The sequence below is a fragment of the Orcinus orca genome, chromosome 16 (assembly GCF_937001465.1).
Source record: "Orcinus orca chromosome 16, mOrcOrc1.1, whole genome shotgun sequence".
In the NCBI taxonomy this organism is placed as follows: Eukaryota; Metazoa; Chordata; class Mammalia; order Artiodactyla; family Delphinidae; genus Orcinus; species Orcinus orca.
This window is the reverse complement of record NC_064574.1, coordinates 12,356,435-12,485,260: the sequence shown is the minus strand read 5'-3', so window position 1 is coordinate 12,485,260 and position 128,826 is coordinate 12,356,435. Positions and strand designations below refer to the sequence as shown.

At 45.0% G+C, this 128,826-nt stretch overlaps 1 protein-coding gene and 4 long non-coding RNA genes across 10 annotated transcripts; 2 read left to right on the top strand and 3 right to left on the bottom strand.

The window, feature by feature from the left end:
• Positions 1-22,097: 22,097 nt before the first annotated feature.
• LOC125961350 (uncharacterized) lies at positions 22,098-28,787 on the bottom strand. Its single transcript, XR_007471945.1, has 2 exons — positions 28,714-28,787; positions 22,098-22,704 (listed from the first exon to the last, which is right to left on the bottom strand). It is a non-coding gene; the product is annotated as an uncharacterized LOC125961350 (long non-coding RNA).
• Positions 27,326-31,236, top strand: LOC125961348 (uncharacterized). The gene is made up of 2 exons (XR_007471941.1): positions 27,326-30,057; positions 31,120-31,236. It is a non-coding gene; the product is annotated as an uncharacterized LOC125961348 (long non-coding RNA).
• Positions 31,237-32,758: 1,522 nt separating this feature from the next.
• On the bottom strand, positions 32,759-47,342 carry LOC117197793 (uncharacterized). Its single transcript, XR_004478672.2, has 3 exons — positions 47,221-47,342; positions 44,168-44,261; positions 32,759-38,186 (listed from the first exon to the last, which is right to left on the bottom strand). It is a non-coding gene; the product is annotated as an uncharacterized LOC117197793 (long non-coding RNA).
• Positions 47,343-47,346: 4 nt separating this feature from the next.
• On the top strand, positions 47,347-115,220 carry SLC9A8 (solute carrier family 9 member A8). 6 transcript variants are annotated; one of them, XM_004282890.4, is made up of 16 exons: positions 47,347-47,484; positions 49,383-49,561; positions 55,979-56,059; positions 71,354-71,412; positions 76,965-77,048; positions 81,764-81,865; positions 82,981-83,015; positions 88,653-88,796; positions 94,091-94,229; positions 95,743-95,848; positions 101,880-101,996; positions 104,229-104,311; positions 107,118-107,229; positions 110,270-110,490; positions 112,572-112,718; positions 114,047-115,220. In XM_004282890.4, the coding sequence occupies exons 1-16, from the start codon at positions 47,471-47,473 to the stop codon at positions 114,152-114,154; spliced, it is 1,731 nt and encodes a 576-aa protein (XP_004282938.1). In that variant the 5' UTR covers positions 47,347-47,470; the 3' UTR covers positions 114,155-115,220. The 6 variants fall into 6 exon arrangements, with proteins under 6 accessions (XP_004282938.1, XP_033267085.1, XP_033267086.1 ...); XM_033411194.2 differs by lacking the exon at positions 76,965-77,048; XM_033411195.2 differs by lacking the exon at positions 112,572-112,718.
• A 214-nt stretch (positions 115,221-115,434) lies between these two features.
• LOC125961347 (uncharacterized) lies at positions 115,435-115,953 on the bottom strand. Its single transcript, XR_007471940.1, has 3 exons — positions 115,812-115,953; positions 115,496-115,570; positions 115,435-115,453 (listed from the first exon to the last, which is right to left on the bottom strand). It is a non-coding gene; the product is annotated as an uncharacterized LOC125961347 (long non-coding RNA).
• Between the last annotated feature and the right edge of the window lie 12,873 nt (positions 115,954-128,826).

Below are 128,826 nucleotides of genomic sequence, written 5' to 3'. Positions count from 1 at the left end.
CCTGTCACATGTGTGCAACTGTTACTTATTGATGTCTAATAGAAATTTCAAACATTATACGGTCAGAATTGAACTTTTGATTTCTGACCCTCTAAAACCTACTTCTCCCTTACTGAACATCTGGTTGCTCAAGCTAAGAAGCTCATTAGAATCACTCTCAACTTTTGCCTTTCATTCACTTTTTACATCCAATCCATCACTCAGTCCTGTCTGGCTTTCCTATAAATCTAGTGGTAGCTCTACCATGAAGAGAATGAAGGAAAAGTTCAGGGTCCCTCAGCCGCACAGCCCTTTCAATGTGTCCACAGGGTCCTGTCGTTCTGTAACATCTGCAAAGTAAGGAATTTTAACTGTAATCATCAAGACCGTTGTCTCTCCACCTCCTCCCATTTCCTGCCCTGGCATCAGGTGGCACTGGGGAAGCACAGGCACTGGGGGGGACCAGCTAAAGGGAAGCTGAACTGGGGATACGTTCAGTCTGGGTTCAGTGGATGTGATCACGGAACTCACAAGCTCTTCCATGCATAGTGAAAATACTGCCTGCTGTCCTGGCATAGGAGTGGCTTCCAGAATATTCTGGCTGCCCACACTCTGACTCACCCAGTATCAAGACTCAAAGGTGCAGGGCCAGAGGTCATACTGCCAAGGCCTAAGCAGTAAGAAGGAAAGAACCTGGACCCTTGATGATATCATTGGTCCCTTAAATGAACCAACTTTAAAACGTTTCTACATCCAGACGTCTTATAAGTAAATCATATGTTTGTAGGTTGGGTGTTTTGCAGCCCAAAGCATCTCAATAGATAAAACAATATATGCTTGTGTATGTCTCAAGTTTACCTGGAAGGAGATACGTAAAAGTGGTGGCAGTGAATGGCTCTGGGGAAGGGGGCAGGAGGCAGTAGGAAGAGGATGAGAGGAAGACTTACTTTTTCTGGATATTTTCATTCTGCTTAAATTTTGTTTATCTCAGGTCAGCTTTTTACCATTTCAAAAACTAGAAAATAAAACTTCAAAAGCCAGTGGAACAATTGAGTTTTACATTTCTTTTAAAGGCATGAAATAAATAAATTTAATCTGGCAAGCCTGGTCCTTACCGATATAATCTGAGAGAGGCTGGTAGGACAGCCAAAACAGAAATGTTGACAAATTCAGTTGTTAAGGGGTTGGAAGGTGATCTGGGACTCAGCACTGCAGAGCTCGAGGGACGCTCGGAATTTCTCCTGCCTGCTTTCCTGCCACTGAGCAGTTCAACCAGCCCCGCCTAGTGTTTCAGAGGATTTCCAGGAGGCTGGAATGAGCTGTACCTCCTTGAAGTTCTTTTTGAATGTATACTTCAGATGCATTAGTCTGCCTCCTCTCCTTCAAAGACTGGACAAAACCCTCATCTGTTTTACAAGTCAGGAAGTAGGATTTTTTTTCAAGGTCACACACAGTCAATTGGTGACAGGGTGGGAGTTGCCGAGGATTCCTTGCTTGCCCATGTTCACTTGCTTTGGCCCCTTGATGATCCTGGTCAGCCCAGGTTCCTTATCTGCTCCGAGGGGACTCCCTCAGTGTTCTCAGTGTTAGCACTGGGAAATCTCCTGTGAAAAAGTGACCTTGACGTCTATAAGTTTGGGGATTGCCACTTTCTGTAGGCCCCTCCTGGAGATTTATAGAGCATGTTAGCAGATTAAAGCCTCTGGAAAGTCTTGCAGTAAAGGAAACTATAAAAAAAAAAATTTCCCCCAAACAGAAGTTCTGGAGTCAGTCTGTCTGTGTTCAAATCTCACTGTTTCACCTACTAGCCAGGAGGGTTGGGCAATGCACATAATGACCCTGACCCTCAGCTTCCTCGTCTGTATAATGAGGATATTGGGACTTCCCTGGTGGTCCAGCGGTTAGGACTCCACGCTTCCACTGCAGGGGGCACGGGTTCGATCCCTGGTCAGGGAACTAAGATCCTGTAAGCCATGCTGCGCACACCACCCCCCAAAAAAATAAATAAATAAAAATAAAATAAAATAAAACGAGGATATTACTAGTACCCACCTCACAGAGTTGTCACGAGGATTGAAAGCACAAGTCTACAATCCATTATCAGAAATCAGTGTTTCAAAATTTAGAAATTTTTACATTTCAGAAAAGTAATCAAACTCATTGATATGAAACACATGAAAACTCACACTAAGTGGGTTCAACAAGCCTACACATAACCTCAGATCATCAGGGTTTGTTCCCAGATGAGCTTTGGCACCAGACTTTTGGGAAACTGTTGGTTTTCATAACTTAAAAAAATTCAGAATTGTGGATAAAAGAATGAGGACTTGTAATGAAAATAATAGCTAATATTTATTGAGCATTTTTTGAGCCAGGTCATGTTCCAAGCACTTCACATGGATTAACTTCGTTGAATACACAGAACAACCCCATGTGGTTGATATTATCATATATCCCCATTAGGCAGATGAGCACACTGAGGCACAGAGTGGCTAAGCAACTCACTCAAGCAGCAGAGTTGGGATTAAATGAAGTGATGAATATGAATTGTTTATCACGGCGCCTGGCACATAATCCTTACTCCATAAATGTTAGCTGTTATTATCTTGTTAATATCATCCTCATCAATGGTGCAAGAATTACAACTGACTTTTGTCTTCTTTGTGCATATGTGCAATTTCTAATTTTACTATAATGAAAATAGCCTATGTGTGGGAAAAAATGTTTCTCTGAAAATGAAACTCAATTTCTGAATTGAGCCTAATCTCTCAATTGTTCTCACTTCTTCTGTAAAGGCTGACGCTGATCTGGGCAGAAATAGATTTGTCACCTCAAAGTTGACTTCCTTGGACACAGCCAGGCCAGATGCTGGGCGCCCTACAACAGTCCTGGAGGGGCACCGCTTCAAGAAAGAACTTGCTATTCTCCTGTGAAGAGTGCAGTTAGCTGACAGCCTCCAGCTGCAGCATCTTTGGGATCTGTCTAAACTTCAAGCCAAGGTCAGCCTCTTCCTGAGTAGCCCCCAGGCAATGACTGAGTATAGTGGGGAACTTGGGCCAGCCATTTCCGCCCAACATGGGGCTCCTCTAACCAACGGCCTTTGCTCTGGAGCTCCCCACATTGTTGATGAAGACTTTGTCAGATCTGTATTGAAGTCTGAAGCTCCCTTGATCAATTCTGCTTTCTCCCATGTTTTATCTTTCATAAGTATAACACTCCTCCCACCCACTATAAACCTCTTGCATTCCTAACTCCACTTTAGCATCTGCTTCACAGAGCACCCGAACGGACACACCACGCTTTGCTACCCCACAGGCATTCCCATTCCACTTCTACATCTTCCCTCACCAAAGAACCTTGATTTGGGGCTCAGCTAAGAGGCAGAAATCCCTTGATCTCTGAAAGATAGGTTGTTCTCCAACCCCAGCTGATAAATCATGATTCATCTTAAGTAAGAGCAGTAATCCTATTCCCCTTCAGCAATGATTGGTCCAGGATGGGCACATGATCCAGCTCTTCACCCCAATGGAAGGTCAGGGGAAATCTGGGGATTAACTTCATTAATAACATAGAACTTCAGGAGGTGAGAGCCTTTTGCCCCTGCCCCTTCCTTCCTGCTTTGATCAGTGTCTTGTGATCACATGATGTGGGGCACTGGAAGCAGCTGTCATGGGTGATGTGTCTGAGAACTAAAGCCAACTGCTGGAGATGACAGAGAAGAAAGATGAGAAGAGCCTGGGTCCCTGAGAACACCATCAAGCCACTGCAACATCTTTGGAGCTGCCAACCTCCAGACATTTTGTTATAAAAGGTAACAACATTTTTTCTTTGCTTAAGCCACTATGAGTCAGGCATGCTGTCACTTACAGTTGAAAATATCATAACCAATGCAGTCACCTTCCCAATGCCCTATTGCAGCGGTCCTCAACATTTCTAGTGTCAGGGACCGGTTTGGTGGAAGACAATTGTTCCACGGACCAGGGAGGGGCGGGGTGGGGAGATGGTTTCGGGATGATTCAAGCTCATTACATTTAATGTGCACTTACATTTAAATGCACATTACATTTATCGTGCATTTCTATTATTATTACATTGTAATATACAGTAAATAATTATACAACTCACCATTATGCAGAATCAGTGGGAGCCCTGAGCTTGTTTTCCTTGCCACTCACTGACAGGTTTTTTTTTTTTTTTTTTAATTTTATTTATTTATTTTTGGCTGTGTTGGGTCTTCGTTGCTGCGCGTGGGCTTTCTCTAGTTGTGGCGAGCAGGGGCTACTGTTTGTTGCGGTGCGCGGGCTTCTCATTGCGGTGGCTTCTCTCGTTGTGGAGCACGGGCTCTAGGCACACGGGCTTTAGTAGTTGTGGCTCACAGGCTCAGTAGTTGGCTCACGGACTCTAGAGCACAGGCTCAGTAGTTGTGGCGCACGGGCTTAGTTGCTCCGCGGCATGTGGGATCTTCCCAGACCAGGGACTGAACCCGTGTCCCCTGCATTAGCAGGCAGATTCTCAACCGCTGCACCACCAGGGAAGTCCCGCTGATAGGGTTTAGATGAGTCTGCAAGCAGTTGATTTATTATGGTCTCGGTGCAGTCAAACCTCTCTGCTAATGATAATCTGTATTTGCATCCACTCCCCAGCACTAGCATCACCACCTCAGCTCCACCTCAGATCATCAGGCATTAGATTCTCATAAAGAGCACGTAACCTAGATCCCTTGCACGGCATGGGCAGTTCACAGTAGGGTTCGTGCTCCTATGAGAATCTAATGCCGCCACTGATCTGACTGGAGGCAGAGCTCAGGCGGTAATGCGAGCGATGGGGAGCAGCTGTAAATACAGATGAAGCTTCACTCGCCTGCCGCTCACCTCCTGCTGTGCGGCCCTGTTCCTAACAGGCCACCAACCGGTACTGGTCTACGGCCTGCTGGTTGGGGACCCCTGCCCTATTGCCCAAATTGCAAGGAAGGAAACCAAACCTAGCAAACCCTTGAAGGTACAGAGCTCAGAGTTCCAGCTGAGGTATTTGGACTTTTCCTGGAACGATGTTTAGAAAATCCACCCGTCTCCAAATTGCCAACGCCTAAATATGACACTTACTTCTCTCTTGCTTCAAATCCTCCCATGACTCACCATTGCTCTTAGGAGTTCAAAATTCTCATTGTAAGGACCTGCAATCTGGCCCCTGCTGTCCTCCTGGCATCACCCCTGACCCTCCTCACTTCATATTTAGGCCCCAGCCAGACTAAGTTACTTTTAGTTCTTTAATATCCTTTCTTGGCTCTAGCCTTTTGCATGTGCTAATTCTTCTACTTTCCCCCATTTCATCTGGCCCTCTCTTTATTCTTCATGTCGCAGCTCAAATGCTGTCTCTTCCAGGAAGACTTCCTTGATTTCTAGACAGGATTCAGTAAACCCTTAGGGTACCATTGCACCTTATGCTTTCCTCTGTTAAAACACTTATCAAACTAGATTGTAATTGTCTGTTTTCATGACTGGTGGACTTGTTCTTGCTCTCCACTATGCCACTTCCAGCTCTTTTTCCTAACTGCTGGCCCTGCTGACCAAAAGCTGCCTTAGCCTCTCAATTTGATTGATGACTGTTATTTGATCCGCTGAGTTCTCTTCCAAGCCTTCACTTCCCCACTCCTCCCACAATTGTAGGGGACCTACTTCCTATAATAAATCCCTTATCCTATGGGATAGTCACTGACAGTGACTCTGCTCTGCTCTGCTGATTGATACACAGTCCAGGGCAGACACCATCTTCTGGCTTTTGGGTGGAGACATGATCCAGGCCCCCGTCCAGATAATTCTACTTTCCCATCCACAGTGATTGGTTCAGGCATGGGCACCTGACCCAGTCCTCGCCAATGACAGCCCGCCCCAGGATTTATGCTAGAACAACGGGAAAGCAGAAGCAACGTTTCCACTACTGCTACTGAGCTGGTTGTTTGCAAGCCTGGAGCTGCTGGTGATCAGCTCCCCACAATGAGGAGAGGGCCTGCCAGAGAATGAAGTCAACAGAAAAGAAAGCAGGATGAAGAAAGGGAGAGGCACAGATGCCATGTGACATCACTTGATCACCTGTACCCACCTTTATCTGAAGCTAAACCTTCCTCTGGGCTTCTTCTGTTTGTAGTTCAAGCCAGTATGAGTTAAGTTTCTGTACCTTCCAGTTGAAAGAGTCCTGGTCAATATGGGTGAACAATAACTATCTATTGAGTGAATGAATCCCAAATTGTCAGTGGCTATATACTTCTCTTATCAATTCCTTTTATTCATTTTTTTCCTTTTAGAAGAAAAGAAGGAAAGAATTTACAGGGTTGGTGTCATATGAAAAATGATAGTAGAATCCTAGGAGGGGGTTCTAATCAACCCTTTTTTATTACATTTAGGGGAACTGAGGCTCAAAGAGGAGGTATAACTTGCTTAGGATCATATGGCCAGATTTTATTAGAATCAAAATTAAAGGCCAGGTTGAGAATGCATAATCTGAGTCTGACCATGAGGAAGTATTGGACAAATCCAAAATGAGAAACATTGTTTTAAAAAAAAAAAGACCAAAGTATTACTGAAAAATGTCAATGTCACAAAAGACAAAGGCTGTGAAGTGTTCCAGATTAAAGGAGACTAAATAGACATGACAACTAAATGCAATATGTCACCCTAAACTGGACCCTCCCTATACTGGAAGAGAAAAAAAACTTAAGGACATTATTGGATCAATTAATTAACAAAATTGGAACACAAATTAAAACGTTATCAATGTTAAAGGTACTGAGGTTGATAACTGCACTGGGTTTATGTAAGGTAATATTCCTATTCTTAGGAAATACTTAGTGGTGAGGGGCCATGATATATGTGACTTACAATCAAAAGGTTCAAAAAATTATGTAAACACAGAGACAGAAAGAGAGAGAACACAAATGATAAAGAAATTATAGAAATATTAACAATAAGTGCATTGGGGTAAAGGGTATCTAGATATACTTTGTTCTATTTTTATTCAACTAACTTTCCTGTAGGTTTGATATTATTAACAAATTCAAAAATTAGAAACAAAAATTAAAATGTTAGAGACCAGACTCCCAGGCCAGCCCACTCTTACTCTCTGTGTTGTGAATGCTTGTAAAGAGCTTCAGGCAACTTTGAGACTTACAAGGAAGGTACAATACTCAGTCCATGGTGGGAGAGTCCCGATGAATTAGTAATTTTTTTTTAAAAAAAAATTTATTTATTCATTTACTTCTGGCTGCATTGGGTCTTTGTTGCTGCGCGCGGGCTTTCTCTAGTTGCAGCGAGCGGGGGCTACTCTTCATTGTGGTATGCAGGCTTCTCATTGCGGTGGCTTCTCTTGTTGTGGAGCACGGGCTCTAGGCCCGTGGGCTTCAGTAGTTGTGGCACGTGGGCTCAGTAGTTGTGGCTCACAGGCTGTAGAGCGCAGGCTCAGTAGTTGTGGCGCGTGGGCTTTGTTGCTCTGCAGCATGTGGGATCTTCCTGGACCAGGGCTTTAACCCGTGTCCCCTGCATTGGCAGGTAGATTCTTAACCACTGAGCCACGAGGGAAGCCTGAATTATTAATGTTTATCACGTGCAAGAGCTTCATAATAGAACATTCAGAGAGCAAAGTAGGAGAGGCCTGACCAGCTTTAGAACCAAATAGTCTCTGAGGAGTGGCCACCTCCTTGCCTTAAAATTTATAGGCTGAAGGTAGATCCATTGGGGTGCTTTGGGCTGAAGATAACTGTATACTCAGTTAAGAGGGCCTTAAATGATGAGGACATTTTTAATCTCAGGTAACAATAAACCAGCAGGTGGAATGTTTCAGGGTTGGATAGTTCAGCATCTCAGTATTAGAGCAGTGAGTCAGCTTCTGGAGGATTCCCTTGGTCTGGAGGAATTCCTCATGGTCTCAGAATGACTGCTACAGCTCCAAATGTCACAACAACACCCAAAGGCTATAACAAGACACCTGTGAAAGAAAAGGGGTTGGGGGACAAAACTTCTCTTTCTTTTAACAAGAAGGAAAATCCTTCCCAGAAGCCCTCAGCAGACTTTCCCTGCTGCCTCATTGGCCAGGACTGGGTCCCAAGCTTACCCCGGGACTAAGACAAAGGGAGACAGGATTGCTATGGCTGGCTTAGACCAATCAGAATTCATTCTCTGGACCTGGCATGTTGCTCTTCAACAACAAAATTAGGTTCTGTTGGCAAGGAAGAAGGGGAATAAAGCAATCCACAAAGTCTGCTTCGTGGTTTTGATGGTCTCCTAAGTCAGTGCCTTAGTTCTCCTTTCGTGATCTGGACAAAAGGGCAGCTTGGACCCTTCTTGGCACAACAGTGCCAAGAAGTCCAGAGCCCCTGAGCACATAGGGGAGATATATGGCCTAGAACAGGAATTCTACACAGAAAACAATTCCCCTCGCCTGTCCAGCATTCATCCCCCTATCGTTTGCTCACAGCACCCAGTATTTCTTTGGGGAACTTCCCCTCCCCCATGTCTAGTCCCTGAGGTTCAGGTGAGACTGTCCCTACCCCAAGAGACAAGTGACCAGTCCTGGACAATCAAAGCATTGCCTCCCTTGAGTGACAGTGATTGGTTCTGAGATAGGCCATGACCTAAATTAGTCCAATCAGAGTGAATGTTGGAACTTCAGCAGAGTTTGTGCATGTCACTTTTGTTCACATCCCATTGGCCAGGACATAGTCACACAGACATTCCTATCTGCAAGGGGTTCTGGGAAATGCAGTCTTTGGCCACCCAGCTAAAATTCAGGGATTTTGCTACTAAAAGAAAGAGAAAGTCCAAACGTCCTGTCCTGGCAAGGCTTTGTCTTTGTTTTCCGGAAGGAAAGCCTTCCCAGTGGACTTCAGCTTACTTCTGGTTGGCCTGAACTGTGTCTCATGGTCTCCGCTGGCCAGAAGGTGGCTAGGAAAATGAAATATTTAGCTTCCTGGCTTCTCTAGTAGAGGAAGGCAAGAGGGAGGAGGACTGGGAATGGGCAGCTTGAACAGGGTGCCCAACTGTCCCAGTTTGCCTAGGACTGAGGGGGTTCTGGCGACACAGTGTTAAAACCCACTTCAGGAACTGCAGCCACCCCTATGTGACTTGAGACCTTAACCCAGTTCGAGAGGTGTATCCTCTGCACCGCCTCCTCCCCCTGACAACCTTCTCTTTCCCTTCATTGCTTCCTCTCTGGCTAAAAGGTGGCTAGGCCTCTGCCCTGCCCTGCATCTGCTTACACTAAGTCCTAACTATTGGACCTCCCTGGTCCTCAACTGTGTCCTGTGTCCTGGGAACCCCAGTGGTGCCCATCCTCCTCCCAAGTTCCCCGTGTCCCCGCCATCTTGTTTCCCTATCATCTCAGCCCCTGAGAGTCCAGGGCTTGCAGAGCTCGACAGGAGAGACGCTCTTGCTGGTCTCACTGAAACAAAGTCAGGACTTGAACTCCCAGCCCAGGGCTCTTCCTTCTGTACCCTCAAAATCCTTAGTGCCTGTCATTCAACTGACCAGACATTTCTCCAGAGCTGAGATGAACTCTCTCTAAGATGTCCTTGTGGTCAGCAGAGGGCAGAGGACATGGCATGAAAAAGAAACACTCAAGAAGCACTCTGTGAAATACCCCCTAGGGTCCCCCTCTGGCTCCCAAATGATCTCAGGAACTACCTGACCTGTCCAAACAGAATTTATCATTTCCACTCCATCACACCTGCCCTCCCCCATCCTCTAACAGCTGGGGTGGCTTTTAGATCCCAATACACAATACCAACAACAGCCTGATATAACCCAGGGTTTCTCAATATCCACACTATTGACATTTGGGGCCAAATAATTCTTTGCAGGGAGGAAGGGACTGTCCTCTGTGCTGCAGGACGTTTAGCAGCATCCCTGGCTTCCACCCACTACACGCCAGCAGCCTCCTCCACTGTTGTGACAATCAGAATTGTCTCCAGGCATTGCCAAAGGCCTCCAGGAGACAAAAATCACTCCTGGTTGAGAACCACTGATATGGACCATTGATATTTTCTTAATATTATATAAAATGTAACAACAAGCAACTTCAGAAAACAGAGTCACTTTCATTGAGCTGTAGATACCATCTATGTAAAAACCTCAAACTCGCCACACAATGCAGCTTGGAGTAAAGGCCCTGGCAACCCCTGGCAGCCAGTTGGCTTCTCCCAGTGGGTCACACACAGAGATTCTGGCACCGCTGCCACTCTCCCCACCACAGCTCACACAGAACAATGGAGCTCTCTCTGGCTCTCCAACCTTATCTACACCCTGTACTTAACTCTGCTTTACTGGGCAGCTTTGTTTGTTCTAAGGCAATTAAAAAAGTCTTCTTGGCCTACACCTTCTGTAGGCCCATTAACAGACTTAACCTGGAGCTTCTCAGCCTCAGCACTGTTGACATTCGGGACCAGATAATTATCTGTAGTGGATGCTATACTGTGCACGGTAGGACGTTTAGCAGCATCCCTGGCCTCTACTCAACTAAATGCCGGTGGCACCCTCCTTTCACCAATCCAGTTATGACAACCAAAAATGTCTCTAAACAGCCACATGTCCTCTGGGGGACAAAATCACCCCCAGCTGGGAACCACTGTTAACTCTTACTACAAACCACTGAGGTTGGTTATATCATTACCATTTTACAGATGAGGAATCCAGGGCTTATGGAAATAGGATGACTTGCCCAGATGGTAAAGGGTAAAATCAGGGATTAGAATGAATCTCTAAAACCACAGTTTCCCAAATTCTTCAACTGATAAAATTCTTGTTAACAGAGGCCCCGCTGCATCTGGACCTGTAGAGAAGGGGCCAGCATTCCATATTTCCCACAGGATGGCTTTCCAGACATCAGCAATTTCCAGACACAAGTAAATCTCCATATTTCACCGCCTACATCCTCTGTCCTTAGAGATTTCTCCTCATTCACACCCCCAATGTTATGAGATCACCTTGCTCATTGAACAAAATGCGCCTTTAACATAATAATTCATACATATTCCAAGTAGGACTAGCAAATGGAGTTAATAAAGTCATCGTCACTAGCTGTCACCTATGAAAAGAACAAAAAGTCCTCAAACGGGGAATTAAGCCAACAGTGTTTGTCTAAGAACTGTTAACTCTAACTCCTGCTGGACGTTGGGCCCTTTAGCTGGCTTCTTTTTAAGGCCCACAACAAACATCGGAAAGTAAGAACTCTTCCCATTTTAAAGAAGAAACTGAGGCACAAAGAGAATAAGTGACTTGTCCAAAACCACACCAAAGGTGTTATGACATGCTAAACCCATTACTAGCAAGTGGATGTTACGGCCTTAAAATGATTCACTTGGACTATTTAAGATTCATGTGTGTGCGTGTGTGTGTGTGCGTGTGTGTGTGTGTGTGTACACGAAGATAAATGTGTGTGTGCACACTCACTTGGACACAGAAACATTGGGGATTGGGGACGAGGAGAGGCCCAACCTTCCCCTTAAACACATGGCAATCCAGTCCCTTCCCCCACCGCCCGCACTGAGGGTCTGTGAGCAGGAAAGAAGGCGCAGGTCTGTTACTAGCTAGGCAACCACCAGTGTCCACCGCATACCTCCCTCACTTCATGGACGGGAAAGGTCCCACCACAAGTCAACTGGCAGGACTGGACCTCGGGCCCACTGTCTGGGCCGTCAGTCTCTCCACACAGCCTGTTACAACAGGGGATTGTCTACTGGGGGCTGTTTCCTAGGGAACATCACTCAGCCACTGGTCACACAGTTACTCAGGAACCCCCTGTCCTTCACCAACCCAGCCCTTGGGAAGTCTACTCAGAGCTCACCTGCTTGAAGAATAGGAGGTGACCCTCTGGTCACTAGGGGATTCTGTCCACAAAAAACCCTGTGAGTCATTCTACAAGGCTCCAGGGAAAAAGGACTCCCAGACGGGGGCCCAGTCCAGAAAGAATTAAAACCTTGGCCCAAGGCCCAGACTTTCAGGGAAACCAGCTGGCCTCTTAGGGGCTGGGCGGGGGGCGGCGACAGGGAGGTCACCTTGAATTGAGGTCTCTCTGGACGGAACTGTTTTCTTATTTAATCATTCATTCATCAACTATTTATAGTTGTGACATTTATTCCTGAATTCAACAGATATTAATTGGGACAGGCTAGGTAACTCTCACTTTTAACTATACACTTTTTTTTTTTTAACTATACACTTTTGAATTGATTGCATTCATTATTACAAAGAGCCTGTGCCGCTTTTGTTTGTTAAGCTTCATCTTTAGTTAATTTTTAATAATGCGTGATACATAAGCACATTCGCCCTGTGACCACCATGATGCGAGGTAACTTACACCATGATGCATGGGTGGTAGCTTTCCAAACTTTTTTTGTGCATTTCCATACAGACCCATAGAAAATTATAGAATCATTTTGTGTGTGTGTATATATGCTACTATGAATTAGTCTGTAATTTTTTAAAAAAGGAATGAAAATTGAATCTATTGAGGTGCTATCATGTGCTGGGTGTGGCTAGGTCCTAGAGATACCGCAGTAAACAAGGCACAACTGCTCCTTGAGTCTCGTGGGGGATACAACCGAACAAAGAGATCATTATACTACAATCTATTAAATGCAATGAAAATGGAGGAAACGGAGCTGTGGGAGAGCCCAGAAAGGGTATCCATCCCAGCTCAAGGGTGTGTATGGAATCAGGGAGTATTAGGTGTATTTATGTTGCAAGTGAGAGAATACCCACCAAACTAGTGAAATAAAAGTGGGAGAGGATGACTTACTGAGTTATAAGAAATCAAGATGTAAAACTGCCTTGAGGCATGACTCCAGGGACTGGAACAATATCAAAAAATACATGTCTCTGTCTCTCCTTTCATCTCTCTCTCCACCTTTCAGCTCTGCTTTCCTCTGTTTTGGATTTGCTTTCAGACAGGCTTTCTGCACCTGGTGCCAAAGATGGCCACAAGCAACTCCAAGCTTGCTTAATTCTTGTAACTGGCAACCCCACTGGGAAGGGAGATCCTCTCCCAAAAATTCCAACAAAACTCCAGTGAGTCTCATTGGCCTCACTGGAATGACGTGCCCATCGAGGAGCCAATCACTGTGGCCAGGGGAATGGGATATGCTCATTGGCCAGGCTCACCCGTGGAGCCAGGGGTCCATATCTGAACCCCATGGATAAAAGCTGGGGAGGCAGTGGCTCCCCAAAGGAAAATTGAGATGCTGTTTTCTGATCCAGAGGAAACAAACGTTGCATAGGCAAGATAAAAGATCCCCACTGCAGAAAGCTTCCTGGAGAAGTTGACCTCCAATCTGAAAACTCAAGGATGAACTGGACTATGATAGGTGACAGGGAGGTAAGGAGCAGAAAGGGTGCTCCTGGCAGAGGGAACAGCATGTACGAAGGTCTGGAGAGCACTGCTTGTTCCAGAAAATGTGAGGGGTTTACTCTGACTGATGGGTACTGTAGGAGGAGGGAGAGGAAGAGATGAGATCAGAGAGAAAGACCGGATGCCTTTAGGGAACTGCGATTTTATCCAGCCCCCTCCCACTCTTTCCCCCACCTCCCCACCCCCATCCCACTCCAGGGATCATGACTCAGTCATGGGGTTTTCACACTTTCCTGCTTCAAGCTTGGCAGTTTCTATATCTAAGGGGATGTGTCATTCATCAGCAGATCATGTCACCCCACTGAAACACTCTGTGGGTTCCTGAATGTCAGCCGATTATCAATGATTAGCCCACAAACCTTCCAGGGTTGCACAAGACAAAGGAATTCCAACTTGAAAATAAAGGGAGGGGCTTCCCTGGTGGCTCAGTGGTTAAGAATCCGCCTGCCAGTGCAGGGGACACGGGTTCGAGGCCTGGCCCAGGAAGATCCCACATGCCGCGGAGCAACTAAGCCCATGCACCACAACTACTGAGCCTGGGCGCCACAACTACTGAAGCCCGCATGCCTAGAGCCCGTGCTCCTCAACAAGAGAAGCCACCGCAATGAGAAGCCCACGCACCACAACGAAGAGTAGCCCCTGCTCACTGCAACTAGAGCAAGCCCACGCACAGCAACGAAGACCCAACGCAGCCAAAAATAAAAACAAACAAATTAATTAATTAATTTTTTAAAAAAGAAAGAAAATCAAGGGAGCATTGATACATATACAGTCCAGTGCATAGCACACAGATGTGCAGGAGAGATTTGCTCAACTGGAAAGAGGGAATCACATTCTAACTAGGGGTACAGCCACCTTTTATTGATTATGTCCTGTTCTCTAGCAGCTGTCTCCTTTCCTCCTCAGAAAAACCCTATGAAGGAAATGCTTTTGCTATACCCATTTCACAGATGAGAACTGAGGCTCAGAACTTAAGAGATTTGCCCTAAATCTCATATGCATGATCTCTTTTTAATCCTCACAATGGTGTGTCCCCATTTCAAATATGGAAAACTGAGGCCCAGAGAATTGAAACAACTTGCCAGAGTTACACAGCAAAAGTAAGGTGGGGTAGGGGGCCTCATACATTGCAGGTGGGAATGTTAAATGGTACAGCCATTTTCAAAAAACCAGTTTGGCAGTTCCTCAAAATGTTAAACATGTAAAAAGAAGGAAGTAATGCCATTTGCAGCAACACGGATGGACCTAGAGATTGTCATACAGAGTGAAGTAAGTCAGAAAGAGAAAGACAAATATTGTATAATATCACTTATATGTGGAATCTAGAAAAATGGCACAGATGAACTTACCTGCGAAGCAGAAATAGAGTCACAAATGTAGAAAACAAATTTATGGTTACCAAGGGGGGAAAGGGGGATGGGATAAATTGGGAAATTGGGATTGACATATATACACTACCTTATGTAAAATGGATAACTAATGAAAACCTACTGTATAGCACAGGGAACTCTACTCAGTGCTCTGTGGTGACCTAAATGGGAAGGGAATCTAAAAAAGAGTGGCTATATGTACATGTATAACTGATTCTTTTTGCTGTACAGCAGAAACTAACACAACATTGTAAAGCAACTGTACTCCAATAAAAACAAATAATAATAATAATAAAGGTTAAACATAGCATTACCATATCACCCAGTCATTCCACTCCCAGGAATATACCCAAGAAAAGAAAACATACATCCACACAAAACGTGTACACATAGGTTCATAGCAGCATTATTATTATAGCCAAGAGTAGAAGCAACCCAAATGCTCAACAACTGATGAATGGATAAATAAAACGTGATATACCTTTTTCACAGAACTAGAACAAAAAATTTCACAATTTGTATGGAAACACAAAAGACCCCAAACAGCCAATGCAATCTTGAGAAAGAAAAACGGAGCTGGAGGAATCAGGCTCCCTGGCTTCAGACTATACTACAAAGCTACAGTAATCAAGACAGTATGGTACTGGCACAAAAACAAATATAGATCAATGGAAAAAGATAGAAAGCCCAGAGATAAACCCACGCACGTATGGTCAACTTATTTTTGATAAAGGAGGCAAGAATATACAATGGAGGAAAGACAGCCTCTTCAATAAGTGGTGCTGGGAAAACTGAACAGCTACATGTAAAAGAATGAAATTAGAACACTCCCTAACACCATACACAAAAATAAACTCAAAATGGATTAAAGATCTAAATGTAAGGCCAGACACTATAAAACTCTTAGAGGAAAACATAGGCAGAACGCTCTATGACATAAATCACAGCAAGGTCCTTTTAGATCCACCTCCTAGAGAAATGCAAATAAAAACAAAAATAAACAAATGGGACCTAATGAAACTTAAAAGCTTTTACACAGCAAAGGAAACCATAAACAAGACCAAAAGACAACCCTCAGAATGGGAGAAAATATTTGCAAATGAAGCAACTGACAAAGGATTAATCTCCAAAATTTACAAGTAGCTCATGCAGCTCAATATCAAAACAACAAACAACCCAATCCAAAAATGGGCAGAAGACTTAAATAGACATTTCTCCAAAGAAGATATACAGATTGCCAACGAACACATGAAAGAATGCTCAACATCACTAATCATTAGAGAAATGCAAATCAAAACTACAATGAGATATCACCTCACACCAGTCAGAATGGCCATCATCAAAAAGTCTACAAACAGCGCTTCCCTGGTGGCGCAGTGGTTGAGAGTCCGCCTGCCGATGCAGGGGACACGGGTTCGTGCCCCGGTCCGGGAAGATCCCACATGCCGCGGAGTGGCTGGGCCCGTGAGCCATGGCCGCTGAGCCTGCGCGTCCGGAGCCTGTGCTCTGCAACGGGAGAGGCCACAACAGTGAGAGGCCCGTGTACCGCAAAAACAAAAACAAAACAAAACAAAACAAAAAAGCCTACAAACAATAAATGCTGGAGAGGGTGTGGAGAAAAGGGAATCTTCTTGCACTGTTGGTGGAAATGTAAATTGATACAGCCACTATGGAGAACAGTATGGAGGTTCCTTAAAAAACTAAAAATAGAACTACCATACAACCCAGAAATCCCACTACTGGGCATATACCCTAAGAAAACCATAATTCAAAAAGAGTCATGTACCACAATGTTCATTGCAGCTCTATTTACAATAGCCAGGACATGGAAGCAACCTAAGTGTCCATCGACAGATGAATGGATAAAGAAGATGTGGCACATATATACAATGGAATATTACTCAGCCATAAAAAGAAACGAAATTGAGTTATTTGTAGTGAGGTGGATGGACTTAGAATCTGTCATACAGAGTGAAGTAAGTCAGAAAGAGAAAAACAAATACCATATGCTAACACCTATATATGGAATCTAAAAAAAAAAAAAAGGTCATGAAGAACCTAGGGGCAGCAGAGGAATAAAGACGCAGACCTATTAGAGAATGGACTTGAGGACACGGGGAGGGGGAAAGGTAAGCTGGGACGAAGTGAGAGATTGGCATGGACATATATACACTACCAAATGTAAAATAGATAGCTAGTGGGAAGCAGCTGCATAGCACAGGGAGATCAGCTCAGTGCATTGTGACTACCTAGAGGGATGGGATTGGGAGGGAGGGAGACGCAAGAGGGAAGAGATATGGGGATATATGTATATGTATAGCTGATTCACTTTGTTATACAGCAGAAACTAACACACCATTGTAAAGCAATTATACTCCAATAAAGATGTTAAAAAAAATGTGGTATACCCTTACAAGGGAATCTTACTCAGCAATAAAAAGGAATGAAGTAATGGCACATGCTACAGCATGGATGTACCCTGAAAATGTGCTAAGGGAAAGACCCAAAGGAGCACATAGTATATGATTTCGTTTATATGAAATGTCTAGAATAGGCAAATGTATAGAAACAGAAGTTAGATTACTGGTTGCCTAGGTCTGGGGTGGTGTGGGGGGATTGGAGGGAAATGGGTAGTGACTAATAATGGATACGAGATTTCTTTTTACGGTGATAAAAATATTCTAAAATTATGGAGATGGCAGCATGGCTCTGAATATATTAAACACCATTGAACTGGACACCTTAAATGGGTGAATTAAGTGGTATGTGAATTATATCTCAATAAAGCTGTTAAAGAAAGTTTTAAAAAAGAAGTAAGGGGATGGACCTGTGACTATGACAGCAACCACAACTGCTGTTTGAACATCTGCTCCTACTATGTGCTTAACTGAGCCAACAAAAGCGGGGAGGGGGACAGAATATATTAGCTCACTTCATGGAAAAGCCCACAGGCATTTCAGGTATGGCTGGATCCAGGACTCAAGCAATGTCAGTGGGGCTTTGTCATGCTCAGATTCGCCTGTACTGCCTTCCTTCTCAAGCAGGTGACAAAGAAGGTCTCAGTAGCTCTAGGCTGCTTCTCTCTTACCATCCCCACCACCCTGGGGAGTACGTTTTTCACCTAGTTTTAGTAAAGGTTTGAGGGAGGGTTCCCATTGACCTGGCTGTGGTCGCCTTTGAATTAATCACCGTGGCTAGCTTTGATGGGCCAGGACTGATGACATGACCTACCCCAGAGCCAAGGGGCATGGTCAGTTTCACCCAAACCACATGGTCCAAAGTGGAAATGGGTGAATCCCCAAAGGAAAGTTGGGATTCTGGGCGGGTATGAGCCGCAGATGCCCACAGTATTGGGCAACACTACACTTCCCAAGTTTGATTCCTGTTTCCTCCACATGCCACTGTGACCTGGGCAAAGTACGTAACCTTTCCATGCCTCAATGTCTTCGTCTGTAAAATGGAGATAATAATAGTGTGTCCCTCATAGGACTGTTCTGAGGCTTAAATGAGATGAATTCAGTAAATTCAGACTGGGGGGTGCCTAGCAGACAAGTATTCATTATATTATCTGATACTATCACACACATGCTACAGAGCCATCGCCAGTTACCCGTGTCATTTTTGGGACAGCAAGAAAGTAGATGATAAAAATATCAATTGCTGGTCAAACAGGAGTTTGGGGGCAACTGTGAGAAATGGGAAGGACAGCCTGGGCACTTCTGAGTGACTGGATCAGGGCTACTTACGGTACCTCTACTTCCCCCAGCAGTGCACCTGCCACTGTGTTGTAACTGCTCAACTCCTCCAGACTGTGAGATCCCTCTTTGATTCTTAGTGGTTATGGGTTTTGAAGTTCATGTAATTTTAAAGTTCTTTTTATTTTATTTTATTATTTATTTATTTATTTATTTTTTGCGGTACGCGGGCCTCTCACTGTTGTGGCCTCTCCCGTGCGGAGCACAGGCTCCGGATGCGCAGGCTCAGCGGCCATGGCTCACGGGCCCAGCCGCTCCGCGGCATGTGGGATCTTCCCGGACTGGGGCACGAACCCGTGTCCCCTGCATCGGCAGGCGGACTCCCAACCACTGCGCCACCAGGGAAGCCCTGAAGTTCATGTAATTTTAGAAAAAGAACACAATCTATAAATATGAAATAGGTAAGAAAATATTTATTGACAAGGAAAAAAAATAACTCACCTCAAATTACTGGATACTTGGAGAGTCAAGACCCCTTCCTCTGGAATCTCTTTAGGCAGTTTACACAGAAATACCTCCCGATTGCACCCTGGCTGCCCCTCACTCACCCCAGAACACTCTAGAACTCCTAATACCTCCCAGTACTCGTAAATCATAGTCAATCTGCATTTGAGCCCAATAAAGATTTTTCAATAAATGTTTGTTGAATGACTAATTGGTCAAATAGCTACACCCCTTATTAATCTTCACAATGGACAATCCACACCCACACAGTAAGAGCCAGATGCTTTTTTTTTCTTCCTTTAAACAATGAAGATCCTGCCAAACTCACGCCTCTGAGATGAGACTGACCTGGGTTAACTCCTGGTTCTGAGTTCTGCCTTGGGTGAATCACCTCCTTTCTTGGAGACTGAATTTTCTCCTCTGTGCAATGGGCATAGTTGAGAGGAATAAATGAGAATGGTCTGGAGCATGTAAGTAGTAACACAGTGCCTAGAACATGTGTCTAATAAATGAACTTTGGTTACTTTTCACTTTTTAGTTATTTATTTAACCAGGTAATACTTCCAAAAACTACAGAAGGGTGAAAAAGTGGGGCTGCTTCCTCCATGTTCCTTTTTCCACCCAAGACGCAACCACAATTACGGGTTGCAAGACAGTTTCAAATTTATAGAAATGCTGTAAGAATAATTCAGAGAATTCCAGTACGCCCTTTACCCAGATTCACCAATTTTTTTTTTTTTTTTGCGGTACGCGGGCCTCTCACTGTTGTGGCCTCTCCTGTTGCAGAGCACAGGCTCCGGACGCGCAGGCTCAGCGGCCATGGCTCACGAGCCCAGCCGCTCCATGGCACGTGGGATCTTCCCGGACCGGGGCACGAACCCGTTGTCCCCTGCATCGGCAGGCGGACTCCCAACCACCGCACCTCCAGGGAAGCCCGGATTTGTTTATTTTTTTGTAAAAATTTATCTTGGAGTGCATTCCACCTTGATACAATCTTTTCCAAGGGTAGTTATTATTATTATTTTTTGGTAGTTATTATTTTAATAATGGTGAATCAATTTTATTTTAATAATGGTTGCTCCTGTTCAATTCCTTTGCTGGTTTTCTCCCTGTCTCTCTGACCTTGACCGTGTTGGATGTGCCCCACAGCTTAGTCCTTGGATACCTTCTCCAATCTAATCTCCTGCCTTGAAATACTATCTAAACACTGACTTCCCTGAATGGATGGCTTCAGCCCAGACCTCTGTCCTGAACCTCAGGCCCAGATCTCCATCTGCCCCTTCCACATATCCACTTAGAGATCTGACAGCCATCTCAAAATGGGTATGCCCCAAATCCAGCTCCTGACTTTCTCCCCACCCAAACTGCCCCAACATGTTTCTAACCATCTTAGTTAATGTCTCCTTCATCCCTCTATTTGCTCAGGCCAAAAATGTGAGCACCATCTTGGATTCCTTTCTGTCTCTCACTGCCTCCTACATCCAATCATCAGCAATTTTTTTGGCACTACTTTCAAAATACATCCAGAATCCATACTCCTCTGTTGATACCATCTCGGGCCAAGCTACTATCATCTCTCACCCAGATTATTGCAGCAGCCTCCTCACTGGTCTCCTTGCTTTCACCTTTTTTCTCAATAACTTACTCTGAAAACAGCAGCCAACATTACGGTAGAATCAGATCATCTCCCTTCTCTGCTCAAATCCCCCCATGGCTTCCTTCTCACTTGGAGTAAAAGTCAAAATCCTTACCCTGACCCCCAAGGCAGGGGATCTGGTTCCCTGCAACTTCTCTGACCTCAGCTCCCTACTCTCCTTTCTGGCTGGAACATTCTTTCCTTCCATCCTCACCTGGCCCACTCCCTCTTCTTCAAGTCTTTGCTTAAATGTCACCTTCTCAGGGAGGCATTCCCTGAACACTGTTAAAAATTGCAAACCCCGTCCCCAAACTTGTCTTACACTCTGTGTCTCCATCTCTGCTTAATTTTTCTCCATAGCATCCATCACCATCTAACATACTATATATTTATTTGTTTATTTATTGTCTATCTCCCTCCACTAATAAGTCAGCTCCAGGAAAACAGAGACCATGTCTGTTTTCTACACAGAGGCATCCCCAGTACCCAGCACAGTGCCTCGTAGGTGCTTAATTAATATTTATTGTATGAATGAATGAAACATCTTTGTACCAACCACAAACCTTGTCAAGAGCTACATACATAGTGTCTGGATTAATAAAATGAAGATTGAACAGCTCTAATCCCAGCTGTAAGATCAATGAAATGAGGCTGCTGTTCCGGTGACTTATGGAAGTTCCCCTGTCTAAACAAGTCTCTCCCAAGGTCCAGGAGCTGATAACATGGGCAGTCAGGCTGGCTGGCACCAGACTGGACCCAGATGTGGTAATCAGGCCACATCACAGGGAAAGGGGAACTTTGTGGCCAGAGGCTCCAGTGGTAGATGCCAAGCTGAGCATTTGGAGGGGAAGCTGACGCCTGTACCTCGAGCTGAAACAGAAACTGTGGTGGCTGGCAAGGAAGGATGCCCCAACCTGTGCCTTTTGGCCCCTCAGCCACTGCTGGCTTTCTAATACACTACAACTATTTTTTAGAGGGAAATTTTTATTGAAGTGTAACATACATACAGAAAAGTGCACATACACAAGTGACAGCTCAATACATTTTCACAGAGGCAACACACTGGGGTAACTAGCCTCCAGACCAAGGAACAGAAATTGTCCAGTCCCCTAGAAGCCTCCTTCCAGCCTCTATTGCCACCCTGAATGGTAACCATTACCCTGATTTCCAACACCAATGGTTATTTTTACCTGTTTTGAACTCTGTGTGTTGGCACAATACAGCATTAATTCTTTCATGTATGACTTCTTTGCACAACATTAGGTTTGCAGCAACAGCGTTTGACCCTGCCTCTTCCTCCACAAGCTCAAACTGGGAAAGGGGACCTAATAATAACTCACCTCGCTGCTGGTTTCAATGTGCCAGCAATTCCTTGGAGCCTGAAACCCATCTAGTAGGCTGGAGCTGTTACCGCTCCCATTTCACAGATGAGAGCACTGAGGCACAGCCAGGTTAAATAGTTTGCCCAGCTAGGAAGTAGAAGAGTCTACATTTGAACCCAGGTCTGTTTGATCTCTGAGCTCATGTTCTTACCTATCATACACATTTCTTATCAATAAAATGACCCTTTACTGAGCACCCCCTTTGGGCTGGACATTGTTCATGAGCTTTATGCTCATTGATTTTCCCAGCCCCTGCATGAATAATATGCCTTTATCCCTGCTTGACTGATGAAAACAGGATTCGGAGAGATCACAAAGCCATGAAAACAGAGATTTAAACCTTACTGTATTGATTCCAAAATCCAATGCAGAGTGATATCAGTATCCAGTATTTAGGTATATCTTTCAAATACACCTACTGAGTTTTTCAAAGAAGAGACAACAACAATAGCAGTTGTAGAGCCTCTCTGAGCCAGATGCTTTGGGCAAAGATTATGAATGATTCCCCCCAATATCTGTTCCTTCCCCTCTTCCCTAGTAAGAGAACACCTGACTCTTAGCTGGACACACAGCTTCCCACAGCTTTACCACATATCCCAGGCTTCTTTGCAGCAAGGTGGAGTCATGCGACTAAGTTGTAGCTAATGGAAAGCTCCTCTGCTACATATCCCCTGGACCCACTTCTGCGTCGTGACCTTCACAAGGAATGGGCAATGCTCTTCCCTTCACTGTTTCCTTCCAGCTGGCTGAAATGACAGGCATGGTGTTGGGGAGCCGTCTTGGACCATGTGGAAAGGATGCCTCTCTAGGGATGGAGGAGCAACAAGGTAGGAGCCTAGGCCCCACCCCATGGAGCCATCCTGGCCCTGGAGCACTCATACCCCCTCAGATCCAACATAGATTTAAAAAAGAAATTAAAAACTGCTCTCTTCACTGAAGTATACATTTTTGAGTGGTTAAAATGGTGAATTTTGCGTTATGTGTATTTTATCTGAATTACAAAAACAACTTCTCCCTTGTTAAGCCATGGTTATTTGGGGTCTCTAGTTTGTACTTTAATATAGTATCTTCTGTTCATAATCTTTATTTCTTAGATCAGCATCAAGAGAGAGGGAGTATGGTCTCTCCTTCATGGTTGAGGGGCTGAGGCTCAGAGCCAAAGTGATTTGCTCTAAATCAGCACCAGAGTCCACCCTCTGGGACACCAAGTCTTTTTTTTTTTTTTTTTTTTTTTTTTTTTGCGGTACGCGGGCCTCTCACCGCTGTGGCCTCTCCCGTTGCGGAGCACAGGCTCCGGATGCGCAGGCTCAGCAGCCATGGCTCGCGGGCCCAGCCGCTCCGCGGCATGCGGGATCTTCCCGGACCAGGGCACGAACCCGTGTCCCCTGCATCGGCAGGCGGACTCTCAACCACTGCGCCACCAGGGAAGCCCTGGAACAGCAAGTCTTTTGTTCTTTCATTATACTGGGAATTGGCAAACTGTGGCCTGTTGGCCCTTGCAGCTGAAAATGGCTTTAACATTTTTAAAGGGCTGAAGAAATGAGAAGGAATAGGCAGAGAAGAAAAAGGAGAAGGAGGAGGAGGAGAGGAATATGCAACAGAGGACTTACGTGGCCTACAAAGTCTAAAAGATTTACTATTTGACCCTTTACAGAAAAAGCTTGCTAACCCCTGAATTAACACCATTTTTAAAAACGCTCAGTTTCTCTGCCTGGGAAATGAGGGATTAAATATTTATTTAATAAAAGCAGGAAGATATGTGTTACAGTCACACACGGCTCTCATGGATCGAGAGAAGCTAGGATGGGAGGATATAAAGGGTTTGCACTGGATAAGCCAACCCGATTAACTGAGAGGCCACGGGCTCCTGGTGGAAAGATGCTGGGTTAAGACAGGAAGCTAGGTTGCTGTTGTCTAACTGAATGACCTTGGGCAAGTCCCTTCCCCTGTCTGGGGTGCTGGTTCTCATCTACACATGGAGAGCTTGGACTACATCTGTCCTCTTGGTTTTATCTACTCGGTATCCAATTCCCCATCCTCTGGTAACAGCACGCCGATTTCCCTGGGAGCCCCCTTCCTTACTCCCTGTCCATATGAAACAGATGGAGCTAATTCCATCCTTGGCTCCAAGGGAGTGCAAATGCCCTAAAGCAGGCAATCAATACCTCATCCCTCTGCCCACAGGGACTGGTTCAGGGATAGGCATGGGCCCCAGGTGGACCAATGAGTCAACCCTCAGGTTTTTTCTGGAGTCGTTGGGAAAGCATTGCTTACTTTCTGCTGGGCTAGACCAGTATGAAGAGAGCCTGAAGCTCAAAGGTGGCCACTATTGAGAGAGTAAGAGAGAGACTGAGTCCTGATAACTTACGAGCCCCTGAATTTAGCTGTACGTGAAGCCGGCATGTCCCGGGACATGTTATTCTCCATGAGCTAAATGGTCGTTTTTTTTTTTTTTTTTTTTTTGGCTTAAGTCACTGTAGCAGATGATGTTGATCCTCTGCCCATACCCCCTTGGCAATCATTGTTTTGATGCTCAATGACCTTATGGCTTCCAATTCCCAGCCTCTGTGCTCTCTGTCTGAGGGCTTTGCCCCCCATGAGCATTTAGTACAAACAAACTGAGAATGCTGGGGGTGGGGGTTCACCCTCCCCAATGACTGACAGGAGTCGGTGGGTAAATACCCCGACTCCCTTGCCCACTGAGTGGGCAGTTCTGAATTGTGTTCTACTCTGTGTCCCAGAGTCCCATGATGGGGTTGAGCCTCAGCCGCCTAAAGTGACTACCTGCTCAGTGACTCCCCTTATATTGGCTTCTTTCCCTTCCCCGTCTCACTTACCACTTCCTTCATCAGCGCTTCCCAGAATCATCTCCCAAATGAACTACTTGCTCACAAATCCTTATCTCAGATCTGCTTCTGCAGGAACCCAACCAAAGCATTTCCTAAGATCGGTTTTTCTGTCACTCACAGCCAAAAGTGCTCTGGCTGACATGCAGTTTAAGCTTTCTTAGAAAATCTTTGGCTCATAACTATATTTTTCTAACGTGCTTCTCAGCTGAAAAGCAGTACATGCACTGACTTATGGTGGGCCCCAATAAGAGAACCCCTGCCCTGATGGCCCCGGGACAGCTCGGTGACCCACCCTGCCCACTCCCTCTCCCTCACACAACGTCCTTTCTCCAAGCCCAGTCATTCCGAGGCCCCAGCCAGCTCCCCTGGCAGCCCTAGGAGACAGCCCCAGTTCCTTCCTAGGACTCTCTTTCATCTACAAGGCCTGCCAGTGATAAGACTTTCCACGTCATCTTCCTGTCCCTGACCTTTGAAAGAAAGGTAACCGTCTAGGGCTTGTGATGTTACCACTTGGGGATAAAAGCAGTGGGAACGGGGAGGTTCCTAAGAGGTCATCATTCATTCACTCATTCAACCGATATTTATTGAGTGCGTGCACAAGGCATTTTAAATTGCAAACAACAGAATCAACTAGAGCTAGCTTAAGGAACAAGGGATTTATTAAAGGTATTAGGTGGTACCACAGTTGCTAAATAACCCCACTGTAGCCAGGAGCATCAAAGCCAGGAGAAATAAAAAACTTCACTGCTGAACTATTCCAACAGAAACATCTCTGCTGCCTCTGCTACGTGCTCAGGACTTAGGGAGCTAGGGGCTGGCAGCTAGAACTCCACTATTATTCCCTAGAAGGACCAGATATCTCCACCGTTGTGCTTGCCAGAAGATTCTACCACTTGGCATCCCCACAGCTTATTTTTGCCTCTAAGGCTTACCAGGGGAGACTGGACCACATGAATCACTCCTGCTTCAAAGAAGTCTGGGAAATCTAGTTTTTCATTTTCTAGCTGTTACAGTACAAGAAGCCACATTACAAGGGGATTGGGACAAGTGTTGAGTGAGCCAGACTGTAATGCCTGCCACAGGCCACCAACAGTGATAAAGTCAGAGGAGTTCCCTGCTTCCCAAGAGCTCACTGTTGAGAGAGGCAGACCAACACTAAAGAATTAATTCCAGGAGGGAGAAGCATTACTTAAGGGACATGTTTTCAAAGTTATGAGAACACAGACCAGGAGGACCTAACCCATTCCTACAGGGTCTCCTGAAAGAGGTGTCACTGTATATGACTGTGAAGGTGTTTAGAGGCTAACCAGGTAAAATAAGAGCAGGAGGAAGCAGCATTTCAGGCAAAGGGAAAGAATGTGCAAAGGCCCAGTGGGAGGGAAGGTGAGGGGTATGGGTGGAATTGAGAGAAGGAAAGTTGATTGGAGAATAGAGAACAGGGGGAAACAGGGGAATGAGATAGAGGGGTGGGAAGGGAAAAGGCCATGACCTTGTAGCCCATGTTGAGGAGTTCAAACTGTCTCCTAGGGGCAATGGTGAACCACTGAAGACTTTTGAGCAGGGCAGTGACATAAAAATAACTGTTAATGTTTACTGAGCACTTATTCAGTACTAAACCTTTTCCTAAGCTCTTAACATGTATTATTTACTATATATTTGCAATAATCCAATAGGTTAAGTTCTACGGATCATGACCATAAGTTTCTCTGCCTCTCTATGCCTCAGTTTCCATTTATACACAATGGGAGTAATAATAGAATTTACCACAAACGGTTACTATGAGGATTATAATGAGGGTTTGGCACACGGGGAACTGTGTATGTATTAGCTTTTGCAACTATTGTTCCCCTGTTGCAGATGAAAAAGCGGATGCCCAGAGAGATTAATCAACTTGTCTGACATCATACAGCTAATAAGCAATAGAATGGACGGAACAGGGGTGGGGAGGCTGGGAGGTGCTAGTGAGCATGGAGAAGCCATTTCTGGACCACCCACTGGGGCCCACATGGTCAGCCTCTGCTCTGATGAGTTGGTGCCCAGGTCATATTTCAATATCACCTCTGGTATTACTATACATATAATGTTGTTTTGTGACTTTAATATTTACATAAATGGTATCATACTAAGAGTTTACTTCTGAAAGTTTCTTTTCTCATTCAACATTATATTTTTAAGACCTCTTTAGATCTAGTTTATTCATTTTTGCTGCTCACTGATATTCCTTTCTGGGGATATGTCACAGTTTGTTATATCCACTCACCTGCTGACACCTATACTGTCGATATCACTTTTGGCCTATTATGGGTGAAGCTATCCATCCTTACAGGTGTGAGAGCTTCTCTACGGTGAATACCTGGAAGTGGGATTGCTGGTCACAGGGTGCATGCCTTTCAAATGCCAAACTGCTGTCTATGAAAGTTTCTGTTTCCCACTTCCTCACCAATAATAATACCACCATCACATATGGCGCTAAGTCTGTGCCAAGTACCTTTCTCAACATTTAACATGAAATAGCTCATGTAACCCTCCTAAGAAACTTTGAGTTAAAGACGATTCTCATCCCCATTCGACAGATAGAGAAACGGAGGCACAGAGAGGTGAAGTAACTAGTCCCAAATCACCCAGCTAGGAATGGCAGCGCATGGTACCAACCCGAGGAAGCTGGTTCCAGAGCCTGAGCTGTTAACCACTCCTCTACAGTTTGCTGGGTTTTGATTTTCAAATTGTTGCCAGTCCACAGCTGTGAAATGTCTCTAAATGTTTTAACCTGCATTGCCTGCTTTGGAGGGACCTTGAGGCTCTTGCCATCCATTTGTTGGCTAGTCAGGTGTCCTCTTTGGAAAAATGACTCTTTATAGACTTGGCTGCCCCTGAATTTCTGATCTTCAAAGCAAATGTTCCTGGAAGCCAGAACTCCAGGCAGGGCCTGGCACAGAGTAGCCACTTGGTAAAAATGTACCGACTACCTGGTAGTGTCTCTCACCTGCCCTTCCTCTTAGAAGCCGGATGCTAAGTAATAAAACTTCTGCTTGGATTACTGGCTGATCATCTGTGTTTTGGGCACATGAGCAGCTCCCTGTCCCCAAAACCATTTCCCCCTCTTGTGATCTGACTCTAGTCTACCTCCCTGACCTCATCTCCTTCGACTCCCCCTTCCCTTGTTTCTCATGAACCCCACTGGCCATCGTCCCATCCCTTCCGTCAGCCATCTTCACTCCCACCTCAGGGCCTTTGCATATGCTATTCCCTCTGCCAGGAACACTCTTCCAGTGGTGGCTCCATCTCATCCTTCTTGCCTTGGCTCAAATGCCACCACCTCAGAACGGCTTTCCTGACTCCCCAGAGGAAATAGAGGCATGAAGGGATTAAGCATAATTGTCAACAATTATACAGCTGGAGTATTGGTAAGATTTTAAAATTATGTTATCTTACTATCTGCCTATGTTTCCAATTTTTTTCTAAAGTGGTGATGTATTCCCTACATGAATTTTTTTAACCCAAATTTAAAATTAATTAAGAGCCAATCCTGAGAGGACAAATGAGTTTCTGGGGTTCTATTTCCCAATCCTCCTGGCTCAATACTTCAGCAGTGCTGAAATAAGATCCTAGCATTTTGCAACCTTCAGGATTTCCTTACTCCCCAATCCCACTCCACTTGACTATTATCTGCCCTTGGCTCTGAATCATAAACTTGAAAGGAAAGCCTCAGATCCAAAAGCCTCTCTGCTAAACAACCTCCCCTCCCTTGTGAATGTTTCTGATCTGCAAAATGGGGATAATAAAAGCACTTATTTCACAGGGTAGTTAGGAGGATCCAGCGTCATGGTGCTCAAAAAATATCTAGCAGGAGGACGGCTACTACTGTGGGGAAACCACACTGTGAGATGAGTCCGGAATCATACAAACCTTGGATTAAAGCCTGGCTTGCTGTGTGACCTTGAGCAACTCACTTGATCTCTCTGAGCTTCAGTTTCCCCATCCGTGAAATAAAGATTTAAAAATCCATTCTAAGTCCATTAGCATGCCTTTTGCTAGAAAAAAGGAACCAATAAAACACAAATTGGCTTAACTAGAACAGGCTATCCTGCTTCCCTCACAGGATGTCCAGGTCAGGCCAACTGTAGGACAGAGGTAGTTCTAGCAACCTAATGATATCATCAAGGACTCAGGTTCTTTCCGTCTCTCTGTTCTTCCATCTACAGTATTGCTTTCTGCCTAAGGCTGGTTCTCCTTGTCATCGTAGGATGACTGTCAAGAGCTATCAGGGCTACAGGCATTCTCTTTCATGTCCGGTAGGAAAAGAGGGTCACTTCCAGACCCTCTCCTGAAAGTGAGGAAGAACTTTCCAAGAAGCCTCCGGCAAACATCTCCTCACTTCTCATTGGCCAGACTTGGGTCACATGCCCATTCCCAAACCAATCTCTGGCAAGGGGATGCAATTCCCATGATTGCCTTACATTAATTGGGTCCCAGGCCTGTGGCTGAGCTGGAATGGATATCAAGGAGTCAACTACAACTGTCCATTACACCTGCCTCAAAGGGTTGCAGGGGGAATGAAATGAGATCGTGCTTGCAAAACCTAGCACTCCGTAGGTGCTCAACTAATAGTAGTTCTTATTACAATAATTATCAACATCATGATCATCATTTGGGGGCTTTGGCATTAGACAGACTTTGATTAAACACCAGTTCCTCCACTTCTTAGCTGTGTGGTCTTATGAAAGCTGCTAAGCTTCAAATCTACTCTGTAAAATGGAAGTGGTAAGTGTTCCTATCCCGTGTCATTACTGTGTGGCAAAAAGTTAATCATGCATTGTTTTTTTTTTGGCCTTCCCAGTAGCAGCTTGGGTGGTCCTTTCCCCTCCTCAGTAGATGTGGTCCAGGTGAGGGAGACTCCCTTTTGTCTCCGGGAGCAGATGCCTTATCCTCACCTGGATTCCTGCATCCCTCAAGTCATTGTGACTGGCTCAGGGAAAGCATGTGATCCAAAGTGAACCAATGACAGGCAGCTCTAATACTCTGCTGGTGTTGCCAGGGAAAGGGGTGCTCTTCTCTCCCTAGGATCGCTGAGCTGGGAGGACAGAAGCTGAAGATGTCTTGGTCACCTCATGGGAAGAGCCTGCCTGAGAGTGAAGCCAACAGAAGGGAAAGCAGAGATGGGAGATGAAGAGAGACACAGGCCTGTTGACACTGTTGAGCTCCTGAATACAGCCAAGCCTGAACCAATTATATCGCTGGACTTTTCCTTATGTGAGCCAATAAATTCTCCTTTAAACTAGTTTGAGGTTCTGTTACTTGCAGTGATGAGTTTGGAGTCCAGCCCAGTTTGGCTTATGTGGGGAATCAGAAAAGGAGATAGTCCTCTGAGGGCTGGACCATACCTGCCTGAATCAGCTTAGTGTCTTGAGAATTTTTCCCAGGCCAATGCATAGAATAGAACTCCAGAAATATCTGGAGTTAAAAGCGGAAATATTCTGATGAGTATCTCTCTGGACTTTTCCTCTATGCTTATAGTAAACAGACATATATACACACATAGAGGAATATGTTTTACAAAAGTGGAATCACACTATGTTTTCAATTCAAACACCACCTCCATAGAGAGGCCCTCCATGACCACCCCATCTAAGTAGCTCCGCCTCCCTCCTACTCTCTTGCATTAAAACAGTGGACGTCAGATTGGGACTTGAACCCACACGCTGGGACTCGAACCCAGCCAAAACCCACAGTCTTTTAATTGAGATCACACGTCTCTTTTCAGGACTTAATGAAGCTCAGGTTCTTGATGTCTCATCACAGAAAAAATTCAGTGAGAGACAAAGTGATAGATAAGAAGTGGATTTATTTAGAGAGAAACACACTCCACAGACAGAGCGTGGGCCATCTCAGAAGGCGAGAGTGGCACCAGAGTATGGGGTTGTCAGTTTTTATAGGGGTGGGTAATTTCACAGGCTAATGAGTGGGAGGATTATTCCAGCTATTTTGGGGAAGGGGGTGGAGATTCCCAGGAATTGGGTCACTGCCCACTTTCTGACCTTTATGGTTGGCCTTGGAACTGTCATGGCGCCCGTGGGTGTATCATTTCGCTTGCTGATGTGTTGCAATGAGCATATACTGAGGCTCAAGGTCTAGTGGAAGTTGATTCATCTGCCATCTTGGACCTGTTTGGTTCTAATCAGTTTATGTCCTGTCCTCAGGCTGTTATTCTTTTAAAGGTTGTGCCCTGCCCCTTTCCCTCCTGTTTCAGCATCATAGCAATTTTCATTACCTAAATTAACTTTGTTTTCTTGTTCTCTCTTTCTCTTCTTCCAGAATTTCTGCTCTACCAGGGCAGGGGTTTTTCTCCGCTCACCACTGCTGTGTCCCTAGTGCCTTGAACAGACTGGCTAAGAATTCAATACCTACTTGTTGAATAAATATCATTCTGTAGTTGGTTTGTTTATTTTCATTGAGTGGTGTGATCACAAACATCTTTCCAGGGTAATAGATATGAATCTGTCTCGATCTTTGAGACGAACGATGGAATTCTGTTGATTGGATGGGCCATGTTTGTTTCCCAACTCTGTTGAATGACTGTGAGTGAAGTAAATGGCCAGATGAACCAGGGGTTTTGTGAGTCAGTACCTCCTCCCCTGCAACAAAGTCAGACAGGGGGAAGGAGAACCCACCCAGCCTTTAACAGGCTGATTCACAGAGAGAAAAGTTAAGCAAACAAGGGTAACTTCGTGTTCTAGCAAGAATTTCCCAGGAAAAACAGTCCTCAAACACAAAAGGCAAGGACAGGCAAATAACTCATTGATTGCCTCTGCAGTGGAGGGTGGAGTTGTTTATTAATTCCCCCACCCCCAAATGGAATTAACTTAAAATTTTTTTTTCTGGTTACAAAAGTAGTATGTAATAATAGGCTTATTATTATGAAAAATTTTTTTCAGACAATACAGAAAAGCATGAAGAAGAGAGTGAAAAACAGTTATAATTTTAGAGCAGTTTATAAATTATCTCGGATTTTTTCAATGCATAGAAATATGTTTAAATCCTAAAGTCCATTTGTGCTTTTTTTTTTTTTTAAATTAAACAGTAACAGCTAAGGCTTAATGAATACTTACAATGCTTGTGCTAGTTGCTCTCGGTGTATTACTTCATTTTATCCTAACAATAGTTCTCTATATGATAAGCACTATTATTAACCCTACCTTACAGATAAGGAAACTGAGACCCAGAGAGGTTAAGTGTTTTAGCCAGCATCATACAGCCATAGGTAGTCAAGCTGGGATTCAGACATAGGTGGTCTGCCTTCAAGGTCCATGACCTTAACCACTATACTACATCACCAAGGCAGAGCACAGGCCCTTTCCTAAGTTAATATCCATACATGTGAGTCATTTTCAGTGTCTGCATTTACTCTTCCATTAACGAATAATTGGAATGTTTCTACTTTTCTCCTATTAGGAAACAGAGAGGAATTACCCTTTTGGTCTTTAAATGAAGTTAAAAACAAACAAACAAACAAAAAACAAAACTGTGGTTAGATGTCACAACAACCAGTATTTCCAACCCAGGAGAAGCAAAAAAAGGAGTGCAGCATCACTTGGAAGCAGTTGACCCATTAGGAATACATATATTATCTGGGGAGGGGTTATTTTAATTTGAGAAACATCTAAATATGTACCTGGCATCATTCTAAGACTTCATGAATATTAGTTCATTTAATCTAAAAATAATACTCTGAAATACATTCTGGGGAAACTGAGGCACAGGGAGGGTAACTTGCCCCAGGTGACAGAGGTATTAAGTGGCGGTGCTGGGGTTTGGACTCTGGAAATTTGACTCCAGCATCTGGTTTCTTAACTCCTATTCTAACCGGCCTCTACCAGCTGGCCCAAGTGATCCAACCAGCCCTGGGGTCCTGAGAGCAAGCCTGCATTTAGTGGCAGACTGCAGGCAGCAAGGTGAATATCTTTTTTTTTTTTTTTTTTTTGCGGTACACGGGCCTCTCACTGTTGTGGCCTCTCCCGTTGCAGAGCACAGGCTCCAGACGCACAGGCTCAGCGGCCATGGCTCATGGGCGCAGCCGCTCTGCGGCATGTGGGATCTTCCCGGACCAGGGCACGAACCCGTGTCCCCTGCATCGGCAGGTGGACTCTCAACCACTGTGCCACCAGGGAAGCCCTTTTTCGTCTTTTAAACTACATCCAGCTCAGAGTTCTTAGGTCCTAAGTCCATGCAGGCTCTGCTGTGTTCCATGCTCAGGGTCTCACAGGCTGAAGTCTAGACAGCAGCCTGTCTAAATCCTTATCTGGAGGCTCTGGGAAGAATCCACTTCCAGGCTCATTTAGGTTGTTGGCAGAATTCAGTTCCTTGTGGTTGTAGGACTGAGGTCCTGATTTCCTTGCTTTTTGGTCATGGAGGCTATTCTCTGTGCAGTTAGATGCTTCCCGTATTCCTTGTCCCATGGTCCCTTCCACTTTTTATTTAAGGTGACTATCTTAACTGTCACACAGATTTGTCTTGAATAAGAACCAAAGGGACAGGGAAACCCCTTAGTAACTGGTGCTCAGTTGGGACTTATCTTTTGTTTCAGTCTTGGTTGGGGCCTCTGTGCTGGTGTGAGGTGTCCCTTTCTGGAGAGAGCTGGATCGTGTCTGCTGGGCCAAGAATGGGGAGACTTCCCCAAACCAGCTTACTAAGTCTTGGCCCATCACCCTCCTTGGGGATGCATGAGGGAAGACTTGAAGACTACTTAGGAAAAAATAAAGATTAGAGAGAGTTTCCTTGGAGAGGATTTTTTGTGCTACTGTGTGCATAACACCTAATAGGTGCTTAATCCATATTTAATGACGTATACTGGCACTATTCTAGGTATTAGAGCTTCTGAGGGTCTAAAGGGGATGATAGATAATAAGGAAGCAAATTTTTATAAGAAACAGAATATTATGATAAGTGAAAGAAGGCAGACACAAAAAGGCCACGTATATGATTCTATTTATATGAAATGTTCAGAATAGTTAATCCATAGAGACAGAAAGTAGGTTGGTTTCTACTGCCAGGGATGGGGGCAGGGGAGAGTGACTGCTAACAGGTACAGGGTTTCTTGTTGGGGTGATGGAAACGTTTGGGAATCAGACAGTGGTGATGGTTGTACAACATAATAAATAGATTAAAAGCCATTGAATTGTATGCTTTTGAATGCTGAATTTTATGTTAAATGAATTATATCTCAACAATAATTTTAAAACATTTTAAAAAGAGAAAACCAGGATAATTTCACATGGTGATATGTGCATTGAAGACAAGAAAGTAAAATGTTGCAAGAGATAGTAGCTGGCTGGGGTAAGCAGGCAGAGTGGTTCCTGAAGGCCCCTCTGAGGAAGTGACATTTGTGATGGAACCTGAATTATGACTAGGAGGTACTATATAAATATCTAGAGGAAGGGAAATGAAGGATCAGCCTGTGCAAGGTGCTGAGCTGGGGATGAGCTTGCCACATTCAATGAGTTGAAGCCCACTGAGTTGGGGTGCAGAGGAAAAGGTACAAGAGAAGGTCAGAGACCGCTGCAGGGGCAAGAGGCAGACCAAACTGGGCACTATAGATAACTAAGAGGACTTTGGGTTTTGTTCACAGTAAAATGAGGGGCCATGGGATGGTTTTGAGCAAAAGAGTAATGTGATCTGATGAATGCTTAAACAGGATCACTTGGACTGCTATGTAAAGTAAATAGCAGGTGAGTAAAAGTAGAAGCATAAAATGTATTCGTAAGTAACACCCTTTGACACCGTGCTGTGACTAGGAACATTCAGTCATCTTTCACAAACTAGAAATATGCCAGCTTGTCATATTTATTTAAAAACAGGAAGTCAAGGCCATGGTTATTTTGATATTTCTCTCTGTGACACTGCCTCACCTCCCTATTCTGTGAGTCACCAAGCTCTGTCAATTCTTCCTTCCCTGCCCACCCCGCATCACCTTTGTATCCTTTTCACTCTCCTCACTTTGAGACCTGGTGACAGATGGAAACACTGGTTTCCAGGCTGCCTCTGGGCAGATCTTTTTTTCTTTCTCCCTTTAAAAAATATTTTTTTTCTCACTTCATGCCATATGTTATTTGCAGACAAAAATTATTAAAATAATGACAAGTAAGAAAAAGGGGGGAAATTATCCATGGTCCACAATGCAGAGACAGCCATTATCAAAACAACATTTTAATATCTGGTATGCCTGTCCTTTTTTATTTTTTGGTTTTAGATTTTATTTTATCAAGGTTATACATGAATTGAAAAGTCAAATATTCTAAAAGCAGAAGTCCCCACTTCACTTCTTCCTCCCATTTCCCCCTCCCCAAAGGCAATGACTTCAACTACTTTAAGCTAAATTTTTTATATTTAATTCCATGTCTCTAAATAACATGCTTCTATTGATTGCCACTTCTAAATTTTTCAGTTTTCAGAACTGCTTTCCCTCTCTAGGATCTGAGGGTTCTGCTCTCTTTCCTTCCCTACACTTGGCCCCAGCACATATGTATATGCCCTTCCCACTCCCCCATCCTCTCATGATAGGTATATGGTAATTTTGGTGAGATCAATATTTACTAATTACATAATTGTGACATTCACCACTGAGCACCATGGTAAACTATGATGTCCTTTTGCTTTTCCCCACAGCGTTTTTGTTTTTTATATTGTTTGTTTGGTTTTGTTTTTTTAGTTTATTTATTTATTTTGTTTTTTGCTGCATTGGGTCTTTGCTGCTGCACGCAGGCTTTCTCCAGTTGCGGTGAGTGTGGGCTACTCTTCGTTGCAGTGTGTGGGCTTCTCATTGCGGTGGCTTCACTTGTGGAGCACGGGCTCTAGAGCGCAGGCTCAGTAGTTGTGGCACCTGGGCTTAGTTGCTCCATGACATGTGGGATCTTCCCGGACCAGGGCTCGAACCCGTGTCCCCTGCATTGGCAGGCAGATTCTTAACCACTGTGCCACCAGGGGAGTCCCACTTTTGTTTTTTTTTTAAAGTTGATTATTGTCTTGTTCTCTGACCCCACCCAAGCTGACCTAATTTTCTCAGTATTTGTTATCAACTCCAAACTCTTTGCCAGTGGTGCAAGTATCCTCTCAACTCCTTCTAATGCCTCAGAAACTCTATGTGTTCACCTTCTTAAAGAAATCTCCCTGGAGTCTTCAGACCTGCTGGAATCTAACCTGTTACCGACTCTGGTGCACAGCTGTCATCCTAGGATGTCCGTTCACCATCATCTGGGGATTCCACCTGCTTCTCCCCTGTGCTGTGTTTCTGTTTCCTGTGTCTTGTTCTTCCTTGTCTCACCACAAACACACACCCTTTTTGGTGTAGCCAAAAAGTTCAGCCTCCAGTAAGTCCCTGAGAAAGGGTGTGTGGGAAGTAGAAAATTTTCAACTTCCCATATCTGAAAATGGTTTTATTCTATCTGCTCCCTTGATGATTGTTTGGCTGGGTATAGAATTCTATGTTGGAAATCATTTTCCCTCAGAATTTTGAAGGCATTAATCCACTACCTTCTTATGTCTGAATTTTGGTGGAGAAGTCCAAAGTTATTCTGCTCTTGATACTTTGAAGTGACCTATTTCTCCTTCTCTTCACAAATTAGTTCTTGGTATTTCAAAATTTCACAATGATGTGCCTTGCTATGGACCTATTTTTCTCCAGCATGCTGGGCACTCAGTAAACACTTTCAATCTGGAAACACATGTCCTTTAGTTTTGGAGAATTTTTGTGAATTATTTTATTGATGATTCCCCCACCCCACCCTGTTTCTCTTCTTTCTCGATAAAATGCCTATTTTTCAAATGTGGGATTTTTTAGACCGGTCCCTGAAACAATGTATCTTTTCTCTCCTATTTTCTATCTTTGTCTTTTTGTCCTACTTTCTGAGACAAACTCTCACATTTATCTTCCATCTCTTTTATTAAATTTTTAATATCTCTGCTTTTAATTTCCAAGAAGCCCTCTTTGTTCTCAAAATATTCCTATTTTTAATAGCATCTTGTTCTTGCTTCAGGGTAACTCTCTGAAAAGTTGTTTTTGATTTTTTTTTAGTTTTTTTTTCCTTCCTGCATTGTCTGTTTTCTTTAGTTACTTTTCTCTATTTGCTTTGTTCTCGATTTTTCATTTAAGAGGGTACGCTCAGATGTCTGATATTTCTTGATTTTCTGCTCATATTTAAGAGTAGGGGACCAAGAAGCTGATCATTGTATATATTGGGAAGTGGGCTGTTGACACTGAACTGTCAGTGTCAGTTGGGAACCCCCCTGATGTTAAAATATCTTTAGGTGATTCCTCTGAGTCTAGCCAGATTTTCTGGAGAAGATTCTTCCAGTCTCCTACCTGGAATGGAATGGCCTGGGAAAGACCACTACATACAATTTGCCTGGCCTCTGGATGTGAGCAATGGGGCCAGCCCTGCAGATGTGGCAAAGGACTGGAATAGGATATCTCAGCGTGCAGGCCCCAAAACAGCCCCCAAAAGTATATCCATGTTAAATTCCTGGAACCTGTGAATGGTATCTCATTTGTGAAAAAGGTTCTTTGTAGCTGTGATTAAGTTAAGGCTCTTGAGATGAGGAGATAGTTCTGGATTATTCAGGTGGGCCCTAAGTACCATCAAAAGTGTCCTTATAAGAGAGAGGCAGTGGGAGATGAGAAGCGTGGAGGAGAAGACAATGTGAAAACAGAGCAGAAAGAGATATGTCCACAAGCCAAGGAATGCCGACAGACACCAAAAGCTGGAAGAGACAAGGGATGGATTCTCTCCCAGAGCCTCCGGAAGGAGGATGGCCCTGCTGACATTTTGATTTCAGCCTTCTGGCCTCCAGAACTATGAAAGAATACGCTTCTATTGTTTGAAGCCACACAGTTTGTGGTAATTTGTTACAGCAGTCCCGGGGAACTAAACACAAGATTTCACTTAATCCTCCTGTTTTCAATATAGTACCTCTGCCTGAAAACATGCTGGGGTCCCCAAGCCCAGATACTCTGTGTTACTGTCTCCAAAGAATAAACCTGCAGACTTTTGCAGAGGTAGGTGGCCAGTTACCTAGAGTCGGGCGGGGGCTGGGAGGATCTGCAAATCTGACTGCTCCTCAAACAGACTTTTAGGGAATTTCCTTTATTTCACATCCTCCTCTCTGCTGCCCACTCCTATCCCCAATTTTACTTTCAGGAATTGGTACCACCAATTCCCGAGCCTTTGGGAGGGATTTTGGGGGATAAATCAGGTTGGCTTTGACTTTCCCCTCTGCTGCCGGAGGATTGGGTTTTCTCAGTTCTGCCGATTAACCCATCTGCTTTCTGCTCTCCAAAATGCTCTCACTCTTGTCTCCTCTCCCGTTCTCCAGTCCTTAACGGTTTATGCCTTTAAAAAAAATAATAAATCCCTTTACTGTCAACCTAGTGGAGCCAAGGGGTAAAGCAAAAGTAGAAGTGTGCGCTTAGCTGGCTGTTTTCCCAAAAGTCTCAATGGGCTAATCTTAAAATGACGCTCTGTACCTCTGCTGAAATCCCACTTCCTCCTTCCCCAGGGGTCCATGCCTATCTCATCTCTCCATTCCCTGTGCCAAGAATGGGGCCTGCCACATGGTAAGCACGGAGATGATTTTTTTTTAACAGTATCATCCTCAGCAGTTGTTACCAAGTGTGATTACCATAAGAAATTCTTTTTTTTTTTTTTGGCCGCACTACGTGGCATGCAGGACCTTAGTTCCCTGACCAGGGATTGAACCCATGCCCCCTGCAGTGGAAGTGTGGAATCTTAACCACTGGACCGCCAGGGAAGTCCCTACCATAAAAACAATTTTCTTTTAACATCTTTATTGGAGTAAATTGCTTTACAACGGTGTGTTAGTTTCTGCTTTATAACAAAGTGAATCCACATGTCTCCATATCTCCTCCCTCTTGCGTCTCCCTCCCACCCTCCCTATCCCACCCCTCTAGGTGGTCACAAAGCACTGAGTTGATCTCCCTGTGCCATGCGGCTGCTTCCCACTAGCTATCTATTTTACATTTGGTAGTGTATATATGTCCATGCTACTCTCTCACTTCGTCCCAGCTTACCCTTCCCCCTCCCCGTGTCCTCAAGTCCATTCTCTAATAGGTCTGCGTCTTTATTCCCATCCTGCCCCTACGTTCTTCATGACCATTTTTTTTTTTAGATTCCATATATAGGTGCTAGCATATGGTATTTGTTTTTCTTTCTGACTTACTTCACTCTGTATGACAGACTCTAGGTCCATCCACCTCACTACAAATAACTCAATTTCAGATTTTTTTATGGCTGAGTAATATTCCATTGTATATATGTGCCACATCTTCCTTATCCATTCATCTGTCGATGGACACTTAGGTTGCTTCCATGTCCTGGCTATTGTAAATAGAGCTGCAATGAACATTGTGGTACATGACTCTTTTTGAATTATGGTTTTCTCAGGGTATATGCCCAGTAGTGGGATTGCTGAGTCATATGGTAGTTCTATTTTTAGTTTTTTAAGGAACCTCCATACTGTTCTCCATAGTGGCTGTATCAATTTTCATTCCCACCAGCAGTGCAAGAGGGTTCCCTTTTCTCCACACCCTCTCCAGCACTTATTGTTTGTAGATTTTTTGATGATGGCCATTCTGAGTGGTGTGAGGTGATACCTCATTGTAGTTTTGATTTGCATTTCTCTAATAATTAGTGATGTTGAGCATTCTTTCATGTGTTTGTTGGCAATCTGTATATCTTCTTTGGAGAAATGTCTATTTAGGTCTTCTGCACATTTTTGGATTGGGTTGTTTGTTTTTTTGTTTTTTTCTGGTTTTTTTTTTTTGTTGTTGTTATTGACATAAAAACTCTTGAAGGGAGTGTCTTAGTTTGCCCAGATGCAGAAGTGGAGAATTAAGACAGGGAAGACAGAGAAGTCAGTGTAGGTTACGTTGTTTGTCAATTATATCTCAATATATATATATTTAAAGTCTATAGGGAGAACATAAACAATCTTAATTTCAGGACTCTGAAATTAATATGATTGTCAACTTCACAGACACAGAAAACAGACTTGTGGTTACCAAAGGGACAAGGTGGGGAGGGATATATTAGGAGTGTGGCATTAACAGATACACACCACTATATATAAAATAGATAAGCGACAAGGATTTATTGTATAGCACAGGGAACTATATTCAGTATCTTGTAATAACCTATGATGGAGAATAATCTGAAAAAAATATGTATAACTGAATCACTTTGCTGTACACCTGAAACTAACACAATATTGTATATCAACTACACGTCAATTAAAATATGATTGTAAACTTGTTCAGAGTTTCATTTATAAACTGTATTTTAAGAGTATGTATTTTTTATTAAAATACAATTAGGGGACTTCCCTGGTGGCGCAGTGGTTAAGAATCCGCCTGCCAATGCAGGGGACACAGGTTCGAGCCCTGGTTCGGGAAGATCCCACATGCCACGGAGCAACTAAGCCCCTGCGCCACAACTACTAAGCCTGAGCTCTAGAGCCCGTGAGCCACAACTACTGAGCCCACGAGCCACAACTACTGAAGTTCGTGAGCCTAGAGCCTGTGCTCTGCAACAAGAGAAGCCACTACAACGAGAAGCCCATGCACCACAACGAAGGGTAGCCCCCTGCTTGCCACTACTAGAGAAAGCCCGTGCTCAGCAATGAAGACCCAATGCAGCCAAAAATAAATAAATAAATAAAATACAATTAGGAAGAAAGTTATTTTGGGCATTGTTTACTATACAGAATGTTAATGTTTATCAAATATATCCTTTCATTTCCTATGTATTCAAAGCCTTCTATAATCTAAAAAACAAATTAAATGTTTATAGAATTTAAATAATGAGTTACTAAACATCACTATACTCTAAAAATAAAAAATAAACTTTTCCAATTCTCTGTGTACTTCACAAAAACTGTTTATGAATTAGACAGTGAAGTAAGTCTCTGTGAAGTCAAAAAGCAGAAAATGTTTAGTATATACTACTGAGTAAAAATATAATAAAATTGGAAATGAGTAACAAAAGTTACATTTAACACTCAATAAGTAGGAAATTCTAAAACACTCCCTAAGTAAATCTTGTCTCAAAGAAGAAACTACAATGAGAGTATCACGGGTGAAAACTCATGAGATATCCTCAAAGCAGATTTTCAAAACAAAGTTAAGCTCCTGAATGTTTATATCATCCAAGCATAACACACACACACACACACACACACACACACACACACAAACACTGTCCTCCCTTGGTATCCTTGGGGGGATTGGTTCCAGGACCCCTCATAGATACCAAAATCCATAGAGGCTCAAGTCCCTTGTATAAAATGGTGTAGCACCTGCATATAACCAGGCATATCCTCTGGTATACTTTAAATCATCTGTAGATTACTTTAATACATAACATAATGTAAATGCTATGTAAACAGTTGCCAGGGCACAGCAAATTCAAGTTTTGCTTTTTGAAACTTTCCGGAATTTTTTTTTAAATAGTTTTGATCTGCAATTGGTTGAATCCGAGGAGGCAGAACCCAAGGATATGAAGGAGGGCTGGCTGTGTGTGTGTGTGTGTGTGTGTGTGTGTGTGTGTGTGTGTGTGTGTGTGTGTGTGTGTTCAAGTGGGTCACCATTGAGGGCAGCTGAAGCTTACTCCCACTGAGGGGTTCCAGGAAACTAGAATATGAACGCAGAATTGCCCCACGCGAGGGGCAAAGGATTGGGGGTGTTTATCCTCCAACTCTTTCGAGTGACTGGTTGAGGGGTGCTCTGACAGCATCAACTCCCCAGCACAGCTGGCTTGTACTGTGCTGAGAAGAAGCCCTTAGGCAGCAGTAAGACCCTCCAAGACGTTATGAGCAGGCACTAGCAGAGTCTGGTAAGGGTAGGGGAGAGCCAAGAAGAAATTCAGATTCCCAGGCACCATGCCCAAGCTCCAGCAGGTCTGTAATAGGACTGGAATCTGTACTTTTTCACAAAATCTCTCAGCAGTACCTACTGCACCTGACTCCACTGAATTCTACAAGCCCAATTTTTTCATTTGTGCCTGGTAATTCTAGTGCTTATTACCTGCTAAGTGGCCAGGGCCAGATTAAAACACTAATGTCAACAGGCTTTAAAAAATTATTCCCAACTCTCCCCCATGTGTAAATGAATATGACACAATGCTAAATTGTAACAAAAAATACAGGGAAAGCCAACACAGAACTTATTTTTCCATGGCATGGGAGGCAGAGTAATACCTCCCGAAGATGTCCACATGCTAATCCCTGGACCCTGTAAATATATTATGTCACATGACAAGGGGCAATTAAGGTTGTTAATCAGTTAACCTGGAGACAGGGAGATCCTTCTGGGTGGATTCAAGGTAATCACAATGCTCCTTATAAAGGAAAGAAGGCAGGACAGTCGGAGTCAGAAATGAAGTGATGATCAAAGCAGAGGTTGGAGTGATGCCATTGCTGGCTTTGAAGATACAGGATGGGACCAAAAGCCATGGAATGTGGGTAGCCTCTAGAAGCTGGAAAAGGCAAGGAAACACATTCTCCCCTAGAGCCTCCAAAAGAATGTAGCCCTGCTGACACCCTGAGTTTAGCCCCATGACACTTCTAACCTATAGAATTATAATAAATCTGTGTTGTTTTGGGAAAATTCCTTGCAATAAATCCCTTAATAAATATCTCCTGTTGGTTCTGCTTCTCTGATTGAACCTTGACTAATAACCACTTGATGGTAACCACTTTGATTCCCTTTTTAAAAAAATATGAAATATCATAGTTGTTCAAAAGTTTTCATTGGTAACCCTGTTTTGTTGACACCTGCAGCATTTTCTAAACTCTGGGAACAACGGAATGATGTTCAAGTTTCCACATGTGTGAAATTGGGCTAATCAGTGTACCTCATAGGGTTATTAAAAGGATTAAATAAATTACTGAGCATAATGCACTTGGAATAATGTCTGGTACAAAGTGTTCAAAAAATGTTGGAAGAGATAAAGGACAGAAGAAAGGAGAGAGAGGGAGACAAGCTCCCTGCTTTCAAGGAGATTATATCCTGGAGGGGGAAACGGATGATAAACACAGGAAGGAAGGAAAGGAAGGAGGGAGGGAAGAAGGGAAAAAATATCTGATAGTTATAAGTGTCTCAGAAACACTTACGTTTAAGACTAGACCAGGGGTTGGCAGCCCACGGCAGGCCAGATCCAGACTGCCACCTGTTTTCATATGACCCGTGAGCTAAGAATGGCTTCTACATTTTTAAATGGTTGAAAAAATAAATAAAAAGAACACGGTGTGCCACGTGAAAATCATAAGAAATTCAAACTTCAATATCCATAGAGTTTTACTGGAACACAGCCATGCCTATTTAAATCTTCGATGGCTGCTTTCCCACTGCAATGGCAGAGTTGAGTTGTTGCCACAGATCAGAATGCCCACAGAGCCTAAAATATTTACTGTCTGGCTCTTTACCAAAAAAGTTTGCTGACACCTGCTTTAGACTGAGTGGTCAGGGAGGGCCTCCCTGAGGAGGTGACATTTAAACTGAGACCTGAATGGCAGGAAAGAGGAAGATTAGGGGTAAGAGGGCAGAGAACAGAGAACCAAGGCAAAAGCTTTCTCTCTAATCTTACAACAGCCTTCCAAAGAGGGGCTCTGTCAAAACTATGATGGGGCCCTGAGGCTCTGAGGGTTATGTGGTGTCCCAGGGTCAGAGCCCACAGGTCCCGAGTCGGGGTAGAGAGCCCAAACTGCCTGGCACAAGAGCCTGCCCCTTCTCAGCCTGGCATGGCACATGAACCCAGGAACTGCATGTTGAAAGACTTTGTTTGCCTTCCTGGGGACAGTGACTGGGGATTTTAGATTCGTTCCCAGGAATAGGTGAGGAGGGCTGGGATTGGCTCACGGTCCTGAGAGCAGGTGTTCTACAGCCCCCCTGTTGGCAGCAGGTCCAGGACTGGCACAAAGCCCAGATCTGGCCCTGATAGCAGGATCTGTGGCATGGCAGGGAGAACGGGGCAGCCCTCGATGAATTCAGTGCCCTGCTTTCATCCTGACTGGCCCACAGCTTGTAGCCCAATGCAAGGAAGCCTACCTCCAGCCCAGGGGGGCCCGACTCCAGCCAGGTGGGGTTTTCTGAGGCTGGAAGAAGAGTGACAGTCTCAAGCTCTCAGTTAATGAATGTGGCTCAGAGAGAACCCAGTTCTTAATCCTTTATGGGCCAGTTCATTCCTGCCAGGCTCTGTGCTAATGGAGGAAAGTAGGCTGTTAGTCCCATTTTAGAGCCAGAGAAATTAAGGCAGTGAGGAGCAACAGGGAGTACTGGTTAAAACCAAAGACTCTGTACCTGAATCCCAGACTCAGTATTTGCCAACTGTGTGACTTCAGGCAAGTGGCTTGACTTCTCTGTGCTTCAGTTTACCACTGATGATAATCTCTTCCTGAAAGAAATGTAAGGAATTAAGGAAACAATAGCCCAGCACCACACCCACAGAGCCCATTCTCTCAGCTTTGACAACAGCCTTAAGAGGTCTTGGCGTGGCAGAGGACTCTGGCTTTGAGCCAGACAGAGCTCTTCTCCTCAAGAAGACATCATCCTTGACTCCTCTCTTTCTTTTAAGGGCCACAATCCATCAGCAAACCCTGCCTTCAATAACCACCCACAATCCAACCATTCCTGCCATACCCGTGGTATCAACTTAATCCAAAGTGCCTTCAGCTCTTGCCCAGATTATTGCAAAGGCCTCTTAGCTGGCCTGAGATCTTCCACATCCTTGCCTCCGCCCCCAGGTCTCCACAGCACTCCTCTTTTCAAAACCCTTCTGTTTCCTAACACTTCTGGAGTTAACTAACAACTTTTTTTTTTTAATTTTTATTGGAGTATAGTTGATTTACAATGTTGTGTTAGTTTCAGGTGTACAGCAAAGTGAATCAGTTATACATATACGTATATCCACTTTTTTTTTTTAAGATTCTTTTCCCATATAGGCCATTACAGAGTATTGAGTAGAGTTCCCTGTGCTATACAGCAGGTTCTTATTAGTTATCTATTTTATATATAGTAGTGTGTATGTCAATCCCAGTCTCCCAGTTTATCCCTCCCCCTCTTATCCCCTGGTCACCATAAGTTTGTCTTCTTCATCTGTGACTCTACTTCCGTTTTGTAAATAAGTACATTTGTACCCTTTAAGATTCCACATATAAGCGATATCGTATGATATTTGTTTTTCTGTGTCTGACTTACTTCACTCAGTATGACAATCTCTAGGTCCATCATGTTTCTGCAAATGGCATTATTTTGTTCTTTTTTATGGCTGAGTAATATTCCATTGGGTATATGTACCACATCTTCTTTATACATTCCTCTGTCGATGGACATTTAGGTTGCTTCCATGTCCTGGCCACTGTAAACAGTGCTTCAGTGAACATTGGGGTGCATGTATCTTTTTGAATTATGGTTTTCTCTGGGTATACGCCCAGGAGTGGGATTGCTGGGTCATAGGATAGTTCTATTTTTAGTTTTTTAAGGAACCTCCATACTGTTCTCCACAGTGGCTGTGCTAATTTACATTCCTACCAACAGTGTAGGAGAGTTCCCTTTTTTCCACACCCTCTCCAGCATTTACTGTTTATAGATTTTTTTGATGATGGCCATTCTGACGGATGTGAGGCGATACCTCATTGCAGTTTTGATTTGCAATTCTCTAATAATTAGTGATATTGAGCATATTTTCATGTGCTTTTTGGCCATCTGCATGTCTTCTTTGGAGAAATGTCTATTTAGATCTTCTGCCCATTTTAAATTTTATTTTATTTTATTTGTTTACTTTTGGCTGCATTGGGTCTTCGTTGCTGCCCACAGGCTTTCTCCTGTTGCCGCGAGTGGGAGCTACTCTTGGTTATGGTGCGCGGGCCTCTTATTGCGGTGGCTTCTCTTGTTGCAGACCTTGGACTCTAGGCGCGTGGGCTTCAGTAGTTTGTGGCACGCGGGCTTAGTTGCTCCACGGCATGTGGGATCTTCCCAGACCAGGGCTCAAACCCGTGTCGCCTGCATTGGCAGGCAGATTCTCAACCACTGCGCCACCAGGGAAGCCCTTCTGTCCATTTTTTTATCTGGGTTATTTGTTTTTCTGGTATTGAGCTGCATGAGATAATCCCTTGTCGGTTGCTTCATTTGCAAATATTTTCTCCTATTCTGAGAATGAAATTAGAACACTCCCTAACACCATACACAAAAATAAACTCAAAATGGATTATTTATTCAAGGATCATTTTTTCTTGAGTACCTACTATATGCCAGATACTATTCCAGGCACTGGAGATATAACAGAGAACAAAACTTCTGCATTCAGAAGTTTACATTCTCACGGAGAGAAGGACAATAAACGAATATATAAGTAAAACGTACTATTAATATGTTCAGTGTTCTGTAGGGAAATAACAGAGGGAAGGGAAGAGGGCTTGGGCTTTAGACCCAAGGTGGTCAGAGAAGGTATAATGGACAAGAAAAGGGTAAACAAAAAGCCCAAAAGTGGGAAAGGTGGGAGCCAAGGGGCAACCTAGGAGCCGAGTATCCTTGCCTAAGGGCTCAGCAAATACATGGGTGGAAGTGTTCCTGGTGTGTTTTAGGTACCCCGAGGAAGCCACTGTGACCATTGTGGAAAGTGTGCATGAGGAGAAGAGGGGATTGACCTCACGGGGGTAAGGGGGCAGGGTTCAGTCTTGGAGATTCTCCAAGTTTTTTTCCCCTCAGATTGAGATTGGAAGCCAGTGTACATTTTGAGCAGCGGCATGACTGCAGCTCAAAAGGATCACTGAGGCCGATGTGTGGAAAAGCTTAAAGAACAATAGCGGAGTCAGAAAGAGGGTTTAAGCAGCTATCACAGCTGCTGAGATACGATGGTTTCGACCAGGAAGGGAGGTAGCAGCAGAGGTGGTGTCAAACCCAAAGGCCTCATAACAGTGTACCAGCTCTCCCGATGGGGTTCTTCCTACCCCTCCAAACTCACCTTGTTCCTTCCTGTATCTCCAACCCCACAGACCACTGCTAAGCTTATATAGGCGTCTAATGAGTATTTGTTGAGACAATAAACAAATTAATGAACGATCTATCCCTAGATCATCATCACCTATTTTAACGATAGGCATATGGTCAGAACTCAATAAATGTTTGCAGACAGAATACCGCACGATTCTGCTAAACCCAGGTGGCTAGGCCTCTTCACAGCTGCGGAAAACTGAGCCTGGGGAAGTATACATCTGGGGTCCCTCTGCACAGCTTACGCTAGAAGCTTCCTTCCCAATTTCAGCATGGCGAATTCCTGGACACTGAGAAGAAAGAGCTTGCTTTCAGGGTGAGTCACAGTGACCTCACAGGAGTTTCCCCCAAAATGTCCCTACCGTGTGGAAGGGAAAAACTGGAACCTCGTAAGGCCGGAGGGTCAAAAGACTCAGGCCAGACAAATGCTCGGAACGTTCCCGGAAGACCTCCCACCCTCGGGCCATAGAGACGAAAGGACAGAAGTGCCGCCCTTGCGCAGCCGAGACCCCGCCCCCCGTTCCGCGCCTCCAGCGGAAGCCGGAAGCAAAAGCGGGCCCTGCTAGCCCCGCGGCTCGGTGGTCTCGGAGGCTCCGCAGGATTGGGGAGAAGATGGCGGAAGAGGAGTGAGTGGGTTTTTCCGGGGCGGCGGAGGCGGCAGGGCTGGGCCCCATCGGGTGACTGCGAGCACCTCAGGCCGCCCTCCGGCCCCATAAGGCGGAGCGCTTTGTGCTGGTTGGCCAGGACTGACCATGCCGGCGCCTGCGAGGAGGGCTGGAGGGACGGGCCTGGGCCGTGCAGCCTCCTAGAGGTTGGACCCTCTGGCTAGGGATCGGCTGCCCAGCATAGGTCTCGAAAGCCGTCTTGCGGAAACCGCAAGCCAAATTTCACTTTCCTAGTTTTCGCATCCGCTGATTACGCAGCGCTTCGCTGCCTCCAGAAAGTCCCCCAGCTGCACCCCTTACGTAGCCAGTCACCTCCTCCATTGTAATGACTATTTTTCACATCTGTTTCCTTCAGTGAGTTTCATTTATTCGTTAACTGGTGGCCATCTACTCTATTTCAGGCCCTGGTCGCATGGTAGTGAAGGAGGGCGACCAGGAGCCGCTCTCAGGGAGCTTCCATTCTAGTGGAAAAAGAAGACCGTAAATAGACTAGATGATTTCAGTGCTCTGGAGGAAACGGAGTGGTGTTGGTGTGTGGGAGGCTTCTCGGGAAGAGGTGACGTGCCACATGAAACCTTAGTGACCAGAAGGAGGGATAGGAGAGGAAACAAAAGGTGCAAAAGGCCAGGAGCAAGAAAGAGCCTAGTGCCTTTTTGAGGGACAGAAAGAACGGCAGGATGGCTGGAGTGTGGAGAGCAAGGGAACTAACTGTACAAGATGAGATAAAGGGGGGTGAAGGTGCCTCTGTCCTCCTGGTGCTGCTGGGGAAGGACCACTCTTAGTCCATCTACATACGTGCCAGGCACAGTCTGTTGTGTGTTATAGGTGCCCCATCTATATTTGTGGAATGAGTATGTGAAAATGAACAAGGAACCAACCCCATGGTTGAACTTTGACTTCCTCACCTGACAACTTTTCATGCATGTCTTTTGGCCTGGTGGTCATTTCATTTAGTCACATTACTTATTGAGCATCTTCTCTGTCCCAGACACTAAATTGGGCCTCAGCAGCACAAAGCAAAAGAGGTGGTATGACTCAGTGATTTCAAGTTTGGACTTAAAGCTTGATTCTGCCACTGACTGATACTCGCCAAGTTACGCAACCTCTCTGAGCTTGTTATTCATGGGTAAAAAAGAGAAAGTAGTAGTGTCCACCTCAGGCTTATTATGCCCATTAAATGAGACTTGGTATGTTACCTGGTTCCTGGAATTAAGCGGTACTCAAAAAACATTAGCTGTTATAATCACAGTTACGGTGATCATTATGTCAATATCGTGCTAGTTTACAATCCCAACACAGTGTGAGGAGATAGTGTGAGGAACACAGCAGTAGTGTGGAGGAGGGGATTACAGAGGGGATTACATTTGGGCTTTTTGAACTCAGAGAAGGTTTTTGTAAAGTAGGGTAGAGCATTCTGACCACATCAACAACTGGGCAAATTCAGTGGCTTCTTCAGCTTGCAGATACCATCTAAGGAAAAGAATGTAAACTGGAGAAATAAGGCACTTAGTAAATAATGTTGGACCTTGGAATATGATGAGACTCCAGTTTGCCTCCCTTTAAATCCCCCATTAAGTGCCAAAGAGCAGGCAGCCTTTGATTCTACACCGGTCCTGATTCCCCCTTGTCCCTGTCCTCTAAGTGTTTGCGTTCAGAGTACCTGAGGCCACTGGTGCCCTTGTGCTGCAGCAGGAGGGAATCTTCCTAATCAGTTTCTCTCCAAGGCCTGCCTCTTGGTTGCAAGGGTTGTGAATCCCATCAAGCTCCGTGCCGAAGTTCTCCGTCTGGTTTGTGTGTGTTGGTAATTCGGGGCCCTTTTTCCTTTGTCTAATTCCGCTGCTTTTTATGTTCTCCAACAGGTTCCCCAATACAACTCATGAAGGTTTCAATGTCACCCTTCACACCACCTTGGCGGTCACTACGAAACTGGTGCGCCCGAGCCCCGCCAAGCCCATCCTCCCGGTGCAGACGGGGCAGCAGGCTCAGCAGGAGGAGCAGTCGAGCGGCATGACCATTTTCTTCAGCCTCCTGGTGCTCGGTGAGTGCGGCCCTCGGTGAGTGCGGCCTGCGCTGAGTGCGGCCCGCGGTGAGTGCGGCCCTCGGCGAGTGAGTGCGGCCCGCGGTGAGTGCGGCCCGCGGTGGGTGCGGCCTGCGCTGAGTGCGGCCCTCGGCGAGTGAGTGCGGCCCGGGGTGAGTGAGTGCGGCCCGCGGTGAGTGCGGCCTGCGCTGAGTGCGGCCCTCGGCGAGTGAGTGCGGCCCGGGGTGAGTGCGGCCCGGGGTGAGTGCGGCCCTCGGTGAGTGAGTGCGGCCCGGGGTGAGTGCGGCCCGCGATGGGTGCGGCCGGCCCGGGGTGAGTGCGGCCCGCGATGGGTGCGGCCCGCGGTGAGTGCGGCCCTCGGTGAGTGCGGCCCTCGGTGAGTGCGGCCCTCGGTGAGTGCGTGCGGAGACACCATCATCTGGCATTGCGAGTGTCTGTGTGTGCTGTCTGTGTGGTCAACCCCGTGTCAACCACTGTTGACTTGGTCAAGTCTTCCTCCTGTTTGGTTTTCACTTCAAACGCTGAGGGTCAGTGATCAGTCTGTTCATAACATCATAACAGGGTACTCCTTTTTCTTTATAAAATCATTGAGCTGAGCAATTCTGAAGAGCCCTTTATATATCTTAGACATCCTTTGAAAGGAAGAATTAAAGAATTTTTGCTCTAGAGAGAACTTTGAACATCTAGTTGAGTGTATTTCAGACTCCGCTCCTGAGAGTCTCTGTGTGTTTCTGTGTAGGTGGCGGTGGGAGCAGGGGGTGGGGTGGGGCCTGAAATGGCAGAGCATCCAGCTTTCTGACCAGAGCAGCATTTTGTCCCTCGTACCCATTAGGCCTCCACGTAAAATTTTACTTAGTTAAGAGGTTTGCTGTGAGTAAAAGATCACACACTCTTGCCCTAGCACACTGTTTTCCTTAACTTCCGTCATTCCCATTAACCATGGTCATGACTTTTGCCATATCGGTGTACCACCTGTGCTGTTATTTACCTATATAATGTTTTTCTTTAAACAGATTCACTCTCTCAAACTGAAAATCTCATTTTATTTGACTTCCTCCTTTAACAGGTGAAGAAATTTAGGCCCAGAGAGGTTAAATTATTGACAGACCTGGTTTGGGGGAGACTAGAGGCTAATATCCAGGTTGCCAGACATTGGTCAAGAAGTTTAGATAAAAGGCAGTAACTTAGCTGCCTCCCAGAGACTATGGACAGTAGACACCTGTTTTAGACCAGAAGACCAGTTGAAACTGCACAACCACTTTGGATCAGCTAAAGAAGAAATAGCTTCAAATATGACCCTCCAAACTCTTGTTTGAAGAGTGAAGTTGGAACGTTTACATTTTCTGCTTCTCTTTAATGATACTGAGTCATATTTCTGATTAGATCTTTTCATAAGGAAGGAAGGTACAAGAAAATGGAGAAGTGCAGAGTATTTCCGTAGCCATAATAGATGGCTGTCAGGGCTGGTTTTTGAGGAAAAGTGTAACTTCTTTCACACTTCTATTCAGACTCTGTTAATTAAATAATTTTAATAAGATACTAATTTTATTTAAAATCCCAGGACTCATCCTTGTCTTTCGTAGTTTTTAAAAAACTTCTAAGTTGTACACTGAAAAAGTACACAAAGCACAAGTGTACAATGTCCATTTAGATTTGATATGCCCAAATAATTTTTCACTCTTTCAGCGTAATTGAATTCTACTTCTAGGGGATTACTTTAACAATCAAGGAATCTTGTTTTGTTTTCTTCTGTTTTCCTTTTGTTACAGTAGTTGAATACAAAGAAGAAAAGCAGTTCTTCCCTTGATCAAGAAGTCTTTAGTACCTGAATCCTTAAACCTGAAAGAGTATTATTAGTCTATTTACATTGTTGTCAGCATGATACGTTAGGGAATATAAAAGGCAAGCCTTGGGGAAAAAAACTTCTGTTTTGTAATCACTTTTTTCACCGGAGGGTGAAAAACATAAGGCTTTCAAAGTAACCTTCAGGATGTGGAGCGTCTAGGATTAGCTTGTGCCGGAGATCACAAAACAGGTTTTTATGATGTGCTTTTTAATCCAGACAAAACCCTGCCCACTTTTGGCCTCTTTGAGGCCAAAAAGGGCTGAACTGTATTTAGTAGAGCTGAATATTTTTATTGGACTGTCTTCTCTTCAAACAGATCATAAACCTATACTTTAGAGTCATACTGATGTCAGATGGTTTCAGTTTTCACCTAATCAGTTGAGTTGGTATCTCCACTTTTTATGTGTAGGTCAGCATACATTAGAAAAGTGGAATGCTTTCTAAGTAAATTTGAAGGCATTTTTTTCCTCTGTTCTTGTATATCAACAAATTATTAAGTATCTTGTATATTTATTTGTGATTATGTGTCCAAACAGTGTAAATCTGATAAAGAAAAATAAAATGGCTGTTAATAAATAACCTGCCAGCTCACTAAATATATAGACTAGTGAATTGCGGGAAATAGTCCATAGATTATTCTAGACTTCAGGAACTCATAACCTGGAACAGATTTACCACTTTTCTTTACTATTTTAGTCAGGTCAAATGAAATTGTAACTTTTGTGTGGAAAGGATGCCAAAACTCTGGTTACTTTTGACTTTTAGAAGCTTGAAATCAGCTGACTTACACTTAACCCTTGCTGATCTTTGACTCCACAGAGACAATAGTGAGTCATTATTATTGACTTAGAGTTAACTATTAGCATCATTTGACACATTTTATGGGCCATTAAATTTAATGGAGTTGTTAAAATTGATATGCCTATGTTTCAATGTATTTTCTGTAATTAAAACTTCAGGCATGAAAAATTGGAAACATTAATTTGTACTCATACCCTCCATATGGCACAGAAGTTTTTGTCCCTTCTTGCTCTGTTTTTTCCCAAGTGTACTTGAAAACATGCACTTGTATGTGTATATATACATGTGTACATTCGTAAGCACATACACACCAACAGGCACATATAGTTTGGAGTTTGTTTTAATATAAGTGGGGTCCTATAACTTGCCTTTTCATCTTACAGAATGTCTTGGACATCTTTCCATGTTAGTCTTTTTGTATCTACCTCATTTTTTTTTTAAGAAAAAGGATGTGTATGTGGTAAAATAAACATAACATAAAATTTACCATTTCAAAGTGCACAATTTAGTGGCATTTAGTACATTCACAGTACTGGGCAACCATCACCATTATCTAGTTCTAGAACATTTTCATCACCCCAAAAGGAAACCCAGTTCCTATTAAAAGCAGTCCCTCCCCATTCCGTCCCCTCAGTCTCTGGTAGACACTGTTCTGCTGTCTCTAGGAATTTGCCTACTCAGAATATCTCATACAATTGGAACCATACAATATGTGACCTTTTATGTCTGGCTTCTTTCACTTGGCATATGTTTTCAAGCTTCATCCATGTTGTGGCATGTGTCAGAATTCCCTTCCTTTTTTATGGCTGAATAATATTCCACATTATGTTTATCCATTCATCACTTGATGGGCATTTGGGTTGTTTCCACCTTTTGGCTATTGTGAATAGTGCTGCTATGAACATTTTTGTACTTTTTTTTTTTCTTTTGCGGTATGCAGGCCTCTCACTGTTATGGCCTCTCCCATTGCGGAGCACAGGCTCCGGATGCGCAGGCCCAGCGGCCATGGCTCATGGGCCCAGCCACTCCGCGGCATGTGGGATCTTCCTGGACCGGGGCACGAACCCGTGTCCCCTGCATCAGCAGGCGGACTCTCAACCACTGTGCCACCAGGGAAGCCCCTTTGTACGGGTTTTTATGTGGGCATATGTTTTTATTTCTCTTGGGTACATACTTAGAAGTGGAATTGCTGGGTTAAGTGGTTACTCTATGTGTAACTTTCTCAGGAACTGCCAAACTTTTCCACAGAGGCTGCACCATTTTACATTCCCACCAGCAATGCACAAGGGTTCCAGTTTCTCTCCATCCTTGTCAACACTTGTTATGTTAATTATAGCCTAGGGTGTGAAGTTTTATCTCATTGTGTTGGTTTTTTTCTGTTTCTCATTGTGGTTTTTTGTTTTTTGTTTTTTGTTTTTTTGCGGTAGCGGTCCTCTCCGGACACGCAGTCTCAGCGGCCATGGCTCACGGGCCCAGCCGCTCCGTGGCATGTGGGATCCTCCCGGACCCGGGCACGAACCTGCATCACCTGCATCGGCAGGCGGACTCTCAACCACTGCGCCACCAGGGATGTCCTCATTGTGTTTTTGATTTGCATTTTTCTAATGATTAATGCTGATGAGCATCTTTTCATGTGTTTATTGGCCATTTGCATCTCTTTAGAGAAATGTCAGTTTAAGTCTTTTGCCCATTTTAAAATTGTGTTGTCTTTTTGTTGTTGAGTTGTCAGAGCTCTTTAGATACTCTGGACACTAGACCTTTATCAGACATATGACTTAAAAATATTTTCTCCGATTCTATGGGTTGTCTTTGCAGATCTCCTTCTTTTTATAGCTGAAGACCATTCCCTGGCATTGATCATTCTTATATGTAGCTCTCTCCATTGATAGAGCTTTCTCTTTTGCTCTTAAAGCTGCAAATAGTTGTGTGATTTATGAGAAGAAACTGTAAACTTTTTTCATCCAGCTTGGTGCAAAGAAAGAGCAGAAACTGATTCCACTCCTTAGATCAATTTTCTGTCTACTTATGTGCTTACCTGCCTGCCTTTTTAGGCAATAGGTGTTCTCATTGGTTACATGTACTAATGCATTGGAACTTTTTTCTTGCTGTTAGTATTTAATGTAGGATTTTTCTAACTAGGCTAAATATTTATAATAAAATAACACCACAGATTGATAGTTTAGAGCACAGAATAAAAGGAGGACAAAATTTCTGTATTTACAGCTGTTTCCTTTCTCTGGCCACCTGGTGCTTCTTGGTGGGACTAAAGATAATCTAATTTGTCAGTGTGGGCTCTGAGGGTGGCCAGTTCACAGCCATGCAGATTGTTTAAACATTTCCTTTTACAAAAAAAAAAAGGCAACACATTTATTTTTAGTACTATCAAGGTAATACTTTGATTGATGAGATGGCATACCACCTAGGTGCCTAGTAAGAGAAAAAGACATGCACACTAACATTTGGGTCTTGAAATTACATTTAGGAGTTATTTATGCAAAAGTGTGCTTTTTTTTTTTTGTTCAGAAATATGTATTCCTTTCAAACAGTTTTACATCTTTCTGTTTCTTTTCTTTCATGACAACACCCCTGTGAGGAAAGTCAGACATTATTCTTATTTTGCTGGTTGAGGAATGAAGGCCACAGGGAGGGAGGTGGTGGGTGCCCAGGATTAAGGGCACAGGGTTGGAATTAAGCTCAACCCTGTGGCGTCTACCAGCAGTGGGACCTCTCTAAGCCTCCGCTTTTATCTTGAATCAAAGGAGGTAGTGGTGATAACAGCTCATTCAGAGAGGGGTGTTGAGGGTCAAATGAGACAGCGTTTGGGAAGTGCTCGGTACAGTGCCTGGCTCATGGGAAGCCCTCAACCAGTGGGAGCCCCAGTACCCATCTGGGGAGCAAACACCCCATCTTCAGGTCTCTGATGCTCTTATCACCAAACCAATATTAACTTTGTTCTGTTTTTTAAAACACCCTTACTTCCTTCTGCGTTAAAAGAGAACAATCATGTGGTGGCAAGATACTTTGTGTCAACATATATTCTGTTGCAGCTCTAGTTGCATAAAAGTGATTGATTTCATTAACTTCCTCCTCACCATTGAGGATCATTTCTCAGAATCAGGGAAATTTGAATAATTTTAAGTGGTTGTATAAGGTTTACAGCTTAGAATAGCGGTAGATGTCTGTTGCTCTTTCAACAACTGGAAAACAAACTGGTTCAGGCATGTAAAGAAATACGGAGAAAATGTAGTGAACACCATGCAGCTGCCTCCTGGTTAAGAAATAAGAAATTGAAAATACAGCTGAAGTTTACTGTGTCATTGTCAGTTGTCCATTTCCCTGGCAGCCTCCTAGAAATAACCCCTGCCTTGGACTTGGTGTTTATCATTCAAAGTTGGGCTGTTTTCTAGGGGCAGGACAGGAATAAAGACGAAGACGTAGAGAATGGACTTGAGGACATGGGGAGGGGGAAGGGTAAGCTGGGGCAAAGTGAGAGTGGCATGGACATATATACACTACCAAATGTAAAATAGCTAGTGGGAAGCAGCTGCATAGCATAGGGAGATCAGCTCAGTGCTTTGTGACCACCTAGAGGGGTGGGTTAGGGAGGGTGGGAGGGAGACGCAAGAGGGAGGAGATATGGGGATATATGTATACTATAGCTGATTCACTTTGTTATAAAGCAGAAACTAACACACCATTGTTAAGCAATTATACTCCAATAAAGGTGTTAAAAAAATAATTTTAAAAAAAAGTCTTATTTTTTCCCACAGCTATCTGCATCATATTGGTGCATCTACTGATCCGATACAGATTACATTTCCTGCCAGAGAGCGTTGCTGTTGTCTCTTTAGGTAAGTGCTTATTGGTGATCTTATAATAAAAGCACTAACTATACCACTTTTTGAGTGCCTCCAAAGTGCTAGGAACCACAAGAGATGTGGTGTATACTGAGCTCATTTCATTGTCACTGCAAGCTGCCATGAGGGTGTTATGATCCCATTTTACAGATGAGGACACTGGGGGCTCAGGGGTGATGACCTCCTAAAGGTCACATAGAAGCCCCTCTATCCAACTTGAGAGCCCTTTCTACTTCTAGAACCACCCTCAGGGCACATCCAAGGCTTTTATCCGCCTATTATATTGTAGTTACTTTATTTCTAGTTTCAAGTTGCCTACCAATGATATTTATTTTTTTCTTATCACCACTGCTTTTTTTTTTTTTTTGCGGTACGCGGGCCTCTCACTGCTGTGGCCTCTCCCGTTGTGGTGCACAGGCTCCGGACGCGCAGGCTCAGCGGCCATGGCTCACGGGCCCAGCCGCTCCGCGGCATGTGGGATCTTCCCGGACCGGGGCACGAACCCGTGTCCCCTGCATTGGCAGGCGGACTCTCAACCACTGTGCCACCAGGGAAGCCCATCACCACTGCTTTTTAAGTTAATTTTATATATAAAATTATATATACTTTATAAGTTTTCTTTGCCTTGTAGATCTGGTTTAGTATATTTAGAAATTCTTTCCCAATATAGCGATGGTTTGGGTTAGCTTTGGAAATGAACATTCACACTGTTTATTCTAAGGTCTACTACTAGGCTGTGCTGTCACTCGACTAAGGCGAATAATTGATAGTTAATTCATAGAATCACTGAATTTTACAGCCGGAAGAGGCTCTCACTTTAAGGTTTAGGATGGAGGAATGGCTCACTTTAATGTCAGTCAGATCTAAGGTCTTCAGAGAGCATTCCATTGTACCTCACTTATATTTCCCTCTTTTGTTTCCTGTGGCAATTAACTGTTAAGATAATTAGCCTCTATTTAGAATGCATGAATCACTGTAATCACAGTTGACCTCACATGTAAGTCCATTGAAGTGGTTAATGAAGCAGGGACCTTACTTTTCAGTAAGTATTAAAATGAAGATGTGGGTGGGGAAGCTTAAGGGATAGTAAATAGGGTTTCACTAAGGCCAGCCAAAGCTTTCATCAGCCTATTATATTGTAGTTACTTTTACTAGTTTCCACTTGCCTACTGATGATATTTAATTTTCCTTATCACCACTGGTGCTTTATAAGTTAATTTTCTTTGCCTTAGATCTGGTTTAGTATAGTATTTAGTATTTTTCGCAATATAGCAGCAGCTTAGGTTAGCTTTAGAAATGAATGATCAAACTCTGTTCATTCTCCTTCCCCTACCAGTACCAGCATTCCTACTACTCTGTTTCAGCCCCTCCTATATTTTCCCTGGACTTCACAGTACTACTAAGTGCCAGGTTCTGGCCTATGAGCTTTCACATTGCCATCTCATTTAAGTCCCGTAACCCCCAGGTGATGCCATATTTTAAGGAAGATGTACCACTGGATAATTTTGATCTTCAGTAAAGAGTTAGAAATCAGTTTTACTCAGAGTTCCTGCTCTCTGTTGAACAGTCTCTTCAGCTACACATCCTGGCAGATTCTAACAAACTTAGTTAACAAGAGCCTTAGAGCTCTAAGAAGAGGAGGATCATTTGTTAGCATTCTTTTCCTGATATTAGGCACCTCGAAAATAACCTATATAGCTAATACCTATTATTCTGGGGCATTCAGTAAAGACTTAAAAAGCCACTGCAAGGAAGTTACAGTTTTGTGGTCAGTTTACATAGTTTCTTAAGAATAAGACCTTAGTTGGTGTGTATTTAGGTATTGTGCACATGGAAATTTAAGTGGTGGTTCTTGTAATTTGGTTTGGAATGTCAGGTTCTTCACCGTCTCTTGAATGTTTCAGTAACTGCGGATCACTGAACACCAGTGCTTGTACAAGGACTTACAGCGACATTGTTGTGTGTCTACCTAAGGGCCACTCCCCCTCCATGAAAACAGAACCCTCGCTTTGACCCCGTGTCTTTCCACAGTGTGGTCAAGGAAGGTGGGCGCCTCCTCCAGGTCAAGATTGGTTTTCTCCATCGTGGTAATTGTTTCAAAGGGGTGGAGGCAGCAGGCAGTGTGAAACCCAGGTCTGGCCAGTGAGACCGAGGGGAAGTGTGCTGGGGTGAGGAGTTTTGGAAACATTTTTCCTCTCTGATAAAAAGAGAAATTTCCCCTTCCTTTGATGCTGTTGTATGAGGATGTGATGCCAGGAGCACTGGTAGCCATCTTGAAATCACTGTGGCTCAAAGACGAAGCCGGAATGCTGAGGCTTGCCAAGGGGACAGATGGGAAGCCCAGATTCTTGACTGCACTGTTGTTTTGTAGAATTGATAGCCCCGAAACTACCTATCTCAGGGCTGCCTGTTACATGAGATAATAAACATCCATTGTTTAAGCCATTTTTAGTCAGGTGTTCTTTTACTTGCAGAGGAAAACATCTTAACTGATATAGGACTCTTTCCATTCAATGGACAAAATCAATTCAAAATGATTCAAAGAAAACAGATATTGGTGTGGGTGGAGTTGCACGCCCATTGGCTCATGGCACCAAAAAACCTACAGGCAGTGCCAGCTTCAGACTTCACTGGATCAAGTCTCCCGGACTCCGTTTTTCTCCATTCTCAACAGTGCTTCCCTTTGTTTTGGCTTCACTCTCAGGCGGGCTCTCTCCACATGGTAAGACTTGACAGCTTCAGGCTTGCTGTCCTTACAGTAGCAGTCACGCTGGGAAAGGTGGCCTCCTCTTCCCCCTGCTTCCACCAGAAGTTGTAGGATGAAGTCTGACCAAATGGCCACCCCAGAACTGGACATGGAGTGGAGCAGTGCTGGGGGTCAGCAAAGGCTGTCCGTCCACAAGGTTTCTTTCTTTGCTGATGTTGCGCAAATAACTGTAGCCTATACAGCTAGGGCTTGGGAGTGGGTGATGGAAAGTCAGTCTTGCTTTCAGTACTTATTTGCTAACTCAGGTGATTGGAATACTAAGAGCACTTCTAGGGAGAGTACTGGGGTCCAGAAAGGACTTTTTGTTATATTAGAGGACATTTGGTTAAAATTTAGAAATGCTGACAAAGCTGTCAAAGTAGTTCTGTATTTCATAAAGCTATGTAAATGGAAGGAAAACTTTTTTCTCCTACTGGAGCAAAGTGTAACAAAATATTGAGATATCCACCGTTTCAAGAATTTCCAACTTTTGTGCCAAAAAAGAATCTAGATGAAGCTGCCAGAGAAAATGGAGTTTTCATTCTTTCAGGGGTAAGTTTTCCTAGCCTACTTTTTCTAACCAGAAGTTACTTTTTAGTCCACAGTCATTTAGAGATACTGTTGGCCTTTTGTGTTAAGCATTCAGAGTTCCTAAGAAATCGTAGATATAGAAGAGGACTATCTGTACTCAAAAAGCACATTTCCGCTCTTCTATTTTATTGTATTTTCAAATGAATTGAGACTTTTTTCATTCTTTATAAAAGCATAGTATCAACATGAAGTTCTAAAGCTATTTCCTTGGCCCTTGTTCAAAGCTTTCAGATACTTTCTATACTTAGGGAATTCTGTGGTTCGGGCCTTTTAAAAATGTATATATATATTTTTTCACACTTAGCTATAAAGAAGAAAAGTCCTTTTCATTGACAACCAGCTCTTTTTATCATGCTTCCTTCTCTTCCACACCATGTGTAGACGCACACATGCCCATCAGATGACTTGACTTGGTTTGAGCTTCAGTCATTTTTTGTGTTCTTCACTTTTTACTGTTCTTTCCATGTATTAGTAAAGTTCACATGTTTATTTTTATTGGCCATATAGTGCTGATTCACTGTTCATATATTTTGGGCTGAAATTGGTAAGGAGTGAAAATGAAATAGTTGTACTGCCTACTGTCCTCTGTTGTATATAGCAAAAATAGGAATAAATTTTTTTTTCATAGTCATACTTTATCGTAGAGTGAGGAAAGGCCTGCATGCGGTTAAGAATGGAATTTGACTACAAAATGCTAGGGTTTAGCCTGAATACTGCTGATAGTTAGAAAAACCGTATTTTAACTTATAACTGGATTTGATTGAATCATTGAATAAATAGGAATACACAAATGTGCTTCCTTGTCATAACCTGCTTAACTATGTTTGTGCTTTTAGTTATATTAACTCCTTGTTTTGACTAAAGGATTGAAATTTTTTTTTTTTTAAGGAGTAGGGCTCTTTTTGTCAATGGGGGTTTTGAGTGGAAGACGAAAAAAAAATCACTCAGTTCCTGAGTTGTTGACTGAAGGTAATTCTGGGAAAAAGTATATATATAGTGATTATATTCTAATTGTACTTAAGTTCTAAAAACGGGTTTTTTAGAGAAAACTTAAAGCAAGAATCCTGACTATAACTCTAACAGCTTTCCTGACTTTTTAGACTGTGAGAGTCCAAGTGTGATGCAGCTTGAGCTGTCCCAGGGGGAACTCTCCCTGAGTCTCAGGTACTTTGATTTTTGTTAGAGAAGAAACAGGCATTCATTTGTTGGCATTAGAGTAGCTGTCTCAGAGGTAGAGGCCAAAATTGGTTGTCACATTGACAAAATGATCACATTAGACTCTAAGGATTTTCTGGGCTGTCGCATTCCAAGGAAGAGTGCTAGCGCAGACTTTTAGCCTCTGTGTTTCTGGAAACATGGCTGAGAGGTGACAATTTATTCTTGGAACATCTTGTTGCTCGTTAGCTGCCGTTAGCTAAACGTGTGCTCTGTGTGTAATAGTGCATATGCTTTTGCCTGGAGTCTTGCTCTGATTCTCCTTAGTTTTATGGTCATCCGCTCTTGGCTCAGCATTTTTTCATCTTAAAGTTGTATTTTATACTTAAATCTATTAGATATGTCAGAATAGTGAGGTAGTCTGAACTTTAAAGGAAGAAAGGTTGTTAAAGGATTACATTTGGAAACTTGCTACATCTGGGCTGATTTCTATAAATTTCCTCTTTCGCCACATAAATGTTCTCAACAGAACAGAAAGGAACAACATTCCACTGAAAAAGTAAGCTACCTTAAAAACAAAATATATAAACAGCATTTCCCCAGAAAACAGAGAGACAGCTCTGGGGTCCTGATTCTCATCTTCCTGGCAGGTCTTCTGTCTTTCAGGATACTATCTTTGGAGTATCTATTTTAGTATAGGTAGCAGCATCAAGGACTGGAATTTCAAAATCACCTTATTATAGCGTAAGTGATTCTATGATTATAGCTAACAAAATGTGCTAACAATATTTTAAAGTATTTTCAAAAAATCATTTGTGGTTAAAAACATATTACATAAGTAATTATATTCTTTTCTGCCCTATCCTGTAGTAGCAGGGCTGTCTCCTCATGGTAATCAGGGTTAGTCACCCCTGCCAACGTGGTAGCCTTTGTAGCCTGTTTCTAGGCCTGCTGGTCTGTTGGCACAAAAAGCCCAAAGTGACCAGGCAGTAGCCATTGTAACTCTTACTATGTGAACTCTGGTGGAAATGTCCCCTTCTGGGAGCCAGGTTCTTTCAACCCACCGAGCCTAAAGTTTCAGGCTAAGGAAGCAGAAATCCTCCAAGCAGGAATCCCCACTCTTAAGTGAGTCGCTGAGAGTGATGGTGAGTGGTGTACCCATTGTGTGCTGTACGCATGCTTGCCTGTTGGGGATGTACCACCCTATAATGGCCACTGGTTTCAGGAGTATACCGCACCCTGGAGGAGTGCGCCATTCCTTACAATATGTCACCTCCAAGCTGGTGCCTCAGCTCCATTTTTTTTTTTTTTAATTTTTATTATTTATTTATTTTTGGCTGCATTGGGTCTTCGTTGCTGTGCGCGGGCTTTCTTTAGTTGTGGCGAGCGGGGGCTGCTCTTCGTTGCGGTGCGCAGGCTTCTCATTGCGGTGGCTTCTCTTATCGCAGAGCACGGTCTCTAGGGTGCGCGGACTCAGTTGCTCTGAGGCATGTGGGATCTTCCCGGACCAGGGCTCAAACCTGTGTCCCCTGAATTGGCAGGCGGATTCTTAACCACTGCGCCACCGGGGAAGCCCCTCAGCTCTTTTTTAAGAGGCTATTTACCACTCTGGCTGGCTGGCAGTTTCTGGATAGGACCGTGTGGTGTCCATGTCTCATGCCCACTTCTGCACCTCCTTTGCCAAAATGTGAGTCTCTTGGCTTGACATGTTGTTGACATATTGTTATGCAGTATCCCACTTTGGTGGCTCAGACACTTATGGACCCTGGGACAGTGGTGCTAGCATATGTGTCAGCCTCAGTCAGAATGAATTGCTGCCCTTTCCAGGATGGAAGGGGTCTGATGTAATCGAGGTGCTATCATGCAGTTGGCTGGTCTTCTCAAGGGATGGTACCACACCAGGTGATGAGTGTTGATCTCTGTGGCTCTCCAGTCATACATTCAGCAGTGGCAATGGCTACAGAGCAGCCTTGGTGAGAGGGAGTTCATGCCGTAGGGGCCCTGCACAGCTTCCATGTCTGCCATCATGGCTACTGTGCTCATGAGCCCATTGCACAGACGCTGAAGTGGCCAACATCAGAGGCTGGCCGAGTGTTTCATGAACCACGCGTGGGTTTTTTTTTTTCTCCTCTGTCAGCTGGTCTTAAAGAGCTCCCCATGAGGCCGTACGTAGGAGCTGAGCTGAGAGAGATGTTGCTGTAACAGCTAACGATGACATAGAGGTCTGGGCCACAAGTAAAGCATACTTGTGCCTTTTAGATCGGCACAAGTCTGATCGCTAATGTAACACTTCCATCTTAAAATGGATTGCTCCTGGGCCCACCTAGCCTGACGGCAGGTATGGCAACCCAACTTATGAAAGATGATTCTGGCCACCTGGGCACTTGACGTCCCATGCTCAGTTGCTCTGTCTCTACCGCGGCCCAACAGCATGCCAGGAGCTTTATCGTGTTTTTCCCTTGGGAGTTTTTTGAGTGGTATATGTGTCTCTTCTGCAAATGGCATGACCTTGCTCCAGAGTCCTAGGGATCTATGCTGAGCGACCCTCCTATTGGGGCTTGCCGGCCTCCCTTCCTACCAGATACTTCCAGTTCCATGGGGTCTGCCAGATAGTATGGCAAAAGCAGCAGAGCTGCTTGAACTGCAGCTAACTGTTTTGGGCCTCACTCAAAACCATCAGTCTCTCAAAATCCAATAAATGGGTTGAAGTGTTGAATAGTTTTCTCAAGTGTGGAATATATTGCCTCCAAAACCTGGAGAAGACCTACCAAGCATTGTGCTTCCTTTTTTTTTTTTTTTTTTTTGTTGCGGTACACGGGCCTCTCACTGTTGTGGCCTCTCCCGTTGCGGAGCACAGGCTCCGGACGCGCAGGCTCAGCGGCCATGGCTCACAGGCCTACCCGCTCCGCGGCATGTGGGATCTTCCCGGACCGGGGCACGAACCCGTGTCCCCTGCATCGGCAGGCGGACTCTCAACCACTGCGCCACCAGGGAAGCCCTGTGCTTCTTTATTACAGTAGAAGGGGCAGACCTTTTCCTTTACTTGGAGGCAATGTCTTGGTGTGCTTCAGACCACTTGACCTCTGAATTCTTCCCAGATGGGCAGGCCCCTGAAACTCTATCCTCTGAAGCATACGTGTCTTACCAAGACATCTCCTCGCCACCTCATGCTTGTCGCAGTACATTAGCATGATGTCAGTAGTGGACCAGTGTATTGTCCTGTGGAACGTCCATATGGTCTGTGTCCTTGGGGACTATATTATGCAGGAAGCAGTAGTTAACCTAAGGCACTTGCCTCATTTGGGGCATCTGTGTAATCTTGAAATAACCTGGGAGCTCTGTATTCCAATGGGGTGGTAGGGGCCACTGCTGCAGGCCTAGAAGGTCCACGGGAACCTGAGGGTTAAAGGTGCTCATGTGCATCTCCCTAGGCACCCCTATCCCATGTCTGAGCCCCACTTCTTCCTTATCAGGGACCTGCTAGGAGAAGGCATAGGAGATTTATCATCTTGAGTTCAGCCTTCTCTGAAGATCTGCCACTCTTGCAGTAAAGACCTGTGCCCAGTCTTCAGCTCTAGAGGCACTCCAGCTGCAGGAGATGAGGGTCTGTTTCAATGCTGCCAAGGAGGCCCTCTGACTCTCACCGTTTGCTTAAAGTTGGTGATTGTTCGGGCCTTTTGTTTTCTTTTTTTCAGAGCATCGGTGGCACTCAGCAACAACCACAATTCCACTTTTCTTACAGTTATTATTTCCGTCATAACCTCTTTAACACCAGAGATACTGCATGAGCCCTTGCCTCCTCCACCAGTGTCCCGATCCAGTCTGCCACAAGTGAAGGTCTTAGCAATGGCACTGCTACCCCCAGTGAGGGACTAGTAGTATTTTACCTGCAGTGTTGGGATCCTCTTTGCCCGGAAGCTGCTGAGTGGTCCAACTCCAGAACCCCATCCTCGAGTTTGCTTCCTTTGACCACTCCACTCCTGGAACCAGTGGTCTTAGGTTGGCTCCCTAAAAGCAGAATCTGAGACAGGGGTTTGGGGATAGGTAATGTATTGAGGGGTGCTCTTCCGGAGCAAATCTGTAAGGGAGGGAGTCAACAAGACCAGGGAAGGAGAAAGCCAAACGGTGGGTATGATCTCAAGGTAGGCCTGGCCTAGCCTCAGCAGGAGGGCTCTGGGGCAAGAACGCCCAGCAGAGTCTGTCTCTCCTTAAACCAAGGGGGTGGGACTTGTGGACCCCCATCAGTTAGTCATTGACTATGAGCTGGTGTGGGGCGGGCACAGCTTCCATGATGAGGTGCCTCTCAGCGGCTAAGGGCAGTTTTCTGGAGAAGGGGACAGCCGTGAGCACTTAGCAGCCAACACGTACAGCAGCTCCCACAGATGGGCCCAGTGAAGGGGAGTGGGCGAGCCTCACAGCATCTACCACAGAAGGCAGCTGATGAGCTCTTTACAAAATTAAAAATGCCTGTACCCTTGACCCAGCAGCCCCTCTTTCAGGAGTTTTGTCTGTGGATACGCTCACACATGTGGAATGATGTTTTTACTCAGATGGCAATGGCAGTGATAGCAGAAGCCTGGAGAACACCTGAGCGCTCATTACAAGGGGACATGTTAGATGGCACAGTGGAATACACTGCAGCCACTAACAAAACAAAAAGTGTGAGGAAGCTCTTTATGTGTTGATATGGAATAGTTTCTAAGAGGTAGTGGTGAGTTAAAAAAAATTCAAAATAGTGTAAATACTGTATTACCATTTGTTTTAAAATTTATTTTATATGTACATGCATATGCATGTATATAATTTTAAACGTACAGACACTCTCAGCAGAAATGTACAGTATAACCAAGAAACTGGTAACGTTTGTGGTCTACGGGAAGGAGAAAAAAACAAGAATGGAACAGAGACTTAAGTTTTCACTGCATACTCTCTTATACCTTTCAAATTTTGTACCATAGGCATCTGTTACATAATCAAGTAAAAAATAAAGTAATTCATTTTTAAAACAATTCTGGATCTGCTATTTACTAGCTCAGTGATGCTTGTCCTTAGCCTCGGTTTCCTCACCTGTAAAATGCAGGTGACAAAGCCTTCACTTCATAGGACTGCAGATATTTAACTGGGCAATGCATAGAAATCACTTACTATAATGCCTCCCTGCTAAGTAATCAATAACTGTTAGCTGCTGCTATTAACATTATTATCATTTATATTATTATGGTTTATTACCTTGTAGGGTAATCGTGAGAATGAGCTTAAATAAAGTATATTGTATACAGTAGCACAGTGCCTAGCACCACAGTGTGTGTGTGTTTCTTTTTAACACAATGCAAATTAATAAATGTGTGTGCATATACATATATACATATATTTTTAAGGGAACTAGAATCATGTTCTACATATTGTTTTGTAACCTGATTATTATACTTAATACATTTTAGGCACTTTCCTGTACTGTTCATATTCAGGAATACTTGTATTTTACAGCGATAATGGTAGACCAGCAGTGCACCCTGGGAGTGGGAAGGGTGTTAGCAGTTCGTAGCAGTAGTGCAGTCTCCCTGTGTCTCATCGTCCAGAGGTTGTAGAAGGCACCCAGGAGCCAGCAGTCCACTGTCACTTGCTGGCCCTGAGCTGTCAGAAGAGGCTCTCTTGAGCCTTCCTGCCTGGAGCATTCTCTTGAGGAGTAAGAATAATTTAACCTGACAGATCCTGGGAGAAGGATCTCAACAAATAATTATGAATTACTCCTGATCCTTTAACTTAATCCAGTGGCATCCATAATGAGGTGTGTGTATGAAGGTCCATAGGAGGCAAAAGGAAATATTAGAACTTACGTTTCTATTTAATTTGAATCTCCCTTACAATCTCTGTTTTTTGTGTTATTTATTTTATTAATTTTTGGCTGTGTCGCACAGCTTGTGGGATCTTAGTTCCCTGACCAGGGATTGAACCTGGGCCCTCGGCAGTGAAAGTGTGGAATCCTAACCACTGGACAGCCAATTCCCTGTGTTATTTTAAAATACATTAATATAGCAGCACTTTTTTTATAATAATAAAATAAAAATTTGTAACTTGAAGGTGCATGCTCATATTCTTTTAACTGATAGGAATATACAAAATTGTATCTAGGGTATTATTTCCAGGGTGTCTGGTTGTATGGTATAAATTAATTTCTCCTGGACACTAGGTTGATTTGACCTAACTTTTAACCTCAATCTCAAAAGGTAAAGGAAGAGTTTGCCAATTTAATGTTGTACCATATTTCAGTCCTAGGACATTTCAAAAGAATTACTCATGTAATAGTAATAATAGTAATAGTAGTAATAATATCATATTGTATTTTACAAAGCTTTCCAATGCCTCATTGATAATAATATAGAAACAAGCTTAGGCAGTAGAATAATCACTGATTCTCAAATGTAATTGCTTCATGTGTATTAATTACAAAAGCATTGATCATAGTATTAACGTTTTTGGTGTACATTTACAAAGGAAAAAGAAAGTTGAGGTTTAGTAGCACAGAAAAACACTAGCTTTAAAAATTAAATCTGAAATCATGAAAAAAGTTCCAACTTCCCTAGTAATCAGGAATGATTACTGAGTGCAGGTTGACTGTAAATACAAATCAAAACCTTAAAGTACAATTTCTTGCCCCTCATACTGGCAGAAGTGTTAAAGTCTGATGATTTTCCAGGGTTGGTGAGGATGCTTTGGTGCAAGGGGTGTAAATCGGCACAGCCACTTTGGAGGACAGTTTGGCAACGTTTTCAGAGATAAAAATGCTCATGCCATTCACTGTCTCTGGATCTGTTCTAGGGAGATACTCAGACACAAAGAGGCACATACAAGCATGTTCACTGCAGCCGTTAATGGCAAACAGTTGGAGACAGCCATCATTGGGGGAACATTAAAAAGATAGTGACTTAAAAAAATTAAAATGGAGGGGAGGGATAAATTAGGAGGTTGGGATTAACACTTACACACTACTATATATAAAATAGATAACCAACAAGGACCTACTATATAGCATAGGGAACTATACTCAATATTTTATAATCTGTAAGGGAAAATAATCTGAAAAAAAAAAATATATATATATATATGTTTACCTGAAACTAACATGACAGCAAAAATCAACTATACTTCAATAAAATTTTTTAAACAGTAAAGTAGAATTTATATAACATAAACTTTATAATTTTAAAGTGTAGAATTCAGTGCTTTTTAGTATATTTACAGGGTTGTGCAACCATCACCACTATCTTAATTCCAGAACATTTTTATCACCTCAAAAAGATACTCTCTGCACATTAGCAGTCACTGCCCATTTTCCCCCTCCCCTTTCCACTGGCAACCACTAACCTACCTCCTGTCTCTAGATTTGTCTGTTCTGGACATTTCATATGAATGGAACCATACGATCTGGCCTTTCGGGGGTGAGGGTGGGGTGACCGTTTTATTGTGATATAATTCACATACCATGCAAGTTACTCGTTTTAAACGTACAGTTCAGGGTTTTAGTATATTCACAGAGTTGTGCAACCATGACAACAATTTTAGAACATTTCATCACCCCAAAAAGAAGCCCCATACCCTTTAGCTATCATCCCTGAAACTCTCCTCCCCAGCCCCAGGAAACCATTTCTGTCTCTATAGAGACAAAGGCAATCTATAGATTTGCCAATTCTGAATATTTCATATCAGTGGATCATAAAAGATGTCTTTTGTGTCTGGCTTCTTTTACTTAGCATGTTTTCAAGATTCATCCACACATTGCAATATTTGTCAGTACTTCATTCTTTTTTACTGCCAGATAACATTGCATTGTGTGGATATACCACATTTTGTTGATCCATTCATCAGTTGGTGGACATTTGCATTGTTTCCACCTTTGGGCTAATAATGCTGTTATGAACATCCATGTACAAGTTTCTGTACGAGCACAGGTTTTCTATTCTCCTTTGTAGAATTGCTGGGTCATATGGTAATTCTGTTTTACTTTTTGAGGAATTGCCAAACATTTCTACAGCAGTTGTGCCATTTTACTTTTCCACCATTGATGTATTAAGGGTTCCAGTTTCTCTATATCCTTGCCAACACTTATTTTCCATTTAAAAAAAGTTATAGCTGTCCTAGTGGGTATGAACTGGTGTCTCATTGTGGTTTTGATTTCCATTTCCCTAATGACTAATGATGTGGAGCGTCTTTTCTTGTGCTTATTGGCGATTTGTATATCTTCTTTGGAGAAATGTCTATTCTATCTGTGGCATCTTTATGCTGTGCTGTAGAGCTGTTAAAAAGGAATGAGGCAGATCTATATGTAGTCACCCCTGATCATTACACTGAGCAAAATAGCAGGTAGTAGAAACTACCTGCTATAGGACTTCTCTGGCGGTCCCGTGTGCTTCCATTGCAGGGGGCACAGGTTCGATCCCAGGTCTGGGAACTAAGATCCCACGTGCCGGGCAGCCAAAAACAAGGAAAAAAAAGATGCATTATAGTACCATAAGTTTTATATAAATACACATGTGTGCCATGTGTTACATACACACACCCCCTAGTACTGTATGGTAAATATAAATATGTAAGAGCATAGAGAAGGGTCTGGTAGAATAGTCCCCAGACTTATCAAGATGCTTGGTTACCTTGGGGCAGGGAGAGAGAGAACTAGTGGGGGTGGGATTTCATCAAAAGGGACTTTTGTCTTATTTATAACATTTTACAGAGTATTCATGAACTATCTGGTTAATAAAAAATTGTATGAAAACTCCTTAAAATATATACACAGTTTAAAAATATAAGAAAAAGAAAGCAACTGGGGAACTCTAGAGAGGGGTTAGAATCAGTGCTTTCATGCCACGTTGAAGTGAATGTACAATTACTGTTCGGAAAATGTCATTGATCATTGATTCCCTTTATGGCTCAGACCTATTTCGTCTTATATCCTTTTTATCAAAACAGTTTTGTTGGGCTTCCCTGGTGGTGCAGTGGTTGAGAGTCTGCCTGCTGATGCAGGGGACACGGGTTCGTGCCCCGGTCCGGGAAGATCCCACATGCCGCGGAGTGGGTAGGCCCGTGAGCCATGGCCGCTGAGCGTGCGCGTCCGGAGCCTGTGCTCCGCAACGGGAGAGGCCACAACAGTGAGAGGCCCGTGTACCGCAAAAAAAAAAAAAAAAAAACAGTTTTGTTGGTCTTTTACTAATATATAACAATACAAATAGTAGAGAGGTTTATAAAGTTAAAATTAACTGATCCTCTCTTCACCTCAAACCCCTCCTTCCCCATGACAATTAGTGTTAGTGCAGCTTCTTTTCCTAATAAACCTCTGTGTTTTTGTATGTTCTTCTCACCCCACCCAATAAGGTGTGTTTGTCAGCTTTCTGTTGTTGATGGGAAAAAGCTCCTTCCCCTCTAGGGGTAAGGGAAGTCCTTTTTTTTGGCTGCATTGGGTCTTCATTGCTGCATGCGGGCTTTTCTCTTGTTGGAGCAAGCGGGGGCTACTCTTGGTTGCGGTGAGCGGACTTGTCATTGCAGTGGCTTCTCTTGTTGCAGAGCACGGGCTCTAGGCACGTGGGCTTCAGTAGTTGTGGCTTGTGGGCTCTAGAGCACAGGCTCAGTAGTTATGCCACACGGGCTTAGTTGCTCTGTGACATATGGGATCTTCCCGGACCAGGGATCGAACCCGTGTCCCCTGCATTAGCAGGCAGATTCTTAACCACTGCGCCACCAGGGCAGTCTGAAAGGGAAGTCTATCTTTAAGCATCTGTGATAGTGGTCTTCAGCCTTGCTTTGTATCACCCCCTACCAGAGATTGTTATTTTGCAGATCCCAAGTTCTGCTCAGGTGTCTTTATTTCATAAAAAGCTCCCATGATGATTCTGATGAGGCCACAGGGTTAAGAAACATTAATCTAGTGAGTAACAGAGCAATCATAAATTGTACCCATGATGCTTCTTCGAGAATTATTTTTGGTAGGTTCTTTATGAGAGAGTAATGAGCCTGTCAGCTTTGTGGAAACATGCCTGAACTAAGATGGTCTGTTTTGTTCCAGGAATTTCACAGAATTTTCACTTTAGGTTATTTTCAGCATTGGGGCTTTAACTCTAACTAAATACTCTACATAGAGCTACCATCTGAGCCTGAGAAAGTGATCTTGGATTCCTTTTTGAAAACGGTAGGAATAAGTAGTACAGGGCAAACTTAGCTTTCTGCCATTTCAATCGAAAATGAGTGGATATAGCAAGAATGACAGATGCTTAAATCTTCCATGCCAGGCAAACTATCCCTAGGTCTTGTTTTGTAAAGTTTTTTCACCCCTCCCCCCACCCCCACCCCCAGCCCCAGCCCCAGATTTTTGTAGACTTTTTTTTTTTTTTTTTGGTGGTACGCGGGCCTCTCACTGTTGTGGCCTCTCCCGTTGCGGAGCACAGGCTCCGGACGCGCAGGCTTAGCGGCCATGGCTTACGGGCCCAGCCACTCCACAGCATGTGGGATCTTCCCGGACCGGGGCACGAACCCGTGTGCCCTGCATTGGCAGGCGGACTCTCAACCACTGCACCACCAGGGAAGCCCTGGACTTCTTTATAGTATGTTTGACTGAGATGCAAGTGAGAAACTCACGTGATTCATAAAACTCCCCACGAATTTCCATTCTTAATGTTTTCAGACGTAAAACGCAGAAATTCATAGATGCCATTTAGAGACGTAATAATAATCAGTTTCTTTAGAATAATAAACCTGAGTAATCTTTCTTATATCTTAAATTTTTTTAAACTGTATATTTTCTTTTCTAGGTATTCTCATGGGAGCAGTTATAAAAATTATAGAGTTTAAAAAACTGGCAAATTGGAAGGTAGGTTTACCCAATTGTTCTTTTTTTTAACATATTTACAATTTTTATTGGTTCTTAAGTTTAGTAACACTGATTATGGTGGCTTTCTTATCATTCCTTGACTGTCAGTGAAGTTTATATTGTCCCATTAATTTTTTAACATTCTGGTAGATTAGGGTTGATATCTTTACATCTGAGTTTTCTGAAAAAGCATAAATCTCACACTTTCAAATTAACATAGGCGCATTCAATGCCATGTTTTGTTATTTACTTGCATTTTTATAATCTTAGACTAACTTGCTGTATACAGGGCTCTAATTAGCATTTAACATTAAACAATGTTTATTGCTCCTAATTCCATTCTGACAGCTGAGCCCAATAAGACATATCTGCCCAGCACTGTAGACCTTACAGAACGCTTTATATACTGTAGCTTTTGTCATCCTCATGACAACCATGGAGGTAGATTGACCACGTATTATCCCCGTTTTTACAGATGAAGAAAGTGACCTCTGAGAGGTTGGGACATGTCTAACATCACAGAGCTAGAGAGCGGTTGGGTTGGCTCTTGTGTCCAGACCCTCTGGTCCTATGTGTTCTATATTTTCTCTGCCACACCATGCTGTCCTCACTTGTGGATGTTCCCACCCTTACGTTCACACAATGGTCATTAGAGCGTGAGGTCCAAGGACTAATTGAAACTCAAGTTTCAGCTTAAACTTTGAGCATCTATATCGAGTAGGGAGTTTAACAAGTGTGTAACAAAACTGATTTTGTGGAGGGAAATAAGGTCCATTTCAAAATATTAAAAGAATTGTATGGTTAAAATGTGTCACATTTGAGCCCTTCCTACTTTGACGCAGCTCCTAGGTGTGAGGATTAATTTACCTGTGGAACTGTAGAGTATAAATTTGCAAAACAGGGCTTCCCTGGTGGCGCAGTGGTTAAGAATCCGCCTGCCAGTGCAAGGGACACGGGTTTGAGCCCTGGTCCAGGAAGATCCCACATGCCGCGGAGCAACTAAGCCCGTGCACCACAACTACTGAGCCTATGCTCTAGGGCCTGCAAGCCACAATTACTAAAGCCTGTGCACCTAGAGCCTGTGCTCCACAACAAGAGAAGCCCACCACAATGAGAAGCCTGCACACCGCAACGAAGAGGAGCCCCCGCTCACCACAACTAGAGAAAGCCCAAAGCCCACACACGGCAACGAAGACCCAATGCAGCCAAACATAAAGAAATAAGTAAACTAAAAAAAAAAAATTTGCAAAACAAGCCTCATGGTCTGATGTAAAACACAATTTGAAGCTGTTATAAATAATATTCAGGATATATTTTATTAAATGAGTTCTCAAAATGTACATTGAGCTTGGAATATTTCTAGAGCTACCCTCAGCTGGGGAAGGGGCTAGGCAGGCCCCACTGGAGCGTGCTGTGTATGAAGCTCAACTGGTTCAGTTTAAGCCCCCTCACAGTAGCTTCTGCAACTGGTTCAGTTTAACCCCCCTCACAGTGGCTCATTCTAGGGCAGGAGCAACTGACTGTACACTCTTTCTCAACTCTTAGACTAGATAGAGCCTGATGTGTAAATACCACCTGCTAACACATTTTGTTTGATTTAAAATCAATTGATCAAAATTGGAATCAATTTTAAAACAATTAAAAAATCATTAAGTTTTTTGTTTTGTTTTATTTTGTTTTTCATGGAGGAGAAAGAAAGAGTGGCTTTATTTCTTTGCCAGGCAAAGGGGGAACACAGTAGGTTAGCGCCTCAAGAACTGTGCCCCCAGTTTTATTTTAAATGTTATTAATCTATACAAAATTCTAGAAATTTCACATGGATTTTTTAAAATATTTTAAACTGCTTAATTTGTAATCTTTTTAAAAAATTAATTAAAGTATTTATTTTTGGCTGCATTGGATCTTCGTTGCTGCACGCGGGCTTTGTCTAGTTGCAGTGAGTGGGGGCTACTCTTCGATGTCATGAGCAGGCTTCTCTTGTTGTGGAGCACGGGCTGTAGGCACGCAGGCTTCAGTAGTTATGGAATGCGGGCTCAGTAGTTGTGGCTCACGGGCTTAGTTGCCCCAAGGCGTGTGGGATCTTCCCGGACCAGGGCTCAAGCCTGTGTCCCCTGCATTGGTAGGCGGATTCTTAACCACTGCGCCACCAGGGAAGTCCTCACATAAAAATTTGAACTTCTAGCTTCTCTCAAAGAAGCAGAAGCTCTCTCAACACCAGGCCCACATTCCCCACAGCAGAGATCCGAGGCACTGAGTGCAGCTGCAGCCCTGGGGAACGCTGTATGATCCCTTCTCCGAGCAGGAGGAGGAAAGGTTATCTTTTATTTTTAGTTTTATATGCTTCGGTATTATTAAATTTATTTTTCAACAGATGTTAGTTTTCAAGTTAAATAATAATAATATATTGAATAGTATAGATGAGTGAACCACAGTTGGGTGGTGAATGTAATTAAGTGCCCTGAAGAGCCATCTAGACAACCAGTGCTTGACCTCAGAAACGGGTGAGGTTTTTAGGCTAAAACCATTGGGCAGGCTTTCTGGAGGAGCAGGTGTTTGTGGAAGCCAAAGCAGGAAGTAGGATCTGTTTGGAAACTGGGTGCTGCAGCGAACAGGGGAGGTAAGAAAAACAGTGAAGTTGCTGGGTGTTTTCTTTCCATGTAGGTCTGTTTCCAGACTGTTCTGCTGGGCCTGCCTTCTACCTATATTGTCATATGCTTAATATGTTTCTTTAAGTCAACTTGCTTTTTTATGTATGTAAGTCTTTATAACAGTTTTTTAAAAGCTTTTATTGTGGTAAAATATACGTAACATAAAATTTAGCATTTTAGCCATTTTTAAGTGTACAATTCAGTGGCATTAAATACATTTACAATGTTGTTTAATCATCACCACTATCTATTTCCAGAATTTTTTCATCATCCCAGATGGAAACTCTACCCATTAAACAATTCCCTATTCCTCTCTCCCTACTTTGTTTTCTACTTTCTATTTTTCTTAGTATTTTCTATTTTTTTAGTAGCCCCTATTCTACTTTCTGTGTTTATGAATTTACCTATTCTAGGTACCTCAGATGGGTGGAATCATATAATATTTGTCCTTTTTTATCTGGCTTATTTTATCAATACTTAGCATGATGTGTTTTTTCTGTTTTGTTTTGTTTTGTTTTTGCGGTACGTGGGCCTCTCACTGGTGTGGCCTCTCCCGCTGTGGAGCACAGGCTCCGGACGCACAGGCTCAGCGGCCATGGCTCACGGGCCTAGCTGCTCCGCAGCATGTGGGATCTTCCCAGACCGGGGCACAAACCCGTGTCCCCTGCATCGGCAGGTGGACTCAACCACTGTGCCACCAGGGAAGCCCTAGCATGATGTTTTTAAGGTTCATCCACTTTGTAGCCTGTGTCATAACTTGTTTCCTTTTTATGGCTGAATAATATTCCATGGTCAGTATATACGACACTTTGTTTATCCATTTATCTGTTGATGGGCCCTGGGGTTGTTTCCACCTTTTGACTGTCGTGAATAATGCTGCTATGAACGTTGGTGTACTATATACATTTATTTTAAAGGAAACATTATAATACTGTTTTAAGTGGGAAACCAATATTGTTTTTATAAATAAATACGATAAAAACAAAGTGGTACATTTGCTTGCTGAAGCTTCTGAGGACAAGCCTGTCCTCTTTGTCAAAAAGGGGGATCAGCATATTGGAGAGAGGCTTAACACGGTAGCACCAAACTGACGCGTCTGACTTAATTGGGATTGAGAAAGAACCAAAAAGGGCTGACTTTCTCAATCCGTGGGGTCAGTGGTATCCAACACACGTTGCTCAAGTACCACCTAAAACCACATCAGATCACTTTAGGGGAGATACCGCCCAAAGGAACCTGGGATCTTTCTGTGACACTATTCACTGTAAGGTGGTGTGTGCATTTCCTGTGGCTTCTGTAACGAATTACCACAAATTGGGTGGCTTAAAACAGCAGAGATTTGTTCTCTCATAGTTCTAGAGGCCAGAAGTCTGAAATCAAGGTGTTGGCAGGGCCACACTCCCTCAAGGGAGCGAATCCAGGCCCTAGGGGAGAATCCTTCGCTGCCTCTTCCGGCTTCAGGTGGTCCCAGGCATTCCTTGGTGATGGCAGCCTAACTCCTGTCTCTGCTTCAGTCTGTCCTCATGTGCCTTCATCTCTGTGTCTGTGTGTCCCCTTCTGTCTCTTTTAAGGACACTGTCATTGGGTTTAGGGCCCACCCTAATCCAGTATGATCTCAGCTGTGATTCTTCCATTAATTCCATCTGCAAAGACCCTATTTTCAAATCAGGTCGCATTTTGAGGTTCCAGGTCACATGAATTGGGAGGAGAGGACACTGTGAACCCACTGCAGGTGGGTTCTCCTTTTTCCCAGGGAGTGTTTTGTTTCTGAAACTCCCAGAGTCTCTGCAGTGGCCCAACTGCACAGATCCTGCGAATAGCTTGCCCCACAAAGCACAGAGATCGGCCCATTTCTTTTCACATGGCCCCAGTCTGAGTCATGAGCTTGTGATACAGGCGGTTATTTTAAGACTTAATAAGGCATTTTCAGAAGTCATCATTTGCTTCTATTTTGAGCCTTTTTTGAATGTTATTTTAGTCTTTATGGTAACAGCCGTACATTTGTAAGGATACATTTATCATTCTTTTGAATAGGGATTTTGACAAGAAGTCAGACTGTCAAGATTGTGACATAGAAGTTTTCATATGAAAAGGGCCTGATTTTGCAGTATTAAATAGACTGCGTATTACCTGTAGTCATTTTGGGTTTGAGAACCAGTATGTATTTTCCCCCAATCCACCAACAACTAGAGAACTGTATTACTATAGAAGATGAAATTATTATTCCATTCCCCCCAAAAGTGGCCATATTCTAAAAATACCTTTCATAAGGGTACTTAATATTTGAATCTGAAAGCATGACAAGGGGCTCGCTTTATAGCCATGTCCCAGGTTGCAAGGGCATCAGGTGAGGACTGTTTCATCACATCAGATTTAGGAAAATGGCATAGTTGTCTATGACATGCAGAGAAAAGGCAGGGCTATTTTAAACATGAGTAGGGTTTACTCTTCCTCTAAGTGGATTGTTTTAGGGCTTACCGTTAACCTTTTTCCTGGAGGAATCCAATTTGTGGACTTGTTTTTGAAAGTGTTCTATTTGAATTGAAATGTTTTCTATATTAAAAGTAGTTTTCTTTCCTTAGTAAAGAATAAAAAGCATACCACTGTATGTTTGGAAGTGGTTCATTCTGCTATTTATTTTGCTGGTCACCTTTTAAAATCATTTGTCCTACATTTTTAAATGCAGGTTTTGAGAGTTTTGTATATTTGTTTGTTTTTGTCTCTCCTTTTGTTTGTTTTTGTCGCTCCTTTTGTTTGGTTTTATTATCAGGTGGTGGTTTAAGCATTGTATTTTTCCACTGGGCCAGGTTCTAAGAGAACAGTTACTTTGGCTTTTCATTGATGGATTTATTTCTTAATTACACAGATTTCATGCCTCTGAAAATATCCATTTTATATTTACAGGAGGAAGAAATGTTTCGTCCAAATATGTTTTTCCTCCTTTTGCTTCCACCTATTATATTTGAGTCAGGATATTCATTACACAAGGTAAGACTCAGGCACACATTAGTGCTTTTGGTCCGGGTGGCTCCGTGTGTTTGTAAGGCAAGTTCCTTAAAAGCTCAGGTGTTAATTTAGCAGTGGTGGCTCTGTGTGAACACCCTGGCGTGTGTGGTAGAAGCTAGACTGTCATGCCTGACTTGTAGAGGGAGCAAACATGGTCAGTGGGCTGCTTTCATGGTTTTAGGCAGTGTGGCTTACTAGTGTTTTCCATAGAGGGGTACTTTGCCTAGAAAGAAATAGCCAAAGTGATTTTGGTGGTACACAGGTGTTACATTGACTCCTCTTGGACACAGACTGACCCATGTTAAGAGGACAGACTGTGTCCTGGGATGACAGGGACAGGTGCCCCAGGCCTACTGGTTCTCTCACGTCACCATATCGGGCCTTTCTCCTGCCTTGGGCCCATCCATCCTTCAGTGTCTCCCCTCTCAGGGCACTGCCCTGGGCCTCAGCTCCCAGCCATTATGCCCTTTAAGCCCCAGTCTCCATTCCTTCCCACCCTCTCCCTGGCCGTGCTTTTCCTCACCAGACTGGAGCCCCATCCTTCCCCCTAGTCTTCCACCTCCTTCTGGCCCAGCCACCTACTCCCACAGTTGCTCCGCTCATTCTTGGCTCCCTGACCCTGGAGAGCAGCATCACTGGCCCCTGCTCAGTTCTCTGCTTTGCTCTGGCATTTCTGGTCTCTGTCTTCCAGCTTCCAGTGGGGCTCTTTCTGCCTGGGCAGGAGCTTCTCGCTTTTAAGCCAGTTTGTGTGTGTACCTGAGTCTTTTCCTTGTCTATGAGTTCCTTTTTTTTTTTTTAATTTGTGTAGCAAACTTGTTTTTTTAAATACATTTATTTATTTATTTATTTATTTATGGCTGCGTTGGGTCTTCGTTGCTGCCTGCGGGCTTTCTCTAGTTGCAGTGAGCGGGGCTACTCTTCATTGCGGTGCGCCGGCTTCTCATTGTGGTGGCTTCTCTTGTTGCGGAGCGTGGGCTCTAGGTGTGTGAGCTTCAGTAGTTGTGGCATGCGGGCTCAGTAGTTGTGGCGCACGGGCTCTAGAGCGCAGGCTCAGTAGTTGTAGCGCACAGGCTTAGTTGCTCCGTGGCATGTGGGATCTTCCCGGACCAGGGCTCGAACCCATGTCCCCTGCATTGGCAGGCGGATTCTAAACCACTGCGTCACTAGGGAAGTCCATATGAGTTCTTTTTAAATATAAGTGTATTTAAGTTTTAAAATAAAAAGGTGATTCAACTTAAAATACTAGTAATACAACAGTTATTTTGTAAATATGATTTTAAAAAACTGTGAAGGTTGGAAAGACTAAGGATCGGCATATCTTTGGAGAGAGGAAAGAGCCTGGACTTTAGAGCCGGAGAGACCTAGGCCTAATCATGCGCTGCCCCCTATAGGTTCCTCTTGAGTAGAGTAGAAATTAAAAACAGAGGACAAAAAGATCCCCAAAACCCTACCTCCTAGGTTGCTTTGAGATTTACATTAGATGAAAGTGTATGCAAAGCACCACTCACCACATTAAATAATTGGTAGTGCTTCTTGTTATTATCTGTTATAACATGACTAGTGTTACTATTAATAATAATGTAATAAACTTGAGTTAAATTTGTTATGAGAGTTTTGGTAAAAACATACAAATTAAATTTTTAATTTTCCTCCTGGATATTAAAGCAAAATTATTCTAAGATGTTCAGGCCAGATTTTTTTTAAGTTATTATTTTATTGTGCATTAATCAAAAGAAAAAGTGAAAAGGAAATTTAATATTAAAAAAGTCCCATATCTTATAAACCATTACTGACATCAGATAATTGTTAAAAAGAAAACAAGCAAGAAGGATTTGAAGGTCAGTATCTCTCACTCTTTAATTTTGTGAACAAATCTTGAAAGGACTGAGCAGATTATGAAAATATTTCAAAACAGTGCTGAAGAAAATGGATTGATTTTTTTTTTTCCCTTTGGCTGCCACTCAGCATGTGGGATCTTAGTTCCTCGACCAGGGATTGAACCTGGGCCCTCGGCAATGAGAGCAAGAGTCCTAATCACTGGACTGCCAGGGAACTCCCGAAAAATGATTCGATTTTGACTTAAAAACATAAGACTGGTTATTATATTAGCACATGTAAACTTTTTATTTTCTAATTTTTTGGAGGGAGGGGAAATAAACTTATTCAAAATTTGAGGAAAATAGTAGTTTCTTAAGAGAAGAAATTTTTGAAGATGGCTTTACAGCAGAAACTGTGACAATTTATGTGAAAGGGACTAGTGTGAGTTGGAATGGGAATTCAGAGACTTCTGTCCACTGCCTACCCACCCCCAAAGAAGATAGGAAGTTGACTTTATTTTAATATTGCTATATTTGCTGACATAAATTTGGACTTGGAATAAAAATTTCAGTACAGTTATCATCAGTTGGTATGTATTAGGTAGGCAGCTATTTGGTTCTTTAAATTATTAATATAAAGAATAGAACTTTTTGAAAAATAAATTTATTTATTTATTTACTTTTGGCTGCATTGGGTCTTCGTTGCTGCGCGTGGGCTTTCTCTAGTCGGGGCGAGCGGGGGCTACTCTTCATTGAAGTGCACAGGCTTCTCATTGCGGTGGCTTCTCTTGTTGTGGAGCACGGGCTCTAGGCACGCGGGCCCCAGAAGCTGTGGCTCACGGGCTCTAGAGCGCAGGCTCAGTAATTGTGGTGCACAGGCTTAGTTGCTCCGCGGCATGTGGGATCTTCCCGGACCAGGGCTCGAACCCATGTTTCCTGTATTGGCAGGCGGATTCTTAACCACTGCACCACCAGGGAAGCCCAAGAATAGAACATTTTTTAAATTATGTCTGAGAGAAGCAGATAAATTTGCTTTATGTAGCAAAGGGAAGTTCTTATAGTGGGGCAACTTGAATTTGGGTAACTTTCCAACATCCAGATTAATATTAGCCAACGACGTAAGTTATATCAGAATTAGATCCCTATAAACAGACCAAGGCTTAGTGTAATCTATTTTTAAATAACAAAATTAAGCAGCTCTCTGCAAAGAAAAACTCATAGATGAAAGCCTTTTGTTTAGGAAAAAACCAAATCATTGTGTTTGCCTTGAGCTATTTTAAAGTTCTTTGTGTGCTAAAGATTGAGATGCCAAACAAAGTAATTGAATGTCTGATTATGGTCAGCCAAGTCAAAATTGCAAAAAATGAAGCAAAGAAACTTCCTGAAGGAGATAGGCTTAGTGGGTTGTCAGTGCTGAGCTGAGGACAGTCTTCTGAAGTGAGCTTTAAAGTATCAGTTCCTGGGAATTCCCTCGTGGTCCAGTGGTTAGGACTCAGCACTTTCACTGCCGAGGGCCCGGGTTTCAATCCCTGGTCAGGGAACTAAGATCCCACAAGCTGCATGACGTGGCCAAAAAAAAAAAGTATCAGTTCCTGTTGTTCATGGCTTGACAATTTCTGAGCGAAAAAATGGTTTTCCTTGTCCAGACCCACAATCACGGACCATCAAGTTACCCTGGCCTTATTCCTAAACAGAGTCCACAGGGTTCTAATAAATAGCTTAATTTTTTAAATTTTATGGAAATTTGAAAGATGTTACCATACTGCTTGGACTCAAATATTTTCTCTTAAATGCTGTATAGATGGGAATATATTTTATCTATCATATTTGATGATACTAATAGAGTGAAATAAAATTGCTTAAAAGATGTGGACTACAAAAAGGAGCTTCTGATAGTATAAACTATTATCTTGACATTCTTTGTAGCAATGTACCTTTTCTTAATTAATTGAAAAATTATAATTATATAAACTTCGGACTTTAATCAGACATGAAACACAGTTAATTCCTTTAGTACCTATTCATGGGGCATCTTGCATCTCACAGGCTGTATGCCAGTGACTGTTATACAAAAGCAGATGTGGTCTTTGCCCCCATTGAGCCTGCAACCTAGTGGGAAAGACAGATACCAAATAATTACATAAAATAAATGTAACGTTTCAGCTATGTCAAGTGCTACCAGGAGAGAGTCACTGTGCATTGAGAGCATAGACTGGGATCTGACTTGGGTAAGGGATCAGAGAAGGCTTCCCTCAGGAAGAGTCAAAATGTCCTGAGATCTTGGGACGATTAAAGTTCACTAAGCGAAGGGGAAGGAAGAGTGGTCCAAGCCCAGGGAGCATGATGTGTTTGAAAAACAAAAAGCTACTAGTGTGACTGGAACCCAGAGAACAAAGGGGAGGTTAGAGGCCTTCGAGGGGTCAAACCATCCAGGCTTTGGTTGGGTTTTAACTGCGTTTTGAGTGGAAGTGGGGGTCAGAATGTAGGCAGCACAGTCAGACTTATCTTTTGCAGAGATCATTCTGGAAGCACTTGGAGAGCAAGAGGGCAAGGGCCAGGGCTGGTTGAGACTTGTTAGAAGCTATTGCAGTGATCCAGGGGAGAGATGATGGCAGTTGGGCAAGGGCGGTGGGGATGGTGATGGAGAGAAGCAGGGAGATGTGAGTGACGTGGGGAACGCAAAAGCCACAGGACTTGGCTCTGCATTGCATGTGGGGGTGAGGGAAGATGCCCAGGTTTCTAGAGCTTGCCAACCAAGGTGGGTGATGGTGCCCTTTACAGAGAATCAAGCATGTGAGGAGGGCCAGCTGTGGGGTCCATGACTTCACTGAGCAGACCAGCCTTTCTAATCATTCCTCTCATTTCTGTTCTCTCAAACAGGGTAACTTCTTTCAAAATATTGGTTCCATCACCCTATTTGCTGTTTTTGGTACGGCAATTTCCGCTTTTGTAGTAGGTGGAGGAATTTACTTTCTGGGTCAGGTAAGGAAAACATCTTTGAAAACTTTGAAAACCTTAAATTCTTAGAGCTCATGCAGGGCAGTGGGGTAGTGACACCTCATGGGGGTTTTACAGTCAAGGTAAATGCTCTCCTGCAAAGAAATCCGGACTCAAACAAGGCACAGTAAAGGCATGCTGAAGTTGTCTCTCAGTGTCCTCGAGAAGCTTTGGTGTCTGGAATTGAGTGAATCTTTTCCATAATCCCCAAAAGTATTTGATATTATTTGCAAACCAATATTGTCTTAAGTTGGAATACCTAAAAATAAAGCAGAATATATACCATCAAGATCTTCAAATTATAACAGTATCAATTCTGTTGTCCGACTGAATCAAGGTTAAACACTGTTTCTTTAATAAAAATTTGCATTTTAAAAATCAAAGATAATTCTGTATGTCTTCACTCAATTCTAAGCTGTCCTGTAGAATTACTTTCCCTGGATTTTCCACCATTGCTAAACCAATTCCCGGTGTCATCAACTGAGTGTTTTGTACTTTGAATTCAAATTAATTTGAATTAATTTAAACCAGACCTACCTAGGAAGGTAGTATCTGTAGCTTTGCATTATGCACGTCTGTGCATGTCACAGTTCTCTTCCAGTATGGTCAGTTGCAGAAAGTTTCTCCGCCCTAGTTCTGCAAACGCAGTTTGAGATCCAGGCCTTGGGGTAACTGGCAGATTTCTCTTACATGTGTCAGATGTGTCTGCTGCTTTTGATGGCTGTCGGTAAAAGCCCATATATTCCATCTGATTTTCACCTTTACTGCTGCCTCAATGGCACCAGAATAAATCTGTCTGTCATGCAACCTTCTTCATTGCTCAGCTTCCAGCTTCAAATGGGAATAAACTTTAGAGAAGAAAACTCGTTAATTTGGCTTGCAAATATTAGTGTTCATTTTCATACTTCCTGTGTATGATGATTGAATGCATGCCTAAACTAAAACTTAGGAGTTTTCTGTATTTTTCAAGTGGTTTGGGGACTGAAGATTAATGTCCTTATTAGTTTGTAATAAAGCACTAATGGACATTTTAATCTTCTTGGCTGTTCTCCAGGGGTTTTTTTTTGTGTGTCTGTGTGTTTGTGTTTTTTATTTTACAGGCTGATGTAATCTCTAAACTCAACATGACAGACAGGTAAACCTTTCATACTGTAACACCCATGTGGCTACTTTTCAGACTGGGGCCAAGTTTTCTCCACATTGATTCCTGGCTGTGGTACTTCTCTATTCTGTCTTTTCGTTTTGCTGACTATTTCTGCTGTAGAATCTATTCTGAATTAATTTGTGTCTCTGAAATGAATCAAAACTATATTGAGGAATTTTGAAGATCTCCAGTCAGAGGGTTGCTGATGGAAATGATTTAGTTTCAGCTTTGAAGGGAATAACTCTTGGTTAGTTAAGTTAACTGCCACCTCACACACACCACACGCTGCACCATTGTCCTTTTATTATTAAGAATCATCTTCAGCTCATTTCTAAGGCTTTGCAATGGCCATAATGAAAAGTTGTCTTCTTGAGAGATTGGGGATGGAGTCGGGGGTGAGGTGTGAATCTTTACTCTGGGATTCCCCCCAAGGCGGTGGGGATGGGGAGGGGGAAGGAGGTGCTCTGTTGTGGGCGCCCTTCTCAGGCTGCAGCTACTCCATTGGGCACTCAGAGCTGCTGTCTAGGAGCCCAATCCAGAAATTTCCATAATTGGCTTAGCAAGAAGCAACCTAGGAAGCCGAAGTTACCAGATCTAGTGCTAAAAAAAGTGCACACACACAGCATGACCTGGTTTCCCGTCTCTGAGAAGTGCAGTGAATATGCAGCCTTGCTCTGTGTTTCTCTCCCGGGAGCACTGGATTCTGTCTTGTGCTTGGCTGGGGAGCTCGGAAGTGGGACCCAGTGCTCTGCCCCGGGGTCCCTTTCACTGGGCCAACCAGAGCTTACAGCCTTCAGCAGCAACTTGGAGATTAAAATCTTGGAGCCCTTTTCGTGAGAAATGTGCCTTTGATAACATCAAGTCCAGCCTCATTTTCTCTCCAGGGACATAAATTTCAAAGCCTTTGTTGTAAGATAGTCTTGCTATACAAACAAGTAGCGAAAGTCACATCCCTGTTCCATAGGGAGCGTGAAGCCGAGCAGAACTGATGCCCTGCATTTTGTAGGTATTTTGCAACTGAAAAGAAATGTTCAAAACCCAGTGGATGTAAAAGAAGATGTCACAGCATTCAGTCCTTCAACCTGTTTGGGGGCAACTGCTTAGAGATACAAAAAACGCTTGATAAATCCTTGTGTAATTGAATTGAACCGGAGGTTGGGATGTTCAGGAAGAGAGGAATAAAAGAATTGGCCCTTAGACAAGCAGAGTAAGAACCAGGTGGAGTTTCTCTCTGTGTGGGCAGACACTTCCTTTCCTGTTAGAAAGTGACTGTCCCACAGATGGGGGGGTGCTCTGGGGGAAATTAGCCAGCAGTCGCAAACCCACACAGCTGCAGGGCCTGACAGAACCCTTCACAGAGGGGAGCTGGCCAGGTGTGTGTCTGGAGGTGGTGACAGTGGTGAGCCGGAGAGCCCATCGTCTGAAGGGGACAGCCACCTCTTAGCTCCACCGGCTAATTACCACGTGGGAACATGGACCCAGAATTGCCAGATACTTAATTGTTTTTTTCCCAAAAGAGGCCAAGTTTCTAGATTTTAATAGGGAATTTTCCTGTTTTAAATGTTGCCAACTTGATCCATTTTTCAAAACACCATGCAGGTCAAACATGAGGCCCATGGACCTCTGCACGGTAGGAAACATAAAAATAACTTTTTTGCACAGAAGGTTTTACTTCACTGGTGTTTCCTCTGGAGAGCTAATTCACTCATAGATACACCCTAAATTATTTCACCATCCCAGTCCATTTTCTTTTTTTTTTTTTATTTTTAAATTTTATTTATTTTTGGCTGCGTTGGGTCTTCGTTGCTGCACACAGGCTTTCTCTAGTTGCGGCGAGTGGGGCTTCTCATTGCGGTGGCTTCTCTTGTTGCAGAGCACGGGCTCTAGGTGTGCGGGCTTCAGTAGTTGTGGCATGCAGGCTCAGTAGTTGCGGCTCATGGGCTCTAGAGCGCAGACTCAGTAGTTGTGGTACAGGGGCTTAGCTGCTCCACGGCATGTGGGATCTTCCCAGATCAGGGCTCCCTGCGTTGGCAGGCAGATTCTTAACCAATGTGCCACCAGGGAAGTCCCCCAGTCCATTTTCTTTTTGTTTTGTTGACGTTGCTGTCTTCTGAGATGATGGAATAAAGAAAACACATTGTTCAGTTGAACTGGCTTCTGGCCTTTTAAAAGACTGGGTCATAAGCTGTGATGTGGAACAGCTGCGGGCAAGATTCAATGCCTGCTTATATTCAGACCTCTCCATGATTCAGGCAGTTCATATTTCCGACTTTCCATGTTCACTGTCAGAAACACTGTGCCCCAATTTAGAGTCTCAGCCAAAGCTAAATGTGTTACATAATTTATGCAAAGCACTTCTCCCCCAACATTTTATTATGGAAATTTCAAACACACAGAAAAGGTGAAGCACTGTACAGTGGACACGCACGTGACCGCCTAGATTCTACAGTCACTGTTTTCACTGGATTTGCTTTAACCACAGATCTTTCCATCTCTCCATCCCTCTGTCCATTCATCAATCCGTCTTCTGGTTCCTGCTGTTTGGTTTTCAGTTCAGGATGCCACAGGAACTATGACAAAGAACATCAGTCAGGCCTCTTTCAGTGCAACTGAAACCCAACACGAACTCGTTTTAGCAAAAAAGAAGTTTGTTGACTCATAGAACAGAAGTGTCCCCGGAGTGATGGCTTCCTGCATGACAGCCTCTGGGGGCCTGTGATGTCAGGAACCTCTCCTCTCTCTGTCTTAGCTGTTCCCTGGTCAACATCATCCTCAGGTGCGCTCACCCCACGTGGCAGCACCAATGGCTTTCGTCTCATGATCACCCTCGCTGTCCCCGCCAAAAGGGCCAACCTAATATCTGGTGACCTGGTAAAATGCCTGGCGATGGACCTCTGACCAGGCTTGGGTCCCCTGCCTACTCCTAGAGCCCCACGCAATACAGGGATGGAAGGTGGAGGAGGCCTGGCTCCACAAAGGGAAATTGGAGCCCAGTGGGGCTGTGGGTGCTGTCCACTGTGTGCTTGCTGAGGGATGGAGGGAGGGGCCCGCAAGCCGCACGGAGTCGTCGCCCAGCACACAACCTGCGGCACACTCCCAGGCTCCCACCCTGCTTTGGGATGCACTTTTTTTTTTTTTTTTTTTTTTTACTTATTTAGGCCTCGCCGCACAGCTTGCAGGATCTCAGTTCCCTGACCAGGGATCGAACCAAGGCCTTGGCAGTGAAAGAGCAGAGTCCTAATCAATGGACCACCAGGGAAGTCCCCAAGATGTACTTTTTAGACGTTCTTCTTCCTTCGAGGCCTCTGTTATGTCGCTGTGGGTGATGAGAGTGGGAATAAAAGAAGGAGAGGGGAGAGAAGAATCTCTGTGGGTTGCAGAGCAAGGGCTTCAGGCCAGCTGCCAACAAATCGTGGCCTCCCGGGTTGGCAGCTGTTCGGTGGAGTTACCTTTTCTTCCTTCCCGGACCCCTCCCTCCTGCCTGCCTTCCCCAAATATCTCTGGGCGCTCACAGTGAGGTGAGAGGCAGGTGAAGTCACAGCTCATAATGCACGCGACAAGCTCTGTGAGGACAGGGCAAGTCTGGGAACTGAAGTCTGAGCTGAGGCCGTCTTTGAAGTGAGCAGGCTCTCCTGCATGAATTCACATTTCCCTCTGGCGCCACCACGGAAACCGGTATGCCAGATTATCGGTTTATGAAGAGAACTGTAACTGGCAGGGCAGCCACACGTCCTTTCCCACCAGCGCTCCTCTCCCTGAGCCGGGAGCCAGATGATCGTGCTGGTGACATACGGTGGACAGAGCACGCTCCAGTCCCCAGGCCAGGTAGCTCCTCATCCCTCCCAGACCGCAAGCTTGGTGCGGGCGGGAAACAGGTGGATGGGCTCTGGCTCACGTCTCCACCCGAGGCTGTCCCCTCGTGGCTCCTGGTGTTGCGGAAGGGGGCAGACCTAACCATTCTGCTGAGCTGGAAGGAAAGCAGTGCCAGGCGAGGCCTTTTGAGGGAAGCGACGAGGGCTTGCAAGAACTCTAAGGGGAAGAAGACAAATGGGCTGCGAGAATAATCTTCCTAACTCCTCAGGCGGCCCCCAAGGCCCTGCGGGGTGACCCGGCCCTGCCTCCCTCCCAGACTCCAACATTTCCAGCCACTTGCCCTCACTGCGCTGCTGCCAGGCTCACTGTTTTGTTTCTCAGGCAACCAAGCTTGCTCCACCTCAGAGGTAGCTTGCTCTGGTCACTGCCCCCAGGTCTTGGCCTGTCCATCTGCTTCTTGTCAGGTAGGCCCTCGTTTAAATAAGCATCATTTCTTCAGAGAGGCCTTTCCTGACCCCCCCGATCTAAGTGGGCCCCACCCCCATGCCTCCACACCACCCCGCCATGTTACTCTTTCTCTCATCACCCTGACTTCCTGTGTAACACTCGCCTTTTCTAAGTTGACCTTGGCCTCCGGGTATTGCTGTATCCAGTGTAGTGGCTAAGAGCACCCACTCTGAGCCAGATGGCCTGTGTTTGGATCCAGGCTTCGCCACCTCCTAGCTGTCTGACCTTGGGCAAGTTCCTTCACCTCATTGTCCCTCAGTTTTCTCCTATGTAATCAGAGCAATACTAGTACCATTTCATACGGTTGCTTTGTGGATTATTGAGCTACTATATGTAAAGTGCTCAGAACACTGCCTGGCACGTGGTAAGTGCCACATAAATATTTGCTATTATTATAAGCCTTGGGACTTCCCTGGTGGTCCAGTGGTTAAGAATCCACCTTCCAATGCAGGGGACGCAGGTTCAGTCCCTGGTCAGGGAACGAAGATCCCACACGCCGTGGGGCAACTAAGCCCTCACCGCAACTACTGAGCTCGCATGCTCTGGAGCCCGCGCGCTGCAACGAAAGAGCCTGCATGCCGCAACTAAGACCCGACGCAGCCAAATAAATAAATAAACAAATAAATAAATGTTTTTTAAGAAAAAGCCTTAGTGCTTGCCCTAACATGTGCTTGCACATGTTAGGCAGTTAATGCCCATTTGTTGGAGGTAGTTAGACCCTCGTGAGTACTGGGGTGAGAGCTGCTGGCCTGGTGGTAGGCAGCACTGGTGTCGCTGTCTGCCTCCCAGGCTGCGCAGCCCCTGAAGCAGGCTGCAGTTGCTGCTGACTTTTGGCACTTTCCTAGATGTTGCAGATCTGAGTGGAGGCTGGCGTCGGTCACAGATGGCACTCCGGTGGCCTGGTGGCAAGGGGCAGAGCAGAGGTCAGACCCAGGAGCACATGGGCCATTTAGGGGAGGCCCTCTGGGCCACCATGGTTCCAGCTGCTCTGACCAAGAAGGCTGGGATGGCTGTCATGTATTTAAGCAAAAGTCTTCCCTCTGTCATTGGTCAAAATAAAATCTTGGTATTCTCAGTGGAAAACCAGGCCATTCATAACAACAGCTTGTAGAGTGGGACTTTCACTTCTCCACCCACAATGTTAATTAGCAGGTATTTTAAGTGGAGAAAAAACCACCATCTTCTATAGTTCCTTCAGCTACAGTGTGTACTGTTGTTATACTAAATACCGTCTCTGAGTTTAATGTTTTACTATGTGGACCAGGGGTTAAGCGTTACAGAACTACCCCTTCCTTTTCTCTTTGACAGTTTTGCATTTGGCTCCCTAATATCTGCTGTTGATCCAGTGGCTACTATTGCTATTTTCAATGCACTTCATGTGGACCCGGTGCTCAACATGCTGGTTTTTGGAGAGAGCATTCTTAACGATGCGGTCTCCATTGTCCTGACCAAGTAAGTGTGCTTTCTTCAAGTGACGGAACTAAAGGGCCTTGTATCAGAGGGGCAGATACTTCCGTGCAGCTGCGTGTACAGTTGCTTATCCTCTGGGTGATTGGTTCACTGCTTCTCCATCTTTCTGGCCTGACAAGCCTTGATGTGCCCCAGGAATCTTGTCAAGGCCCAGGGTGATTAGAGGAGAATCTGCCTTTTAGGATCTACCTTTTAGCAGTGCTTTTAAATTAAACCCAGCTTGGACTTCGCTGGAGGTCCAGTGGTTAAGACTCCACGCTTCCAATGCAGGGGTGTGGGTTCGATCCCTGGTCGGGGAACTACAATCCCACATGCCATGGGGTGTGGCCTAAATAAATAAATAAAGCCCAGCTTCTCATCAGCATCACGGGGGGTGCTTATTAAATGTAGCATTCCCAGGTGCCACCCTGAGAGCTTCCGATTCAGTAGGTCTGGGGTGAGTCCCCAGATGATGATGGAGCAGCCAGTTGAGGGATCAGTATTTGGGCAGCATTGTTCCAGATGAAAGCATGTGACAGAGGTCCTGTTCTCCCACTTGTGAGCTGGTGCACGTCACCTTCCTTCTCGCAGCTGTAAGGTACGGTAGTGATATTCACGGGCATCCTGCCTTAAGATGCTATTATGTGAAAGCTACTTTGGAAATTGCAGATCTTTTTCAGTTGTTCATTGGTATACTGCCCTTGTTGATAGGATCTGAGAAATTAAAGATGAGCCATAAAATGTCAAGAAGTCATTGGGAAAAGCAAATGAGTCTAAGTTCATCTCAAATCCATTTGTCGGATGCGGGGCTGTTTCCTTGCACTCTGAGGTTTGTGGTGTTCATGTATGGACAGGAGACCCAGACAGTTTTACCAAAAAACAAGAAGGTACAGACAGTCAAAGCAGTTGGAGAAAAGAGCCCTGGACCATGTATCAGAGATGAGCTAAGAGAATTTGGGGGGCCATTATGTGTTGTTCTGTTAAAGAATAGTTTTTCCATTTTGATTTTGAACTTGTTTCCTTTGTTGTGGGATTCCTTGCAAACCATAACCACTCTGTGGTTTTCTTAAAAGCCTTACTATAGACTATACTCAGCATTCTTATGTTGGAATAAAAGAACATTTTATCGTGGAAAGAGCCCGGGTCTTGGGGTCAGGCTGACCTGGGTTCAAGTTCCAGTGATGGCCACTCAGCTGTGTGACACCCTGGGTCAGCTCCTGAACCTCTCTGAGCCACAGGTGTCTCAACAGTAAAGTGAGGGTGATAATGCCTCAGCCTAGAATTGGATTTGAGGATTGAGTAGTTAAATCTACTATGTGAAAAGCATCTGCCGTCGGTGAATGTGAGATCCTTTCCTCTTCTGCTCCTGTCCCCCAGCTATTGTTTGTCCTGTTTTTGTCCTGCTTTTGCAGGAAGAACTTACCAAGTGTTGCTTAATTGAAAGAGGTGCTCAGCAGACCCTTAAACAAAACAAAAACATGTATATATATTCTATATATATACATATATATATATAGAAAACTTACAAAGAAAGAAAGAAAAGAAAAAAAATGCAAGCATTGTAACTCCCAAGAGATACAGTTAACAATTTGGTAGAAGGTACATGTAATTTATTTAGATGGGTATATACTGTATTGTAACTTTTCCATTGAATGGAGTTGATAAACATCATTTATATTTATAATATCATTTAACTAGTTGCATAGTATTCTTTCTATGGGTTTACTGTGATCTATTTATGGATTTACTGTGATCTATTTGACCAGTTCCCTATTGTTGGCTTTTTCATGTTTCTCTTGGCAAAAATTTCTGTAGCTTTATTAGGAAATTATATATCATGCTGTAAGAGCTTTTAAAAAAAATCTGATATTTTTTCTTAAGACCTACTATGAAAGTGTCTTAGTTTTCTGGTTTTTACCTTTATCTTGTGTCCTGGTTGTGCATTTGAACATTTGTGATAAGGAATTGTGCCTAAATTGGAGGTGACATCATGAGTTATTCTTATACATGAGGAGCTAAACTCAACTGCCTTGTCTCTAATTTATTTTTTTCTTAAATCTGGCAGAAGTAGGATCTTTTCTGAGCTTTCCCAGGTCTCCTTTGCCACAGAAAGGCCAAAGGTTAGGAGATACTTTGTTTTTAAAATGAGAAAGGATGGAGTCATTGTAACTAGCCATACATTCTTCCTGGAAAAGTGCTTTTGAAGGCCAAGTTCACCTATGATGACAGTTTCCAAAATTGAATCAGGGGGCCACATGCATATATGGTTTCCAGCCTTCACCTCCACTACTTACCGGTACACAGGCTGGGGTAGGAGTCACTGACCTAAGTCTCTGACTCAGATGGGTTGTCCTGTGAGTCCGTAGGCATTTTCCGGTGAAAGCGGGAGATGGGGGAGAAAGGGGATGTGGTAGGACTGCCTTGTTTTTGCAGTGTAGGGGGGAGGTGTTGTCAGCTTTCCTTGGTTACAAGGAAGAATCACATCTTGTTTTTCAGAGTGATCTGATGATGATACATTTATCTTTGTAACTGAATATGTGAATGAATTACCCCTTTTTTAATGTTTTCACTTTCATAAGTGCCAGAAAGCTGAGTATCTTCTGTTTCTTCATTAACCTTAATTAAATTATTTTTAGCTTTGATTTGTTACTATGACAATCTATTCTTACAATAATTGTGGTAGAGGAAACCTTTAGTTCTCTGCAGCTGCAGCTAAAGCTCATGAAATGGATCCTGAAGCAACATTGTCTTTTATTCTTTAAGGTGTGAGGAACATGACCTGAAAAAGTAAAATGCATGACATTTCCAGGCTAGAAAGAGTCCGAATTCTACCTTCATTTATCTTGAGTTCAGAAACCATTGGCCTCGGCCCTGGGTCTGCTGTTAACCATTGGTGTGACCTCACCCAGTTAGCCACTTTCTTTAGGCCTCAGTCTCCTTTGCATGAAAAGAAAGCAGTGACACCAGCCAGTGTCCCAGCTGTGGTAATGAAATGAGGGGGCTGGATGCTATGCTCGTGGCCCACGGATCCATTTGGGACCTAGAGGTGATCTTAGCCTTCAAAAGTACTTTCCCAATAAGAACCTTATTGGTTCCCAGCTTTCCCCAAGGTGGGATGTTAACATGGGATCTGCTGGGAAAGAAAGGGAATGGGGCTATTGGGGTGAGTTTAGAAAACTTTTATGTGAAAAAAGTTGGTTTTCTTTTTTGCAGCACTTCTCAGAACCTTTATTATGTTATATTATGCTGTAAATCACCACAAAAGCCTGAGGTTATCTGACCGAGCCACCCTTTTATCACAAATTATCCTGCTTTAAAATTATACCAGTTCATGAAACGCTAATTAATGAAGCTGAGCATTACTATTGACAATTCTTTGTTTTGTTTACTGATTCAGCAAAAATTTGTTGAATATCTTCTGTGTGCTGGGCTCTGCTTAGGCCCTGGACATATGGCAGTGAACAAGGTGGACACAGGCATGGTCCTCATGGAATGATTCACTAGTTCCACTGCTGTGGAGAAGTCAGGCACCAGGAGAGCCTGTAAATGGGCTGGCCTATGTGAAGGCAGGTGTCCCTGAGGGAGTGTCACTGACCCTGTGTGCTGAGAACAAGCCAGAGTCAGCTGAAGCCCAGGAAGAGTGACATACGACCTACCGGGAGGTGTCAGTGACAGTGGAGCCCCGCCCGAATGAGGAGGAGATGGGATGGGAGGTGTGGTGGGGAGGAGTCCGTCAGGCTCAGAAGCCTAAGCTTCCCCCTGAAAGCAGCAGGAGACTGACGAGGGGTTTTGAACAGGCCAGTAACTCCATCAGATGTGCATTTTCAAGGGATCGTTCAGGCCCCTGAGTAGAGAATGGGTTCTCCTAGGAAGAGCAGGATGTATAGAGAGAGAGATCCGTGAGGCAGAAGCCCAGAGCTGGAGGATAGTAGGGGAGGGAGGGAGAGAAGTGGATGGATTTGAGAGAAGGTGGACTCAGCAGGAGGAGGAGATTTAATGAGAATAACTCTTTTAATGGTATAATGGTTTTACCCTTGCGGGTAAAACCAACAGTTGAATTTAATGGCTGCTGACATTTTTCTTTGCTCTGTAGCAGTGAAAGGAAAGCCCTTTCAATTCTTCCTCTTGATGTCTCCTCCCAAATCCCCACTCTGGGCCTTACCCACTGATATTTCTTCTTCAGGAGGCTCCATTCTAGTCTGACTTCATGCCACAGCCTCAGTTTCGGGTTTTATCCCACAGGATCCCCACTCCCCCATGCCCACGCCGCACTGAAAACATTTCCTGTGACTCCCCAGGGCCTTCAGGATGAAACACCAACTCCTTAGCTTGGTTCATCGAAAGCCTTTCACAGGGCCTGGCCCTGCCTGCTGCTTTTGCCTTACTCTTGCCACTGTCCTCCCCGCCAGCCCCTCCCCCAGCAGCCAGTTCCTGTGTTCTGTCCACAGTTGTCTGTGTAACTTCCTGCTCCTAGATACACTGCTAGTATTTTGGGGCTCCCTACCTCCACACATGCTCTTCCCTCTGCCTGGGGTGCATTCCCTCATTTCTTCACCTGGTTAGCTCTTCTTTATCCTAAATTGAAACCCAGCCCATGTGTCATAAAGAACCTTCCTAGACCCCCACCAGTCTGAGTTCGATGCCCACCGTGTATTTCCTACAGCTCTCTGCTCTTTCCTGAGATGGTCCTAGTTTCCATCTTGTTAGTTTTTTATTTTCTTTTTGGCTGTGTTGGGTCTTCGTTGCTGCGCGTGGGCTTTCTCTAGTTGCCGTGAGCAGGGGCTACTCTTTGTTGCGGTGCGCGGGCTTCTCATTGCAGTGGCTTCTCTCGTTGCAGAGCACGGGCTCTAGGCGCGTGGGCTTCAGTAGTTGCGGCACGTGGGCTCAGTAGTTGTGACTCACGGGCTCTAGAGCACAGGCTTAGTAGTTGTGGCGCACGGGCTTAGTTGCTCCGTGGCATGTGGGATCTTCCCGGACTGGGGCTCAAACCCGTGTCCCCTGCATTGGCAGGCGGATTCTTAACCACTGCACCACCAGGGAAGCCCTCCATCTTGTTTTTCTCCCTCATTAGACTATAGAGTTCCCTAAGGGCAGGCACCTGCTCTCATCTCTGAACCCCCCAGAAACTAACACAGTGCCTGGAACAAAGTAGGTGAACAAATAAGTGTTTGACTAATGGGTTGAATGATGAATGAATGAGAGAATAAGCCAGAAATAAGTTTTGAGTTCTAAGTTAATTTCTAATAACTTTGTCTATAACATTTTAACTTCTTTCTTTTTTTTCTTTTATTTCCTAGCACAGCTGAAGGTTTAACAAGAAAAAATATGTCAGATGTCAGTGGGTGGCAAACATTTTTACAAGCCCTTGGCTACTTCCTCAAAATGTTCTTTGGCTCAGCAGCACTCGGCACTCTCACTGGCTTAATCTCTGCATTAATATCCTTTTAATATGATGAACACATGTGGCTGAGAAGATTATTCCTAATTACATCCGTCTCTCGTCATTTTCTCCAGTTCCTTAAGGGGACCAATTTTAGTCTAAAGTCGTATTTAAGGAGGACTTTTATGCTTAGTTCTGGTTTGAAGAACACTTTAATTTAAACTCAAGGATTTTAAAATTTAACATTAGAAATTTAGGATATCACTTTTCAAAGCTTAAAAAACATGTACACTGTTGAATATCAGATCTGACTTTGGGGTCTTCTCAGTTCCCAGAGTGTGATAACTGCATTCAGATGAATTTCATTTTCTGCTGTCTCACTTTTCATATTAAGAAAATCGGAAATTAATTTCCTTTGAAAATGTCAAATTGAGAAAATCTCTATGCCACTGAAAGTATTTATCTGGAAGAACCAGAAAAGAGACTTTCAAAGTGAGCTCCATCTAAGTTATTCACACTGATTTTGTGGCTTAACAACCCATAAGCTTTTCCAGCCATAGAAGCCAAGAGACTTGTTAAGGCCGCTGACACCTTTATTGCTGTAGAAAATTTGTCACATTTAAAACAGGAACAGGCACCAGACCTTTTCTGTGTGAGCGTAAGCCTGCATGCATCTTGGGGAGATGGCCACCTGGCCCTCCTCCGCCAGCAGTTTGTTTCACAGATGGCCGGCCAGGAAAGCCTCTTCTGCCTGAGACAGGCGTGTTTGTCTGCCATCCTGTTGAATTTTCCCTTCAGTTTCTATGTCCAGAAGTCTCAAGGTGCTGTTGAGTCAGCTGACAGCTTCTTATATTGTATCAATAAACGGAATGGAAAAGAAAACTTTTTCTAGTTCAGTATTTTCCTCTGTATTTATCTCTTTATTTAAAAGAGCGGAGGGGCGGGCGGGGAGAGCATCTTCTTTAATGAAGCCCCAGTAAATGGGTGCTGTGGGCTCCAGCACAGGCATGTGAACAACATTTGAATACGTGGAAGATTCTCCTTTCACAGGAACATGAGTTTATAAATGTCCAGGAATAGGAGAGAAGGTCCTTCAATGGGGCACTGATCCCCAGGATTCTGGAAACCCCATTAGTGACCTCAGCTGATGTGGTCAGTGGAGTGGAAGAGGGACACGGCCCTGGAAGGGGCCTGGCAGTATGGGGTGTCCTCAGTCTGTCTGCAGCCCCAGCTCCCCACAGCCCGCCCCCCACCCATCCCCCGGTGGCTCCCGGCCCTCCAAGTCAGCATTTCCAAATGAAATGACTTAGGGTGACTTTAGTTTTCCCCTACCGTTTGTCTCAGGAATTTACATCTCTTAGTATTTTGTCAGATGCCCTTCCTTAAAACAAGAGTCTCCCTGCAAAGAAAAAAATCCATAATGACAAATTTTCACCTGTTACCTTGAGATGTTCCCAAATCTTTGTATCCATTGTTTACCTTCTCTATTTGGAAGGCAGCAGTTTTGTGACTTCTCTAGACCACCCATAAGTGTCCTTTGATTCTTTTTCCTTGACAATTGTCATTTACGTGCTAAAGCATATTGACTTGAGGAAAACGCCTTCCTTGGAGTTTGGCATGATGATCATTTTTGCTTATCTTCCATATGGGCTCGCAGAAGGAATCTCACTCTCAGGTAAGTGACGGAGAGTGTTGAAATGCTGGGGTTGGTGGTCCGTGGTCCTGCCTGGTGAAAGGTTATGTCGATTGGGTCACTTTCAATCATAAGAGAGTCACGACTCAGAAGAGCTTAAGCAGTAAAGGGGACTAACTGGCTCTCTAGGGATACATCTGGATTTAGACCTGGCTGGATCCAGGAACTCAGTGTTGTCAGGGTCACCTTTTCTCTTTACCCGCCATCCTGTAGCAGAGATCAAAACATCTCTTCCAATGTTGCCTCTCTCTCAAAACAAGTCCTCTGAAGGGCCTTCAGACTGCCACGGGCAGTCAATCCCTTAGCCCGTCCCTGGGCCCTGGCACCCACTGACCTGCATTCTTCCACTATAGTCTTGCCTTTTCCAGAATATAAATGTCATATAAAGGGAATCATGTCGTTTTTAGTCTTTTGTGACTTGTTTCTTTCAGTTTTCATAATGTTCTTGAGAGACACCACGTTTTTGCTGTATCAGTAGTTTTACATTCTTATTGAGCCGGTTTTTCCATTCACCCTTTGAAGGACATTTGGACTTTTCCAGATTTTGGCTATTAATGTGCATATCTTCATTTATCTTGGATAAATACCGAGGAGTAAGTAAGGTTGCCGGGTCTTATGGTAGGTGTATATTTTGCTTTATCAGAAACTGCCCAGTGTTTTACAGAGTGACTGGGCCATTTGCATCCCCACCAGAATGTATGAGAGCGTGTCAGCTGCTTCACATCCTCGTCAACACTTATTTTAATTTTAAACACTAGCCATTCTGATGGGTATGTGGCAGTTTGGTTTTGATGTGCCTTGGTGTGCTTCTCTTTATCTTCCTCTCGGGATTTGTTGAACTTCATGGGTTTGTAGTTTGTGTAAGTTTATGGCTTTTATCCAATGTAGTATGTTTTTATCAGTTTCTTGAAATGTTTTTTTCTGTTCCTCCTCTGCTGCTGAGCAGAATTCTCCTTCCCTCAGGTCACTGTCTGGCATCACACATGGGTCCTCTGTGAGCAGGTGTTGCCAAGGAGGAGGCAGAGAGGACTCTGGCCATTTTCCCTGGAGAACTTTGTAAACCTCAGGGTCTCGTTTGTTTTTAATCCCGAGCCAGTTCTCTTGGGTAATTTCATCCCGGTATCTGCCATCCTGTTCCCTCTCTTACCTTTCCTGAATTTTGGCACTTACATAAACACCACCTGTGAGTCATTTGGCTCTAGCCTAGCTATTTTTACCTCTGTTTTTCTAGATCATTCCCCACCCCTTTGAGATGAACACTGAGTACCTGTTGGCAAAGATATATTTCTTGCATCCATTTGAAATTTGTGATTAAGACCAGGGAGTGTTTTTCTTGTCTTTTCTTCAGAGAGGCAGTGTTTTCTATTTGTAGGGGTTTCGTTTCCTTGGGGACCTCTGCCGTGCACGCTACTGGGGCCGGAAGGAGCACATGCAAGCCAAGAACACACTTGTCCGCCTCTGGGTGACGGGCTGGCTCTGCCCACACTCTGCCGGTGGGATGTTTGTCACGCAGGGTTTTCAGAGAAGGGGAGGCTCACCCTGTTAATGTAAGGGTACAAACAGGAAAGGTGGCTTTGGTGCTGTCCCCTCCTTCCTCTTTGTGCTCTGCTTTTCCTGACTGTCACAAAGGACGAAGTGGTTACCACAGCCACCAAACAGGACGTTCTCCCTAAGAATCATTTACCTAAATCTGTGTGTCTAGAACACAGCGGTTAAGGGCACCGGACAGACTCGGTTTGAATCCCACCTCCACCTCTCATTAGCTGTGTAACTGCAGAGAGCAGACTTAACCACTCTGAGCTTCTACTTCCTCACATGAAGTAGACATAATAAAAGTGCCACTCTGGGGCTTCCCTGGTGGTGCAGTGGTTGAGAATCTGCCTGCCAATGCAGGGGACACGGGTTCGATCCCTGATCCGGGAAGATCCCACATGCCACGGAGCAACTAAGCCCGTGCGCCACAACTACTAAGCCTGTGCTCTAGAGCCCGTGAGCTCTAGCCAAGCCAAGTGTTGGAGGACTTTTTAAAAATCACTGTGCCAGTAATACGTGTCATATCTGTAATATGATACTGTTTATTACTTTTTAAAAATATATTTATTATTTCTTTTTTTGGCTTCATTGGGTCTTCGCTGCTGTGCGCGGCTTTCTCTACTTGCGGCAAGCGGGAGCTACCCTTCGCTGCAGTGTGCGGGCCCCTCATTGCGGTGGCCTCCCTTGCTGCGGAGCTTGGGCTCTAGGTGCGCGGGCCTCAGCAGTTGTGGCTCACGGGCTCTAGATCACAGGCTCCGTAGTTGTGGCGCATGGGCCCAGTCGCTCTGAGGCATCCCGGACCAGGGCCCGAACCTGTGTCCCCTGCACTGCGCCACCAGGGAAGACCCTGTTTATTACTTTTTTTAAAGACAGATAAACTTTATAATGGCATAGTAAAAGAGCTGGCAATCTGCATGTTGAACTGTATGGTAGTTACCTCTGGGCAGGCGGTGTGAATGGAGAGTCTTGTTTTACTCTTTACCTCTGAGTTCAGATTTTTTATAGCAAAATATGTTCCTTATTGGGTAATTAACAAACAAAACTGACTATGGCCTGACTCAGCCTTCAAGAAGTACATCATGTTTTACCTGCAGTAAAGTTCAGTGCAATAGAAATTGTACACAATACCCTTTCAACTCCTGCCTTTTGGATTTGAATCCCTTTATTCCTTAATTACATTTGAAACAATGGATTTAACTGAGACTAGAAGTGGATTTCCTCCCTCCTCCCTCCCTCTCTTCTTTTCCTGCCTGCCTTCAGAGGCTGACCGCTTGCTGCACTGCTGTCTGCTTCCTTAAATGAACTTGCCTTCTGAAAGAAGTAAATGTGTCAGGATTCTTCATTCCAGGGCATGTTTTAAATCCCCAGGCCTTTTATCTCCAGGAGTGAGCCTGCTGGACCGTTTTCCCCTTCAGTGTCTTTGCAGCCTATGCCGGGGGCAGCTGCAGTGGGTGAGGGTCGTCTAAGTGGTAAAGTCACCTGGGCTTAGGGAGGGCACGTAGGGCAGACACTTGAGCTGTCCCTGCAGCTTTTGTACCCACTGCTGACCCTGACTCTTTCCTTTAGCCCCCGGGATTTGAGAGTTCCCCCGACCCCAGACTGGACTGGCATGAAGGTCGTGGCTGGCTGGTCACTCTTGTAGTCCAGAGGGCCCATTTCTGTATGGTCCAAATTCAGCCCCCAAATGGGATTTGTTTACCTCTACAGAAAATGTTTAAACACTTCAATTAGTTGCTGTCGTTAAAAGTCAGAAGATTTCTGGGAATTCCCTGGCGGTTCAGTGGTTAGGGCTCGCTGCTTTCACCGCCGGGGGCCCGGGGTTCAGTCCCTGGTCAGCGAACTAAGATCCAGCGAGCTGTGCGGCGCGGCCAAAAAAAAGAAAAAAGTTGGAAGATTTCCCATAAGAAACAGATTTCTGGAGTTTCTCAAAAACCGGAAGGAAGACTGGCCAGCACTAGGCCTCCATCCACAGGGCTGCCATCAGCCCTTTATAGATGGGCTTGTGCCTTCTCTGCCCATGTGCCAGTCACCCGCTTATTGTTTTTATCTTTATTTTTATTGTCTGGCCCCTGAGGAGTTTGGGTTTCCAACCCCTAGCCTACAGTGCACCAGACTAAAGCGGCCAGCCAGACGCCTGCTGCGTTGAGCCTGTCTCCTTGTTTCCTGTGGAGGAAAGCTTGCTGGGCCTCTGGCAGTGGCCTCTCCTGATGCTAGTCCCACGGGAAGTTCCACGTTTCACTGTCAGAGCTGACTTTCCAGAACCTTTGGCTTTCTGCAGTGGCTGTTTAATACCGGGACTCCCGTGGGCTATGATGACCTCGTTCTGTAGGCAGAATGACGACGTGGGCGGAAGGCCACTCATGTCACAACTTAAGCGGTTGTGATTCACAGCTTAAGTGGTTCAGGCTCCTCCGGGGTTGACTTTCCCTTCAGGGTAAGAACTCCAAAGCCTCAGCTTTGCAGTGAATTGATAACCCTTCTTGAAGCAGGCTGGCGAAACAAAGCCCTTTGAGAGCCCAGAAGCCAGAGCCGTCTCTAGCATTGGACTGCACGGAAGGAAGAGAGAGGCTTAGGAGCAAGTCCATAGGAACTGAAGTGTGCTGTGCTGCGTGCTCCTCCCCCAACCTCGACGGTTCTGGTCTTTCCCTCTGTTTCACCTCACATTGCCTGTGGCGTCTGTGGTCTAGATGCAGAGTCAGGAAGGAGAAGCTCTCGGGTGGTTGCCTGCAGGAACTTACTGAGAAGAGCAGATGAATTGAGGGGACAGCCGGAGGTGTTGTTATTGTGTGTTTTATCTAGCGGAGCAGAGGCTCAGAACAACTCGTAACTTCCAGAGTCTTCTCACTGCTCTGAAGTAGCAAGTAAAGAAGTCTCCTGCCCTCTCCTTTCCCTTCTCCAGGCTCATCAGGTGTGGCTCTTGGGCAGCATTGCTGGAATTTCCCTGTCTGGCCTCCTTTTTGGGAAAAATGAAAGAGCAAAGGAATTTGCTGTTTCCCAAGAGGGCTAGGAGATAACACGTTCCAGCTACTGCTATCTCTCTGGCCAGCAAATACCTGTTGGGCACCGCAAAGAGCGGGGTTTTCCTCTGTTTTGTAAGGTCTTGTTTATGCAGCAAGCTTGGCAGTTGAAATGTCTCCAACGCAATTCTGTGTTTTTCAATCATTTTGTTTTCTGCCAAAACAAACTTTATTGCACCAAAAAGAAAAAACAAAACTTCATTTATGTACAGTCAGATATAAAGACATCTCTTTGACTCCTGTGCATATTTCCTCAACTCAAGATTAGGGTGTAAAAGTCAGGCTAGTATGCCAGACATGCTCTGCCCATGGCAGGACCAAGGAGAGGATTGTCACTTGAAAGTGGGAACACTTAAATGGATGACAGGTAACACTGGACCAACAGACCAAGGGCATTCTTCCAAGCCTTGTACTAGCTCTGGGAATGGAAGAGGGAAATTGGAAGCAGGGCCCCTTTTTGAGACTTCTTTGAAGAGACCCAGCCTTCAGGTATCAAAGCTAAACTTCTGTCCCCCAAGCGCACTTCCTGTCCGGTTCCTTTGCTTCCTGCCCTCCCAAGTAGGACATTCTCCTATGCTTCACTCATTTTTAAATGGAAAGTTAGCCAGTAATCTGTTTCTACAAAATGGCATAAGTGAGTTAAATATTTGCTTATAAAGGTTGACTTGGAATTCATGTATCTTGGCAGCTTGTTTAATGGCTTTGTAAAAATCTCAGCTTCCTTACATGAAATAAAGACCTCTTTGCTGCTGCCTTGCCAGGGAGACACTGAGAGGAAACCCATGGAAGTGGCTTCAGCAGTGATTAGGGGCAGTGGACAAAAGTTGAAACTCAAATCCTGAGTACACAACAAAAGTTGTAGACTCTCTCATGGTGACCTTTAAAGAAAAGACATCACTTTTTTTTAAATAACACATCTCTCTTTTCATATTATAAGGTTAATTCATGGCGATTATAGGAAAATTCAAAATTAAAGTATGACAAAGTAAATAAAAATCCACCCATTCTCCATACCCAGATTCTTATGTTCCCTTTCTGCCCCAAGAGTGGTTCACCTGCCCCTATTATATCCATGAATGACAGTGACGGCTCACACCTGTTCTGCCCTGGTCTTGTGAAGGGCACTTTACATGGCTTCTCTGCATTACCCTCCTAACATGTCCATGAGTGTGGGTACTATTAGTCCCACTGTACAGTTGAGAAAACTGAGGCTTGGTGAGGGGAAGAAACTTGGCCCAAGGTCACCCAGCCGGTAATGAAGCTGCCAGAGAGACGGGCCCTTAGCAGTTCTCTGCAGCCTCTGGGAAGCCTCAGGTATTATTTTCCCATCCTTTTTCTTAAAACACCTAATACTACAGGCTCCAGGGACTTGTAGGAAGTGTGAGGCATTATTGCCTATCACATGGAAGGTGCTTTTCTGTTCTGTTCATGTCTGTGCACTTTGCCCCTTTGTCCCTCTCTAGGCATTATGGCCATCCTGTTCTCAGGCATCGTGATGTCTCACTACACACACCATAACCTGTCCCCAGTCACCCAGATCCTCATGCAGCAAACCCTCCGGACTGTGGCCTTCTTGTGTGGTGAGTTCTGCCTCTGTGTGGTCCCACGTGGGCCTACCCAGAGCTACTTGTTCTTCCTCAGCCTGTTTCAGGAGTCCGTTGAGATTTTCCCTGACAGAAGAGGCAGCAGAATTCCTCAGAGCCAGATACTGCACTCCCTTATCTTTTGTTTGTTACTCTGGCTTTCACATTTCATAAAGTAAGCCTAATACCTAACAAATGGAACTTTCGATGCCTGTAATTTTAAGACCAAAAAATAATGAGAACTGCGAATAACGAACATTTGAGACTCATGTATTTGCAATATATGAAAGTGACGTTTCTAAAAAATGCGTTCCTTGGAACTGATATTGATGAGAATTAAGTGAAAAAAGACTCCATAGTCAAAAAACAGTTTGGGAAATCCTGGGGTAAATAAAGTTGAACAAGTTTCTGAACTTGTGAGACTTTTCCGCCAACGTGCATTGTGAATTTCTAAGAGAGAGACAGAGTGACAGCATTTCCCAAACTTGTCCACAGGATCCTTTGTTCACAAGAGCATCTTGAAGGATGTGTCTCAGGCAAACCCTGAATTAGAGGTGTCATCGTTGGCCTGGGCCACACCGTGATGACTGTTTCTCTTAAGCAGTTTCAGTTATGCATCACAGTCTGATGAACCCATCATGTACCTGCCCCTAGTTTACACCTGGGAATGAAGGAACCACTCTCACACTGTCCCTTTACACCGGGCCCCAAGTGGCTGTGCTCTGCCTGTCACCATCAGCACCTCCCCTGGCATTTCTGTGGGGTGTCTCATTTCGAAGCACCAGTTCCACACTGTCACGTGCTGGGAGTCGGGGGCAAGCTGTGCAGAGACTTCATTCCACAAACAGGGAGTCTCAGGTCACATGATCTGAGCACTGTCTCATGGCTAAGAAGTGAGTCTGGAAGCAGTCTGTCTCTTCCTGGCCCAGTGGGTATTGTTTCCACAGCACCCTTCTCAGAAAGTCATGGCGAAAGACTCTCTCACCGTAAGGAAATGTAAAGCAAAACATCCATCAAATTCTATTTTGTACCCATCAGATTTTCAGTTTGGTGATTCCCCACTTCCGGCACAAACGTATAGAAAATAGGCCCTGTTGACGGGCATATACATTGATGCCATCTTTTTTGGAGAGTCATTTGCAGCATCAGTCTGAATTTAAAAGGCACATACTCTTTGACCCAGCGATTCTACCATCAGGGATTTAGTCTGTGCACAGGGATGTTTGTTGTTGCTTTTTCAATATCAGAAATAGAAACAGTCTAAATATCCATCAAGGATTCATTAAATTAACCATGACGTGTCCACATAATAGTATTCGTGCTGCCAGGGAAAAGCATTACATAGATCTGGATGTGTTCTAAATAAGCTGATTGCAAAAGATGACAAAAATATTTGATAAAAACATTCAAGGAGGAGAAGGGTAAGTATACTGTCCAGCTTGTGGACTTATTCTAAGAGGATACACATTTGAAGAAAAAAAACATTGCTGAAATGTTTCAAAACAGCCTTGATGTTTTATGATGCTCAACTTTTAAAATAGTGTCTTTGTCTCCCTGGCTCTACGTTTATTCTGGAGGATGTTACAGTCTAAGCAGGGAGCCTGGTGCTAGGAATTTCTAAGGTGCTTTTTCTTAGGATACACAAGTGACTGCTTGTACAGCAAGAGTAAATGTCAGACTCTCTTTGACTTGTGGAGTGGAGCCAAGAGTTGAAATGTATTTCTTCCTGCAGGATGTAAGCCTTCTTCTAAACTTTGTGGCAACATTAAATATGTGAAGTCAGTCATTTGGCTTTGTCCACTCTGGCAAGGAAGTTAACAAAGGGCCCTTTCACACTAGTCACATGGCGTCTGCAGTCATTTGCTCTGAATTTTTGCCACTTTGCCGCAGTTGGGATCCTTGCTGATCACAGTGTTCAGCAAATGGACAGATTCATATATTTATCACCGTCCCCAGGTGGGAGAGTATTTATTTGCATGGGTATTTGACAGCTGGCTTATTAAATTAGGAGATTCTGAATAGCAAGCACTTGTTGCTTATGTGATAGAAAAGAATGAGAGAATCAAAGGACAAGTTTGCCAAGGTACTGGTTGCAGGATTTTCCAGAAAATAAGCAAAGTGGTATACTGGATTCTGATTAACTTCTGAATGTTTGCTTGCATAACAATCCCATGCTGTACTGGAAGAAAATAGTTGAGGCTGAATAATCCATTCTTTGGTTTGTTTCAGAAACATGTGTGTTTGCATTTCTTGGCCTGTCCATTTTTAGTTTCCCTCACAAGTTTGAAATTTCCTTTGTCATCTGGTGCATAGTAAGTATTTTCCTTGTTTTTTATTTAACTACTTATTTGTAGATCGATAACCACATATTCTGGATTCATTTATGTAACTGTTAACTGGTCAAAGTCAACAGCTACATAGACAACCTTCTGTTTGAAGTTTCTTTTTGTTAAAAATTCATGAACATACAATAAATGGGAAGGGATGGAATTAAGTAAATAAATATCCCTAGAAGAGAATTCTTGCTTGGTTTTAATTTTAAGTGGCCTTGAACTGTTATAGTCTTCTTTAAAAATTACCATTTTTTTCAGGACTTCCCTGGCAGTCCAGTGGTTAAGACTTCCGAGCTTCCACTGCAGGGAGCCCAGGTTTGATCCCTGGTCAGCAGGGAACTAAGATCCTGCAGGCTGCAAGGCGCAGCCATAAAAAAAAAAAAAAAATTTACCAGTTTGTAACGTTAGGTAGTAAAAGCAGATTTCAGAATTGAAATGTGTAATTGATCATAACCATGTAAAAACGGCATGCATAGAAAAAAGAAAATATGTAAGAAAATGCAGCCGAATGTTCACAGTGGTTGTAGAACGGGGGAAGATTTCTTTCTCTTTTCTACTTTTTCTGGATGGTTATAATGAATATACCTAATTCTTGCTGTGGTTTCCTTCAAATGTGTCCATTTATAAGCATGACCTTGGACACTTGTTCAAGGTAAAGATTACGAGGCCCTTACCTCCTTTGGAGATTCATCTGGAGGAATCATCATCCCAGGTGGTTCTTATCATTGAGAAGATTTGGGAAACTGTTGTAATTGGACGAGAGACGGGTGGTGGCAGTAGGAGACAAGTTAAAATGTACCTTTAAAAAAGAAAAATAGAAGTTTAATCATTTGCATTCAAATCAGATCTTGGGAATGGAATGGGAGAAAAATAAATGTTTAAGCATTTAAAAGAAAGGTCCAGCTCCCTCAGGCATCTGATCAAAGTGATGGGAATGGCTAACATTTGGGCATTAGCCTGGTGTTCCCAGGTCCCTCGTCTGTGTCCCTCCTGTGTCTCTGTCCCGTCAGTGTGAACTCATCTCCCATAGGTCCTCCTGCTGATTTATACTCCTGTCCCTAATTTGATCTGTTTGTTGTCTTTTTAGATCCTCTGTTAATTTAAGGCACTTGCAAAGCACAGCTTGTTGAGTTACCATAATTCATCTTAACTCTTATTACCAGCTCCACTTAACAAAACACAGCTATTGAGAGGCAGGCTTTTTCTTTTAAATCACTGTCACCTACCACGTGCAAACCAGTGAGGCCTACCTATTTGGCATATGGGGAACCTGAGGCAGAGAAGATAAGGAACCCTAAAGAAAAAGATGTTTCTCCTTGCAGTCTGGGTGCCTCTACCTTAGTTGGCACAAGCTCATTGCTTTTGTCACTGTTATGTGTCCTCCAAACTCAGGTTTTAGGACAAGAAAACAGCAGCAAAAGTCTTTTATAGAAAGTATAGTAGCCTTTAATGTGGTCACTGGGTGAAAGGGGCCACATTTGGTCAACCCTGAAACACACATGTGGGAATGGAGGATTGGATTTCAGTGGGTGAAACAGGGAGGTGGCGATCTCAGCCATGAGCTGGGAGGGAAAGAAAATTGAGGCGATGCCTGGGGTGGTGACTCAGTTCCCCCTGAGCAACTGGTCAGTCTGGCCCTGGCACTCCTAGAGACGGCCTGTGCCGCTCAGATGGATTACCTTAGACTCACTCAGTGGTCAAGGGCATGGGCTCTGGGGACCGAGCCAGGTTTGGGACTTGGCTCCACCACTTCCTGCCTGCGTCAGCTTGGACCAGTTACTTAATACTTAACCTCTCGCTGTCTCAGTTTACTTGTCTCTAAAATAGAGACAGTAATACCTACCTCATGAGACCTTTGGAAGGATGTAAATTGAACAAGATAATGCATATAAAATCATTAGAGCATTGTCTGGCATATAAATGTTAGATGATTGTGGGTAATTATTAACTTGACCTTCCAAGGCACAACAGTCCAAAGCACACTCAATTCATGCTGGTTGTAAGAATAAACTTAGAGCCTTAGAATGTATGTGTGTGTATATATATATATATATATATATATACACACACACATATTATTCTGTTCAAGTTAGTTATGGTGAGAACCAAGATGAAGAAACGAAGTGAATTAATAAGTAGTTCTAAGAAGCCACTTAGATAAGATTTAGACTTTACATAAAGCTATATTTTGTTGAAATCGACATGCCTTTGGAGATGGCTAGGAACCAAAAGCCATGGCAAGCAACTGGCTAGACAGGGTGTATGTGACCTCCTGTTAGAACCCACCTGTGCATTCCTCTTGCGCAGGGAGCAGCATTTACGGACATAGGTAGGCACTTTTCAGTCTTCGCTCCTTTCCCTGAGGAGTGGGGCCCCCATGGGAGAGGCAGGAATACCTTGTCTGTTCCCCCAGAGCTAGCCCATTGGGAATGATCAGTGCAGGCCCATCCCACAGCGGAGCACATTTGGAGGAGCCAGATTACCCTTAAATTAATCTCTGGGTACTTCTGCATGGCCTCTTGGCATTACTGAAGCTGTCATTGATACCTTGTTAGTCCTCTCTTTCTGACAATGGAAACGTAACATACAAAGCTTTAGTCCTTTCCTAGACACATAGAAACTGGCATCTCCTGGGTCTCTGCCTAGCACTGAGTTCATGTCTTTGATGACAAGGGGATGCTGCCTTTATAATGGGTGTGTTACCAGGTCTGTGTTAGCCTCAACAAGCTTCAACTTGAAGAACCAGAGGTTTCCATGTTAAGACTTAGTTTGTTGCTGTTAACAGGTGCTTGTGCTGTTTGGCAGAGCGGTGAACATTTTCCCTCTCTCCTACCTCCTGAATTTCTTCCGAGATCATAAAATCACACCAAAGATGATGTTCATCATGTGGTTCAGCGGTAAGCCCAATCTTGAACGAACGGTGGAGGGAAAATGTGTGTTATAAAGGCACAGGCCCTGCGGAGAATGCACGTGCCTGTCCCCGGAGCCCTTGCGAAACGAGCATGCCTCATCGGCCCCAAGTTGCACGTGCTCCCGTTTAAGGGCGCCTGCTATAACACAGGCCCTGAGCGAGGCCCTTCGCAGGCGGTACCCCTCCCCACAGCGCAGGAAGTGGGTGGTGCGTGTCTGCTCTACAGATGAGGAACCTCAGGCTCAAGGGTAAAGGACTTGCTCGGGACGAGGGGCCCCAGGAGGCAGAGCCAGGATTGCCCTCCTTCCCTCCACTCTTTCCTGGACAGACGGGGTAGCCCAGGGCAAGGTGTGCACGGCGCCCCTCCCACCTGAGCGCTTTCTAGGCTGAAGTAACAAGGGGCTCCGAATAAAAAGGTTAAAGTTTAAACTTTTTTGTACTATAGCTTAGATTTGGATTTTTTTTATTCAGTTACTAAGTTCTGATAGTTTATTTGACCATTTCAGTTGCTGTTCAATCCCATATTCCTCTACTTTTTAAAGGATCGAAATGATTTCATAAATCTTTGACTCCTAAAGAACCGGATCCGTAGACATCTTTAAATTTACTTAGGAGCAAATACATCCAGTTCTTTGTGCTTTCTTGTTTAAATATTATAATTAAAATATTTCTGTGTGGGTCAGGGTATAGCAACGTGCTTTGTAAGCTGTTTTCTGTCCAACAGCATATCTGTAAATTTCTCGCAGATTTCCTTTTCAAAAGACCTTGTTTAAAATATATTCATAGGTGTGTGTGTGACAGATCTAGGTAGGTAGGTGTGTATATATGTGTGTACAGTGAGAGAAACTTTTTTCTTAATCTTTTTTGCCAGTGAGGGAAAAAAATCGTAAAGTAGTTGATCCAAGGTCTTGAAAATCTGAAAGAAAATCTAAGAAATGTATCAGGCATTTTACAAAGTATGTGAGCTCTTTGGGGTTGCGGGGTGTGGTGAGAGACCTCTACAGGGAAGTGGGCGGTGGTTTTAAACAGGGAGGGCTCTTGGTTCCGGGTGTCCTCAGGCTGTCCAGGCCTCTCTCCATTGATTCCCTCCCTCCTTCCTGGATCCTCACCCTGTCCCACTGGCTCCGCCATCATTCAACAGTTGAAGATTCTCCTTTTCCCCGCAAAAAACCAACGACTTCAGCCAAAACCCCTGCTCCTCGTCCCCTCCAGCTGCTTCCCCATCTCTTCCTATCGTGGCCAGACCTCTTGAGTGAGCTTTTCTTGCCCATTTTCTCCACTTCCTCCCCTCCTGTCCTCAGGGCTGGACTTGGCCTCGCCCGGGTCACCAGCAGCCTCCCCCAGGCAGACCTGGTGGGCACCGGTTAGCCCTCATCCCACCCGCCTCCTCGGCTTGGGGCTCCTTCCTCCCACCGACCTGCCCTCTGACTGGGAGGATACCCTCTCCTCTTCCCTTGGCCTCCAGGCCATGCTCTGGTTCCCCTCCTTTCCCTTGGGATCTCCTCAGGCTCCTGTCCAGGTCCCCATCTGCCTTTACCGGCACCTCAGCAAATATTGGCTTCCTCAGGACTCAGCCTCAGACCTGCTTCATCTCTTGCGCTCTCACAAGCTCACCTGTCCTGTGGCCTCAACTTCCATCTGGTTCCCACCCTCCCAAAGCTGTTTCCTCCGACCAGGCCTTCCCTCTGGGATCCAGACTCCAGTGTCTGAATCCTCCTTGGATGTTGTGGAGCTATGGCGATCTCATTGTCTAGGACGGAACTTACCTTCCTGCCCCAGCTGCTTGTTTGCCAGCATCCCTCTTCCTTCCACAGGAAACAATAACATGTGGCTCCCTCTTACGAAGTGTTTACTGTGCGCACATGCTGTTCTATGCCAAGGCATTTCATCCTCGGGCCGCCGTCATGGCAGGCCCTGTGTCTCGTTCCTCGTGCCAGCCTGGGAGGCCCCAGGGAAAGCAGGAGGCCAGGGGGTGGACCCAGGAGCCAGACTCCCGACCCCGTGCCCAGACCGTCGCGCAGCCAGCCTCCTAGGACCCGGGCATCCTCCAGGCCCTTCCCTTCCCTGGTCACTCCACCTTCCCCTTGCTCCTGTGACCTGTTGCTTCTGCTCCCCGTGTCTCTTTTAATTCCACCCCCTTCCCTCCGCCCTGCTGTGTCCCCATACAGGGTCTGGGCTGCAGCAGCCAGCCCCCCATCATGCTGTGATGCGCCGGCCTCCACGTCTGGGTCAGATCCTGTCGCTGTGTGCCCGGCCCGCCCTCCCTTCTCCTTCAGGCCCTCACCCTCACACGAGTCCTCGTTTGACATCTCTCCTCCCCGCTGCTCTGGGAGCTCCTGTCCCCCCGTATGGCACCAGACAAGCTAGGAAGTTTTTTAGAGAGAACGTGCCATTTCCCGGCTCAGTCCATACCCCTCAGTCCAGCCAGCACCCTCCCAGGGAACCAAAACAGGAAGTAAGGGAGAGGCCGTGATGCAGTCCCCTGAGCCGCTGGCCACCACGGGGGTGGCATCCTCCACTACAGTGGGCATTGGGCAAAAGGCATTCTGTGCCGTTGCCAGTAAAGCGTGTGGCCCTGGGGGGGACACCTCATTCTCAGTCTCGGCGCCTCATCTGTGCGCTGTGAGAATAACAGGACCAGCTCTACAGCTGTGACAATCGGATGAGGTCATGTCCGCGGAGCACGTAGCACAGGGAGGGCTCGTCTGCACCAGCTGTCGTGTTTCTAAAACATAAGCACTGGGCTTGATAAATCCTCAACACGCACACGCCCGGCGCTTCACAGCCTGGACAGGTCACTTCACCCGCTCCGCTCTGCCGCCCTGAGAAGTGGGAGCGGAGGTGAGCCTCCGTTCCTTGCGCCTGCTTCTCTCACACCCCAGAGCCTCACAGGCTGAGTTCGCACTCTCCAGTGGGTGCATTAGGATGTCGAGCGGCCGTGGTGCCGGGCTGGGCCCAGATCCCCCGAGAACTGCTGCCCCCTCCCGCCTGCCTCCGTCCCTCTTACTCCCTTCACTGTCGCCCAGGCCTGCGGGGGGCCATCCCCTACGCCCTGAGCCTGCACCTGGACCTGGAGCCCATGGAGAAGCGGCAGCTCATCGGCACCACCACCATCAGCATCGTGCTCTTCACCATTCTGCTGCTGGGCGGCAGCACCATGCCCCTCATCCGCTTCGCGGACATCGAGGATGCCAGGGCGCGCCGCAGGAACAAGAAGGACGTCAACCTCAGCAAGACCGAGAAGATGGTGAGTGCCGGCCGGGCGGGCAGGGGCAGAGGGTGGGTCCCCACTCGCCACCAGAAAATGGGGGAACGAGACACGATCTGAGGATGATCCGTCCCTGGGCACGCACGCATAGGCGCGCAGCACATGCACACACGCACGCACCAGCTTCCCAAAGTGACAGGGAGTTTGGACTCAGGGTCTGAAGCTTGACTCTTTGGGGTGGGTTGTCTGCCGGCCTCGTGAAGCCACGGAGGCAGTGGCGTGGGAACGTGAACCTTCCAGACTCTTCCAGGAATGCTCCTCCCCTGCCAGTAACCACACCACCCCATCAGGCCGGGACTGGAAGGAGGGTTTCAAAATCACAAAATGACAAAATTGTATCATTCCCTAGCATCTACTAAAAAGCCTCCTGTTGGGGCTAGATAAGGGGAAAGTGCTCACAGAGGCTTGGAGAGTCACAGGAGACGGCCCTCCACTGAGGACAGGCAAGGGCATGATTTGGTGGTGGAGGTGCCCAAGGCCATCTGCAGCGAGCCTGAGGCCCCCGGACCCCTGCCCACCTCTGCCTCCTCCAAGCCACCCTCCTCCCCTGAGTCACCGTGATTGTGCCTTTCCTGCCCTGTGTTCCCTCGGGCCCTGGCCTCTGGTCCTGCCTTCCTGCACCACCCCCTGCTCCACGCACATGCTTTTGCAGAAATGCATCTTTTTCTAGTTCCCTTGTTCAAGGCCATCAGTAACTTTACTCAGCCCTGGAAGGCACAGAAATCCTCAACCAGAGGTGGGGAAAGGGGATGTGGCCCACCTCTCACTCTGGAAAGTCCAGTCTGGGTGGATCTTGGCCTCCAGTCTCTGCCCGCGGCCTCTCCAGCCAGAGTTGTGCTGCTGGGAGAACCTTCAGATGACGTCAGACAGGGCTGGCTCACAGAACTTTCCTCACTCTCCGTGGCCCTTCTCCCCCCACCGCCATCCACCAGCCTTCTTGTCTGTTTTTAACCAAAGCTCAAGTATAGGTTCTCGAAGCTTTTAGTGGGTGTCAGGATTGGTGGAGGGCTCCAGGGTCTTACAGGTCTGGGGTGGGCGCCCAAAGAATTTGCATTTCTGATGAGTTGCCGGGAGGTGCAGCCACACTTGGCCAAGCACAGCTCTGGTAGAACCAGGATGTGTGCTCAGGGGGGAGCAGCTGCTGTTTAGGGCATGTTTTCTGTGGTGCCTGCGCTGTCCTTGGACTGTCCCTGATAACCTGCAGGAAGCAGATGGTCTCATGATCCCCATTTTGCAGATGAGAGCACTGAGGCACAGAGACCAAATCACACAGCCCTGGTCACACAGACTCTTAACCACCCCACTTTCCATCACTGGTCGTCAAGGTGGGGTTCCTGGTCCAGCAGCATCGGTGGGCGCTTGTTAGAAATGCACATTCTTGGGCCCCCTCCCAGACCTGCTGAATCAGGAACTGCAGGTGGGCCTAGTGGGCCCAGCATTTTGTGGCTCCCCAAGCTCCAGGTGATTCTGACGCCGGCCCGAGTTTAGAAGCGCTGCTCCACGGCAGGGAAATGCCCGCCCTGCCGCTCCCTCTCCCACCTCCTACACCCAGGGTACACCTGCGCTTGGGGGCGACTGCAAAACTGCCTATGGTCGCCCCTGCAGAGGGTGGGTGGTCCTTCCCTCCCTCCCTCTCTCCCTCTCCACATCCCTCCCTGCTGCATCCACATGACCAGAGATGTACCCAGAATGGGCCTCTGCAGGCAAAAAACGGCAAAAGCCGCCTCCCTCGTTCAGTTCACTGGTAAAGAGACAGCCTAGAAGAGCTCCCAGTCCTGGCCGCACAGACAGCCACCTGGAGAGCTTACAGTAGACCAAGCCCCAGCCCTGAGCTTCCAACTTCTTCACAATTCTGATTTTCCTGGATGTCCATCGTTTTCTTACACACCTTCCCGCCTCCCTACAGGCTCCCAGGAGGCCTCTTTGCTGCCACCGTTAGGGTTGGGGACACGGGGGCCGGGGTGAAGAGCTGCGAGGAGGTAGGCTGGGTGGTGTGAGGGCTTCCAGGCAGGTGTCAGCTGACGAGCCTTCGGCTGCCTTCCCCCCCACCCCCGCCGCAGGGCAACACCGTAGAGTCGGAGCACCTGTCAGAGCTCACCGAGGAGGAGTACGAAGCCCACTACGTCAGGCGGCAGGACCTCAAAGGCTTCCTGTGGCTGGATGCCAAGTACCTGAACCCCTTCTTCACGCGGCGGCTGACCCAGGAGGTGGGACGCAGGCCAGGGGCCCCTCGCCTTCCTCCCTCAGGGCCTGCAGTGTCCAAGAGCAGGGTGGGCAGGGAAGACCCACGTGCCGGGCTGGGTGGGGGCCTCTCCCCACTCAGCGTTCTCTCCTTCCCAGCCTCGCGGGCTGGACATGCTTGCAGCACTCTGCATCTGCTGTTTTTCCTTCGCTGCCATATTTAATGCTGGTTTATTTATTTATTTAATTCATTTATTTTTGGCTGCACTGGGTCTTCGTTGCTGCGCGTGGGCTTTCTCTAGTTGCGGCGAGCGGGGGCTACTCTGCGTTGCGGTGCGCGGGCTTCTTATTGTTGTGGTTTCTCTTGTTGCAGAGCATGGGCTCTAGGTGCGTGGGCTTCAGTAGTTGTGACACGTGGGCTCAGTAGTTGTGGCTCGCGGGCTCTAGAGTGCAGGCTCGGTAGTTGTGGTAGTTGTGGCTCACGGGCTTAGTTCCTCCACGGCATGTGGGATCTTCCCGGACCAGGGCTCGAACCGTGTCCCCTGCATTGACAGGCAGATTCTTAACCACTGTGATACCAGGGAAGTCTCTAGTGCTAGTTTAATAATAGACTTGTTAACCCAGTTTGGATTTCCTGGATGATAGACTTGGGACATTGATCGGCTACTGAATCTGAGCTGAGGAATTTCAGACCTGCCAGGGCCTTGGACAGTGGCCCGAGGCTCAGGGCTCTCGCTCCATCCCTCCAGGCACCACTGGCCTGACAGTGAGTGACACACTCAGGGACCAGCTTGGGCCTGCTTTGCTGAAACCGTCATCCTGCACCATGCAGGGTGGGGGAGGGGTTCTCCTGGCTGCTGCCCCGCTTTGGTCCTGAGCCCCGTTTTCCCTCCCTCAGCAGTCAGGATCGCTGTCAGCACGTGAGTTCTTACTGTGAGCCAGGCGCTACACCAGACGTTTTTCACGATTGCTTCGTTTCATTCTCCCAGCAACCCATGCAGTAGATGCAGCGGGTTGTCTCAGTTGATAGCCGGGGAGACTGAGGCCCAGAGAGGTGAAGTAACCCCCTGAGGTCACACAGCCAGTACATGGCAAAGCTGGAAGCAGAGCCCAAGTGTGTCTGATTCCAGAGGCCAGGTTTTTTAACATCATGCCATCCTGCCTCCTACTCCTGTTTCCAGGGTGACACCTCCCGTTATCTCCTCCCCAACAGAGAATGATCCCAGCTTGCGGTTAGTCAGTTAACACTTTGAAATTGCTTGTGGCCGCGCCCCCTGCCTCCCGTCTCCTCCCTTCCTCAGCCCTGACCCTGAGCCAGACCACTAACAAGGGCTTGCTGTGTCTCCCACCCCAGGACCTCCACCACGGGCGCATCCAGATGAAAACCCTCACCAACAAGTGGTACGAAGAGGTGCGCCAAGGCCCCTCCGGCTCCGAGGACGACGAGCAGGAGCTGCTGTGACCTACCAGGACGCGTGGCTTCCGGGCAGCCGGGGCCGCAGCACTGCCATCCAGCCTCCCCGCGGCTCCCAGGACGGCCACCCAGCAAGGGCCCCCGAGGCGTGTGCATGTGGCACTTCTTTGGGGCGGATGGAAGCAGGGTGACGCACAGGCTACTGTCGTCTTAACCCAGGACCTCCCAGGCCTTTGGAGCCAGCCGGCTGCCCTGAAGCACCCTCTCCCCGCTCCTCACTGGGCTGGACCTCTGCCCTCAGGGTGGCTTCCCAGCCCGCGGATTGGAGGGACCACCTTTGCAGGTACATGTTTCCTTCTGCTTCTGTAGCCGGGGAATAGTCATCTGTCACGCCAAGGTGCCTGAGAGGAGAAATCCTGCCATGGACCCACTGTGCAGGGCGTCCCGGGAGCGTGGTGCGCCGTTGCCGCCATCCCTGGCCACTGCCTTCATTACAGGGGCCCTTCCCTGCTGGACGGGTGTCGGTAGCAGCAGGGCGAGAGGCCAGCCGCCGCTTCCCTGTGCGTCATCAAGGCACCTCCGCCCTCAGCAGCGGTGGTTCTCACTTAAGCAGCAGGCTCAGAGGCCTTGGAAACCTCACACTCCCCTTCGTGATGTCGCTTGCACTCCCTGAGAAAGAGAAACTGAGTGACCTTTTTCTCTTTACCTCTGATTGGCACCTCACAGGCTGTCTCCCTGGGCAGCAGGCAGCTACTGCCCTTCTCTGGGAATACTGTGAATGTTTACACTGGAACCGAGCACGAGGGCACAGGCACCTCTCTAGAGCCCCATTGGAAGCCGTATCCCTGGGTTTTTTGGGGGTGAGTGACCCTATTCTGTAGGGTCAGAGCACCCTCTAGAGGGAAAGTCTTCAGGGTTTATGCTGGCCAGCAGCTGCTGTCTTTGAATTCAGTTTAAATTCATGCACTTTTACAAAGTGGTGAGAGCCTAGCAGTCCCTTCCCTGACCTCGATTCCTTACTCAGCGGTCCTTGTTTGTTCAGAGGCCCCTTCTCCTGGGCTCTGCCCACCGTTTACCTGCTGCACCTTCACTGCTCATCGGCATCTTTTTTTTTCCCTCCCAATTCTCTACCATCTTGGGTCCCATTTGTCCCCGTGCTCCTCCTCTGCCACCCCTTCCCAGGGCTCCAGTGGCCTGCAGCCAGATGCATCTGAGTCTCACCTGCAATCCCTGAGCAGCCACTGCTCCCTCAGGACTCGCTCACAGAGCGCTTGCGCATGCGCGCGCACACACCACACACACCCCTGCCCCGGCCACGCGCGCACACACACACACACACACACACCCCTGCCCCGGCCACGCGCGCACGCGCACACACACCACACACACCACACACACACACACACCCCTGCCCCGGCCACGTGCGCACACACACACATACCACACACACACACACACACACCCCTGCCCCGGCCACGTGCGCGCGCGCACACACACCACACACACACACACACACACACCCCTGCCCCAGCCACGCGCGCGCGCACACACACCACACACACACACACACACACACCCCTGCCCCAGCCACGCGCGCGCGCGCGCGCGCGCGCACACGCACACGCACACACACACACACACACACACAGACACACACACACACACACACACACACACACACACACACACACACACACACACACACCTGCCCCGGCCCCATGGTCCTGGCCCCTGGGCCACCTCAAGGTGAGGAGCTGCCAATCATGTCCAGGGGACATGGAGTTTATGACTTCCCCGCATCCACCCCCTTCACCGGCCCTTTAACAAGTCTTTACCTGCTTGCTTGTGCCCATCTACAGGCCTCTGGCAGTTTCCATATGTGGCTCAGGGTCTCAGCTGGAGCCTTGGGACTCAGCACCCTCTGGCGTGGTTTAATTCATCATGTGCATGTCGTTGGTTCTGTTTCGGACACAGTGGGCCAGCATGGACCTTGGGCTGGCAGCAAATATGTTTCCATCTTCTCAGCCTCAGGCAGCGTGGCTCTGGATGTGAGGAAGGACTGACCTCGGGACCCTCCAGGACCCATGTACCCAGCCCACGAGGCCAGACCCCTGCCCTAACCCCTTCCCTTGCCCCAGAAGTGTAAGCGTAAAGCCAGTCAGGCAGGAGGGCACATGGCTTCCTTTTTATGCATGAAAAGTCAATTGGTACTTGATAGAGCTAAAATATGATTTCTTTTTGTAATCTCCCACCGTAACCCCATAATTTGAGCCAAATAGGATTACTTTACTTCACCTAATATCCCCACTGGAAGATTAATGCCATGCATAATTCCAGTCTCCGTCATTTCCTATTTCTTTTTAGTGGAAGAGAAAAGAGGTCAAAGGGGTAGGACCTTTGTCCATAAGGGGAGGGGGCAGGGATCAGAGGCCAGATTGTTCTCTCATTCTCCAATTCGTAAGTAACTGACTTTCCCCCTGAAATTCAGAGTCTGATCTCCGAGGTGTAAGTTGCATTGTAAACTCAGTAGCTTGCCGGAAAAAAATTTTGGGGGGCTGTGAGTTCATAGATTAAATAATGAAAACAGGATCTTCTCAGTTCAGACTGCCCTTTGTCACCAGGTCCCACCTGTCCTTCCACTTTTAGCTGAGACCTGAGAGTGACAGTAAGTAGAGAAGCACGCGGGGTCAGGGCGAGGTCCCCAAGGCTTGGCTGTGTGAAGGTGGCTGGGGGAGAGTCTTGCCTGGCCTGGAGCAGCGCCAGCCTGGGCGTCCCGTGAGCTGCTCCTGCCCTCTTCTGGCCAAGTAGTGGCTTAGCAGCGTGGGAGGGCATTTCCCTGCCAAGGAGGGCGCCCCGTGTGCCTCAGCCATCACCTTTGAACAGGCCAAAGCCCATGGAGAGAGATTTTTCTGGTGGACTTTTTTCAGATGTCTTTGCCTGAGAATCAAAAATTGCTGCTGTCTACCTTTAGCATTCCTAATAATTCTATTGTTGGGGGAATAAATGCCTAGAAGATTAAAAATATCCAGCATAACTATAACTTCACACATGTTTTCTTTTAGGTCTAGGCCATGGGACAGGAGAAGTATAGCACAGAGAGAAGGTAATACTTTAGGAGGAGGTGAAGGCTGTAAGGTCAGTGCGTGCCTTTGGGGAAGCTGGTTGGCTAGCCAGTGAACTCTGAAGACATGCCGTCTTGGGGAGCTGGGGCGTCCTGTAGCGCTAAGGCCCCACCCCAAGGCTCCCCCAGCAGCCCCTCCACAGCAGGCCCTACGATTTTGGACTTGGAATTCATCACGTGTTCTGCAGCCCTGTGGTTGTAGGACCGCTGGGACTAACCATGCTCAGAGGCTTGGAGCGTGAGGCCTCACAGGAAAAGAAGCTGGCTTTTCCTAGGTCCCCAGAGACCAAGTTCGGGCTGAGCTGGAACAGAGCCAGGCAGAAGGTGGCTCAGTTCCATCATCTGGTGCTCACTCAGCCCAGGGGCAGACCCTGTCGCCCTGGCCAGCTGCCTCTTTTCACACACTGGGAATGCTTGCTGGGCCCCGGCTGACATGAGGCCAGGGGCCCAGAATGTTGGCAGCCCCTGAGTGCCCCAAGTCAGCCTAGGGAGGCCCTGATTTGCCTGCAGATTCCTCTGTGTGCAGTGGAGTGTGGAAAGGCTGGTGAGTGGGGAGCCTTCTCCTTCAAGCCCTCACCTAAGGTGGCCTTCCGGGGTCTCAGGTCCACACTCCCATGGGGGTCCACACACGTGGCAAAGTCCCCAGCGGGGAGGCCACAGCCAGAATCCCTCTTCTGCTTCAGTGGGGAGAGTGAGGGTGGGGCCTGGTGGTGACCGGCTTCTCCTCAGCCAAGTCCGGGCCATCGAAGGTCCGGCAAGGTGTAGGCGTGGCTTCGGGTGGCCTTAGAACTGACCCCTGATTCTAATGGGAGGAGGAATCTCTCAACAGCAATGATTGACTGTCAGTTAGGACTTCAAATGCCAAAAAAAGAGGAAAGATCCTTTGCTCCTTCCTCATTCCCTCCAGAATGCAGGCATGTGATTCTCCTGCTGGGTGGTGGGTAGGAAATTATCTGAAACGTTCCTGGTAGAGCAGCCAGAATCATTAAGAAGTTGTTCTACCAGGAACCCGGTCTCCAAAGCCCCAGGCAATATGTTTTAAATGAAAACACCACAGTCAGAGTGACGGCTTCGGATAATCAGCCACACTCCCTTCCACTTAGTCTCCTGTCATTTCTCACACAAATGGAGTTAGATGTTCAGGGACTTCCACCATCATTGCCCATGTTACAAAAGAAGACTTTCTAATTTCCCCCACCCCGTTTCACCCTTTCTCACCCCAGCCGACACAGTCCTTAATCCCAGAGGGAAAAAAAATTTGTGGCTTTTCCTACCCAGGAGCTGGTCTTTTCCCAGCTGCTCCGCGTTGAGCATCCTGGCTTCAGGGCGAGAGAGCTGAGTCCTTGGAGTGCAGCTGCGGGCCCCGTGGCCATGGGATCCATGGGGATTGTGCAGTTCGGTGGTCAAGAGAAAGGTCACCTGTCAGTGCTATGGGCCCCTGTCCAAGGAGCTGGTCAGCCACACAGAAGAGCCACTTCTCCAGGCCCCAGCGCTGCTCTGAGGAGCCGCGGTGGCCCATGGGCCGGGGAAGGCTCCTCGCTCGCTCGGCTGACTCGGGGTTCGTGGCTACCAAAGGCTTTAGCATTTTCTCCAGTACAGCTCCTGCAAAGCTTGATTTGTTCTCAAGATTAATCAGAATCTTGTATTCTTTTGAGTAATTTTCTTTTTAAAAATGAAGGATTTTTTTTAAGTACAGCTTTTTGATATAAGGACTGTCGGGAAGGTCAGGCTTGTTCTTTTGTCCTCCCCCAAGTAAGATGTGAGAGGCAGCCGTTAGTCCTGGTTCCTGAGAAATATGCGGCTCTTCTTGGTGGGGCTGTGCGTTGCAGAGGCGAAGGTGGGTCGGAGGTGGAGGGACCTGCAGCTGCTCTGCTGGAGCCTCTACCTCGTCTCACTGGACTCTTCAAAGAATTCAGAAATGGATGAAAAACAGTAATGTCACTGGATTCTTATTTAGAAATAAAAATGAATGCTGCTGAATCAGACCCACTTTCTGTGTTTATGTTCCGTGGCTTTGCAAAGGCCTGGGTCACGCCCCCCTAGACTCGGCTCTGTCCACGCCTGCCCGGCTCTCGCGGCCAGAAGCCTGGCAGAACGCAGTGGTTAGTGGGCAGGAGTGCGGGCTTTGGGCCCCAGGTCCTGCCTCTGTCCCTGTTGGGCTGGACCCCGTGAGCCCATAAGCTTTGTAGTTGCCCAGCCTTGAGACCAGAGGAAGAGCCTAGAGACAGCAAGAGAGACATGAACGGTTTGTTGGATAGAGGGATCTTAACAAACGGTCCTGGAGCAAAACCCCACGGCATGCAGCAGCCATCGGACAGGACACCAGGGCATGGCAGCAGTCCTCACCACATCGGGGAGATTGATGTCAGGTGGGCTCGGTTACCAGGAACTAATTGAGCCCTATGATTAAGAGGATTGGATAGTCACGTGAGGGAAGCAGGGGCTGATCGAGCAGGGGATATGCAGAGAGCAGGAGACAGCCATCTTGAATGGCCTGAGCACACAGTCCCTCAGTGAGGAGGACGTGAGGCCAAGCAGGAGGGCTCAGCTCAGGCCCAGCCTCCAGCCTCCAGCCACAGCTGCTTCCTCACAGGTGTGAGGGACTTGTCCTCCCTGGGGTTCTCTGGGCTAGCTGCCCTCCTCCCTGCTGGGGTTGCAGACTGGCTAGCCGCCCTCCTCCCTGCTGGGGTTGCAGACTGGCCCCTGGTAGGCCTTTGACTGAAACCAGGCTCTGAACCCACACGGCCGTGCGAGTCAGATGGAAGCTGGTGGCGGTATCTGTGGGGAGTCTGGAGGCTCCGTTTGTTTATACTCTCTCATGCTTCCAGAAGGCATCTGAAGCTACTTACGGTAACAGGTGCAAACAAAAAATACATGTGATATAAATGAAACCAGGCAGAAGAACCTGTCCTGACCCCAGGCACGAGCCTCCTGACAGGGAGGCCAGAACCAGGGCTCTTAGTTCCTCTCCACCCTGCAATGCATCCCCACCCCCAGGCCAAAGGAGGAAGGGTGGGGGGAGAATAAATCACATCCTGGACCCTTCCTCTACCTGGATTGCTAACTGCACGCCCAAACCAATGCCTGCTGGCGTCAGGCAGGGAACCTGGTCAGGGAGCAGCGCTGGTAGGAGGCGCACGTGGCCCTCAGCTCCCTTCCGCCTGTGACGGAGACCTGGGTTCAGAGAAGGATTCCTCCACCCTAATGAAACCATGCAGGTGGGATGACAGGTGGCACTGGAGTGATAGGCCTCTGGCAAATATAAAGCAGAATCTTCCCAGGCCACCGATGGCTGCAGAGGAGGCTAGGAAATGAGCAGAGTGTCAGCCTGGACAAAATGGAACCCTGGTAGTAAAGGTGAGCAGAGCCTGAGTGGGACTGGGTATTTTCATTCACATTTCAACCTTCTCAATGTCTAGAAAAAGCACTCAGGGTGAAGGGGAGCAAACCAGGGAAGAAGTATTTTGCTTGGAAGCCAGAAAGCTGCAGGGGAGGGTCACACACAAAGTTGAGGGCCCCGTGACCTCCACTCGACTCCCAGGGGAGCTGAGGGGAGATGAAGCCATTTATGGTCATTCCACTCCCCTCGCCTGAGAATGCTGAGGAATGGGCCTCTGGCCCAATTCCGGCAGAAGAATGAAGCAACATCTTAGGGAATTTCCAGGACTGTTTCCTCACACTCAGTCACTCAAAGAAGGGAAGCACTCTCTTCCCATGGTCTGGCCTTTGCCTCCCATTATGTGGGGATGCAGTGCTCAGACCTGCTGCAGCAATTCTGAGACAAGGGAAGGCCTCACCAACCTGCTGCGCAGAAAGACAGAGGCCCTGAGTTGTTAACAACACTGTCGGACCAGTGAATTAAGCAGTCCTGGAACCGACCTCCCACCGGAGCTCACTGCAGGAGACAATACGTGTTCTTGCTGCTGATGCTGTTTGGGTTGGGTTTTATGTTACAACAAAAATAATCCTAACTGAAAGAACTTCATGAGGTCAGACGATCAGATTCCAAAACAACATATATAGCATCAGCCTCCAAAAATTAAATTGATGTGTGTGTATATAGGAAAAAATCTGGAAGGATAGGTATGAAGTTTGAGAGAACATTGGTCCTCTCTGAGTGGAAAGATAATGGGTAACTTTTAAGATCTCGTCTGAAGATATTTTCTATTTCTTTCACAAAGAACTTTTATTCAGACCAGAGGGCAGACAGCAGAAGCAAGAAGAACTACAATTCTGCAGCCTGTGGAACGAAAACCACATTCACAGAAAAGTAGACAAAATTTAAAGGCAGAGGACTGTGTACCAGATGAAGGAACAAGATAAAACCCCAGAAAACAACTAAATGAAGTGGAGATAGGCAAGCTTCCAGAAAAAGAATTCAGAATAATGATAGTGAAGATGATCCAGGGCCCTGGAAAAAGAATGGAGGCAAAGATCGAGAAGATGCAAGAAATGTTTAACAAAGACCTAGAAGAATTAAAGAACAAACACCTAGAAGAATTAAAGAGCAAACAGAGATGAACAATACAATAACTGAAATGAAAAATACACTAGAAGGAATCAACAGCAGAATAAATGAAGCAGAAGAACAGATAAGTGACCTGGAAGACAGAATAGTGGAATTCACTGCCATGGAACAGAATAAAGAAAAAAGAATGAAAGGAAATGAAGACAGTCTAAGAGACCTCTGGGACAACATTAAACACAGCATTTGCATTATAGGGGTCCCAGAAGGAGAAGAGAGAGAAAAAGGACCCGAGAAAATATGTGAAGAGATTATAGTTGAAAACTTCCCTAACATGGGAGAGGAAATAGCCACCCAAATCCAGGAAGCACAGAGAGTCCCAGGTAGGATAAACCCAAGGAGAAACATGCTGAGACACACAGTAATCAAACTGACAAAAATTAAAGACAAAATATTATTGAAAGCAACAAGGGAAAAATGACAAGTAACATACAAGGGAACTCCCATAAGGTTAACAGCTGATTTCTCAGCAGAAACTCTACAAGCCAGAAGGGAGTGGCACAATATATTTAAAGTGATGAAAGGGAAGAAACTACAACCAAGATTATTCTACCTAGCAAGGATCTCATTCAGATTCGACGGAGAAATCAAAAGCTTTACAGACAAGCAAAAGCTAAGAGAATTCAGCACCACAAAACCAGCCCTACAACAAATGCTAAAGGAACTTCTGTAAGTGGGAAACGCAAAAGAAAAGGACCTACGAAAACAAACCCATAACAATTAAGAAAATGGTAATAGGAACATACGTATCGATAATTACCTTAAACATGAATGGATTAAATGCTCCAACCAAAAGACACAGGCTCGCTGAATGGATACAAAAAGAAGACCCATATATATGCTGTTTACAAGAGACCCACTTCAGACCTAGGGACACTTACAGACTGAAAGTGAGGGGATGGAAAAAGATATTCCATGCAAACGGAAATCAAAAGAAAGCTGGAGTAGCAATACTCATATCAGATAAAATAGACTTTAAAATAAAGAATGTTACAAGAGACAAGGACACTACATAATGATCAAGGGATCTATCCAAGAAGAAGATATAACAATTATATATGCACCCAACATAGGAGCACCTCAATACATAAGGCAACTGCTAACAGCTATAAAAGAGGAAATCGACAGTAACACAATAATAGTGGGGGACTTTAACACCTCACTTACATCAATGGACAGATCATCCAGACAGAAAATTAATAAGGAAACAGAAGGTTTAAATGACATAACAGACCAGATAGATTTAATATTTATAGGACGTTCCATCCAAAAACAGCAGATTACACTTTCTTCTCAAGTGCACATGGAACATTCTCCAGGATAGATCACATCTTGGGTCATAAATCAAGCCTCGGTAAATTTAAGAAAAATTGAAATCATATCAAGCATCTTTTCTGACCACAACGCTATGAGATTAGAAATCAATCACAGGGAAAAAAACCATAAAAAACACAAACACATGGAAGCTAAACAATACGTTACTAAATAACCAAGAGATCACTGAAGAAATCAAAGAGGAAATCGAAAAATACCTAGAGACAAATTACAACGAAAACATGACAATCTAAAACCTATGGGATGCAGCAAAAGCAGTTCTAAGAGGGAAGTTTATAGCAATACAATCCTACCTCAAGAAACAAAAAAAATCTCAAATAAACAACTACACTTACACCTAAAGGAACTAGAGAAAGAAGAACAAACAAAACCCAAAGTTAGTAGAAGGAAAGAAATCATAAAGATCAGAGCAGAAACAAATGGAATAGAAACGAAGAAAACAATAGCAAAGATCAATAAAACTAAAAGCTGGTTCTTTGAGAAGGTAAACAAATTGATAAACCTTTAGCCAGACTCATCAGGAAAAAGAGGGAGAGGACTCAAATCAATAAAATTAGAAATGAAAAAGGAGAAATTACAACGGACACCACAGAAATACAAAGCATCCTAAGAGACTACTACAAGCAACTCTATGCCAATAAAATGGACAACCTGGAAGAAATGGACAAATTCTTAGGAAGGTATAACCTTCCAAGACTGAACCAGGAAAAAACAGAAAATATGAACAGACCATCACAAGTAATGAAATTGAAACTGTGATTAAAAATCTTCCAACAAACAAAAGTCCAGGACCAGATGGCTTCACAGGTGAATTCTATCAAACATTTACAGAAGAGCTAACACCAGTCCTTCTCAAACTCTTCCAAATTATTGCAGAGGAAGTAACAGTCCCAAACTCATTCTACGAGGCCACCATCACCCTGATACCAAAACCAGACAGAGATACTACAAAAAAAGAAAATTACAGACCAATATCACTGATAAATATAGATGAAAAAATCCTGAACAAAATACTAGCAACAGAATCCAACAACATATTAAAAGGATCATACACCATGATCAAGTGGGATTTATCCCAGGGATGCAAGGATTCTTCAATATACACAAATCAATCAATGTGATATACCACATTAACAAACTGAAAGATAAAAACCATATGATCATCTCAATAGATGCAGAAAAAGCTTTTGACAAAATTCAACGCCCATTTATGATAAAAACTCTCCAGAAAGTGGGCATAGAGGAAAACTACCTCAAAATAATAAAGGCCATATATGACAAACCCACAGCAAACATCATTCTCAATGGTGAAAAACAAACCATTTCCTCTAAGATCAGGAACAAGACAAGGATGTCCACTCTCGCCACTATTATTCAACATAGTTTTGAAAGTCCTAGCCACGGCAATCAGAGAAGAAAAATAAAAGGAATGCAAATCGGAAAAGAAGTAAAACTGTCACTGTTTGCAGATGACATGATACTATACATAGAGAATCCTAAAGATGCCACCAGAAAACTACTAGAGCTAATCAATGAATTTGGTAAAGTTGCAGGATACAAAATTAATGCACAGAAATCTCTTGCATTCCTATACATTAACAACAAAAGACCAGAAAGAGAAATTAAGGGAACAATCCCATTCACCATTGCAACAAAAAGAATAAAATACCTAGAAATAAACCTACCTAAGGTGGTAAAAGACCTGTACTCAGAAAACTATAAGACACTGATGAAAGAAATCAAAGATGACACAAACAGATGGAGAGATACACCATGTTGTTGGATTGGAAGAATCAATATTGTGAAAATGACTATACTACCCAAAGCAATCTACAGATTCAATGCAATCCCTATCAAATTACGAATGGTATTTTTTACAGAACTAGAACAAAAAAATCTTAAAATTTGTATGGAGACAAAAGACCCCGAATAGCCAAAGCGATCTTAGGGGAAAAAACGGAGCTGGAGGAATCAGACTCCCTGACTTCAGACTATACTACAGAGCTACAGTAATGAAGACAATATGGTACTGGCACAAAAACAGAAATATAGATCAATGGAACAGGATAGAAAGCCCAGAGATAAACCCATGCACCTATGGTCAACTAATCTATGACAAAGGAGGTAAGGATATACAATAGAGAAAAGACAAGTCTCTTCAGTAAGTGGTGCTGGAAAACTGGACAGCTACAGGTAAAAGAATGAAATTAGAACACTCCCTAACACCACACACAAAAATAAATTCAAAATGGATTAAAGACCTAAACATAAGACCAGACACTATAAAACTCTTAGAGGAAAACATAGGAAGAACACTCTTTGACATAAACCACAGCAAGATCTTTTTTGATCCACCTCCTAGAGTAATGGAAATAAAAACAAAAATAAACAAATGGGACCTAATGAAACTTAAAAGCTTTTGCACAGCAAAGGAAACTACAAACAAGACGAAAAGGCAACCCTCAGAATGGGAGAAAATATTTGCAAATGAATCAACGGCAAAGGATTAATCTCCAAAATATATAAACAGCTCATGCAGTTCAATATTAGAAAAACAAACAACCCAATCAAAAAATGGGCAGAAGACCTAAATAGACATTTCTCCAAAGAAGACATACAGATGGCCAAGGAGCACGTGAAAAGCTGCTCAACATCACTAATTATTAGAGAAATACAAATCAAAGCTACAATGAGGTATCACCTCACACCTGTTAGAATGGGCATCATCAGAAAATCTACAAACAACAGATGCTGGATAGGGTGTGGAGAAAAGGGAACCCTCTTGCACTGTTGGTGGGAATGTAAATTGATACAGCCACTATGGAGAACAGTATGGAGATTCCTTAAAAAACTAAAAATAGCATTACCATATGACCCAGCAATCCCACTACTGGGCATATACTGAGAGAAAGCCATAATTCAAAAAGACACATGCACCCCAATGTTCACTGCAGCACTATTTACAATAGCCAGGTCATGGAAGCAACCTAAATGCCCATCGACAGACGAAGGGATAAAGAAGATGTGGTACATATATACAATGGAATATCAGCCATAAAAAGGAATGAAACTGGGTCATTTGTAGAGACGTGGATGGATCTAGAGACTGTCATATAGAGTGAAGTAAGTCAGAAAAACAAACATCGTATATTAACACAGATATGTGGAATCCAGAAAAATGGTACAGATGAACCAGTTTGCAAGGCAGAAATAGAGACACAGATGTAGAGAACAAACGTATGGACACCAAGGGGGGAAAGTGGCAGGGGGCTCGTGGTGGTGGGATGAATTGGGAGATTGGGATTGACATATATATACTAATATGTGTAAAATGGATAACTAATAAGAACCTGCTGTATAAAAAGTAAATAAAATTCAAAAAGAACTTTCATTCAATAATAAGGAACATACAGTGTGCTATCTTCACTTTTCAAAATGTGATTATAAATGAAACTAGAACTAGAGGAGCAATGCATTAAATGGAGAGATCTGATGTGATTTCAAGAGGGCTAGGGATGATACAAATGAACTTATTTACAAAACAAATAGACTCACAGACATAGAAAACAAACTTATGGTTACCAAAACGGGAAAAGGGGGTGATAAATTAGGAGTTTGGGAGTAAAATATACACGCTACTATATATAAAATAGATAAGCAACAAAAACCTACTGTATAGCACACAGAACTATACTCAACATCTTCAGTACACCTATAATGGAAAAGAATCTAAAAAAAAAAAATATATATATATATATATATATATACACACACACACACACACACACACACACAACTGAATCACTTTGCTGGACACCTCAAACTAACACAACATTGTAAATCAATTATATTTCAATAAAATTTTTAAGAATTTAAAAATAAATTTTAAAAAGATTTTTTAAAAGTGAAGAAAAAAACGCTAGGGAAATAGGAAGTCTCCTCATGCTCTGGTGAGGGTCTAAATTGATAGAATTCACTTTGAAGAGCACCTGGCAGTGCCTAGTAAAGTTAAAGATGCCTGGGACCCTTCAATCCAGCGAGTCCTCTCCTCGGTTTAAGCCCTAGAGAGCAAGGAGAGGCAAACACTGCCTGAGGCCCAAGCCCAGCCTGTCTCCTGTTCTGTACCACCAGCGAGCTGAGCCTGGGATTTTAACGTGTTCAAATGGTTGAAAAAAAAAAATTCAAAAGAACAGTATTTCACGACATGAAAATTATATGAAATTCAAAGTTTAATGTCCATAAAGTTTTGAATGTTTTAATAAAAAATTCATGGAAATTTGTTTTATTTGTTCTATATTATCTATATAATAATATATAAATATAAATATATATATTTGCCTCTTGTCTCCCAAAGCCAAAAATATTCACTATCACCATTTACAGAAAAAGTGTGCCCACGCCACCCTATAGAAATTCTTACATAGTCATGCATACTCAGGAGACACCTACAAGAATATCTGTAATAGCAAATTATTGGAAACGAGCTGTTTCCCACTAGGAGAATGGATTAAACAGTGGCACAGTAATGTAAGGAACAGTATACAGCAGCAAGAACGGATGGATGGATGAATGAATGAAACTAGAATAACATATCAACATGGATAAATCTCAAAATACTGAAAGAAGGGGAGAAAGAAAGCTGCAGATGAATAAGTACATATAAAACCAGGCAAAATGATGTTGTGAAACAGTAGTGCTTAGGGATGCAGCCAAGTGTAGCAGAGTGTGAAGAAAGGCTGGAAAAGTCAACCCCAGGATCCAGGGCTCCTCTGGGGTAGGGGAAGGAAGGTGAGGAACTGCATTTGAACCACATGACACCTACCCTGGCTTCACTTGTATCCCTGATATTTCATTTCCTAACAGAGGCATGGGCAACCAGGAGTTAATCATATGTTGTGCAAACTTGCAAAGGCTCCTCACACTCTCTGAGCCTTAGTCCTTCTCCCCGCTCTGTGGTGAGTAACTGAGATGCTCTCCAAGGGTTGTCCCAGGTGACTCCCTCCTTTCAGGATCAGGTCTAGCTATGGTGACAAAATCAAAACTAGTAGTGGCTTCCCTGGACCCCTTGAGAACCAGGATCCTCAGCATGGGAATAAAAGAGAAATGAGGTTGAGCAAAAATCCTGTGGTCCTGAATTTTAATTTAAGTATAAGTATGAACTTACAACGTACTTTGTGTTTTTAGAGATATAAACCCATTGCTAGCTCTGCTCACTGAAAAGACCTGGAAACAATGACCAACCCAGAGGCAGTGAGCACCCTTAGCTCTCGGACTTTGGTATCCAAATGTCATTTCACAGCAAAAGGACCCAGGGCTCTTTGGAGAAACATCTGAGCCCAGGAGTTGGGCAGGAAATGTACAAAGATGAACATGGAGCCCCTTGTCATACCAAACAGAGAGGAAGCAATCAGAGGTTTCAGGGTCAGGTCAGGACTCAGGAGCCAGCTTGAAGAAGTTCTGACTGAACAAAGACAGGAATTTGAGCATCAATAACAGTAATCATGTAATTGATTGAAATACTTAAAATATATGGAAATCAATGAGTTCATAATAATATACTTTTAAAAAATCAGTCACTGCTGGGGAATTCTAAGGCATCAATTCATTATTCTAAGTAAAAATAAAGGCAAAGAGGGCTTCCCTGGTGGCACAGTGGTTAAGAATGCACCTGCCAACGCAGGGGACACGGGTTCGAGCCCTGGTCCGGGAAGATCCAACATGCTCTAGAGCAAATAAGCC

Bases quoted from the DNA above. Each gene is read 5' to 3' on its own strand.
- SLC9A8 (XM_004282890.4), top strand. The intron at 71,413-76,964 runs GTAGGTTTACCC...TTATATTTACAG, and splicing joins AAAAACTGGCAAATTGGAAG to GAGGAAGAAATGTTTCGTCC. The intron at 95,849-101,879 runs GTAAGTGACGGA...GTCCCTCTCTAG, and splicing joins AGAAGGAATCTCACTCTCAG to GCATTATGGCCATCCTGTTC.